The sequence below is a fragment of the Babylonia areolata genome, chromosome 8 (assembly GCF_041734735.1).
Source record: "Babylonia areolata isolate BAREFJ2019XMU chromosome 8, ASM4173473v1, whole genome shotgun sequence".
NCBI lineage: Eukaryota > Metazoa > Mollusca > Gastropoda > Neogastropoda > Buccinidae > Babylonia > Babylonia areolata.
In genome coordinates, this window is record NC_134883.1 from 17,036,640 (window position 1) to 17,141,252 (window position 104,613).

Consider the following 104,613-nt stretch of genomic DNA (forward strand, 5'->3'; position numbering starts at 1 on the left):
TAAACAAGTGTGGTTGTATGACAAATGTGTGTGGCACCATGACTACAGGTTTGAGAGTTGCACCATGACAAGTAGCGTCTGTGTGTGTGTGACAATGTGAATGTTGCCAGAAGTGACAGGATCAGTGGTGTTGCCAGGAATAGCAGCATGTGTGTGTTGCCACAAGTCACAAGGATATGTGCCAATGACAGTGTTACTGTTGCCAGGAGTGACAGACAGGATGTGCATGTTGCCAGAAGTCAGGAGATGTGTTTGTATGTTGCCAGAAGTGACAGTGTGTGTGTATGTTTTGCCAGAAGTGACAGGATGTGTGTGTGTGTGTTGTCAGAAGTGAAGTGTGTTGTATGTGTATGTCGCCTGAAGTGACAGGGTGTGTGTATCTGTTGCACAAAGTGACAGGGTGTGTGTGTTGCATGAAGTGACACAGTGTTGCCAGAAGTGACAGGGTGTGTGTGTTGCATGAAGCGACACAGTGTTGCCAGAAGTGACAGGGTGTGGGTGTTGCATGAAGCGACAGGGTGTTGCCAGAAGTAACAGGGTGTGTGCGTTGCCAGAAGTGAAAGGGTATGTTGCCAGAAGTAACAGGGTGTGTGTGTGTTGCCAGAAGTGACAAGATGTGTGTGTTTGTGTTGTCAGAAGTGACTGGATGTGTGTGTGTGTTGCCAGAAGTGACGAGGTGTGTGTTGCCAGATGTGATGTGTGTGTTTCTTGGAATTGTGTCCCATATGAGATGCCTCGTGTGGTGTGGTGGTCCTGATATGGTGCTATGATGTGGTGTGATGTGATATGATGTGGTGATGTGATGTGGTCAGGTGGCCAAACAGCTGAAGGAGCAGCAGATGGTGATGCGTGGTCACCGAGAGAAGTCAATGATCAAGGAGCTGAACCGTTACATCCCCACGGCGGCGGCATTTGGCGGCCTCTGCATCGGCGCTCTCTCCGTTCTGGCCGACTTCCTTGGTACGCCTCTTCCTTTCCTCTGTCTGCTGGTCCTGTTTCCTCTGTTGGTCCTGTTTCCCTGTCTGCTGATGGTGTTTCCTGTCTGCTGGCCCTGATTCCTCTGTTGGTCATGCTTCCTGTCTGTTGGTACTGTTTCCTCTCTGCTGGCCGTGATTCCTCTGTTGGTCATGTTTCCTCTGTTAGTCCTGTTTCCTGTCTGCTGATGGACATTTGATAGTGACATGATGTGGTGTGGACACTTAATTGTGTCCAGGTGATGTGATGATGTATGGACATTTGATGGTGATGTGATGTGATGTATGGACGTTTGATGGTGACGTGTGGTGTGGACACTTGTGTCCAGGTGATGTGATGTGGCATGGACATTTGAAGATGTGATGTGGTATGGACACGTGGTGATTTTATTGTGGTATGGATATGAAGACATGATGTGGTATGGAGATGACAGTGCTGAGGTGATATATTTTTGTATTTATATGTGTGTATCTAAAACATATGTGTGTGTGTGTGTGTGTGTGTGCAGGAGCAATTGGCAGTGGAACAGGCATCTTGCTTGCGGTGACCATTATCTACCAGTACTTCGAATACTTTGTGAAAGAGCAGAGTGAAATGGGTGGCATGAGCACCCTCCTCTTCTAACTGCCTTCTCCACCACCCTCATCACTCCCCTATTTGGGGCTGGCACCTCCATCATGTGTACCCCTCTCACCCCCAAACCAGTGGTTAGTCAGCCACCCTTAATCCTTGTGATGGTGTGTCTGTCACAGAGCTGAACAGTGTGACGTCAGTTCACTGTGTCTGTGCCTGTTGCCCGGCTGTTTTGCCTGTCTGGCTATGAGACTGGTCAGCAGCATTGTGTGACCATGGGATTGCACTGTGTGGTGTCTGATTTCTGCATGTCGACATCACCACCTTCCTGCCAGTCTCAGTGTCTGACCCAGATTGTGATGATACCTGCCAAAGTGTCTGTACCAGGTGGTGACACCTGTTGGTGTGTCTGACCCAGATTGTGATGACACCTGTCGGTGTGTGTCTCACCCAGATGGTGACGATACCTGTCAATGTGTCTACAAGGTGGCGACACCTGTTGGGGTGTTTGACCAAGACGGCGGTGTTACCTGTTTGTGCGTCTGACCCAGGTGTGAATTGGTGTGTGTACCAAGTGATGATGACACCTGTTGGTGTGTCTGACCCAGGTGGTGATGACACCCAGGAGTGCATGCTAATAGCTGGAGGAAAATGGCAGGGTGTGTTAACAGGTGGGGTGGGGAAAATGGCAGTTTTCAGGTGGGGGAAAATGGCAGTGTGTGTATTTACAGGTGGGGTGGGGGGGAAAAGGCAGTTTGTGTGTTTACAGGTGGGGTGGAGGAAAATAGCAGTTTGTATCCAGGTAGGGTTGGGGTGGGGGTGGAGAACAAGGCAGCATGTTACCAGATGGAGGTGTGTGTGTGACATCACATGGTGAGAGAGGGAATGGAGGAATCAGGTCACCACTGCTCATGGACCAGAGTTCAGTGGCACTGAAGGGGGACAACTGCTGGGCGTTTGACAAGTTGTGGCAGTGACGTCCCCTACCTGTCTGGCCCATATCTGTGTGTGTGTACGCGGGTCTGAGAGAAAGGTTGGTAATGGTCGCATCATAGTGGTGGTGGTATTTTGCTGTGGAAGTGGAGAGACAGAGTAAGGGTGGATGGAATGAGGACAGAGGTGAGGGAGTGTGGTACATTGACATCAGCTGTGTGAACACCAGTACTGTCAGTGCAGAGTGATACTGACAGCAAAGGAAGGTCACTGACACCTGTGAACACAAGAACTGTGTGAATGCAGTTGACAGCAAAGTGAGGTCACCTGTGTGAACACTTATGTGGAGTGATTTGCAAAGGAGAGTCACTGACACCTGTGCTGAAGTGTGTTTGTGAGAGAGAAAGTGCAGGTCTAGATTTTTGTTTTACAATGTGTGTAAAAATGCGGAGTGTTAATCATTGTGGTGAATAAATGCTGGTGACTTGATACCTTGTTCTGACTCATCTCTCCATAGACTTATCTATTGTAAACCTGATGACTTTTGATCCAACACTGGATCCAGACATTTCCATCATTAACCAGCAGTGTTGGACAGGTGCATCATTCACCCCTTCTATGTCCAGATTGAGAAAGGTGCTCTTACAGTCAAGTGATTTTTTTTGGGTTGGGGGGGTGTCTATCTGTTGCACAACTTGCTCTTGGAGCCAGGTCAAGGGCGATAGAAGGGTTCTCCTCTCTTGTATTGTTTTTGTTACAAGATTTGTGCGCATTAAAAATTTCAGGCTCTTTGCCCCCAGGGAGAGTGCATTACCTCCCCCCCCCCCGCTCTCCACTACCCCCACACTCTGCTCTCCTATACAACCCCACTCTTCTATCCCATTCTCTCCCCACACTATGCTCTGTCCTCTTCCCCTTCTCCCTTCCTCTGACCTGACAAGCCCCTGTCCCTACCTACTTATTCTGGAGCTCTGGCCTTTCACCCTGCCACTTTCATATAAGTATCACACAGGGGTAAAACTGACTTGTTCCCACAGCATGACCTCCAGGCTACCTCTAGTGATGTGTTTGTATGGCACTGCGGCTGCCCAACAAATCATATATAGATAAAATACGAGGCAGCCAATATAACAGTGCTCTGCTCAGCACTTCATTTTGACCTTTTTCTAAGCATTCAAGTCACACAGGATCAGCACAAAAATTCCATTTTGAAATTTCTTTGTAATCTTTTCTAAAACATTCACAATTTCTTTTTTTTAAAAAGAAAACAATACAAATCTTACCACTTTCACAAGACAAGCCCTGACTACCCCCCAAAGAAGAGGCTGACATGAAAACACCCGACTAAGGCAGATGCCAAGAAGATGGGCATAGAATGGAACCAGAGGATGTTGATCAGTCCAAACTTCCTAAAACCAACTTAACTGGAAAATGCCATTTCACTTGGCATGTACAGACTATAGGAATACAATGACCCTAAAACTGTCAAACAGAACCACACATATATTCTTCAGTTTATCACACAACAGGCTCAACCATTCAGACATGCACACACAGGCATCAGAAGTGAATGAGTTACAAGGTCCACTTGGAGAAGAAAAAGGAAAACGGGTATCCACCGTGTCCTGCCCTGGTCTCTTCCTTTCTCTTCTGTCCTGTTCCCTGGTCAGTACTTTGTTATACTCTGTGAACCAACCCCTCATCCAAATACACACACACTCGCACACAGCAGTCATTACAAGTGATGCTCTGTGACCTCCCATACATGGGCACAGCAGCATCCCTGCCACACACACATCTGCCTGACACTGCAGCCAGTGTGATGATAATGACGATAGAGACAGCAGGCAGTGTTCACTTGAGGAACTTGTCTTCCTGTTCCTGCAGGATCTTGGCTGAGGCCTTGGCGTCAAAGAACAGTTTGTCGATCTCCTCCACCTCCTCCTTGCCCACACTGTCCTTGCCGTTGATCCGTGCCAGGATGCTCCCTGGGGTCAGCAGCTGAACAGCGTACCTGTCAACAAACACACACACACAGTGTACCTGTCAACACACACAATGATGTATACCTGTCAACACATTGGTGTATACCTGTCAACACATACTGTGACGGTAATTGTCACGACACTATGATGTGTTCCTGTGAACACACGCTGTACAGTGTACCTGTCAACACATGCACATCACACACTGTGACAGTGTACCTGTCGACACAAACATCACTTGATGTACAGTGTACCTGTCAACACAACACACTTCACAATGTACCTGTCAACACATGCACCACACACCTCAGTACACCTGTAAACACACACACACACAGCACACACTGTGTACCTGAGAGTGGTGCGAACACCGAGGGATCCCAGCTGTTGTAAAGACTCCTCCTCTATCTGGATGTTCTCTGTCTGGGAGCGGATCTGCAGAATCTGTAACATCATACACACACACACATGGTCACCAGCCGTATATAGTACACAGTACATCCAGCCTGTAACATGTACATATACATGATCACTAACGGTATATAGTACACAGTGCATCCATCCTTTAATATACTGCACACACACACAAACGGTCACTAGCCATGTTTTGTACACAGTACATCCAACCTGTAACATGCGCACACACACACACATTGTCACTAACCATATATAGTACACAGTGCATCCATCCTGTAACATCATGCACACATACATGGTCACTAGCCACATATAGTACACAGTGCATCTGATCTGTGACTTCATGCAAACACACACATGGTAACTAGCCGTATATAGAACACAATTCATCCAATCTGCAACATGCAAACACACACATGGTCACAAGCCATATACAGTACATAGTGCATCCAACCTGTAACAAAACTAACATCATGCATACATATTTGGATACTAGCCATATACTGTACACAGCACATTCAATCTGTAACATAATGCACATACACACACACATGGTCACTAGCCGTATATAGTATACAGTTCATCTGACCTGTCACATGCACACACACTTGGTTACTAGCCATATATTGTACGCAGCACACCCAACCTGTAACAAAATGCTCACACACATCACTTCACACCTGACACAAATTTCACTCCACAACTGCCAGAGAATTCACTTCACCTGTGTCATCTCCTCCGGGGAGTAGGGCAGTGTACGAACAATCATGACCCGATCCAACAGATCCATGGGCATGCCATGTGGGGCCACAACGTCTTCTGTTCCCCTGTAACACACAATATTCACTACATATCTCTGTTCAACACACAGTATTCATTACATCACTCTGTTCAACACACAGTATTCACTATATCCCTCTGTTCAACACACAGTATTCGCTATATCCCTCTGTTGAACACACAGTATTCACTATATTTCTCTGTTCAACACACAGTATTCATAACATCCCTCTGTTCAGCACAGTATTCATACCATCCCTCTGTTGAACACACAGTATTCACTATATCCCTCTGTTCAATACACAGTATATCCCTTTGTTCAACACACAGTATTCACTACATTACTCTGTTCAACACACATTACATCACTCTATTCAACACAGTATTCACTGACACTGTATTTACTACGTCACTACATACGTCCTTATGTTCTTCTTCTTCTGCGTTCGTGGGCTGCAACTCCCACGTTCACTCATATATACACGAGTTGTCTTTTACGTGTATGACCGTTTTTACCCCGCCATGTAGGCAGCCATACTCCGCTTTCGGGGGTGTCCTTATGTTCAACACACAGTATTCACTAACACTGTATTTACTACATTACTACGCATGTCCCTCTATTCACTATATACATGTATATTTTTTTAAATACTGGCCTGCAGTACATGCACAAACAGGGTTAGTGGTCAGAAGTGTTCAGTGTCCATGTCAATACTAGCCAGCAATATACACTGGGTTAGGTTAGGTTTAAGGCTAGCAGTGAGAAGTGTAAGTAGTTAGCAGTGATAGTGGTCAGAAGTATTAGTGGTCAGAAGTGTAAGTGGTCAGCAGTGTTACTGGTCAGAAGTCGAGGTGGTCAGTGTCCATGTCTGACCTGATGGTACAGCGTCCACGGTTGGTGGCGAAGATGACAATGGGGGCAATGGTTGACTCCAGGGCACGGTGCAGATAGGTGAAGCACTCGATGTCCAGCATGTGAACTTCGTCGATGAACAGCACACCTGGCACCAGCTCTGCGATGCCCTGGTCGATGTATTTGTTCACCACTTTGTTTATCTCTTTCCGCAACTTGTCTGCAACCCACACATTACAGTGTAACCTTCACAACAATGCTGATCTCATTCTGCAACATGCAGAATGCTGTCTACCTCTCAAAAACATACACTGATCTCTTCACAGCTCTCTTCACCACATAAGAAAGAGATCTAAATGGTATACTTGTGTCACAATTCAAACACGTCTAACCCCAAAACACAGCAAACTGCCCACATCAAACAGACACACAGCAAACTGTCCCCACATCCAACAACATACAGCAAACTGCCCACATCCAACAAGACACACAGCAAACTGTCCACATCCATCAACAAACATACAGCAAACTGCCCACATCTAACAAGGCACACAGCGAAATGCCCACATCCAACAAGACACACAGCAAACTGCCCACATCCAACAACATACAGCAAACTGCCCACATCCAACAACAACACACACACAGCCAAAAAAAAAAAAAAAAAAAAAAAGAGAGACATTTCAATACATGGCACCTACAATGAATCTGCCTTTTTTTTTTCAAGATTAAAAAAAACCACAACCTTTTGTTTAACACCTTAAAATATCTGAAGAAATCATATATGGTTATGTTTTATCTCTCACTAAAAACTGTTCACAAAGTGACACGACATCTGGCCACCTACCTGTGATTTCTGTTTTCTTGGGTTTCATCAACTGCCCCATCATTGACATGATGTCCTGCCCACCCTGAAAACAGCACCCGACACTTCAATCTTTGTTCACTTACAGGTGATGTAGTAACTGTTACAGGTGATGTGGGCACTGTTACAGGTGACATGGTCACTGTTACAGGTGATGTGGTCATTGTTTCAGGTGATGTGGGCACTGTTACCCGTGATGTGGACACTGATACAGATAATGACTTTGTGTATTGTTTAGGTAATGCAATTGTTGCTACTGGTGATGTGGTCACTGTTATAGGTGAAGTAGTCACTGTTACAGTGATGTGGTAACTGTAACAGGTAGGTGATGTGGTCAATGTTGCAGGTGATATGGGCACTGTTACAGAGGGGGCACTGACCTGAGGTCACTCACTAATACAGTATGCAATGACCTGAGGTCACTAATACAGTATGCACTGACCTAAGGTCACTCACAAATACAGTATGCACTGACCTGAGGTCACTCACAAATACAGTATGCACTGACCTAAGGTCACTCACTAATACAGTATGCACTGACCTAAGGTCACTCACAAATACAGTATGCACTGACCTGAGGTCACTCACAAATACAGTATGCACTGACCTAAGGTCACTCACACAAATACAGTATGCACTGACCTGAGGTCACTCACTTATACAGTATGCACTGGCCTGAAGTCACTTACTAATACAGTATGCACTGACCTGAGAGTCACTCACTAATACATTATGCACTGACCTGAGGACATGAATACAGTATGCACTGACCTGAGGTCACTCACTAATATAGTAAGCACTGACCTGAGGTCACTCACCAATACAGTAAACACTGACCTGAGGTCACTAACACAGTATGCACTGACCTGAGGACACAAATACAGTATGCACTGATCTGAGGTCACTCGCTAATACAATAAGCACTGACCAGAGGTCACTCGCTAATACAGTAAACACTGACCTGAGGTCACTAATACAGTATGCACTGACCTGAGGTCACTCACTAATGCAGTATGCACTGACCTGAAGTCACTCACTGATACCATATGCACTGACCTGAGAGTCACTAATACATTATGCACTGACCTGAGGTCACTCACTAATGCAATATGCACTGACCTGAGGTCACTCACTAATACAGTACGCACTGACCTGAGGTCATTCATACTGTATACACTGACCTGAGGTCACTCACTAATATGCACTGACCTGAGGTCGAGCATTGGCCACATCCAGGTCGTGCAGAGTGACATCCTGGATCACCTCTTTCTTCTTGTGAACGTCCCCCTTGGGCAAGGGAACATACTCTTCTGCTTCCAGGTCAAATTCTGTGGCATAGCTGTCTGACCTCCCTTGTCTCTGAAAACATCACATGTCACCACTGTCTGTGAAAACATCACATCAAAACTAACTATAAAAACATCACACGTCAGTAATGTCTACAAACATGACACTTCAACAATGTCTCTGAAAACACATGTCATGAATGTCTGAATACATCACACATCAATAATGTCTAAAAGCACCACAAGTAAACTGTCTAAAAACACCTCACATCAATAATGTCTAAAAACACCCCATGTAAACTATGTCTAAAAACACCCCATGTAAAATATGTATGAAAGCATCATAAATCAAAAATGTCTGAAAACATCACATCATCAATGTCTGACAACACATGTCAACAATGTTTAAAAGCACTGCATGTAAATATCTCTGAAAATATCAAATGTCAACAAAGTCTGAAAACATCACGTCAACAATGGCTCTGAAAACATCACATGTCATCAATGTCTGGAAGCACCACACGTCAACAATGTCCCTGAAAACACATGTCAACAATGTCCCTGAAAACACCACCACATGTCAATAATGTCCCTGAAAACACATGTCAACAATGTCCCTGAAAACACCACCACACGTCAACAATGTCCCTGAAAACACCACATGTCATCAATGTCCCTGAAACCACCACATGTCAATGTCTCTAAAAACACGTCAAAAATGTCTCTGAAAACAACAAATCAGTGTTAATGTGTCAAAGAGCAACAGTACATGAACTGAGTCCAGTATGTGACCTATCATAGTGTCAACAAGTCAAGTGCTATATGATCTTTCACAATGTCAACATGTCACATGACCTATCACAATGTTGACATGTCATAAGACCTACCACAGTGTCACATAATGTATCACAATATCAAAGTGTCACATCCTGTCAAAGCGTCAACATGCCACATGACCTACCACAGTGTCACATAAGTACACATATGCTAACCTTGACAGCGCCGCTGTTGGCCTCAATGTAGATGACGTCGCCCACCTCCACCTTCTCTTTCTGCAGACTCTCATAGATAGAGGGGTCCAGCTTCAGCTGTTTGGTGCCCTTGGCCGTCTTCAGGCCAATGATCACATGACTCACTGTCTTCCCATACCCTGCAACACATGGCATCACAGTCACCGTATCCTGCAACATATGGCATCACTGTCACCATACCCTGCAACACAGAGTATCACTATACCCTGCAAAACATGGCATCACTGTCACAGTACCCTGCAACACATGGCATCACTGTCACCATACCCATCAACATCACAGTAGATTTGTTCACAATAACAAATATGAAGATTTGACATACAAACATATTAGTTAATATGTGATTATATATATATATATGTATATATATATATATATAGAGAGAGAGAGAGAGAGAGAGAGATAAATGAATTATGGACATGAGAGGGCAGGGGGTATAAACTAGATAAGAAGGTGTGAGGGGGAAGGGAAATTAATGACAAGGAAACCATTCCACACACACACACACAAACACACGTACACACATGCAGACATGTGCACGCATGCGCACCACACACATACACACACACTATGGTTACTGTAGCTGGCAAGTTTTCAATCATGACATTTTAACGTATTTCAAAATGACTCAAACACAATATTTGATACAAATGAACACTTTCTAATTTCCACCTTTCACTGTGACTGTGTGTGTGACCAGCACTGAATCAAGTTCCCCACAGTGTAAAACCCACTGAGTGATGTCTTGCAGCCAAATGTTTGCCTTTCACTGACAATGTGTGAGGCCAGCACCGAAGAAATTTCAAATTTCAAGAATTCCTCCCCACAATATCAAAAAAGGATAGACTCACTGAGTGATGGCTTGCAGCCAGATGTTTGCCTTTCACTAACACTATGTGAGGCCAACACTGAAAAAAAATTCAAGAATGCTCCCCACAGTGTCAATAAAGGCAAGGCCCATTCAATGTTGGTTCACAAAAGTGAAAGGAAGTTTCAGCGCAGCATGACATGTCAGGAATCGTGCCCCTAGCCCTGACACACCCTTCCTTACCTCCCATTGGGTTTTCTGTTTCAACAGGCGTCAGCTCAGTGACCTCCCCTTCGTAGACCTCTTTGGTTTCTTTGATACGCAGGCCGATGGCTCGGCGAAAGTTCTCCATCAGCACCTCTGTCTTCTTGATCTCTGAGGAGTACACCTCACTGCCAACCATGGGGCAGAAGGGAACTTTGTTGCCCAGTTCCTGCGCTATGGCCAGCGCTATGGCCGTCTGGGTGCACACACAAAAGTTTTATCAAACATACTTCATCCAGATTTTTTATCACAACATTTAAAAAGTTTTAAAAACCTTAAAGACCCTAAATGTTTATTGCTACGTTGGGAACCCTGACAAAGAGTGCCACCATATGCCCTTTGCATCAATCATCATCTGCTTTGAAGATCAAACTTCTATTTCAGTTGTAAAGATCCTTTTAGGATCAGTCTTTCTTTTCTTTTTTTTCTCCTCTCAATCTCTCAATGATTATTTCAATTTTTAACTTAAATTCCAGTGAAACATATCCCTCTCAGTGCTGTGTTTCATCATCCACTCACAAACCACACATCTGTATTTCTTTTGTCAGTAAACTGAGTAAAGAGAACCAAAATCCAGAACTTACTAACTGGGGTAATGTTTATTTAATAGATTTTTTATGACTTTAAATAAAACGATGTCAATCTTTACAATTAAAAAACAAAACTTGTGGTGTGATACTGAAGTCACACACTAACAGAAGAGGAGTTAATTATATTGCTTATATTATCTTATTTATTGTGTCACAATGTGTGTGTGTGTGCGCGCACGCGTGTATGCGTGCATATATGTCTGTGTGTCTGGGCTATATTTTTGTCTGATGAATGGGATATTAATTCTATTTTTACAATGCAACCCTTATTACAAATTGTTATCAAAATACCACAAATACTGAATCATATGGCAAAGAATATATTTATTTCCAAGACAAACAAAGTTGGACAGATATAAAGGCAAAGACCCATCTTGGTAATCGTTAGTGTGAAAAAATGTGAGCATATCTATCTGTTGATAAGAAAATGACAGATTGAAAATGGAAATGAAGTGCATAAAATGTGTGAGTGCTGAGTATGTATATACCATATAAGTATTCATTATTATTAATGTCATTGTAGTGATATGGCACATCATAAATTTCAAAGTGCTTTAAAATTTAAACATACATCTCAGATACAAAACACACAAATCCTCCTACCCTTCAGAACTCCCATCAGCAAATGTACACGCATCACAAACCATTCATGGAATTCATTAAAATAAAGGGTGTAGAATGGAGTAAAATCATAAAAAATGTAAAATCATGCTTGAAAATAGAAATTTTCATAATTATAGAACCCACTTCAAGGAGAATTGTATGAAAGGTATTAGTACATGTTCACAAATATACATATATCACCAATTTCTATTTAAAAAAAAAAAGTCACTGATATAACAATGAAACATAACATCTTGTCTATATTTTAAGTTTAACCTAAAATATGTAGTCATTTTGACAGAACATTAGAGTTTCAGTTTCAGTTTCTCAAGGAGGTGTAAATGCGTTCATGCAAATCCAGCAGCATAAACCGTGTTTGTCAGGGCTTGAGTGCATGCTTATTTATAATATATATATATTTGTGTATCCATCAGAGTGGATTTCTTTTTACATAATTTTGCCAGAGAACAACACTCATGTTGCCATGTGTTCTTTTTCAGTGCACCAAGTGCCTGCTGCACACAGGACATCGGTTTATCATCTCATCTGAAAGACTAGACACCCAGTTTGATTTTCCAGCCAAACTTGGGAGAAACGGCGAGAGCGGGATTGAACCCACGCTCTCTGTATTGGCAGCTGAGTGCCTTAAAGATGACCATTCTGCCACCTTCCTCCTGAAATGTGAATGGTTTATTGTTTAGAACATTAGAGATGGAGTTGTTATCCCTGTCCCTGATGTCAGTGAGTCCAAAATGGGGAGTTTATATCTAAACACAGGTATGAAGGGGAGAGAGACCTGCATGGTGCAATACACCGTACACAGTACACAGGGGGCTGTCCTCACCTTGCCTGTGCCAGGAGGTCCTGCCAACAACACCGCTCTGCCTGCCATCTTCTTGCTTTTGATCAGTTCCACCACCACCCCCGCTGCCTGTCACACAAGGAAGCCTTCCATAATGTACAGAACAGCCTGTCACAGTCCAAACCTGTGTACAGTACAGCCTGTCACGTAGTCCCAAACCTGTAGCTGAATACACTACACCCTGTCACATAGCACCAAGCATGTATAAATATAGCCTGTGAAATAGTCCCAAACCTGTATAACTATAACTGTATAACATACTACAAGTACAGCCCATCACATAATTCCAAACCTGTATACACTACAGCCTGTGACAGTTACTGCAAACATGTATGAATATAGCCTGTCAAATGGTCCCAAACCTGATACAATACAGCCTGTCACATAATCCCAAACCTGTATACACTACAGCCTGTCATGTTGTACCAAATATGTATAGATATAATCATACAGTCTGTCAACCAGTCCCAAACCTGTTTAAGTACAGCCTGTCACATTGTCCCAAAATACATAACTCTTGTTTTTTCTTCTTCTTTTTAAACCACCACCATGAGAAAATAAAGCATCCCTCCAAATCTAAGAGGCAACAAAAATCAGCTTGCTGGCTGTAGCTACTAAGCTTGAACTTGAAGAAAAGTAACGTTACCAAGGAAACACTGTCACCTAATTCAGAGCGTTCACTCCCATAGTGGGTTCTATTGAACTGTATTCTCGTACATCAACATGGTATAATTATTTTTCATTGTGACTTTGACGTAGTTATTTATATATTGGTCATTGACCTTACAACTCAACGGTTCGTTCTGGAATTTTCCAGACTATATGTTTTTTTTCACACACTGTTTACTTACCTCCCTTGCTCCCTCCTGACCAACCAAGCCGGCTGAAGACTGAATGGCGTAGCCATTTTCGTCCAGACCTAGACCTTTCACATGACTGTGAGACGCAATGCGTTGGGCTTTTGTCGTACTTTTTACTTCTTCAATCTTCATTTTTCCACACAGCAGTCTTCTGGTTGCTCGCCACGCTCAGAGAACACACGCACGTTTTGACTTGCGCTCTTTAGTCGTAAACCGTTCAAACTTGCCGTAAAATAGTCGTCAAACGTGGTCTTGGTATACTGGATTGAAATATGGACTGGGGTGTTTTATTTCTTCCTTTTAACTGGTTATTCAGTATCATAATTAGTAAGTTGCTTAGTTACTTTACGCCCATCTCACAGGATCAAACCTATAATCAGTCAGTTAGTTTAAATCAGACACTGATAAAACATGACGAATAGTTAAAATACCAAATCCACATCCATTCCCAAGTCTTTTCCCTGACAGTATTGATTTTCATCCTTTTCCACATGACACAAAAAATATTTTGTACTTCTGATTTTCACTATATTATTATTAATATATCATTTTTGTTACCATTGTCGCTCAAGAGACATTATGAATGTCAAACTAAAAAAAAAAGAAAAGAAAAACTTCTTTTTTTTTTAACAACATCATTCTTTTTGTTTTACAGCACCGATGAGCATGCGTGTCGTTCCTGGAAACCGAACAACAACCCCGAACGACAAAAATACATCCATAGAACTGTTCGTATAGAAACCAAAAATTATTTTCTTTTTTGTTTTGTTTCCCTGATCTGAGGGAGCATGGGGAGGGTGAGAAAGGGGTGAACGAACGAACGAAATATTATGTCATGAGGGTAAGGGAATAAACATGGTTGCTTTTTTACATCCAGCCCTTTTAGGGCAAAGTTGGCAACTAATAATAAGAAGAAGAAGAAAAGAAAAAAAAGGGTGGTGGTGGGATAGGGTTAGAAAAAATGCATGCACAAAAGCAAATTCTTCACACACAAACACACACACACACACACACACACACACACACACACACACACACACACAGAGAGAGAGAGAGTAATACAAAGTAATGGAGGATAGGGAAAGCAAGAATGAAGAGAAGAAAAAAAAAGAAAAAATAAGGAAAAATAAAATAAAAAGAGAGAGTTAGAGTCACATCTATCTAATCTTGCAATTTAAAAAAAAAACATATATGAGAGAGAAAATTACTTTGAGAGAGTGAGATAGTCAGACAGGGGCAGAGACTAACTAAAAGGGAAAAAAGAGGGAGGAGAGACCCTGTGTTTTGCCTTGTTCTGAGATTATGCACATACACAGATCGTCACCATCACAACACCATCACAGATCAATGTGCACTGTGTGAGTGAGTGAGGGAGTGTGATTATATTAGAAAAGAAATGATGGATGTTGCTGCTGCAATGCAAGCAGCAAATCGATGCCTCCATCGATCCCTCCCGTCCTCCATCAGCCTTGATACAGCACTTTGCATCAAATTGATAATTGCATGGTCTGCTTCTTTCTTTCTGCATCAATAGATTGCATGGCTGGGCTACTTGATGTGTGTGTGTATGTGTGTGTGTGCACGCACACACACGTGTGCGAGAGAGAGAGAGAGTGTATGTGTATCAGAGTGTGTGTGTGTGTGGGGTGGGGGTGGGGGTTGGGACACTGGAATGTTGTCAGTCCATCATTTTTTTCTACCTTCCCTTCTGTCTCCCTCCCTCAACAGTTCCTTGAAGGATTAATTATTTTGGCAATACCAGTGAAGCTTTCATTTCTCAACTTATGTCAACAGATCTTGGTAAGGTCCAATGTGCTGCTTGTGAGAACAAGTTGAAGAGGACTGAGGATAAAAATTAACCAGGTCACTTCTACCCAATGTCTGTTTCTGGTTGTGACATACCACTCTCCCAGTCTGTAAGAAACGTTGGCTTCTACTAAGTGAAACAGTCTCCACTGATGTACAAGCCAAACACATTGTCCTGCTCTCTGTCAATTACTACGTACAGGCAAAACTCATCCTTTCTTTTCCATTACTACTGTAAATATACTAGTTGTTTGTTGTATGGTTTTCTTTTTATACTATCTACATTGGAATACAGTAACTCTCTTGGCTGGTCTCCATGGGGAAAAAAACACACATAACCTCAACGCATTCAGAAACATGCAGCCCAGCTCGTGTTCTGGAAATCCAGGCATGAGAGCGTGATATCACTGCTCAGAACACTTCACTGGGTTTTTAAAGTATTATGATATGGATTTAAATATTGTGATATTGATGTTGTGATAAGAGATTTTATCATTTTGGTACTGTGATGTTTGATATATATACCTATGTTGAGTGTTGTGCATGATGCTTTTGTGTACATATGTAGGGCTGTATTAATCATTATTATTGGCAGAACAAGGTAGTAGAATGGTTAAGAAGCTTATCTGCCAATAGACTACACTGTCTGTTAACCACTCAGAGTTTGAACCCCGGTTTTGTTCTTTCTCCCAAGTTTGACTGGAAAATCAAACTGAGCATCTAGTCATTCAGATGAGACGATAAACCAAGGCCGTGCAGCACGCACTTGGCACTCTGAAAAAGAGCCTGACGTAAGTGTTGTCCTCAGTCAAATCAATGCAGAAAAAAAATCAACTCTCTATATACGTGCATGCACTCAAGGCCTGACTAGCGTGTTGGTTACGTGGACTTTCAAGAGGAAAGTGAGTTTAACCTTCACCGTACTTGGTTATTTTCCCACTTATCCATATTTAGTGGGTCTCACAGACCCACACTCGCTAAAGAAGGAATCCAGAGCTTACCCCCTATTCATACATCGTGGGTCTGACAGACCCATACAAATTAATGTGGGCTTTTCCAACTTCAATAGACTGAGCAACACGTTCCTGTCATCAGATCTTTTCCCACCCCTCTTCCGGCCAATCAATAGCAGCCTCTGTATGTCTGTGTGTCTGTGTGTGGCAGCCTCTGTATGTGTGTGTGTGTGTATGTGTGGCAGCCTCTGTATATATATATATATATATATATATATATATTTGTGTGTGTGTGTGTGTATTTGTGTGCGTGCGCGAGCGTGTAAGTATACACGTCAGGAGAGCTCTGTGCGCGCGCGCATGTGTGTGTGTGTTCGTGTGTGTGTAGAGGATGAGGTATGTGTGTGTTTGCATGTGTACTGTAGGAGCAACGGAATATTGGAATGTGCGGGTGTACACACACACACACACACACACACACACACACGCACGCACGCACACGCACGCACGCACACACACACACACACACACACACACACATATATATATATATATGTCATCGTCAGGAAAAGGGATAGGCAAGATGTACGTGTAACAAAGACCATGTGCGGCGCCGAGTGTTGGACAGACCATCGCCTTGTAGTCTCGAAGCTGAATATTCGAATCCAGCCCAAGAGACGCCCCCAAGGCCAGAAGGCTCCAAAACGGCTTAACATCGCTAAGCTGAAAAACATCACCATCAAACAGTCCTTTGTGGAGCTGCTGGAAGATCGTCTGGAATCCGCCTCTCTGGACAACCAGAATGTGGAGTCTGACTGGAGGACCCTGCGTGAGCTGATCTATAGTACAGCTTCAGAGACCCTGGGACCCATGACCAGAAAGCACAAAGACTGGTTTGATGAAAACTGTGATGAAATCAAGCAGCTTCTGGATGAGAAACGCCGTCTGCATCAAGCCTACCTGAGCAACCCAAAGTCCACATCAAAAAAGGATGCGTACGATGCCATCCGCAGGACTGTTCAGCAAAAGTTACGCCAGATGCAGGATAAGTGGCTGAGTGACAAAGCTGATGAGATCCAGGGATATGCTGACAGGCACGATATGAAGAGGTTCTATGATGCCTTAAAAGAAGTCTACGGCCCCACATCCTCAGGATCATCCCCCCTCCTCAGTGCAGATGGGAATACCTTGATCACCGAGAAGGAGAAAATTATCGAACGCTGGGCTGAGCACTTCAACAGTGTCTTAAATCGCCCTTCCTTCATAAATGATGAAGCCATAGACCGTCTCCCACAAGTCCCCATCAACGAAACACTGGACGATCCGCCAACACCTCTTGAGACCCAGAAAGCAATCCATCTGCTATCCAGTGGCAAAGCACCTGGCTCAGACTCCATACCAGCAGAGGTCTACAACGATGGAGGCACTGTGCTGACTGAGAAGCTCCATCAGCTGTACTCACTCATGTGGAAAGAAGAGATGATCCCCCAGGATTTCAAAGATGCATCTATCATTCACTTGTACAAGCGAAAGGGGAACCGGCAAGCCTGTGATAACCATCGGGGCATTTCCTTGCTCTCCATCGCAGGCAAGATACTTGCCAGGATCCTACTAAACCGCCTCACAGCACACCTTGACCAAGGTCATTTGCCTGAGAGCCAATGTGGATTCCGGAAAGAACGCGGAACCACCGACATGGTGTTTGCTGCAAGGCAGCTGCAAGAGAAATGTCAGGAGCAAAATGCTGCTCTGTTCTCCACCTATGTCGACCTCACCAAGGCCTTCGACACCGTGAGTAGAGAGGGACTGTGGAAGATCATGGCCAAGTACGGATGCCCTACCAGCCGCCGTGGCGAAGTGGTTAGCGTCGCGGACTGACGGCTGGGAGGACGCGGGTTCGAATCCCAGCGGAGGTGGGTTTTTCGGCCCGTGGCCGGCTCCTACCCAGAGTTGAGTGTGCTGTGGGCTTAAATGGGGAGACTGGGACCACACAGTCGAGTGTCATCCACTTCAAGGATGCGTCTTTGGGTGTGTTGCTCTAATTACCTGACCAACACTGCAAGTGTCTGTATCTCTCGGGCCTGGTTAACGCCGGGATATCATTATGACAGGAAGCGTAGAGTACAGCCTTGTCACGCAGTCCCAAACCAAAATGGACCTCCATAGCAACATCGTCATCATCATCGTCATCCTCCTCCTCCTTCATCGTCATCAGTATAAACAAAATAGTCTCAAAGTCTGTGGCCTTTCATGCCCTGCTCTCATGGTGACCTCAGTTTCGATACCCCTCCACTTCTGTGCTTGGGGTGAGTCCTGTCAATGTCGTCAGTATCGGCGGATTCGTCGGGGGCTGTTGTTTGAGGGACGTGGTGGCGGTCTCCACTCTGGGAGGGGACGCTCACTCAGTCTGGCTCCGCGACTAAGCCATTTAGTAGGGGGCTTAGTAGGTGGTGTCCTAAGTACGTAAAATCAGAACAGGCACCACTGAACACCACTGAAGTGACTCAGCAGCAGTGCAGGGTCTCCTCTGGTGTGTGGCCTCCAGGCGACCTAACATCGATGGTTCCCTGTGGACTGCCGACGCTGGGACTGCGACGGACGAACCCGGGTGTGGCCGTGTATGGGGGAATCTAAATGAGCGGCGTGGGAGTAATGCCACTGAAACGGCGCAGATGATGGGGCAGCAAAACAAAAAAAAAAAAAAAAGTACGGATGCCCTCGGAAATTTATTTCCTTGGTCAGCCAATTCCATGAAGGCATGCAGGCTCGAGTCCAGGACAATGGCGAAACATCTGCTCCTTTTGCTGTCACAAATGGTGTCAAGCAAGGCTGCGTCCTGGCTCCAACGCTGTTCAGCCTCATGTTCTCTGCAATGCTTACTGATGCCTTCAGAGATGGCGATGTTGGAATCGACCTAAAGTATCGAACAGATGGCAAGCTAACTTGATGGCAATTAATAAACTTGATAATCATCAAAATATAACTTGCCTGAGGCAATGACACCGGTAGCCTGCTGTACTGTTGTGTTCTCCGTGAGAGCCGGATGCGATGTGCCAGCCAACTACAGAAGCAGTGAGGTAGCCTATGTGTCATCAGTCATGTACGCACAATCACTTCGTTCCACGTAGTACAAAGGGATTATTGGTTTGTTCCCTTCTTTTGCGAGTATGGGTCTGAGAGACCCACGAATTACGAATAAGGGTACTTAGTGTTTTCTCTTCTTTGGGGAGTATGGGTCTGTAAGACCCACAACGTAGGAATGCAGGTAAAAATTTTCACAATTACGTAACTGATTAACTAATCAGTTAAAGTGTACATTAATTTACTAAAATGATGCATATGTTGTGACAACAAAAGTCATGAAATTTCAAATTAATCGGACACCAAATATATTTTAAAGGCATTTTTTAAGGCAAAAATGGGTCTGTCAGGCCCACAAAGTACGGTGAAGGTTAAACTGTGGTCAATGATGCCTATATGTGGGTGGGAGGCATCAGGAGGGGAGAGAGAGAGGCAGAGAGACAGGGAGAGACAGAGGGGTGAGGGGTGGGAGCGTGGTTGGGTTATGCTTCTGGTCAGGAATCTGCCTAGCAGATACAGTGCAGCGCGTATGAATTTGTCTGAATAAAGCGACGTCGACACCTTGAAAAACTGAAACAATCATTATTATCACCTTGCAATTAACACCTCATTTGAATGGCTTCAATTTCTCTTTTCCAAATCTGCCATGGGGATCCATGCCAGTCTTGCATGCATACAGGAAGATGGAATATACCAATTCGTGTAGGGATCTGATTTTGTGTTTCATGGAGGTGTTGCTGTCCTTCCATATATATGTTTAAGTCTGAGCAGTGCTGGTGCTGTCTTTGCTACCCTTGAGAGGATTCCTGATTGATATTCATTGCTAATGATCGATCCCGGTAGGTAAACTGTTGAATAATTCTTAGTTTATATCCCTGGAGTGATGGTGGTCTTTTCAGTGCTGATTTCCATGCTATATCTTTTTGATGTTTCATTTTTCTGAACAAATTGGACAAGTCACTTTTTTTGCTCACTACCTGCCAAGCCAATGAAGTTGTCTGAGATGCGAAGGTTTCTTTCAAATAAATGCTGACTGTGCTGACATGATCTTCAGGCACTTCAATCATGATGCGTTCATGGAATATGTTGAACAGCGTGGGACAAAGAAGGCAGCCCTGATGGACTACAACTGAAATAATCATGGAACCTCTCCAATAGCCTCTTATGTGAGCATCACACTGATTGCTTTGGAGTATAGGTGCTGGATGGTATTGATAAGCTTTTGCCTGATGTTTTTTTTTCTTCAATGTGGCCTGTAGTGTTTCCTGCCAGGCTCTGTCAAATGCCCTCTCTGGAAGTCTATGATGATGTGGTAGAATTGCCTCTGGTGTTGGAGGTATTTTTCACAAAGGGTATACAGGTTACAGATTTATTTGATGGTTTTTATGCCTTTGTGAAATCCAGTCTGCTCTTCATGAATGGTGGCATCTGCTAGCAGCTGTAAGTGAACATAAAGCATAAAAGCACTCCCCAAACAGTCAGGATCACAGCCAGATACACAATACTCTTGAGAAGAACCGGAACAGATCTGGCATCAAATAGGGCTGAAACAAACATTCCCAAGAGCTGTCCTTAGCAGTGACCACGACCTTGTCATGATGAACTGTTAAGTTCAGTTGAGGAACCAGAAGAGAGGGAAAAAGCTGGCAAGAATTCAACCTTGACAAACCGAAAGATCATGACATCACTGAACAATTCCAACCACTCATAGAAGGAAATTTCACCCCACTTCTGCTTAAAGATCTTGAAGCCCCCACAAACAATTTCAACCAAGTGATGACAGAAACATCAACAGAGGGATAAAAAATGATGGAAATCCAAGCAAGTAGTAATTTCAACCAAGTGATGACAGAAACATCAACAGAGGGATAAAAAATGATGGAAATCCAAGCAAGTAGTATTTTGATGTGTGACACTAGAAGGACCCTACCACAAAAGAAAACTGAGAAAGGAAAGGAGAAAATAGTGCTGTAAAAGATTGGTCAAGAAATGAAGAATAGAAATAAAAAATTAAATTGGATTGAATGGTAGTGCTGTCAGTTAAGGTTTTTCTCTTTTCCTGAACTAGTTGGGCAACTTCTTGCTCATTACCAGCCAAGCCATTTTGAAGTCATCTGGGAAGCAAAGGTTCATGGTGTTTCTTCCTCCAATGCGAACTGTGCTAGCACAATCCTCAAGCACGTCTCTCATGATGCGTTCAAGGAATATGTTGAACAGTGTGGGAGACAGAAGACAGCTCTGACGCACTGTAGTACAAGTGAACTACAACCACTCTCCAACAGCACCATGTGTGAGTATCGCACTGGTCGTTTTGGAGTATAACTGCTGGATGGTGTTGGTAAGCTTTTGCTTATCAACCTCGAGCAGCAACAGCACAAAAAACCTTTACATTATAAAAGACTTGATCAAGCCAGCAGACATCAACAACATCCCTGCAGAACTTTTGAAACATGGCAGAGGCAGTAGCTGACATCCTGACTGGCATCTGCAGACAGGCGAATAGCCCACACCATGGATCCAGTCACTTATCATCACACTCCCCAAGAAAGGAGTTCTCCAACACTGCCAGAACTACCGCATCATCAGTTTGATCAGCCACGCAAGCAAAGTAATGCTAAAAATCATATGTCTGTACACAGACACTAATAACAGATGCCAGTGTCAATGGTTTGTGTGCATCTTTCTTTCACACCCATGTGTGCACATGCATCCAAATATACACAGAGGAGAGATGGAGATAGATAATGCACACACACACGCACAGAGAGAGGGTGTGGGGTGGGGAGAGAGTGGGACAGGGTAAGAAACAGAAAGACAGAAAAAGGAATTTGTCATCAAATGGAAAGATTTCCTTGCTTCCAGGTTTCTCCTCTTGATGATCAGGTCAATACTAAAAGTGTTCAATTAATCAATTTTGACAAAGTAAGATATATTGATACTTATTATCAACAATTACACAAAAAGAAAAGAAAAAAAACAACAACATTGGATTGTATTGTGTTTGGTTTGCAAAATCAGTACAGTACACAAAAAGTAGGAAGTGCACTTGGGAGTCATGTTTCACTGATTGCTGATGTTTCGCTGATCACCTGGGCTCTGAAGTCAAGGGGTTAAAGTGACAAGGAAATGAATGAGGTGAAGAAAAGAGAAAGATTAAACAAGGATTAAGTAGCTGATTTTATTAGACAAAGGCACATAATTCGAAACATTGCTGCTTGTGCTTTTTATTGTCTGATATACAGGTAAAGAGGGGGTACCAATTTATCTGGCATTCAGGTTAAAAAGGGGCTTCCCATTATCTGGCATACAGATTAAAATAGGAAGGGTCTACCCACTGTCTTGCATGTAGGTAAAAGGGGGCTACCCATTATCTGGTATACAGGTAAAAAGGGAGTAACCCATCGTTTGGTATACAGATTAAAAAGGGGCAAGAAAGTTCTCCAACAAGGAAATGGACGGAGCACGGTCAGATCATGACTTAACATCACACAAGAACAGGCCATAAACACCCCCCCCCCCACACCCCCAACAAATCTGTTGGCAATCATTCAGATCAGATTAGCGTCATGGAAACAAAACCAGCACACTTGGTCAGAACACAACAATAACATCTGTCCTTGAAGGGGGGAGCATGGCCGCAATCACCTCACCTTGTCAGTCAGTCAACAGGTCCGACACAGTGCACCATGAGCGTGGTGTGGTGTGGGTTTGGTGTTGTGGGTGTATGTGAAAAATGCTGAGGGTGTGGGGTGCTGTGGGTTTAGTGTTGAGGGTGTGTGGGGAAAATGCTGAGGGTGTGGGGTGCTGTGGGTGTGTGTGGGGAAAGTGCTGAGGGTGTGGTGTGCTGTGGGTGTGTAGGGAAAATGCTGAAGGTGTGGTGTGCTGTGGGTGTGTGGGGAAAATGCTGAAGGTGTGGTGTGCTGTGGGTGTGTGGGGAAAATGCTGAGGATGTGTGGTGCTGTGGGTGTGTGTGGAAAATGCTGAGGGTGTGATGTGCTGTGGGTGTGTGGGGAAACTGTTGAGGATGTGGGGTGCTGTGGGTTTAGTGTTGTGGGTGTGTGGGGAAAATGCTGAGGGTGTGGGGTGCTGTGGGTGTGTGGGGAAAAGTGTGCTGTGGGTGTGAGGTAAAGGTGTGCTGTGGATGTGTGGTAAAGGTGTGCTGTGGGTGTGTGGTAAAAGTGTGCTATGGGTGTGTGGTAAAAGTGTGTTGTGGGTGTGTGGTAAAAGTCTGCTATGGGTGTGTGGTAAAAGTGTGATATGGGTGTGTGGTAAAAGTGTGCTATGGGTGTGTGGTAAAAGTGTGCTATGGGTGTGTGGTAAAAATGTGCTGTGTGTGTGATGATGTCACTGAGTGGTGATGTGATGTGTAAAGGCCATATGACAAAGTTGTGATGTGATGTGTAAAGGCCATATGATAAAGAGGTGATGTGATGTGTAAAGGCCATATGACAAAGTGGTGATGTGATGTGTAAAGGCCATATGACAAAGTGGTGATGTGATGTGTAAAGGCAAAGTGGTGATGTGATGTGTAAAGGCGAACTGAATGTCATGTGTAAAGACCAACATACGAAAGTGATAATGTCATGTGTAAAGACCAAATGAAAAAAGAAGATTTTATGTGTAAACGCGAAGTGAAAAGGTGGTATGTCATGTGTAAAGACCAACTGACAAAGTGGTAATGTCATGAAAAGGCCAAGAGACCAAATTTGTGTAAGGCAATCAAAAAGGCAAAAAACATTCTAAAGACAGTTTTCCTTGGGTTTGTTAACATTAAACAAAAAGCTAAAACAACACATACATTTACAGCAAAATACAGTTTTAAAAAAACCCAATTAAATTGTAAAAACCAGAACTTTTGATTTGAGCATAAAACAATGTCACTGAAAAAGACATGAGAAATAGATAAAGTGAAAATAATAGAAATAGATAAACAGGGAAAAAACAGAAGGAAGAAAAGGAAAGCTTGCAAAACAACATCATATCTGAAGAAAATCAAAGAGAATGAACATAAAATAAAACACTTACAAAAAAAAGCTAAATCCTAAGTAGGCAAAATGATGACAACATACTTGGACTCTGAAAGCAAAGAAAACTCCTTATAAAGATTGGAAATGATAATTTCATATTGTTTGTAAACGCACTTTGTAAATAAAAATGACATGGACATGCACACTACATTATGTGCTGTGGAACATTACATGGCCAAGTATAAATGGCAATCACATGAACATGCACTCTAAATTCTGTATTGTGGTAAATAGCATAATAAAAAATAATTGGCAAGATTCAATTGGGCTGACAAGACTGAGGATAACTACGCCTCTCTCATAATTATCAAAGAATCAACAAAAATTCTACACTGCACCATATCAGTATAAACACCTGCTTATATGGCAAAAATATGCTTGTATTATCAACACAGGAAAAAAGCCACCATTAACAGAACAAGTCAGTGAATGTAGACAGATAAATGTTACAAAAAGCGGTGGTATAAAACAGAAACAAATGGCAAGAGAAGCAAGCACAGGGCAAACAAACAGCAAAGCAGTAACACAAACATGGTGAGACAAATATCAACAGTCCACTGAAAACTCTGACCGATTCATGTATCAACAGCTTATAGAAAACTGGACAATGCATGCATCAACAGTTTACTGAAAATTCATTAATTCATGGATCAACAGTTTACTGTAAACTCTTATCAATTTATGCATCAACAGTTTACTGGAAACTCATTAATTCATGCAATAACAATTTACTGAAAACTCATTAATTAATGCATCAACAGTTTACTGATAACTCTTGTCAATGTATGCATCAACATTTTTCTGAAAATCAATTTATGCATCAACAGTTACTGAAAACTCTTATCAATTGATGCATCAACAGTTTGCTGAAAACTCTTATCAATTGATGCATCAACAGTTTGCTGAAAACTCTTACCAACTGATGCATCAACAGTTTGCTGAAAACTCTTATCAACTGAGGCATCAACAGTTTGCTGAAAACTCATCAATTGATGCATCAACAGTTTACCAAAAACACTAGCAGGCCCAGTCCATACATCCTGCAAATCAGTCACACATTCAAAGGGGGAACAGGTCAGACAAAACACAGTATGTCTGTTTAACACTTCTCTGGGGTCAGGTCCCTGATAACAGATGAAACAAAGTGTATGTCTTCACACCACCCTGTTTAATAACCCCAACACTCCACCATGATCACCCTTCTCCCATTCAAGACCTGGACCCTGTTGAATAACACTTCCTAAAAGACAAACACCTTGTTAAATAACCCTCCCTTTAAGACACAAACCCTGTTGAATAACCCTTCTTTAAAGACAAACATATTGCAAAATAATACCCCTTAAAAACCCACACCTGGCTGAATAACCCTCCCTAAAAGACAAACACCTTGTTAAATAACCCTTCCTTAAAGACACAAACCTTGTTGAATAACCCTTCTTTAAAGACAAACACCTTGTTTTAAATAACCCTCCATTAAAGACCCACACCCTGATTAATACCTCCCTTAAAGACAAACACCTGGTTAATTAACCATCCTTTAAGGACCCAAACTCTGTTGAATAACCTTCTTTAAAGACAAACAAATTGTAAAATAACCCCCTTGAAAGCCCACACCTGGCTCAATAATCCTTCTTTAAAGACAAACACATTGTTAAATAACCCTCTCTTAAAAACCCACACCCTGTTGAATACCTCCCTTAAAGACAAACACCCTGTTGAATAACCCTCTCCCCTTAAAATCACCATAATTCCTCAAAGACCCACAACCTGTTGAATAACCCTGCATTAAAACACACACACATTGAATAACCCTCCCTTAAAGACCGACACTCTGTTGAATAACCCTCCCTTAAAGACTGACACTCTGTTGAATAACCCTCCCTTAAAGACTGACACTCTGTTGAATAACCCTCCATTAAAGACTGATACTTTGTTGAATAACCCTCCCTTAAAGACTGACACTGTTGAATAACCCTCCCTTAAAGACTGACACTCCGTTGAATAACCCCCATCCTTTTTGTGGAAGACTATGGGTGTGGGTGTGGTGTCCTGTGTTGGTATGTTGTGGGTGTGGTCTAATATGGCATGGGCGTGGTAACCCCACAGAGGTTGGTATGGCATGGTATGGTGTAATGTGGTGTGGTGCTGATGTGGTGCATGGGACCCACCCCTTCCACCTTTACTCCTGCACTGGACCATTCTTCCACCTTTTTACCTTTGCTGGACTGTCCTTCCACCTGTACACATGTACTGGACAGCCCTTACACCTTCACACCTGCACTGGACAGCCCTTCCATTTTTTTTATCTTTGCTGGACCCCCTCGCCCTCCCATCCACCTTTACTCCTGCACTGGATACGCCTTCCACCTTTTCACCTTTACATCTGCACTGAACCCCTTTCCACCTTCACACCTGTTTCACCCAACAGTTCCCACTCTGTGTGACCTTCACTGTTCACTCTGTGTGACCTTCACCCAACAGTTCCCACTCTGTGTGACCTTCATCCAACAGTTCCCACTCTGTGTGACCTACACTCAACAGTTCCCACTCTGTGTGACCTTCACCCAACAGTTCCCACTCTGTGTGACATTCACCCAACAGTTCCCACTCTGTGTGACCTTCACCCAACAGTTCCCACTCTGTATACGAGTGTAGACAAGCACACAGTAACAATTCTTTACTCATACATGTAAACAATATTTGGACCGACAAAATGCAAAAAAAAAAAAAAAAAAAAAAAGACATTTTTTTCAACTTCAGAGTCTATTTGAAGATACCAATTGTCCTCTTCTTTATGCATAAATAAAGGAGTCAAATTCGGATTGACCACACATGACACATGGAGTGGACAGGGCAAACTGATATACATTTACAACGAGGAAACAAACACTATGTGGACGTGACTTGCGCCGAAGGACAGGACTGAAGCTACCAATCCCCAGAAGGCAGAGTGAGGGACTGAATCAGGATGGGAGGTGTTGGTGGTGACACCTGGCGTCTTCTGCCTACAGTGCTGTCACACAGCGCAGCTCTGGGCAGGGAACAAAGGTGGAGGCATCACACACCTGTGTTATCAGCCACAGCACCCTCCTCTACCCTCCACACCCCCATCAGTCACAGACAGGCCTCTCTCTCTCTCTCTCTCTGTCACAAACTATATTGTCCATTGTCATGTTGTTTTCACCCCCTCCCCCTTCCTCCATGCACATACTCGAAGCCACAAACTGTGATTTCCTTGCACCTACAACTGCTGACAGTAACTTGAACAATGTCCATGCTGACATGGGTACAAACATCCCCCGACTTCCAAGAACTATTACCTCCTCTCACCTCTATGCTCCATGACAGACAGGAGAGGCAAAAGGTAGCAAGTGATGGGGAGAATGAGAGGGAGGGAGGGGGAGGGAAAGAAAGGGATATTGACAGAAAGAGAGAGAGGGGGGAGAGAGGGGAAGGGAGAAAGAGGGAGAGACAACAGACAGACGGTGACAGAGGAAGAGAAAGAGGGGGCGAGAGACTGAGGGAGAGACTGAGGGAGAGACAGAGGGGGTAAGAGATTGAGAGACTGAGGGAGAGACAGAGGGAGTGAGAGACTGAGGGAGAGACAGAGGGAGTGAGAGACTGAGGGAGAGACAGAGGGAGTGAGAGACTGAGGGAGAGACAGAGGGAGTGAGAGACTGAGAGAGAGACAGAGGGAGGGAGAGACTGATAACTTTACAGTAACTTCCTTTCAGCTGAATAAGTGTCTCCATAGAAATGGTCCCACTGCCCAACACTCACTAATTACCCAAACAAACATATTTCACAGTCTCATTATCACCACCACCATCATCATAATCATACTGTCAACTTGACCCAATCACACATTTCACTGTCTCACAAATCAACAATACCATCATCATAATCGTCACAATCATTATTACCATCACACTATCGTCTTGACCAAGACACATTTCACTGTCTCACTATTAACATCACAACCACCATCATCATCACCATACTGTTAAAGCTGTACAGACTGTGTCTGTGTACTGTCTGTGTCACTACTGTATAGACTGTCACTGTGTGCTGTCTGTGTCATTGCTGTATAGACTGTGTCTGTGTACTGTCTGTGTCACTGCTGTACAGACTGTGTCTGTGTCACTGTTGTAAAGACTGTCACTGTGTACTGTCTGTGTCACTGCTGTATAGACTGTGTCTGTGTACTGTCTGTGTCACTGCTGTACAGACTGTGTCTGTGTACTGTCTGTGTCACTGTTGTACAGACTGTGTCTGTGTACTGTCTGTGTCACTGTTGTACAGACTGTGTCTGTGTACTGTCTGTATCATTGCTGTACAGACTGTGTCTGTGTACTGTGTCATTGTTGTACAGACTGTGTCTGTGTACTGTCTGTGTCACTGTTGTACAGACTGTGTCTGTGTACTGTCTGTGTCACTGTTGTAAAGACTGTGTCTGTGCACTGTCTGTGTCACTGTTGTACAGACTGTGTCTGTGTACTGTCTGTGTCACTGTTGTACAGACTGTGTCTGTATACTGTCTGTGTCACTGTTGTAAAGACTGTCACTGTGTACTGTCTGTGTCACTGCTGTACAGACTGTGTCTGTGTACTGTCTGTGCTGTTCCCACTTCTGCCTCCATTCCTTATCAGGCAGGTACTGATTGTCAACCTGTTAATCAACCTGCTCATTGATCTCTCACCTGTCTGAAAGCTGTTAGAACGGCGCCACCTTGTTGTTGGGTCTGAATGAACAGAGAGGAATCACATGGTCAATGGACAGTACACATGACAGACTGTGAACAGCAATGTGACAGGTGAACTATAAACACTACATGCAAACCATGAACAGTTCATGTGGACTATGAACAATACACTTGACAGGTGGAGATATATATATATATATATATATATATATATATATATATATATATATATATATATATATATATATATTTGGCCCAACACTCGGCTTATATCACAGATTGACATAAGTTTACATTTGGGCCAACAGCAAAGTGACAGCTGTATTATCCATGGTTTCTCCAGTCAATGGGAAATCATTTACAGCTTAGTCTTTTGTGAAAGATTATGACTCTCAAACTAGGAGGCAAAATTGCACTGGTTCTTAGTGCTGCAGCCTTGTGGGCTGGTTGGCCTTTAGGAACCATCCCAACGCCAAATGTCCTAAAACCCTCTTGGCCAAGAGAGTGGGGATGTAACTTGGGCAAGACACTCTCCACAATAATCAAATTCTAGCCCAAATAGTCGGAACAGCAGTTGCCTCCTCCGTTGTTCTGATGGTCATAGTCGGACACGACTGACTATCACACACACACACACACACACACACACACACACACATATATATATATATATAATCTAAAAAGACACTGACATGACATAGATATACATATATAGATATATATCATCCAATCATCTATATTGAGAAAGACACTGACATAATGAATGTCATCAACAAAGACATGACATATGTCAACGATAAAGACACTGACATGACATGTTATCTGTAGAGACCTGATGTTATTCAGCATTCAGAAGATTGGACACATGTAATACAGAAATGAACACACCCAAAATAGAATGTAACATGAAGAAAAAAATCAACTAAAGATATAACACACGCAAAGAAAAAGTCATGAAAATGCTCTGAACTTGAACAGTACTCTGCACAACTGCACATTAAATAACCTTGTTGTGAACTATCATGTATGACTACACCCTAAAGGACCTTGTTGTAAACTATGATGCATAACTACATACTAAATACCTTGTGAACTATTATAATTATTTACTAAGAAAATTAGAATCCAATCAGTTTAGCTCACAGACATAACAGGGAAAATGTTTTATGAATGAATGTAATGAAGGCGCAACTGCATGATCACAGCACCATGTTCAATACACTTATGACAAACTTTCAAAGATGCAAAAACTTTTAACTTTTTATGAATGCATAGCAACAAACTCTGCTCAGAAAAAAAAACCACCAGATTATTTGATCTCAACAAACTGAAATAAACTTCCAATACAGCAACAAGTGAATCTGAATACAGAATACATTATCTCAATTAGAGAAATTCATGCCTGGTGTATGTTACACAAACAATGCACAAAAATAACAATCAACGTTACAAGATATAAAAGATATACAAGATATAAAATGCTTTGATATTAAGTTCATATGAACCTCATGATACTATAATCATACACATGCAATTACCACAGTCCCACAGTCATTCAGTGTCAATGCATTAAATTCTCTGAAGCTACAAGACATAAAGCTAGCATAGAGCTAATAAATAGACACAAGAGACCGCCACAAGCCAAATTAGTATCCAGGTACAATGACTAGCCATTAGCCAAATTAGCATTAAGGAATGGGCTAGCCATAAACCAACTAGCAACATATTACGGCTACCCACTAGCCGATTAGCAACAAGATATATTGGCTATCCACAAGCCGATTAGCAACAAGATATACTGGCTATCCACAAGCATATTAGCAACAAGATATATTGGCTATCCACAAGCCGATTAGCAACAATACAAAATGGCAATCCACAAGCCGATTAGCAACAAGACAAAATGGCAATCCACAAGCCGATTAGCAACAAGACAAAATGGCTAGCGACAAGCAAACCAGAAGAAGATTCCCACAAGCCACACAGAAACAATAGAAAATCGAAATACATGAACCAGTTATAAGAAAAGATGTAACGATGCACAAACACAACAACCAGATGGTAGGATCAGTGAAAGACAATGAGTATCAGTGACAGACAGACAGACAGATGGTAATGGTCATAGGTGGTGATATTGGCTATCAACAGGTGATGAAGGTTAGCAACAAGTGATGAGGTTCAGTACAACAGACATCATGAGGGCTTACAAAAGGTGAAGAGAGTTAGCAACAGATAATGAGGGTTAGCTACAGGTGATGAGGGCTTGCAACAAGCAATGAGGGTCAGCAACAAGTGATGAGAGTCAGCAACAAGTGATGAGGGTCATCAACTAGAGATGAGAGTCAGCAACTAGTGATGAGAGTCAGCAACTAGCAATGAGGGTTAAAAACAATTGATGAGAGTCAGCAACAAGCAATGAGTGTCATTAAGCAATGAGGGTCAGCAACAAGGGATAAGGGTTAGAAAGTAGTGATGAGGGTCAGCAAGTGATGAGGATAAGCAACAATCAATGAGGATAAGCAACAATCAATGAGGATCAGCAACAATCAATGAGGATCAGCAACAAGTGATGAGGGTCAGCAACATGCAATGAGGATAAGCAACAATCAATGAGGATCAGCGACAAGCGATGAGGGTCAACAACAAGCGATGAGGATCAGCAACAAGCAATGAGGATCAGCAACAAGCGATGAGGGTCAACAACAAGCAATGAGGATCAGCAACAAGCAATGAGGATCAGCAACAAGCAAGACATCAGCACTTACCCGTGAATGGGGGGGAAGATGGTGGCCTTCCTGTTGATGGAAAAAAAAAACAATGACTGACTGATGTTGTCTTCATTGCCTGGGTGTCACCTGCTTCACTGTCTGTCATGCTCATCTTACTCCCTCCGTCACGCTTATGTTACTCCCCCAGTCACGCTTATGTTACCCACACACACACACATCCCACCCCCCACCCCAAGTCACACTTATGTTACTCCCTCGGTCACACTTACGTCACTCCCTCAGTCACACTTATGTTAATCCCCCAGTCACGCTTATGTTACTCCCCCAGTCACGCTTATGTTACTCCCTCAGTCACGCTTATGCTACTCCCTCCGTCATGCTTATGTCACTCCCTCAGTCACACTTATATCACCCCCTCAGACACGCTTATGTCATTCCCCCAGTCACACTTATGTCACTCCCTTAGTCACACTTATGTCACCCTTCAGTCACGCTTATGTCACTCCCCCAGTCACACTTATGTTACTCCCCCAGTCACACTTATGTTACTCCCTCAGTCACGCTTATGTTACTCCCTCAGTCACACTTATGTTACTCCCTCAGTCACACTTAGTTTACTTCCTAAGTCACGCATATGTTACTCCCTCAGTCACACTTAGGTTACTTCCAAAGTCACGCTTATGTCACCCCTTCAGTCACGCTTATGTTACTCCCTCAGTCACGCTTACGTCACTCCCTCAGTCACGCTTATGTTTCTCCCTCAGTCATGCTTATGTCACCCCCTCCCTCAGTCACGCTTATGTTTTTCCCTCAGTCACACTTAGGTTACTTCCTAAGTCACGCGTATGTTACTCCCTCAGTCACACTTAGGTTACTTCCTAAGTCATGCTTATGTCACTCCCTCAGTCACACTTAGGTTACTCCCTCAGTCATGCTTATGTTACTCCCTCAGTCACACTTAGGTTACTCCCTCAGTCACACTTACGTCACTCCCTCAGTCACGCTTACGTTACTCCCTCAGTCACGCTTATGTTTCTCCCTCAGTCATGCTTATGTTACTCCCTCAATCATGCCTACATTTCTCCCTCAGTTGTTGCTATGTTACTCCCTCATTCACACTTACATTACTCCCTCATTCACACTTACATCACTCCCTCAGTGGTGCTTATGCTACTCCCTCAGTGGTGCTTATGTTACTCCCCCAGTCACGCTTATGTTACTCCCTCAGTCAGACTTATGTTACTCCCCCAGTCACACTTATGTTACTTCCTAAGTCACGCTTATGTCACTCCCCCAGTCACACTTAGGTTACTTCCTAAGTCACGCTTATGTCACTCCCTCAGTCACGCTTAGGTTACTCCATCAGTCACACATTACTTCCTCATTCACACTTATGTTAATTCCTCAGTGATGTTTATGATACTCCCTCAGTTACACTTATGTTACTCTCTCAGTCATGCTTATGTTTCTCCCTCCTTTACACTTACATTACTCTTAAGTCACACTTACCTTACTGTCATAATAAAACTTACATCACTGCCCCTGTCACAGAGACAGAAAGAGGGAGAGACAAACAGACAGAGAGAGAGAAAGAGACAGACAGACAGAGACATAATGAGAGAGACTACTATCTGACTCCCTCTCCACCCCCACTCCTCCCTTGCCTCCTGCTAAGTCCTCTCCCACCCCCACTCCCACCCAAAAACCCTCAGTACAGGTGTCACAACTTACGGTGGGGCGGAGGACTGGGTGTAGTATGGAGGCGGAGGCTTGTGGTCTCTGTCACATGACACACAACACCTGGTTAGTCACTTTCCCACTCCCCCCACCCCCACCTCTGCACACACATTCTTCATGTTCAAGTAGCCTGTGCGCTGCTGCAAAGTTGACCCCTGACTGGTTATAGCTTAGAAGCTGACCCCTGACTGAATATGGCTTAAAGCCGACTGATGACCAATTATAGCTTAGAACTGACCCCTTACTGATTATAGCTTACAGCTGACCCATGAGTGATTGTAGCATATAGTTAACCCATGACTGATTATAGATTGTAGTTGATCCATGATTGATTGTAGCTCAGAACTGAACCACGGCTGATTATGGCATAGAGCTGACCTATAACTGATCAAAGCTTAGAGCTGATCCATGACTGATAATAACTTATGGTTGATCATTGACTGAATATAGCACAGAGCTGATCCATGACTGATAATAGCTTACAGTTGATCAATGACTGAACATCATAGAGCTGACCCATGACTGATTACAGCTTTCAGCTCATCCATTACTAATTACAGCTTAAAGCTAACATATGACTGATTATAGCTTAAAGTTGACCCCTGACTGATTATAGTTTAGAGTTAAACCATGACTTTATAGATTACAGCTCATCCCGTAACTGATTACAACTTAGATCAAACCCATGGCTATCCATTGTGCAGCATTTCGGTGATGGTGTAAATTCATGACTCTTTGTGGATGCTGTCCACGCTGACAAACACACAGTAACACAACAGACCATACTGACAAACACACTGTAACACAACACACCATACTGACAAACACACAGTAACACAACAGACCATACTGACAAACACACAGTAACACAACAGACCATACTGACAAACACACAGTAACACAACAGACCATACTGACAAACACACAGTAACACAACAGACCATACTGACAAACACACAGTAACACAACAGACCATACTGACAAACACACAGTAACACAACAGGCCATACTGACAAACACACAGTATGACAGAAGAAATATAGATAACTGGCCATTCCACCCAAACCTGACAGTGACAACAAATGTGATTGGTCCATCAACCCAAATTGACAGTGACAACAAATGTGACTGGTCCATCAACCCAAACATCACAGTGACAATGAATGTGACTGGTCCATCAACCCAAACATCACAGTGACAATGAATGTGATTGGTCCATCAACCCAAACATAACAGTGACAATGAATGTGATTGGTCCATCAACCCAAACATCACAGTGACAATGAATGTGACTGGTCCATCAACCCAAACATCACAGTGACAATGAATGTGATTGGTCCATCAACCCAAACATAACAGTGACAATGAATGTGATTGGTCCATCAACCCAAACATCACAGTGACAATGAATCTGACTGGTCCATCAACCAAAACCTGGCAGCAACAATCAATGTGATAGGCCACTTCACCCAAACTGACAGTGACAATGAACCTAGCAGCAACAGTGATTGGTCCATCCACCCAAGCCTGACAGCGACAAAGAATATGATTGGTCCATCCACCAAAACCCAAACCTGACAGTGACAATGAATGTGATTGGTCCACCCACCATAACTCTCAACAGTTGAATGAATTAGACTAGTGTATTGACAGGTGATGGGCCTACACACTAAAACTTCACAATGACATCCCTTGAAACCATGTACAGCACACATGCACACACACACACACAGAAGACAGTCATGAGACACACACATCACCATTCCTCTTCACCACGTCCCTGCATTAGTATCTCACTTACATGTGGACCCTGAAGTGTCTGTCATATTTGAGCACACTCTAAAACACACAAGACAATACAGCTCAATGTTTTTTCCCCAGATGTTGTGTGCAGAGATAGGTATGGACTGATGAGCTGTAATGGTGAGAGAGAAGAGAGAGAAAGGTGTGCAGAGATAGGCATGGACTGATGAGCTGTAATGGTGAGAGAGAAGAGAGACAAAAGTGTGCAGAGATAGGTATGGACTGATGAGATGTGAAGGTGAGAGAGAAGCGACAAGCAGGTAGAGACAAGTCTGGGCTGACGAAATGTGAAGGTGACAGAGAAGAGAGAAAGGTGTACAGAGAGGTATATAGACTGATGAGCCATGAAGGTGTGACAGAAGAGAGAGAAAAAGGTGTGCAAAGAGAGGTACATACTGATGAGCCAAAAAGGTGAGAGAAAATAGAGAGAAAAAGGTGTGCATGGAAGGGGCATAGACTGGTGAACCATGGAGGTAAGAGAGAAAATTGAGAAAGGTGTGCAGAGAGAGGTATGGACTGATTAGACATGAAGATTAGAGAGAAAAGAAAAAGGTGTGCAGAAAGGTATGGACCGATGAATCGCAAAAGTGAAAGAGAGAAGAGAGAGAAAGGTGTGCAGAGAAAGATATGGGCCTAATGAGATGTGAAGGTGGAAGAAAAGTGGGAGAAAAAGATGTTCAGAAAAGTATGGACTGAGGAACCGTGAAGGTGAAACAAAAGGAAGGTGTGCAGAAAGAGGTATGGACTGATGAACCGCAAAGGTGAAAGAGAGAAGAGAAAGGTGTGAAGAGTGACGTGTGGACTGATGAGATGTGAAGGTGAGAGAGAAGAGAGAGAAAGGTGTGCAGAGAGAGGTACTGACTGATGAGATGTGTAGGTGAAAGAGAGAGAAAAAGGTGTGCAGAAAGAGATGGACTGGTGAACCACAAAGGTGAAAGAGAAAAGAGAGAAAAGTGTGAAGAGAAAGGTATGACTAATGAGATGTGAAGGTAAGAGAGAAGAGGGAGAAAAAGGTGTGCAGAAAGGTGTGGACTGATGAACCGCAAAGGTGAAAAAGAGAAGAGAAAGATGCGCAGTGAGGTATGGATTGATAAAATGTGAAGGTGACAGAGAAAGGTGTGTAGAGATAGATATGGACAAACGAGTTGTGGAGGTGAGAGAGAAGAGAGAGAAAGGTGTGTGTGGGTAGACAAGAGGGAGGGCAGAACTCACGTGGTGGAGTCATAGCTGTCTTCATACAGCATGGTGCGGTAGTGTTTGGCCAGTTTGACCGCAAGGATCAGCGACGGCATGAAGAAGAACAAACACCAGCCCAGCGCCAGCCAAAATCCATTCTGCGTACACAAATCCCACACCCTTCAACATGTGAATCACTAGTTCCTGATAAAGTAACCAACATCAGATATATCAGACCATGTCACAATCCATTCTGTGCACACTATTCAATATGTGAATCACTGGCTCCTGATGAACTAATCAAACATCCTTCATCTCAAAACGTAACACTCAGACATCTGTGGTGAGACACCACTGATATTTCTCTAAAATATGACCTGTGCATTAGGCTCATTACAGATAACACTGAGTGATACTCGCACACACACACACACAATGAGACACAATACAGTCTGCCCAGACAGGGTCACACAATACACACCACTGTCACTCAGCAGACAGTCACATCAGACATAAAGGAAACCGAAAGATTGAAGGAAGAGAGAAAAACAGAGGAGGCACGAGTGGAGAAGGGGTGGAGGCAGGAAGGAGGAAGACAGCGATCAATGGACCATGAAGCCCAAAGAAACTGCTTCCCTCAGATTCTACAGGACAGTGACCATCACAGTGCAAACAAGACAGGAGAGAGAGAGACAGACTGACAGACAGACATAGACACAGAGAGACATAAAGTACTGACCAGGGAGGTGGACAGGGTACAAAGGGAAGGGGAGGTACTGACACAGGGTATATAGGGAGGGGGAAGTACTGACCGGGGGGGGGGGGGTGGACAGGGTATAAAGGGAGGGGGAAGTACTGACCAGGGGGGAGGGGTGGACAGGGTATAAAGGGAGGGGGAAGTACTGACCAGGGGTGGGAGTGGACAGGATATAAAGGGAGGGGGAAGTACTGACCGGGGGGTGGGGGGGGGGGGTGGACAGGATATAAAGGGAGGGGGAAGTACTGACCAGGGGGGAGGGGTGGACAGGGTATAAAGGGAGGGGGAAGTACTGACCAGGGGTGGGAGTGGACAGGGTATAAAGGGAGGGGGAAGTACTGACCAGGGGGTGGGGGTGGACAGGGTATAAAGGGAGGGGGAAGTACTGACCAGCGGGGCGGGGGTGGACAGGGTATAAAGGGAGGGGGAAGTACTGACCAGGGGGGAGGGGTGGACAGGGTATAAAGGGAGGGGGAAGTACTGACCAGGGGGTGGGGTGGACAGGGTATAAAGGGAGGGGGAAGTACTGACCAGGGGGTGGGGTGGACAGGTATAAAGGGAGGGGGAAGTACTGACCAGGGGGTGGGGTGGACAGGGTACAAAGGGAGGGGGAAGTACTGACCAGGGGGGGTGGGGGTGGACAGGGTATAAAGGGAGGGGGAAGTACTGACCAGGGGGGAGGGGTGGACAGGGTATAAAGGGTGGGGGAAGTACTGACCAGGGGGTCCATAATACCGTGACACACGGCTTCGCCCAGGATGGCATTCAGGATGGAGTAGAACGGTGTGCATTTGCCCACGTCATTCGCCAGCTGTCATCACACACAACACCTGCTAATATCATCATGTCACAACACCTGTCACTGCCATCATGTCACGTCACCTGTCACTTTCATCATGTCACAACACCTGCCACTGTCATCATGTCACAACATCTTTTGCTGTCGTCATGTCACACCTGTTATTGACCTTCACTATCACCTGTCACTGTCGTCATGTCACATCACCTCTCACTGTCATGTCACAATACCTGTCACTGTCATCATGTCACAACACCTGTCAGTGTCACATCACCTGTCATGCCATCACATCACAACACCTGTCATGTCGTAACACCTGCCACTGCCATGTCACAACACCTGCCACATTCATGTCACAACACCTGCCATTGCCATGATGTCACAATACGTCACTATCATCACATCATAACACCTATCACTGTCATGTCACAACACCTGTCACTGTCATGTCACAACACCCACCATTGTCATGTCACAACCATCACTAACATGTCAAACACCTACCACTGTCATTGTGTCACATCACTTGTCACAACACCTGTCACTGTCATGTCACAACACCTGTCATGCTGTTGTATCACACAACTGGTCACTGTCATCATGTCATATTACAACGTCTGTCACACTAATCACACACACAACCTGCCACTGTCATTATATCACAACACCCATCATCATTGTGTCACAACACCTGTCACTGTCACCATGTCACAACACCTGTCACTGTCACCATGTCACAACACCTGCCACTGTCACAACACCATCATCATTGTCTCACAACAATGTCATCATGTGGAGTGATTGCCTGGAGGTAATGCATCCGCCCAGGAAACGAGAGAATCTGATCGCACTGGTTCAAATCACACTGGCAGTCGCCAGTATTTTCTCCCCCTCCACTTGACCTTGAGTGGTGGTCTGGGTGCTAGTCATTTGGATGAGACAATAAACTGAGGTCCCGAGTGCGGCATGCATTTAATGCACATAAAAGAACCCACAGCAACAAAAGGGTTGTCCCTGGCAAAATTCTGTAGAAGAATCCACTTCGATAGGAAAACAATTAAAATTGCAGGCAGATTTTTAAAAAAAGAAGAAAGAAGAGGGTGGCACTGTCAGTGTAGCGACACACTTTCCTGGGGACAGCAGTCCAAATTTCACACAGAGAAATCTGTTGTGACAAAAAGAGTAATACAAATACAAAATGTCACCCCACCAATCACTATCATCATGTAACAACACCTGCCACCATCATCATATTACACAGTATTACACACTGATGCACTTTTCCTTGTCACAGCAGCCAAAGTTTACAATTTTGCTGATGCAAAAACAGTGTGGCAGAACAAGATGCTAAGAAAACACAGCGCAATGGGAGATAACACAGAAGTTGACAATTGGTTTATAGTTTTATTGACGATCAGTTTATAATTTTATCTTCATTTCCCTGCATTAATCATTTCATGAAGACATGACAGAGGGATAGGGAGAGAAATATGGAGGAAAAGCTGCATACCTTTGTCCTGATGTCGTTAATGTAGGAATCCACAAAGCCGAAAATAGTGTCGATAAAACTGTCCGTCACCTGCATGGGGAAACAGTGTGGTGAACTGAATGATGCATTAAAAACGTTTTCCTCAACTACACAACACAGACAACCAGTATCACATCATAACACAACATTAAAATCACATTTGTCACCACAACCACCACACCCATATTATATGTCAATACCACAACAATATCACATCATTACCACAAATACCATACCAATATCACATCATTACCTCAACTACAACACCAATATTTCTTTGCTACTACAACTACCACACTAATATCACATTGTTACCACACCATTATCATGTCGCTACCACAACCACCATACCAATATCACATCGTCACCACAACCACAACACCAATATCACATCATAACCATAACACCAATATCACATAATAACCACAACCACAACATCAATATTACATCATCACCACAACCACCACCAATATCACATCATAACCACAACACCAATATCACATTGTCACCACAACCACAACACCAATATCACATCATAACCACAACCACAACACCAATATCACATTGTCACCACAACCACACCAATATCACATCATAACCACATCCACAACACCAATATCACATCACCACAACCACAACATCAATATCACATCATAACCACAACCACCACACCAATATCACATTGTCACCACAACCACAACACCAATATCACATCATTACCACAGCCACAACACCAATATCACATCATAACCACATCCACAACACCAATATCACATCATAACCACCACCACCACCAATATCACATCATAACCACAGCCACAACACCAATATAACATCATAACCACCACCACCACCAATATCACATCATAACCACAACCACAACACCAATATAACATCATAACCACAACCACCACCAATATCACATCATAACCACAACCACCACACCAATATCACATCGTCACCACAACCACAACACCAATATCTCATCATAACCACAACCACAACACCAATATCACATCGTCACCACAACCACAACACCAATATCATAACGTCACCACAACCACCACCAATATCACACTGTCACCACAACCACAACACGAATATCACATCGTCACCACAGCCACAACACCAATTTCACATCATAACCACAACCACAATACCAATATCACATCGTCACCGCAACCACAACACCAATATTACATCATAACCACAACCACCACCAATATCACATTGTCACCACAGCCACAACACCAATATAACATCATAACCACAACCACCACCAATATCACATCATAACCACAACCACAACACCAATATCACACCATAACCACAGCCACAACACCAATATTACATCGTCACCACAACCACAACACTAATATCACATCATAACCACAGCCACACTACCAATATCACATCATAACCACAACCACCACCAATATCACATCATAACCACAGCCACAACACCAATATCACATCATAACCACAACCACCACCAATATCACATCATAACCACAGCCACAACACCAATATCACATCATTACTGAACAAAAGCAAGGGCAGAAGTGGGACAAGAGACTGACCTGACTTATCAGCCCTTCCATAAAAGTTTGGTTGCTCAATTTGTCTGTGGCAGCAGGAATCTGAATTGTTTGCATGTCGTCGGCTGTGGTCTGGGTGACAAAAAATGATCCCATTAGCGTCCCTTGGTTTCAGCAGTGATTATTTTGCCCAATTATCTCACAAGACAAACACAAGCACACAACAGAATAAGAAAATGCAATGCCGAAGTCTGTCTTGATATGATATATATCCAATAACAGTTCTCAACGCTGTAAAAAAAGAAAAAAAATCAACAACAAATATGATATTATATAATATGATATGCTGATATTTTATGATATGTGATTACACTATATCATATGTTGATACATTATGTCATGAGATGATAAGTTACAGAATCTCATGTGTTGATATATTATGATTTATGATGATATATTGTGTCATGTGATATATTATGTCAGAGTATGTGTAGAAATGTTATGTCATATAATGTGTTGAAGTGCAGGGTCATGTGATGATAAGTTATGTTGTGGAATATACTAATGCTGTTATTGTCAGTTTTTATGTCTGTCGCCACAACTGTTGTTACTATCTGTTTTTATGTCTGAGGGGACACATTCATAGCATGGGGGAAGACAGTTATAAACAGACTGCAGAAGTAGCAGAGTATCATGCATTATGTCAAAAGTATGGTACCTGATCCTCGATGGCCACCATAATTACTCAAACGAGAGTGACCAAACCAACACACTGCACATGTTGAATAAAGAATCACAGTCACCACAGGTTGTATAAAAGCCATCTTCAGAGTCATGACAATTGCCTCACAACGGCAGAAGGGAACAAGTCTCAGACATCAACAGATGACAAAATAAACAGGACATACACCATAGCAGTTTCTCCCTTGTGAAGCACCACATTGACATGCTGTGTTGTGTGGTGATATGTTCTGGAACATGTAGTGTGGGAATCCAATTAGTGATGGAGAGAGACAAACACAGAGACAGACAGACAATGAGACACAGAGAGAAAGACACAGACAAACAGGAAGAGACAGACACACAGAGAGACAGAGACAGGCAGAAACAGAGAGACATACAGACACAGAGAGATAGGACACACAGAGAGGGAGCACTTACTTCAATGCTAGTGGCTTTGGTTTTCAGGTTGTCACAGGTGCCCTCCATGCTTGTCTACAACACATGAAGGTTAGCATGATTTTGACCTCCATTATGGTCAGGTCACATGAAGGTCAGGTCACATGGAGGTCAAGTTATGGGGAGGTCAGATCACAGTAAGGTCAGGTCACAGGGGTCAGGTTATGGAGAGGTCCGGTCACAGGGAGGTCTGGTTATGTGGTGGTAAGGTCAAACAGAGGTCAGGTAACAGAGATCAGATCAGACAGAGAGGTTAGGTCACATAGGAAGGTCAGGTCATAACAGACATGTCAGGTCACAGGGAGGTAAGGTCATGGAGAGACCAGGTCACGGTTCGTCAGTACAGGTCACAGGGAGGTCAGTACAGGTCACAAGGTCAGTACAGGTGACACTGAGGTCAGGTCATACGGAGGTCAGGTCACAGAGAGGTCAGGTCACAGAACCGAACCATGCAGAACACCACAGAGCTGAGGACACTGACAAGTGCAACATGCGCCAAAGTGATGCTGTGAGCGGGAACAGAGAAAGTCCCACGGCAGAAACAGGGAGAAAGCTGAGGCAGAGAGACAGTATACAGAAGACACAGTGAGTTTCCCTGTGTATGCATTACCAGTGTGCTGAGCATGGCATCGTAATGCTGTCCTGAACCCTGCACACAGAACAATGCGTATATATTGGATCATAACAACACTCTATGTTTCTGTACAAGACATGGGCATCATAAAAACACATTGTGTGTGTACATGACATGGGGGATCATAACACACTGTGTGTACATGACATGGGGGATCATAACACACTGTGTGTACATGACATGGGGGATCATAACAACACACTGTGTGTACATGACATGGGGGATCATAACAACACACTGTGTGTACATGACATGGGGGATCATAACAACACACTGTGTGTACATGACATGGCGGATCATAACAAAACATTGTGTGTGTGTGTGTGTGTGTGTGTGTGTGTGTGTACATGACATGGGGGATCATAACAACAGATTGTGTACATGACATGGGGGATCATAACAACACATTGTGTGTACATGACATGGGGGATCCTAACAACACATTGTGTATGTGTACATGACATGGGGGATCCTAGCAACACATTGTGTGTGTGTGTGTACATGACATGGGGATCATAACACACTGTGTGTACATGACATGGGGATCATAACAACACATTGTACATGTATACATGACATGGGGATCATAAAAACACAGTGTGTGTACATGACATGGGGATTATAACAACGCAATGTGTGTGTGGACATGACATGTGGGATCATAAAAACACACTGTACATGACATGGGGATCATAACAACACATTGTGTGTGTGGACATGACATGTGGGATCATAACAACACACTGTTTGTACATGACATGAGGATCATAACAACACACTGTGTGTACATGACATGGGGGATCATAACAACACATTGTCTGTGTGTGTGTGTGTGTGTGTGTGTGTGTGTGTGTGTGTGTGTGTGTGTGTGTGTGTACATGACATGGGGATCACAACAACACATTGTGTGTGCATGACATCGGGGTCATAACAACACACTGTACATGACATGGGGATCATAACAACACACTGTGTGAATAGAACAGAATAGAATAGAATAGAATACTTTTTATTGTCATAAAACCTTAAAGTTTATAAGACACAATGAAACATAAACATGAGCATATTCAGAAGAGAAACATTCATGAACAAATTTCGCCAGCCTTGGCTGTATTTCTGTTAGAAGGATCAATTCACTACGCTTTGCATTTGGACGACATATATCGATTAGGAATCTGTGTCTGTAAGTATTGTACTTTACACAATTGTCTAAAAGGTGAATCTCATCTTCTAAACTGTTACAAGTATCACACAGTTTTTGTTCTTTTGGTGTATTTTTATATCTTCCCTGTTCGATTTGTAAGTCATGGGCGCTGATTCGTAACATCGTCAGTGCTTTCCTGTGTTGTGTATTTGCTGTATTCTTTAAATACGGTTCAATTTTATAATTTGTCACAGCGTTCTTGTTAAATGCTAATTTAGATGAACTGTCATGTTTCTGTTTCCAAAATTTTATATATTCATTTTCAAGCTTCTTGGATACAGCATGCTTTAATCTTTTAACACTAAAAGTGAACTGATTTTTCCAAACATGATCTAATCCAGTGCTAGTTAATACATTTCTTATGAAAAGTAGCCCCTGATCATTTTCATTTGTTTGACGATACATGCAGTGTACATGACATGGGGATCATAACACACTGTGTGTACATGACATGGGGATCATAACACACTGTGTGGACATGACATGGGGGAATCATAACAACACACTGTTAGTACATGACATGGGGGAATCATAACAACACACTGTTTGTACATGACATGGGGATAATAACAACACAGCGTCTGTACATGACATGGGGATAATAACAACACAGCGTCTGTACATGACATGGGGATCATAACAACACACTGTGTGTACATGACATGGGGATCATAACAACACACTGTGTGTACAATGCACTGTGGGGATTATGGAAACAGGTGAAGATGGGTCACTCACTGTTAATGAAGTCTCTGCAGCTGATTGTTGACCTTGCAAATTTGATTTCATGGTGGTGACCTGTAAAAAGATGTTACAGTCAACTTCAGTGTGCCACACACACACACACACACACACACACACACACACACACACACAACATGCTTTTTAAACAGTGTGTGTGATGATTGCGAGATGCTTGCAGACATGGTCTTCATAGTGAACAGAAGAAACGAAGAAACATGAGACAAGATGGAGAAACGTGTGCTGAAGTCAGATCCTCAATCCTTGCCAGATTAACCTGAATGTTCCACACACACATGTATAGACTTACTGCACTAGCACACACACACACAGATACTTGATGGACATACACATACTTACAGAAGTTTTGATATCATCAATGGAGGTGACGACAGTCTGTAGAGTTGCTGTGGTGCTAGAGAGGTCGACGGTGTTACCAATGTCTGTTGCAGCGCTACTGAAATCCATGCTTTTGATGTCATCCAGTTCCTGAAAGTGTTCCGTTGCCAGCATCATCATGGCACACCACACACACACATACCATCATACACACACACATCACACACAGAGATACACACACACATCACACACAGAGAAATAGACACATACACAGACACAAACACACACCATTGCTCACACACCACCACACACACACACTATCACAACACACACAGACACACACAACACCACAATCAAACACCATCACTGACACACAGAATCACACTACATGAACACACACGCACACATGCTGTGTTCAAAAGATAGTTTGCTACCCTGTGTTCAAACAGTAAATCAATGCACTTTGTTTAAGAAATAGTTCCCTACACTGTGTTTAAGAAGTAAATCCCTAGACTGTGTTCAAGAATTAAATCCATGCACTGTGTTCAAGAAGTAAATTTTGACAATGTGTTCAAGAAACAGTTCCTATCGCTGTGTTCAAGAGGTTGTTCCCTATGCTGTTTTCAAGTTGTTCCCTACGCTAAGTTCTAAAAGAGGTCAATAATACAGAAAAAAAGAAAAAAAAAGGAAAGAAAGAAAGAAAAAAAACCCCAATCGAAAGCTTACATTTTCTAAGCACCAAAAGTACATAATAAAACTGCACTCCCCATCATCCACAGAGACAGACAGACAGACAGAAAGACAGACAGACGTACAGTCTTGAAGTCTTCAATCTTGGTCAATGCACTGTCCACCACACTCTTCAGTCCCAGAGCTGTGTACAGCGTTTCGTCATTCTGGCAATCCCTGTCATTATCATTATCACAGTTATTATGGTCATCGTCATTATCACAGTAATTATGGTCATCGTCATTATAAGTGATTATGGTCATCATCATTATCAGTGGTTATGGCCATTGTCACTATTACAGTGATTTTGGTCATCATTATCACAGTGATTATGGTCATTATCATCATTATGGTCATCAGCATGATCACAATGATTATGGTCATTATCATCATTATGGTCATCAGCATTATCACAGTGATTATGGTCATCGTTATCATCATTATAATCATCGTCATTGTCACAGTGATTATGGTCATCAACATCATTATGGTCATCAGCATTATCACAGTGATTATGGTCATCGTTATCATCATTATAATCATTGTCATTGTCACAGTGATTACTGTCATCAACATCATTATGGTCATCATCATTATCACAGTGATTATGGTCATCAACATCATAATGGTCATCATCACTGTCAGAGTGATTATTGTCATTGTCATCATTATTATCACAGTGATCATGCTCATTGTCATTATCACAGTGATTATGGTCATCATCATCATTATCACAGTGATTATGATCATCGTCTTTATCAGTAATTATGGTCATCATCATTATCAGTGATTATGGTCATCATCATTTCAGTAATTGTCATTATTAGTGATTATGGTCATCACCATTATCAGTGATTATGGTCCTCATCATTATCAGTGATAATGGCCATCATCATTATCACAGTGATTATGGTCATCATCATTATCAGTGATAATGGCCATCATCATTATCACAGTGATTATGGTCATCATCATTATCAGTTATTATGGCCATCATCATTATCACAGTGATTATGGTCATCATCATTATCAGTTATTATGGTCATCATCATTATCACAGTGATTATGGTCATCATCATTATCAGTTATTATGGTCATCATCATTATCACAGTGATTACAGCCATCATCATCAATATGGTCATCATCATTATCACAGTGATTATGGTCATCATCATTATCACAGTGACTATGGTCATCATCATCATCATTATGGTCATCATCATTATCAGTGATTATGGTCATCATCATTATCATTATGGTCATTGTCATTATCACAGAGATTATGGTCATCATCATTATCATTATGGTCATCATCATTATCAAAGTGGTTATGGTCATCATCATAATCGCAGTGATTATGGTCATCATCATTGCAAACATCCTCTTTGTTGTTAGCATCATAAGAATCATGACTACCACCCCCACCACCATTGTGTTGTTCCTTCCTTTCAGGGATCTTATAATCAGCCACATTCACTGAGAGGACCTCAAACTGTTGTGTCAATATCATTATCAATGATTCATTTTAACCACATGATCTTCTATTAGGAGATACCATGGCAGTCAGTTAGGCGTTGGACTTCTGATCCTATGCATACCAGTGATCAGTGTTCAAGGCCCCATTTCTGCATGGCGTCATGCACTTGGGGAAAGACACTTTATTCCAGTCTTCCTCACTCAAACCTGGTGTGAATGGATATCCGACTTCGACTAGGGAACAAATGTTAACACAGCAGAAGGTGAGGACTGGACCTTTAACTTTATATCATCTGTTATGAAAACTATCATAATTCTGACATCAAAATCGTTGACATATTAATAATAACCATTAAGTCACATTAAACGACAATTACAGTACCACTACTATGTCTTCTGTCACTTCAAACCACAATTACAGCACTACTACCATGTCTTAATCATTATCATTCCTTTATTCCTTTATAGCTACAATTTGTACCACTAATCATCATTATCATTACCACAGCTATATCATATAACAAGAACACAGACACACTATACATGATTAACATGAACACAGCTACACATCATAACATGATCAACATGAACACAGCTAAATATTACAAAGTCCACAGCACACTCTCTCTATCTTCCTTCCCCATTCCCAGCAAATGGAACTGACGTCATCAGATTGTTGAGGGACAATTGAAGCGTTTCACCATTCACAGAAAAGGTGATATTGCTCAGGTCCACGCCCACATCAAAGCTTTTTGTGTACTGCACACACACACACACACACACAATTAGAACACGATCATTGTTATACTAAATCAGCAGATGTCCCCACAGTCATACCCTACCATCATAAGGATGTCCCTACCATCATTAAGATGTCTCCATAATCACATGGATATCCCCACAATCACAGGGGTGTCCCCACAGTCATGAGTATGTCCCAACAGTCACAGGGATGTCCCCACTGTCACAGGGGTGTCCCCAGTCATGAGGATGTCCCCACAGTCACATGGATATCATCACAGTCACAGCGATGTCCCCACAGTTATGAGGATGTCCCCACTGTCACAGGGGTGTCCTCATAGTCATGAGGATGTCCCCACTGTCACAGGGGTGTCCCCACAGTCATGAGGATGTCCCCACAGTCATGAGGATGTCCCCACAGTCACAGTGATGTCCCCACAGTCATGAGGATGTCCCCACAGTCACAGTGATGTCCCCACAGTCATAAGGATGTCCCCACAGTCACAGTGATGTCCCCACAGTCATAAGGATGTCCCCACAGTCACAGGGGTGTCCCCAGTCATGAGGATGTCCCCACAGTCACAGGGATGTCCCCACAGTCACAGGGGTGTCCCCACAGTCATGAGGATGTCCCCACAGTCACATGGATATCGTCACAGGGGTGTCCTGACAGTCACAGCGGTGTCCCCACAGTTATGAGGATGTCCTCACAGTCACAGGGATGTCCCCACAGTCACATGGATGTCCCCACAGTCATAGGGATGTCCCCACAGTCACATGGATGTCCCCACTGTCACAGGGATGTCCCCACAGTCACAGGGATGTCCCCACAGTCATGAGGATGTCCCCACAGTCACAGTGATGTCCCCACAGTCATAAGGATGTCCCCACAGTCACAGGGATGTCCCCACAGTCATGAGGATGTCCCCACAGTCACAGGGATGTCCCCACAGTCATGAGGATGTCCCCACAGTCACAGGGATGTCCCCACAGTCATGAGGATGTCTCCACAGTCACAGGGATGTCCCCACAGTCGTGAGGATGTCCCCACAGTCACAGGGATGTCCCTATACAAACAGAATCAAGCATGGAAATGTAGACATTGAAACAGAAGTAGACTCACAACAAAGTTGCAATCCATCCACATGGTCAATAGGCTGACAGACACAATGTACTGTTCCAGTCTGTCTACATGGTCAATAGACTGACAGACACGATGTACTGTTCCAGTCTGTCTTCAATCGTCAACAGACTGATAGACATGATGTGCTGTTTGCCTTTCTTCATGATCAACAGACTGACAGACATGGTGTGCTGTTCCAGTCTATCCACATGGTCAATAGACTGACAGACACGATGTGCTGTTTGTCTGTCCATGTGGTCAACAGACTGACAGACATGACAAACTGTTCCAGTCTGTCTTCATGGTTAATAGACTGACAGACAAGATGTGCTCACCTTTTCCAGTCTATCCATGTGGTCAATGGACTGACAGACATAGCGTTCAGTCAAAGCTCCAGTCATGTACATCAGTGTGCACACCAACATCACCAGAGCTCCAAAGATGAACACCAGTCCCACAGACCTGCACACACACACACACACACACACACACACAACCATGATTGCATACATACATACAGAGACACACGCATACCAATACACACATGGGACAAATCTCAGAGTTCCGATACAGCTATCTGAGACAAAGACAATACAAGGACAGGATAGAGGCTAAGGACTCACCCCATCAGACAGACAATGTAGGGACAGGATGGAGGCTAAGGACTCACTCCATCAGACAGATACTATAGGGACAGGACGGAGGCTAAGGACTCACTCCATCAGACAGACAATACAGGGACAGGACGGAGGCTAAGGACTCACGCCATCAGACAGACAATATTGGGAAAGGATGGAGGCTAAGGACTCACACCATCAGACATACACACAATGTAGGGACAGGATGGAGGCTAAGGACTCACGCCATCAGACAGACAATATTGGGAAAGGATGGAGGCTAAGGACTCACACCATCAGACAGACACACAATGTAGGGACAGGATGGAGGCTAAGGACTCACACCATCAGACAGACACACAATGTAGGGACAGGATGGAGGCTAAGGACTCACACCATCAGACAGACAGACAATGTAGGGACAGGATGGAGGCTAAGGACTCACGCCATCAGACAGACAATGCAGGGACAGGATGGAGGCTAAGGACTCACACCATCAGACAGACAATATAGGAAATGATGGAGGCTAAGGACTCACGCCATCAGACAGACAATGTAGGGACAGGATGGAGGCTAAGGACTGACACCATCAGACAGACAATATAGGGACAGGATGGAGGATAAGGACTCACACCATCAGACAGACAATATAGGGACAGAATGGAGGCTAAGGACTCACGCCATCAGACAGACAGACAATGTAGGGACAGGATGGAGGCTAAGGACTCACGCCATTAGACAGACAATATAGGGACAGGATGGAGGCTAAGGACTCATGCCATCAGACAGGCAATGTAGGGACAGGATGGAGGCTAAGGACTCACGCCATCAGACAGACAATATAGGGACAGGATGGAGGCTAAGGACTCATGCCATCAGACAGACAATGTAGGGACAGGACGGAGGTTAGGACTCATGCCATCAGGCAGACAGACAATGTAGGGACAGGACGGAGGTTAGGACTCATTCCATCAGGCAGACAGACAATGTAGGGACAGGATGGAGGCTAAGGACTCACACCATCAGACAGACACACAATATAGGGACAGGATGGAGGCTTAGGACTCGCACCGTCAGACAGACAATGTAGGGACAGGACGGAGGTTATGACTCACGCCATCAGGCAGACAGACAATGTAGGGACAGGATGGAGGCTAAGGACTCATGCCATCAGACAGACAATGTAGGGACAGGATGGAGGATAAGGACTCACACCATCAGACAGACACACAGTGTAGGGACAGGATGGAGGCTAAGGACTCACACCATCAGACAGACACACAATGTAGGGACAGGATGGAGGCTAAGGACTCACGTCATCAGACAGACAGACAATATAGGGACAGCATAGAGGCTAAGGACTCACACCATCAGACAGACAATATAGGGACAGGACGGAGGCTAAGGACTCACGCCATCAGACAGATGCCGCCACAGTTGGAAGCGGCGCCGCGCTCCGTGGGATTGTCGTGCACACTGCTGCAGCATGCCCCCAGCACCACCCCCACCAGCATCATCAGCCCCAGCAACCCCAACAGGCCTGCCAGGCCTACACCCGCATACCACCTGTTCTCACACACAGACACACATGCATGCACAGACACACACACACACACACAACTCACACACATGCACGCACACACACACCTCACACAAGCACACAGACACACACATGCATGCACGCACACACAACTCACACACATGCACACACACACACACCTCACACACACAAGCACGCAAACACACACACACACACACATGCACACACACACACACCTCACACACACACACACACACACACATGCACGCACACATACACACACACACACACACATACACCATTTTCTTTGTGGATTAAAAACATTTCATTGTTTACTTTGCACACAACACAGCTCATTGATATCTAATATATATTACTTTTGTCCATTACAAATACAGTTCTGCCTCATGTGAGTTATCAAAAGGCTGCATGTGAAAATCTGTGACCTGTTTCTATCTGTTCATGCCAGTTCTGCTGTCCACAAACAACTGTGGGATGTTTTATACACTTCAAAATTTCCCATACATTTTCTACACACTGGTTATCCCCAACATATGCAAAACCATAAACATTTGAAAACATATATTTGTATACATGTTATATATTTGACATGTCTTCTTGCCACTAGTATCTAAATGAAATCACATTTTGTTTACCTTAAAAGGTAACCTCTTTCATTCATTCTTGACAATCTTAACCAATAACCAATGCATTTCATATATGAATCGTTGAATTGGATAATAATTTCTTAATTCTGTTTGCTCTATGACACCATACAAGACTGAAACTAACTCATGTTGAGAAATAAATACTCAAATATAAATACACATTTACAACAACGACTCTTTCGTTTCCATATATCTTTCTCCTTCCCCAAAACCAATGCTATTAGATTTATTCATATCATCTCTTAATTCCATGCAAGTTATTTAGCTGCCTCTGTTGTCCAATACCACTGCTGATATTAAAATACAAAAAATCACTAGGATAGAGACAGACAGACAGACAGTGCAGGTGAGAGAAGGAAGAAGAAAGCAGCTACCTGTAGGTGTCGTAAGGTTTGGCCAGGTCCACCCAGTCACCCACATAATCGCGGTAATCAGATGCCTTGTCGTTCATCTGCAGGAGAAAACAGAAAAGGTGGAGGGTGAGGATGAGGGCAGGAAAGAGAGTGACTTTCAGTGATGTAAAAATTAACAGTGGTGTACTTACTTCCTGCCCACTTTGCCCCTTGGTGTGTAGAGCAGCAACGAAGAAACACCGACTCTAAACCTAAACCCTGCACTCCTGGCCTCAGATTATTATTTCCTACCCCACCCCTCCTGCGGCAAAACCTGTGGCAGTATGTGCGTGTGTGTGCGTGTGTGCTGTGAGGTGGTGGTGGTGGTGGTGTGTGTGTGTTGTGTGTGTGTGTGTGTGTGTGTGTGTGTGTGTGTGTGTGTGAGAGAGAGAGAGAAAGAGAGTTAGGGGGCAACTCTGTGAGTGTGTGAATTATGGAGCTATATGCAAGTGTAGCTACACAAATGCATGCATGTGCTCATTATGTGGAAGTCAACATTATAGGTGTATATATGTGTAAGTGCATGAGCATGTAAAATACATGCATGTGTGTTTGTATGTGTGTGTGCGCATGTGCATGCATGATCCCACCAAGTGAAGCGATGTGTGTGTGAACCTCACACAAGGCATTTATGCCAGTGTGTTAGTGTATGTGTATGGGGGAGGGTTGGGAGGAGGGGGGGTGTCATTACATATAATAAAAGGACTTCTCCAGAAATGTATCTTAAACATGCAGAGACAGACAGGCATACTGACAAACAGACAGACAAACAAACAGGCATAGCGCAGTGACTTACATCCGTTTTGAAGGTGGTTATTCTGTCAAGCAACCCGGCGATCTGATCATTATAGATTGTGTCCATTTGTGTCACGACGTCAATATCTGTAATCACAATCATCTGGTCATTATAGATAGTGTTCATTTGTGTCACAACGACAATATCTGTAAGTACAATTATCTGATCATTATAGTGTCCATTTTTCCCATGACCTCAATATCTGTAATCAACAATCTGATCATTATAGACTGTGTTCACTTGTGTCACAACGACAATATCTGTAATCAACGATCTCATCATTATAGATTATGTTCATTTGTGTCACAACATCAATACCTGTAATCAATGATCTTATCATTATAGATTATGTTCATTTGTGTCACAACATCAATACCTGTAATCAATGATCTTATCATTATAGATAGAGTTCATTTGTGTCACAACGTCAATACCTGTAATCAATGATCTGATCATTATGTATAGTGTTCATTTGTGTCACAACGTCAATACCTGTAATCACAATTATCTGATCATGATAGATTATGTTCATTTGTGTCACAACATCAATACCTGTAATCAACAATCTGATCATTATAGATTGTGTTCATTTGTGTCACAACATCAATACCAGTAATCACAATTATCTGATCATTATAGATTGTGTTAATTTGTGTCACAACATCAATATTGGTAATCACAATTATCTGATCATTATAGATTATGTTCATTTGTTTCATATCGTCGACACCTGTAACCAACGATCTCATCATCAAAGATTGTGCTCATTTGTGTCACAACGTCAGTGTCAGTAATCAATGATCTGATCATAACAGATTTTGTTCATTTGTGTTACAACGTCAATACCTGTAACCAACTCTGCCATCGTCAACAGCATCCTCCTCATTATAATCAGCAAAATTAGTACCAATTTTCATCATTCTATTTATCATCACCATCATCACTTCACCAGCTTCAGTACAAATGTCATACCCACCACCACCACCATTACCACCACTACCAGTGCAGGTAGCAGCAGTAGTGGCTTCTGTCTCACAAGACAAGGAACAGGGTCTGTTGGTGTTCACACCATGGAGTCTGAACAGTGTTGGTGTTGTGCAGTGTATGATGCAGTGTGCATTTTTGAGAAGTGTAAGGTGCAGTGCACAGCTTTGTGCAATGTATGGAGCAGGGTACAACTTTGCGTAGTGTATGGTGCAGAGTATAACTATGTGTACAGTGTACAGCTTTGTGTAGTGTACATCTTTGTGTGATGTACAGATTTGTTTAGTATATGACGCAGTGTACAGCTTTGTCTAGTGCATGGTGCAATGAACATCTCTGTGCAGTGTACATCTTTGTATAATGTACAGTTTTGAACAGTGTATAACTTTGTATAATGTACAGTTTTGAATAGTGTATAACTTATAGTGATGTACAGTTTTGAATAGTGTATAACTTTGTGTGATGTACAGTTTTGAATAGTGTGTAACTTTGTGTGATGTACAGTTTTAAATAGTGTATAACTTATAGTGATGTACAGTTGTACAGTTTTGAATAGTGTATAACTTATAGTGATGTACAGTTTTGAATATTGTATAACTTTGTGTGATGTACGGTTTTAAATAGTGTATAACTTTGTATGATGTACAGTTCTGACTAGTGTATAACTTTGTGTGATGTACAGTTTTGAATAGTGTATAACTTTATGTGATGTACAGTTTTAAATAGTGTATAACTTTGAGTGATGTACAGTTTTAAATAGTGTATAACTTTGATGTAGTTTTGAATAGTGTATAACTTTGTGTGATGTACAGTCCAACAAGCATTTCTACAATTGCTTTTCTTTCAGTGGTGAGGTCTGTGCTGTCAGGGAGCTGATATGTATTCTAGGCATAGTTTTGATGGTCAGTGTGGATGTACTTACCAACCTCAGTGCATATGCCAGTGCAGAGGCACCTATCAGTGTCAGTAAATGTGTCCACGGACATTTTCCTACCAGTGTCAGTTTATGTATCAGTGAAGATGTACCTATATATGAGTGTCAGTTTATATCAGAGTTGTCAATGCATGTATCAGTGCAGATGTACCTCTCAATGTCAGTGATTGTATCAGTGCAGATAATGCATGTATCAGTAACTCAGTGCAGCTATCTATGAGTGTCAGTTTATATCAGTACATATCAGAGTTGCCAATGCATGTATCAGTGTTGATGTACCTATCAGTCAGTGTGTATATAAGTGCAGGTGTATCTGTCCCTGTCAGAAGAAGAAAGATAAACAGGAAACATACTGTTGGTTTGTGCTTCCACTTCAGTTTCGATAGCTGTGTCCATGTCTTCCTTCATCTGAAACACACTAACACTGTGTCACACACACACACACACACACACACAAACACTGACACACACATACTCACACACACACACACACACACACATACTCACACACACATATGCACATACACACACATCACACACGCACACATACACACACATACGTGCGCACGCGCGCGTGCACGCATACACATACATACACCCACACACATACAAGAGGCAGACGGGTAATGACAGAGACATGTATACAGAGACAGAGAAAGTTAGAGAGAAAGACAAAGAGAAAGAGAGAGCAAGAAAGATGAAGTTGTTTTGGGTTAGTACAATGAAAGAAAGGGAGCAGAGTTATTGTTTGTGAAAGGCGTAGTGACTGAAAGATGTAATGAAAATATGCAGTGATTGAAAGACAGTGACTGAAAGATTAGCGACTGAAAGATAGTTATTGAAAGATGTAATGATTAACAGATTAGTGATTGGAATATACTGACTGAAAGATTGGTGATAAACAAAAAATTGTCATAACTGAAAGAAGTTTTGAGTGAAAGCAGATTGAAAGAATAGTGACTGAAAGATTAATTACTGAAAGATAGTGGTTGAAAGATAGTTATTGGAAGATGTAATGATTAAAAGATTAGTGATTGGGAGATAGCAATTGAAAGATTAGTGATTGAAGGATGCAGTGATTGAAAGATGCAATGATTGAAAGACATACTGATTAAAAGATCAGTGACTGAAATATGTAGTGATTGAAACATGCAGTGGTTGAAAGGCGTAGTGAATGAAAGATGTAGTAACTAGTGTGCATTGATTGAAAGAAGTAGTGACTGAAATATGCAGTGATTGAAAGAAGTTATGACTGAAATATGCAGTGAATGAAAGATATAGTGACTGAAATATGCAGTGACTGAAAGAAGCAGTGAATGAAAGATGTAGTAACTAGTATGCAGTGATTGAAATATGCAGTGATTGAAAGAAGTAGTGATTGAAATATGTAGTGATAGAAAGAAGTAGTGATTGAATTATGCAGTGAATGAAAGAAGTAGTGAATGAATTATACAGTGACAGAAACATGCAGTGACTGAAAGATGTAGTAAATGAAAGATGTAGTAATGAAAAGATATGAGTATTGAAATATTATTGACTAAAAGATGTAGAGATAGAAAGATATAACAACTGAAAGAAGTAGTGAAAGATCACAGAATGAAAGATGCAGTGATTGAAAGAAAAGTGATTAAAAGATGTGGTGACTGAAAGATTTGTGACTGAAAGACGTAGTAACTGAAAGACGTAGTGATTTAAAGATGCAGTGACTGAAATATGTAGTTACTGAAAGATGTAGTGATTGAAATAAATTGTAATTAAAAGATGCAATTATTGAAATATTTATTGACTAAAAGATACAGAGATTGGAAGATGTAATAATTGAAAGAAATAGTGATTGAAAAATCAGAATATGAAAGATGTAGTGATTGAAAGATAGGTGATTAACATTTGTGGTGACTGAAAGATTAGCAATTGAAACAATGTAGTGATTGAAAGACTGATGGCTGAAAGATAAATGATTAACAGATGTAGTGAATGAAAGATTAGTGGTTGAAACAATGTAGTGACTGAAAGACTGGTGACTGAAAGAAAAGTGATTAACAGATGAAGTGAGTGAAAGATTAGTGATTGAAACATGTAGTTATTAAAAGATAAGTGATTGAAAAGATGTAATGATTCAAAAATGTCATCACTGAAACGTAATGATTGAAAGATGTAGTTACTGAAGCATGCAGCAATTGTAAGATTAGTTATTGACAAATAATTATAGTGATTGAATAATTAGTGACTGAATCATGTAGTGATTGAAGAATATAGTAACTGTAAGATTAGTGATTGAAAGAAATGGTGATTGTAAGTTTAGTGATTGAAAAATGTAATGACTGAAAGACTAGTATTTGAATTATGTAGTGATTGAAAGATTACTGACTGAAACAAATAGATGTACTGATTGAGAGATATACTGACTGAAATATTAGATACTGACAGATTAGAGACTGAAAGAAGTAGCAACTGAAAGATCAGTAACTGAAAGATGTAGCAATTGTAAGATTAGTGATTGGAAGATTATATAGTGACTGAAAAATATCGTGACTGAAAGATTAGTGACTGAAAAATATCGTTACTGAAAGAGTACTGATGAAAACATGTAGTGATTGAAAGAAGAGTTACTAAAATACAAATGAGTGAAAGATGTAGTGACTGTAAGATGAGTGATTGAAAGACTAGAGACTGAAAGATCTCATGTCTGAAAGAAGTTGTGATGGAAAGATGTAATGATTGAAAGAACAGTGTTTGAAAGAAGACAGTGATTGAAGAATTAATTATTGAAAGATTAGTGATAAAAAGATTAGCCACTGAAAGATTACTGAAAGACAATGATTGAAAGATTAGTGATTGAAAGATGTAGTGATTCAAACCTGTAATGATTGAAAGACATACTGATTGAAAGATTAGCGATTGAAAACTGTAGTGATTGAAGATGTAGTTATTGTAAGATTAATGAGTGAAGATGTAATACGAATGGTGTAGTAACTGAAAGGCATACTGAATAAAAGAGTAGTGATTGAAAGATGTACTTACTTAAAGATTGGTGACTGAAGATGCAATGTGAAGGACGTAATGATTGAAAGACACACTGATTCAAAGGTTAGTGACTGAAAGATGAGTGACTGAAGATGTGGTGGTGGTGTGTCCATCGAGATCGATGATGACCATCGTTGTCATCCAGATGGGGGATGGGGGGAGGGTGGTTGTGGGGTGGGGGGAAGGATGCTCATGAGTCTATCTGTGAGTGCGCAGATGGCTGAATAGTCCAATCTGCGCACGAAATGTTCGCTGACAGTTGGGGCAGACAAAGACAGGCATATCATTGTCAGGGAGCTTGTTTGCCCGTGACTTTCTGGCCTGCCTCTTCTGAACAGCTGCAGCAGTCCTGTTGGCCTCGCACAACTTGGCGCCTTTGTGCACAGCAGCGCGCCATTTGTTACGGTCCACTGCAGATTCCTCCCAGGAGTCAGGGTTGGTATCAAACGCTTTCAGAGAGACTTTCAGAGTATCTCTGAAGCGCTTCTTCTGACCTCCGTGTGATCTCTTCCCTTGTTGCAGCTCGCCATAGAAGAGCCTTTTGGGCAGCCGATGGTCTGGCATGCGCGCCACGTGTCCAGCCCAGCGAAGCTGGGACTGCATCAGGATGGTGAAGATGCTGGGAAGGGTGGCTTTTGCGAGCACCTCTGTGTCTGGGGTCCTGTCTTGCCACTTGATGTTCAGTAGCTTCCTGAGGCATGTTGTGTGGAAGTGGTTCAGCTTCTTGGCATGTCGTTGGTACACTGTCCAAGTTTCGCAGCCGTACAGTAGTGTGGGGAGAACTACTGCTCTGTAGACCTTTAGCTTGGTCTCAAGACTAATGCCTCTTCTGTTCCAGACATTTGCATTGAGTCTACCAAAAGTTGCACTCGCTCTTGCAATCCTGACATTCACTTCATCGTCGATGGTCGCATTTCGTGACAGTGTGCTGCCAAGGTATGTGAACCGCTCCACCGCACTGAGTCTCTGACCGTTGACTGTGATGTTGGGCTCAACGTAGGGTTTCCCTGGGGCTGGCTGATGGAGAACTTCAGTTTTCCTCGTGCTGATGGTAAGGCCAAAGTTCCTGCTGGCAGTGGCAAACTTGTCGACGCTGATGATGATTGAAAGATGTACAAATTGAAAGATCTACAAATTGAAAGATAGTGATTGAAAGAATAGTAACTGAAAGATCTACTGATTGAGAGACAAACTGATTCAAATGTGTTGTAATTGAAAAGGGGTGAGAAGGATCACACCCCAACACTGACAGTGGAAAACAGGAAACAGGGAGTAGAGGTGGGGCTGGTGAAAGGGAGGTAAGGTAAGCTGGTGACTGACCTTCTTGAAAACATCGGTGGACACGTCACTCTTGAAATTGGAGATCTTTGTTTTCATCTGAGTCAGATCCAAAGCATTCTGCACACACAACACACACACACACACGCACACACACACAAACACACACACAGATACCATTAGACATGCACACACACACACACACATGCCCCAACACACACATGCACATACACACACATGCATGCACGCACACACACAAATGCATGCTCGCACATGCAAGCATGTTCATACATGCATTCTTTGCATTTATCTAGTGGCTTGTCTTGTTTGACATCTCCAACCCCAACACCATCTCAGCCCTACTCTCCCTCCCCATCTTCTCCTCATTCTGAATGTTAATGTGACCAATGTGATCACACTGCTCTTGCGCCTTAAGACTGCGTCAGTATTGTGTACTATCTAAGCGTGTGTATATTTTTTTTATGCTTTAACCCTTTCGCTGCCAGGAAAATAAGATTTAAGTGAAATCTATTTGCCAGGGTTTTTTCACAAAAACGGGTATAAATTTTCAAAAAATTCTGTGCTCTTTGTTATTGGAGAAAGACCCATAAAAAGTATATATTTTCTGAAAGGTAAATGAATAAAGAATACAAAACACATGCTGTTTTCCCATTTTATGTATTTTTAGTGACATGCTGTTGTTTTGAAATCAGTGTTTTGTTTTTTGTCTCATTTTCAACTTGTTCATTACAAACATTAGTCAGGTAATTTGCACAAAAAACATAATATTTTCTGGACAAATGGATATCTGCAAACACAAAATCATACTAGAACAACTACAATATATATATATATATTTTTTAAGAGATAGATACACAATACATTGTGACTTCTCCAAGTGATAAGATGGATGTGAGGCCACGCCCCCTCAGTCTCCACCCCCCCTCCTCTTCACCCCTCTCACATGGTCACTTGATACAGTTCTCATCAGACCGCGTTGGCTGCGTGCCAAGAATATCGCTCTGCTGCTAATTCGGTCATGTCGACTGCTAACAGTTCAGCCGGCATCACTCACTGACAGTCGCATCTTGGCCACTCTCTTGATTGCTCCCTTTATTTTTTTTTATCAGATCGTCCTATAAATGTTCATCACTATCTTCTCCTTCGAATTTACGCTTCAATTCTTTCTGAGCATCAGCAAAAGAAAGAAATCTTGGTTGATTTAGTTTGTCACGATCGCATGTCTTGAGCACGGCGTCAGTCCGACATTTTGTTGAGCGAGCGAGGAGAGAAGTCAGGCAAACACTTGGACAGTGACCCAACCAAAACGTTCAAATAAAGGACTGCTTCATGATGTAGATGGGGTTTCTAGCTATGAATAGAATCTAGAGAGATTCCCCAGGCTAAAGCTACCACGATTTTTGTCAACGAAGTGAATGCAAACCAGGGAAAAGTCAGAATATTTTGATGACGAGTTATCTCGTCATTGTGGCAGCGAAGCATACATGCTTGCCATGACGAGTTATCTCGTCATGCAGGCAGCCTAGGGGTTAAAACAAAAAGTTTCTTTTTCCAGTAGAACTGTGTGTGTGCTTGCATGCAAAGCACAACAGTGCAACATAAAAGTAGTCATTTGGATGAGAAAATAAACCAAGGTCCTGTGTGCAGAATACACTTAGTGCACATAAAAGAACCCATGACAACAAAAGGGTTGTCCCTGGACTTTGATAAGAAAACAAATAAAATTGCAGGCAGAAAAAAAATACATATACACAAAAAACAAAGAGTGGTGCACTCAGTGCAGCGACGCACTCTCCCTGGGGAGAGCAGCCCGAATTTCACAGAGGGCAATCTGTTGTGACAAAAAGAGAAATACAATACAATACAATTCAAGACAATACAATACATGCTGTGCGTGTGTGTGTGTGCATGCGTGTGCATGTGTGTTTGCCTGTGTGTGTGTGTGTGTGTGCACGCAGGCGGTTAGATGGGGTGAATTGTAGTGAGACGTGTGAAAGCTGGAAGACTGACCAGGAAGGCGACTTGAGGATCCAGACAGTTGCCACAGGGGGGGTTGAGCGCAGCCAAGTCATTTGCAGCCGTGGTTTTCTGCGCCTCCAGCGTGGACACCTGGCCCTCCAGCACTCCCACCTCCGCTACGGTCTCACTGCTCACTGACATGCAGACACGCATCAGTTTCAGTTTCAGTTTCAAGGAGGTGTCAAAGCATGCAGACCAATTCATTTATGCAACACCACATCTGCAAAAACTTTTCTTTCTTTTTTTTAAGAGCAGATGCCTGATCTCTGCATAAACCCAGCATGCCGAAGTGGCCTGGAGAGCCTACCTTTGTGTAAAACATCACCAAAGAATGAAAAAACCAACAACAAAAAAACAAAAAAACCCAACAAATACAGACAAATAAGTAAACACAATAAAATATAGTAAAGCAAAAAACATGTACAGTGCAAATTACAGACATAAAACAAGAACAACAACAGCAACAACAACAAAATGTTGAGTACCTCCATTACTACAAATCTGTCACCATCATCACCACCATCACAGGCAGCAGAGGTGACTGGACATGACAAAGATTGACATCATGTACTGACATCATGCACTGTCATCATCCAGGGGTGACTGGACATGACAAAGACTGACATCATGCATTGTCATCATCCAGAGGTGACTGGACATGACAAAGACTGACATCATGTACTGACATCATGCACTGTCATCATCCAGGGGTGACTGGACATGACAAACACTCACTTGTACTGAGCTGATCCAGAGGTGTGTCCAGATTAGTAGCGTCCTTGATGAGTGTGGAGACGTCCTCCGACACTTTGGATGAGGCCGCTGCACAGAACTCATGACATTGACTGCACAGATCACACGACACTGACTGCACAGATAATACTGACTGCGCACAGATCATATGACACTGCACAGATGACACACTAAACTTATCACATGGCACTCACAGATAACATACTACACTGATCACATGACACTGATTTTACAGATCACATGACAGTGAGTGCATCACTCGTCACTGACTATACAAATCAGAGAGGTGAGGGCTGGTAGAGTTAGGAAGTTGTGTATCTGTGAGAGCTATGATGTGAAGGTTAACTACCTGCAAAAGCTGTGGTGTGAAAGCTATGTATATGTGAGAACTATGGTGTGAAAGCTATGTATCTGTGAGAAGGCTAGAGATCTGTAAGAGGCTGGGTATTAAGATGATAGACTTGTGACATTAAGGGCATGATGGTTAAGGTTAGAAATGGAGCAAGGCAAAGTGAGACAGAATGAGGGTTAACAGGTAATGGTTATACACTCACTGTCTACATAATCTTTCAAGACGTCAGACAGGTAATGAAAATTGGTGTCTCCAAGGCGTCGGAATTGCTGGAAGGAGGAAAGAAATTTTTTCACTGTCAACTTGTGGTGACAATAATGGCCACAGAGACACATCATTATATAAAATCAGTCAGAGTGACACAAAGAGACACATCATGAAAAACAATGGTCACACTGACACACACACAGACACATATCACTCAATCGGTCAATGATATCAATTCCACATAATGACAACATATCTATTTGCCACATCACACCACTACATATCTGTTTACCACGACACACCACCACACAATATCTATTTACCAAATCACATTTATCGCATGATATCTATTTACTGAATCATCACTACACACCTTATATATTTACCACATCACATGAAAACATATTTATTTACCACATTGTTTCACCACTGCGTATCTATCTATCATATTTGTTTACCACATCACGTGATTATATATATGCTGAATGCATGTGGTACAGTGATGTGGAAGATGCCATGTGGTGTTGTGGTGTTTTGTGGTGGAGTGATGTGGTATATACACAACACCACATGGCATCTTCCACATCACTGTACCACATGCATTCAGCACATCACACCACAACATTATATCTATTCACCACTAAACACCACTACATCATATTTGCTCACCACATACAACCAATATCTATTTACCATATCACACCATTGCACAATATATCTTCTCTGCATTACACCCCCACATATCTAATAATCTATTCTCCACATTAAACCACCACACAGTATCTGTTCTCTACATCACACCACCACACAATATATATTCCCCACATTAAACCACCACATGATATCTATTCTCCACATCACACCACCACACAACATCCATCATTCACATCACACCACCACACATCTATACACACTCTGTCAATGTTGTCGACAAAGGTGTTAAAGTCATCTGTAGCATCACCAAAGGAGTCGTTCAGGCCTTTCAGGTTTTTGTGCATCTCATCACTGGTCACATAGACACACGCTGCCCCCGTGCTGCATGGGACACACACACACACACACACACACACACCATGAAATAAAAAGCATGCACATGTACGCAGACAAAGATATAGATATAGACAGATAGACATTGATAGACATATATATATATATCGAGAGAGAGAGAGAGATCATAGATATATAGAGAGATATATATTTTAAAAAAATCAAAATCAAAAAGCAGTGCCATTAAACAATTGTGGAATCAAGAAAAGAATATTACACAGAGCGAGAGAGAGAGAGAGAGAACTGTTTCAATGTACGGCCACCAACCTGTATACATGTGGATACATGTGTTATTCACACACACATATGAAAACCAAACCTTGAGTTGGATGAACAACAAAATGAGAGAGAGAGAGAGAATAAAAGAGAGACAGACAGAGAGAGAGAGACAAAGAGAGAGAGAGAGAGAGAGAGAGATGAACAGACAGACAAACAGAGCAAGAGAGAAAACTCACATGATGAACAGTGAGAGAATGGAGAGGGAAATAGCGAAGGCGACCCTCTTGCACTGGTCGTTGGGGCCTTGGTGTTGGATGCGTTTACCACCACAGTTGCCACAGCAACGACAGCAGCAGAAGCAGCAGCCAACAATGGGGAATATAATGATGAAGAGAAGGCCGATAACGATGCACAGTGCGTAGCCCACGAACTGCTTGGCAAGCTGTCCACATGAATCACAGCCTGTGGGAACTGTGTGTGTGTGTGTGGAGGGGGGGGGGGTATGTGTTTTTCTTGGTGGTTTGTGTGTGTGTATGAGTGTGTGTGTGTGTTGGGTGGGTGCGGGGGGCAGGGGAGACAGTGCGTGCGTGCGTGCGTGTGCGTGTGTGTGTGAGGGGGTTGTGTGCAGTTTGGTTAGGTGTGCATTTGTATGTAACATTCTCCAATTTAGGGAACTCAATAAAGATTTTTCAAAAGACTGAAATTAAAATGAATCAAATAGAAACACAAGCAGTGAAATACTAGTGGCATGGTGCATAAAGTAATGCTAGATGTGCAGAATACCATGAACACTGATATATCAGAAGCATGGTCCTTAAGGTAATAGTGGAATACCAGTGGCATCGCCCTTGAAGTTATGCTAAACCCATAGAATATAATGCCAGTGAACAACAAAATAAAAAGTGAAGTGTTCTGAAAAACAGTTTGAATTCTTTTGTTGAAGATCTGACAATGTATCCAGACACTTTTCTGTTTAATCACCACACTGTAGTTTCTTCAGTCGTTTGCATGGAATGTAGCAGAAACATAAAGTATCTGAAATATCTGTTGAAAGTAAAAGGAAAGAAAGCTGTCTGATGAAGAAATGGTTATTCTAATCTATAAAGATAATAAATTCATAGTCACCAAAATAAGATTTAAATTATAGACACAGTAAGTCAAGAAGTAGTTTTATCTTGATTTTGTCAAAATTATGTCATATTTGACATATCTTGGTCAGGTACTTGAGTGTATTGGTAACTCCTCCTCTCAATCATGATTCATTACCTATATCTGTACCCCCTTAATCTCTCCATCATGAATTGTTACCTGTGTGATGAATGTATATGATGCTTATATTTGCTTAACATTTAAGCATTTTATATCTTTTATGTACTGATGTTGATACTGAATGACTGTGAGACTATAATCAGTGGATGTTTATGATTGTGAGTTTCCACATTAACTTAGCATTAGAGGATTTTATGCCTTTTATGTGTTCATTCCGTGTACTGTTTGTGTAGCAAACACCACACATAACTCTCTCTTGTTGAGATAATAAAGTTGTCTGTATCTGTATCTCTCCATCATAAATCATTACATTTATATCTGACCTTCTCTCAATCACAAATCATTACGTCTATCTGTACTCCCCTCTCTCCATCACGAATCATTACCCGTACATAAACCCCCCTCTCTCCATCACAAATCATTACCAGTATATAACCCCGCCCCCTCTCCATCACAAATCATTACCAATATATAAAACCCCCCTCTCTCCATCATGAATCATTACCAGTATATAAACCCCCTTCTCGCCATCACAAATTGTATATAAACCCCTCTCTTTCCATCACAAATCATTACCAGTACATAAACCCCTCTCTCTCCATCACGAATCATTACAAGTATATAAACCCCCTCTCTCCACCATGAATCATTACCAGTATATAAACCCCCTCTCTCCATCATGAATCATTACCAGTATATAAACCCCCCCTCTCTCCATCACAAATCATTACCAGAATAACCTCCCCCCCCTCTCTCCATCACAAATCATTACCAGTATATAACCCCCCTCCCCCCCTCTCTCCATCATGAATCATTACCAGTATATAAACCCCCCCTCTCTCCATCACGAATCATTACCAGTATATAAACCCCCCTTCTCTCCATCATGAATCATTACCAGTATATAAACCCACCCTCTCTCCATCATGAATCATTACCAGTATATAAACCCACCCTCTCTCCATCATGAATCATTACCAGTATATAAATCCCCCTTCTCTCCATCATGAATCATAATCTGTACATCTGACCCTCCTCCTCTCAACCATGAATCTTTTACCAGTCTATCTGTACCTTTTTCTCTACATCATGAATCATGACCTGTACAGCTGTACCTCCTTCTCTCCATCATGAATCATTATCTGTATGTCCATATATATTTCTCTTCATTATAAATCATTACTTGTACATCTGTATGAAACAGGACAAAGTGAAAAGGTGAGTGGCCAGGTAAAAAAAGAGATAAACCATATGACAATTCAGTAAGAAAAAAAAAAGCAGACCAGGGTAATTAAGCGTTTGATATTAATACAAACACAATTGTCACAACACTGGCACACATGTTTTGCAACATGCACAAGAAGAGATGGTAGTCCCGGGTGTGGCTGAGTATGGGGGGCTCCAAATGAGCGGTGTGGGAGTAATGCCACTGAAATGGTGCAGATGATGGGGTGGCAAAAAAAAAAAGAAAAAAAAAGAAGGGACAGTAGTGAAGTCAATGACTGGACAAAGGTCAGGACAAAGAGAAGAGACAGAGTGAAGGAATAGGTGAATAGTTCTTACATCTTGCCAGGTGTCAGCAATACTGGACTTCCCATCCATTATGTCTTTTGCCATATCTGCACACATCAACACACACTCTTTGTTTTGTGCAATGATGACATGTACTGTCTGAAAAAACAACAACATGCCACTACTGACTGTGTGTGACAGAGTGAGTTTCGAATGCCTGTGGCCAGAGGAAGAACGAAATTTTTGTTTGTACATTTCGAGTACCTGTATGAATGTGAAAATGTTTTGCACGTGGTAAGTGTGGGTGAATCGTGAGCTGTGCATGTTCATGTTTGTGTGTGCGTATATGTATGTGCTGTAGTGTCAGTCTGAATGCATCAGAGCTCGGGTGATGTGATGTGGTCTGTGTGCCTTGAATGTTCCGAACATCAGGTGGGAAAATTTATTTTGTTTATTCGAAATGTAACTAATGATTGAATAGTTTGTGAATATAGTAGTTTTTGCTGTTAGTTTTGAAATGTTTGCTTTTTGATAAATCAATACTTTTTTGTGTATTTGTGTAATTTATAAGACGTGACTCATGAATGAATATTGTATTGTTAATTGGAAAACTGTATGAATGCATGAGTTGTGTGAAAGAATAACAAATATAATAAAATAAAATAAGGGAACAGTAAATGAAGGGGGAACATTGAAAATTAGCTAGGAATAATTCAAATGGAGTGTGCCGAGAGCTAAGAACTGAAAAAAGTGTTGTCAGGGCTCCATGTGACTGGCCACGGAGTGGAGGGACCTTGAACTGAAATGTTCACTGAGGAGGTGCCCGAGTTTTCCCACGAGTGAGTGGACACTACTGTGAGTAGGCTGCTATCCAGCCTAGGACTGAGGCGATCCTGGAACTGGATCATCAGGTTTTTGCAAAGAAATTTGACTTCTGATAGTCAAGACATTTGTTCCTGTGTTTCTTAAAATTATTTTTTTTCAGGATGAAGAGAGTGTGAATGAAAGATTTTTTTTCTTGGTTTTAATAATTATAATTGGCTCAGGGAAAATTTCCTTGTGTCTGTTTTTTTGTTTGTTTACTGAGAGAGTGAGAGACTGAAGACTGAACTCGCAAAAAAATATTTCTTCCATTATCTTGTCTGTCTCCTCACCCACTTAGTAACACTGTGTATAAACACCATGAGTGTCGTATAAGAACACAACAAAGTACAGTACACACCACACCGATAGTACACAGTACATTACACATCAGACTTCTATATCATATAGTCTGTGTACAGACCATAAGTTTTGTCAAAGAACACACAGCAGTACAGCACACATCACACCAATATTACACAGTACATTACATCATATACAAATCTGACTTCTGTATTATTAGTCTGTGTGTACAGACTATAACTGATGTATATGAAAACAACAACAGAGTACAAAACACATCAGACCACAACATAACATAGTACAGTACACATCAGACCACTAATTAACACAGTACAGTACACACCAGGCCTTTATGTAACATAGTACAATACACATCAGCCACTAATTAACAGTACAGCACACATCAGACCACTATATTACATAGTACAGTACACATCAGACCACTTCATAACATAGTACAGAACATATCAGACTACTATATAGCACAGTACAGTACACATCAGATCACTATATTACATAGTACAGTACATACCAGGCCTTTATGTAACATAGTACAATACACATCAGCCACTAATTAACACAGTACAGTACATATCAGACCACTATATTATGTAGTACTGTACACACCAAAACACTATATCACATAGTACAGTACACACCAGACCATTATATTAAAGTGTTACACGCTATAACTTTTCTCTATGAACACAATAACACCATATATTACACATCAGACCACATGTCATATAGGACACTGTAACAGTACACACCAGACCACTTTAAGTATATCATATATAGTGTGTACATACACTATCTGTTGTCTATGATCACAACAATAATGTACAGTACACACCAGATCACTATATTACATAGTACATTACAAATCAGACCAGTTTATTAAATAGTACACTGGACATCAGACCACTACACTTCATAGTACAGTACACATCAGGCCACTAACATTTTACATGGAATTTGAACTCTTTCCAGGGCAGGGGAGGGGACGGTTAAGGATTTGCAGTGGGGGATAGAGGGCAGATGCAAAAAAAAAAAAAAGATAATACATAAATATCTTGACTAAGTGAAAAATAGATAAGCTCACAATGCATCGCCATGAGATATGCATGGTTGTGGTATTAGATTTTTTTTTTTAACAGTATACAGTTATCTATGTGAAGACATGACACTGTCATCTCTGTGTCCACACCAACTGGACACTTATATCTGTGTACACACCAACTGGAAACTATGGTTTATGTACACACCATTGCACTGATATCCACATCATTACACTGGTATTTCTGTGGTACTATATAAATGTAGATTATTATCACTTATGATAACAACAACAACAATATAAATAATGATGATGATAATAATAACAATAATAATAATAATGACAACAACAACAACAACAGTAACATCAATAATGATAATAACAATGATGATGATTCTACTACTACTACTACTACTAAAAGCAGAGCAGAGCAGAACAGAACGGAATAGACGAAAACAGAGCAGAGCATGATAGAAAAGAACAGAGCATGATAAAAAAAAAAGAACAGAGCAGCAGAGAACAGAACAGAACAGAACAGAGCACAGCACAGCACAGCACAGCAGAACAGAACAGAACAGAGCAGAGCAGAGCAGAGCAGAGCAGAGCAGAGCAGAACAGAACAGAACAGAGCAGAGCAGAGCAGAGCAGAGCACAGCAGAGCAGAACAGAACAGAGCACAGCACAGCAGAGCAGAACAGAGCACAGCACAGCAGAGCATAACAGAGCACAGCACAGCACAGCACAGCAGAACAGAACAGAACAGAGCAGAGCAGAACAGAGCACAGCACAGCACAGCAGAACAGAACAGAACAGAGCAGAGCAGAGCAGAGCAGAGCAGAGCAGAGCAGAGCAGAACAGAGCAGAGCAGAGCAGAACAGAGCAGAGCAGAGCAGAACAGAACAGAGCAGAGCAGAGCACAGCAGAACAGAACAGAGCAGAGCAGGGCATAGTAGAACAGAACAGAGCAGAGCAGAACAGAACAGAGCAGAGCAGAGCAGAGCAGAACAGAACAGAACAGAGCAGAGCAGAACAGAGCAGAGCAGAGCAGAGCAGAACAGAACAGAGCAGAACAGAACAGAGCTGAGCTGAACAGAGCAGAGCAGAGCAGAGCAGAACAGAACAGAACAGAGCAGAGCAGAGCAGAACAGAGCAGAGCAGAAAAGAGCAGAGCTGAACAAGATGGAAATGAACAAAGCAATCAAATAAAAGAACAGAACAGAGCAGAACAGAACATAAAGCAGAACAAGATGGTAAAGAACAGAGAGAGCAGAAGTAACAGAATGGAAGAGAACAGAGCACAATGGAAAATATCCAAGCAGAGCAGAACAGAGCAAAACAGTACAGAGCAGGAAGGAATGGAACAGCCGGAGCAGTACAGATCAGAACAGGAGTAAAACAGAACACAGCAGGGCAGAACAGAGCAGAATTTTGAATATCATAAACCGGTATGGAAAAGAACAGAACAGAGCAGAGTAGAACAAAGCAGGGTGGAACAGAACAGCCGGAGCAGTACAGAGCGTAACAGAAAAGAACAGAACAGAGTAGACCAGGACAGATCAACAGAGCAGAACTGAACAGATCAACAGAGCAGAGCAGATCAACAGATCAAGTGGAACAGAACAGAGCAGAGCTGAATCAGAACACAGCAGAGCAGAGCTGAGCAGAATAGATTGTAGCATAGCAGAACGGAAGATAACAGAACAAATCTGAGCAGAACAGAACACAACAGAACAGACAGACCAGGCCACACAGAGCAGGACAGAAATATCAGATCAAAACAGCAGAGCAGAAGAGAAAAAACAACAACAATTTAACAACCCAGAACAGAACAGGAGAGAATAGAAAAGTACAATATAACAGAATAGAACAGAAAACAGAAAGACCGCCTCAGAGCAGAAAAAAATAAACCCAGAGGAGGGTAGAGCAGAACAGAGCAAAACAAAACAGAACAGTTAAGAATAGGGGGGGAAAGGCCAGATCTGAACAGAAAAGCTAAGACCTGAACAACAAATTTAAGACAGGACATAATACAAGAGTACCACACAGAAGAATACAACAGAAATAATGAGGGATGTACTACTCTGTGTGTGTGTGCGCGCGCGCTTCTCTTTTGCAACATCAGTGCAGTTTGTGGAGCGCGAGTGACTGGTTGTTATTTGAATGTTCTTGATTTTGGTTGTTTCTTCCTCGTTGTATTCAGTTTGTGAAGCGCTGTGACTAAGCCTCTCTGTGAGGGAACAGAGCTATGGGTGGGGGATTGCAGCGCTCGCACTTCCTGGTGTAGACTGCGTGGACAGAAAAAATATCTGTATCCGTGCGCAGAGTAAGAACTGCGCCGTGTTGGGACATCGTTGCTTAGCAACCACACGACGCGCATTCCCGGGTCTCTTCCCGTCGGCCTGTTCACAGGCATACCACTGTTACGTGTTTTGTCTCTTTGTTTCACACTGCCGCTGTCTCAGTTTACACACCCAGCACAAAGGCCTTAAAGTACTATAATCGTCTGCTGACCCTATTTTACACCGAGTCATTATCTGAGTGAGGGAGCAAGAGACACTGAGGCGTGTGTGTGTGTGTGTGTGTGTGTGTGTGTGCGTACGCTCGCGCGTCTGAGAGAGAGAGAGAGAGAGAGAGAGAGCAGGAACTCGACCATTAGAATTATTGTCCATTCACAGCGTGAGGCAGCGAGTGGTGGCGGTGGAGGTTAAATGGGTAGTGGTGGGGAGAGGGAGAGTGGATGACATGGTAGGACTAGGATATTCACCTTCAAAACAACTCCAACCAGTGCTGTCAAAACACCACATAATATTGTGTGGTAGTGGTTAGTGGCAAGGGGCTCTAATTTTGATGCCAAGAGATATTAAGAATTACAACAACCTTGCTGGCAAGCGCCAAGTTGTGCCAAAGTACACTTGGTGGTAAGGGGCTTTCTTTCTTTTTTCTTTTTTTTTTTTCTTTTTTTTGGGGGGGTTGGGGGGGGGGTTAATTTAGATTAACTGAACTGAAACATTAAAAGGAATAATTTGGAGTCTATTTTGTGATGGATCTTTACCCTGTTGGCGACGCCACTTTTGTAGCAGAGTGGTGTATTATATTAATAAAAGCCACTTTTGTAAGCCGTGTTGTTAACCGAGTGATTTTATTATATTAAGGGGACGGTACAAAAGAATTACTAATTGATGATTTACTGAATTAAAGGATATAAAAGATCCACACACAGGCCAGGAACATATAGAGGCCAGTCACAAAAGGGTTTTCTATTTTTATTTACAACTGATAATTATGAGAAGATAAAAGAGAAGAAGATAGGAGATAAAGAGAAAACAGTGCAAGTGATATGGCGATGACGCGAGCCGTTGGAGGAACACACAACACACACTGCTTACGACACAGCAAGAGAGAGAGAGAGAGAGCAGGCTCTAGCCAGTGACTGGCTAGGTCTGTGGAAAAGTGACCAGTATAACCCACTCCGTCTACTTATGCAAGTTAAGCGAACTGCAATGACACTAGTGTGGCCCTTGAAGCAAATCGGATCAAATCCCCCTAAATTTGATTATCATTGTGTTTGTGACAAGGTGTTCAATGATTAATGTTTAAATGATTCCTGAACCCATTTACGTCGGATATGTCGCAAAAGAAAGAGCTCAACACCTACTTTCTAACGAGTATAAAATGAAGTGTTGATTATTTAAGATAAATTTATCATCTTAATTTTAGTCATATGAACTGATCAGTTTCAGCTAGCTCATCGCAGAAAATAACAAACTGCGTTCAATGAATTTAACGAAGGGAAACACAAATGGTATAGACTTAAAGATTGGATTGCGACAATTCTGCCAGCATATAATACTTGTAGTTTACTGATATGACAAAAGAGATATTTAATTAAATAAAATGCATCAGAAGCACAGATTAGAGCTCACCCAATGGCGTACAGCGACACCGGTTGTGGAGTGGTTGCTGTTAAACAAGAAGGACAAAATGACGTAAGCTTAGGTTCAGTTGAAACCTTTACACTGACGGAGGATTAAACTGAAATCAAGTATGCTTCTAACTGATTTAAGTGTGTGTGTAAGCACAACAAATATAATATTGCAGGGAACGATACAGAGACTTGATTTAATAGGTATTTAGAGAATAGATTTAGAATGGGCTTTGCATTCAAACCGGGAATGGCGTCACACATTACGAGTGAGTCATTGAAGACCGGGCGTGTTAATTGCGGAAAAGGCGTCTGCTATAGCTAAGCTTGTGCTGTTAATAGCCAGCTGACACTTGGCTACAATTGTAAAGTCACACATACATGAATATTACTGCGTTTAAATAAGTGCTTGCATGAATGGCAACTCAGATCATATATGTAGATAAACGCATTGATCATACAGGAGACATGAATGGCTTCACCATTTGTAAGGTAGGCAGATTCAGTATAATCATGGACGTTCAGTAAAAGGAGATATGTCACTGATGAATGATAAGAAATTATGATGATTAACATAGTCTGGACAGAGATTTTTCTCCCTTTTTTATCAGCTGAATGGAACCTGAAACATATCTGGACGGACTGTGCATCTGATGGGTATTTGTTATCTGGGGCAACACAAAGGAGTTCAGGTCGAATAGACCGCTGGAGAGTTCCGCGGCCATCTTGGATCTTGCGCATGCGCATCTAACTTTTACTCGAAATTGCGAGCAATGCCAATAGGCGATCGACAAAGGCAAAAGCAGCAAACATGCGCTGTCCCCCTTTTCTTCAATTAATAGCCTCCATTGTTACAAACTCTGTACAAAATGTGCGCAATGAAAAAATAACAAAATATTAGCAAAATATCGAAGAAAGAACCCTTCTGTTTCGCATGTTCTGCCTCTCTCGATCGCCTTGTTGCTCGAAATTTTGGAGAGCACAGATCATGTGACGCGCCTCTATAAGTCATGTCAGCACGGAACTCTTCAGCGGTCTATTCTGTAGAAGTTTGGTTCTGATATTTGAGTACACGGGACAATCAAAGATAAAATGGCTTTCATTTCCAGTTGCTGACATACAAAAATGAGCAATTTCTTGAACAGAGGCACTATAACGGAGAACATTCCCATTAGGTCGAAGGACATTAAATCTTAATTGCGAAACAGCAACTCTGAAGCAGTATCTGTTCATATCATTGTCATATTTATCTCTTTCGAAAACTGTATGTAATTACCCCTAAATTCGATATCCGTCATGATCTCAAAGTGTACCAGACCATTCCTGGATAAAAAGAAATTCAACAAGTCTTTCCTTACATAAACTTGGGAATACAGAAATAACCAACGCTTTGTTATAACCTCAAAAAATATGTTTCACGTACTAGTTATCCAACTTTGGGTACCTAGGACATTTTCCCTTTTCTGTCTAAATCAATTAACATTTTGATAAGCCGGCTTTGCACTGTGCAGACTCTCATTATCCCTTATTACAGTTTGAACTAGCATCTTACATACAAAAACATAATTTATAAAAAGAGGGTATCGTCCTAAATCGCAATAAACCATTTTCTTTGGAATTTCTTATTTGGACACCCAAAGATTTTTTTGCAAAGTAACATATGAACGTTTCCTTTTTTTTTTTTTTTTTTTCTTTTTTTTTTTTAAATGAACCAGCTTGATTATTCCCCAGTTGTTGGTTTTTTTCCGATGAATGGGTTATATTCCAGCATCAAAGATATTAAAGAAAGTGTTCGCAGTTATTTCCTTGTATTCTTGAAAACAGTTTAGTTGTACAACTATCTTCTTTCCATTAGTTGCCATTGTGCATCTTTTCATACTTAGCATAGTTGTAACGTGAAAACGTAGATAGCAATAACGGGTTCACTACATCCAGTTTCCGACCATCAAAAAGCCACTGTTCCCGTTTTCCTAAATAGCCCCCTTTTCAGAAAATCATGCTTTTTGTTTCCTCAGTATTCACACGTAACATGTCATTACAACACATTCGCAGAACATTCAGTTGATTTTGTAACCCACTTTGGGTTGTTGAGAGAAAACCCACATCATCAAGCGAAAAGCAAAACAAAAACCTCCGTTTGGCATTTGGAGAGGGAGAGAGAGAGACGGAGGGATAGAGAAAAAAACGAACGAACGAAAGAAAGAAGGAACTTTTTTATTGCTGAAAAAAAGAAGCACGTAAACATTGTTTTCATCCTGCCCTCATAAAGGGGAAGTTATAACAAATTCGCTATACAAAAGGCATAACAATATAAACACGGGTAAATTAAAAAAATTCTTTAAATCATAAACAACTACTTACAACAAAGAGAGAGGGATAACGATAATGACTTTTTTTTTTCTTTTTTTCTTTTTTTTTTTTTTTTAAAGATGAAATACATTGGAAGGAGCCTGGTCTGCGATGTATACACATGGGAGGTGGGGGTGGAAGGGCAGGGGTGTGGGGTTGGGGTGTTGTTGCTGAATAGGTTTCTAAACAGTGCGCATGCTGCTGTCACTGCGATGGTGGCCCTGCACTCTTGCCAGCAGCTGGTCGTCGCCGAAGTTCTTCCAGTCTACGACGGTTTTTATGAAGAGTGAGTTTCTGTACTGTTCTGTGTTTCCGTCTTGAACCTCTAATGTTCCATTGTTTTTATTTTATTTTTGTTTTTGTTTTTTTTCTGGCTGACCTCTCTACGATGTTCCTGGAGACAAAATCAACTAAAACGCCAAGGTTGAATGCGGCGTCTGTTTGTTGGTTGTTTTATGAACTGGCCCTGTGGCGTGGCAGGCACCACCCCCTAAATATCTTTTAAGGAGAGAGGGTCGGAGATCTTGTCTCTCTAGCAAGCTTGGAAGCTACAGTTCCTTCAACATGAGACATGAAGCAGCCGCTCGGTGTTGAATTTATCGTCGTCTCCACATCGCACTGGTGGCAGCTAGGGGTCCCATACCTTTGCCACATACTCGAGGATAGATCGTACGAGTGATGTGTATGCGGTCTCTGAGGGCAGTGTCGTAAGTTTCGTCGCAAAAAGCCGAGGGTAGCATTGAGTTCTTTGATGGTCCTAGCGACGTGACAGTGCCACTTGAGATCGTCCGATGTCGTCACTCCAAGATAGGGGTTTGATTTAACTTGCTGTAGTATTTCACCACAAAGATTGCAGAGAAAGTCAGTCTTCTCAGTTCTTGACTGTGACGATCATGTAGTATTGATTCATTCTCTTTTTTTTTCTTCATCGAAACGCATACCCGGGGCCCAGTCTTTTGCCCACTTTTCAAGCTGTTTTTATCCAGATGAAAGCAAAAGCCCCTTACTGATGGAGATAATACTGAAAGATTTTATATATATATATATATATATATATATATATATAAAGAAACAATAAATCGACAACATATACATAAACCCAAAATAGCTAATGCAAATATTCAACAACATTCATGGCAAAGAAAGAAAGGTATAAAGAAGAAGGTGGGAGTAATCTGGGAGAGAGGCATATTTCATAAGGCATCAGCAACGTCAGAAACAATACCGAGAATAACCTTCAGTCACAAACAATATTAGGGATGAATCATGTTTTGAAGTTCTTAATCAGATGTTCGTCAGTTATTTTCTTAAATTCAGGCAGATTTTTTTTTTTTTTTTGAGAGTGGTGCTGTGATCTTGTGTGTAACACGGAATGGGTTGGTTATAAATTTGCTTCTAAAAGGTAGAGCAGTGGCAGATATAATCCTAAACATAAGAAGACCCTTGATATGTATGTACATACATACATAACGTTTTAACTTAAGTGGGGCTGCGGGGGGATATTAAAATGTGTGTATTTAGATATTGATAAAGGTGGTGATTTTTTGTGAATTAATTTTGTGGAACGCCTATGTAGATCAGTAGCGGTTTGAGAACGATGTTACCAGCTGAATCCCAAATAGTTGAAAGAAAATTGTGACAGAGTGAATTACGAATGCCTGCGGCCAAACTGGAAGAACGAAAAATATTTTTTTGACATTCAGAATACCTGTATGAATGTGAAAATGTTTTGCACGTGGTAAGTGTGGGTGAATCATGAGCTGTGCATGTTCATGTGTGTGTGTGCGTATAAATTATGTATGTGCTGTAACACAGTCTGAATGCATCAGAGCTCGGGTGATGTGTGTCTGTGAGACGGAGTTAGCCTTGTCTGTTCCGAACATCAGGTGTGGAAAAAATTAAGTTTTTATTTCATTGTTTATTCACTGCTTAGTTGCTGGGTTATTTTATTTGAAATTCAACTTATGATTGAATAGTTTGATAATTTAGTAGTTTTTGCTGTTGGTTTTGAAATGTTTGCTTTTTGATAAATTAATACTTTTTTGTGTAATTTATAAGACGTAGTGACTCATAAATGAATACTGTATTGTTAATTGGAAAATGGTATGAATGCATGAGTGGTGTGAAAGGATAGCAAATATAAGAAAATAAAATAAGGGGACAGTAAATGAAAGGGGAACATTGAGGATTAGCTGGATGCTCGTTCAGTGTGTCGGAAGGAATAATTTAAATGGAGTGTGCCAAGAGCTAAACACTGGAAAAAGTTGTCAAGGCTCCATGTTGACCGGCCACGGAGTGGATGGACCTTGTGGAACTGGAATGTTCACTGAGGAGGAGGTGCCCGAGTTTCCCACAAGTGAGTGGGGTGGACATTGACACTACTGTGAGTAGACTAACTGGCCGGCCTGACTGAGGCGATCCTGGGATTGGATCAAGTTGTGCACAGAGAGAATTGACTTGTGACAGTTAAGACGTTCTGTTCCTGTCTTTAAAAAAAAAAACATAATTAAAATAATTTGTTTCCAGGTGGAAGTGTGCATGAGTGAATGAAAAAACTTTTTTCTTTGTCTTAATAATCATAATTGGCTCAGGGGAAAATTCCTTGTCTGTTTTCTGTTTGTTTACTGAGAGAGTGAGAGACCGAACACTGAAGAGAACTCGCTAAATATTTCTTCCCTCATCTTGTCTGTCTCCTCACCCACTTAGTAACAAAAATTGATATGGGACTTAATATAGGCACAAAAGAATAATTTTCTGCATGACAAGTTCAAGAAAGGTTTCCCTTTATACAGCTGGTATATTTGGGGTGGTGGTGGGGATGTAGTTTTGCACAACGCCATTTTCTGATCCATGGAATTCAAGCCATGCAAATGAGTTATTGCAAGATACCAAACATCAGTTACACCGATCAAATCACCAATAAACTAGTGTGCCAAAAATCAGGGCATCAAGCAGCACATTGGAACTTATAAGTTCTGCTGAAAGAAAGCTACGCTGGTATGGCCAGGTAACAATATCCAATGGAACTCTTGAGGGAGGGATACGGAGAAAACGATGGACTGACAACGTCGGGCAATGGACAGAAAAACCATTTGCAGAGACCCAGGCTTTGACACACAACCGACAGACCTGGTGAACAGTTCTGTACGGTGCCCAGGGGCTTCAGAGTTGAGAGAGAACATTTTGGGGGGTATATTTTTGCACAATGCCATAATACGATCAGACCAGAATAGGTTATCTGTTGCAAAACCAAGAATATGTGGTGATCTACTTCTTCAATTATTTCATTGTTATATAATGAGATGGGGAAGTTAACGAAAAAATGTTGGCGCTTGTTTTGTAGTAATCTTTTTTTTCTCTTTAGGTGAAAACAGATACGGTGACATAATTCTGACCAGCCATGCAATTGACCAATACTCTCTTGAAAAGATGAGAGAGATAGAGATAGAGAGGGAGTGACTGACAGAGAGACAGGAAAGAGAGACACAAAGACAGACAGACGGAGAAGGTAAGACAGAAAGAGAACTAACGTCTACCACTTCGATATCTCTGAAGAAACAGGTAAGTTTTATTGACTGAAACCCGCGCGTTCTTTTCTATCGCACTTACGCACACACAGACACACGCCGGGACGCACACACAGACAACCGCCCCCCCCACCCCTCCCTCCCGCACCCCCCCCCCCCCCCCCCCCGTCCCCCAAACACACACACACACACACACACGTGCACGCACGTACGCATCCTGGTTGGTTCCAACAGTCAAATGCCAAACACGCAAGGATCTGACACTGCAGGCAACAGACCATGACACCCCCCGCCACGTCTCTGCCATATCTGCCCTCACCCGTTCTCCGCCCACCCCCTCCCAGACCCCCGAACCCTTTCCCACACTCGCTGTAACCATGGGCAATGAATCAATATAAATAATCAACAGACGTACGCGCGTCTCTCTCCCTCTGTTTCTGCGCGCGCGCGCGCGCACGTGTGTATGTGTTTGAAGGCACTCCAAATTGTTCCCCCACAGGTATGATTTACGTATCGATATCCGTCTCGGCATGTCTGCTCGTGTCCTCGGCTGTTTACCAGATCAGGAGGGGACGGATCCGGGACAGCTGTATTCTTTGGCTGAACAATGTTTCATAGACTGGCGGATGAACCATTTTATGGAGGTCCGGGTCTTCCTCCACACCTCCGTTCGTGTTGACACTCAGGGGTCATAGCTTAAGAGAGAGAGAGAGAGTGTGTGTGTGTGAAATATGGGAAAAGAGATTGTGGATATCTTTTAAGATAATTATAAGCTCATCTTAAGAATATATTTGTTCAGGTTGTACAGACATACTATGATTTGTATGATAAAAGGTGAAAAAGGAATCTATCCTATTTTAACAATGATTGAATTGAGAACGATCACATTAAAATAAAATTTAGGACTGACACTGGAAAAAATAATCCATCAATCATATAACATTATGTATGAATTGTATGACGACGTTTCTTAACAATGGCTTTGGTGCATAAAAAAAAGTTTCTTTGTTGATCCTGGATTTTGATTACATCTGGGAAGTACAATCATTTGCACATTCAAAAAGGTAGTGCAAGTGGCTCTCCTTTGTTCTCTTTGTTGTTTAAGATGTGTGTGTATGGTTTGTTTTTTTTGTTTTTTTTTGTTTTTTGTTTTTTTTTACTGTGACTTGTTGTTTAAGATGTATTTTTCCGATGTGAGACGATTTTCTTTGTCTTGGATGATACTGGTTTTAATTTGTTTCTGCTCGGTCAAATCTTTTACAATCATAGTCTTTCTTTCTGTCGTTGCTGTTAAGATTTTTCTCAGATGTCTTCACATTTTTGCTCAGTCCAGTTTTCTTTTGTAGTCTTCATTTCTGTGCCGATCTATAGCACTAGATTTCTCTTTTCCTCTCCCAGTATACTACTTGTGATCCATGGCTTGGATTTCCATCGGCCTATCCCTAGGACATCTACTGCTGTTTCGGTCATGTTTGTGAGGGCTTGTCTTCCTCTGGATCTTGTCATCTTCAAGCAGAAGTAACTGGTCGAAATTTCCTCCAGTGACTGCTAGGAACTGTTCAGCGTCATCAATACTTGTCGAGGTTGAAATTTAGTCAGCTGTTTGTTCATCATGTCATTCCTCAACCGTACTTTGAAGTTAATTAATAACAGGATCGTAGTCACTGCCAAAGTAAGCTCATGGGAACATTCTTGTTTTAGCCTTTATCATCAAAGACCTGTTTCGGTTCTTCACAAGAACAAGTATAGTAGATGATGATGATAATGACAATAATAATTTACATTTGTATAGCGCTTACCCTGCGGCTCTAAGCGCCTTTAATAATATACCTATTATGAATGAGAAACAGGAATATAATATAATATAATAAAACAAAATAAAGATACAACCCTAACCATTTAAAACCAACGTAACCTCACTCACGACTCATTCAGCTCTCTCAGCTCCCATAATAAAAGGTATGATAGAAAAAAATCACTCACACAGCTCTTTCGCCTCACCTACATGATAAAAAGCCAAGAAACAAACTCGCTAAAAATCGATATCAAAAAGTGTAACACTTTGGACTCATACACACCTTCCACCTCTCACAAGCATCCAACCCTCACATAAAGACATGGACGCACACACGATAAAAACGGTTTGGAGAGAGAATAATCTATAGTCTAAAGTATTGTTTGAAGAAGTAGGCATATGTTTTAAGATTAGACTTGAAAGATTTTATAGTGGAGCAGTGTCTGATGTTCCATAGTTGAGATTTCCAAAACCAAAGGCCATAGTATGTAAATGTTCTGAAACCATGGGACTTGCGTCTGAAATGCAGGATTTCGAACATGGGTGTGTCAGATGAAGAACGCAAGCCGGGCGGGGTGGACTGTAAAATTTTGACTTGGTCAGAAAGGTACGATGGTGCAGAACCATACAATGAACAGAAATATATACAAGTTATTCCAAATTTGATACTTTCAGATACTGGAAGCCAGTGTGGCTCATACAGAAGAAAAGTGCATGGTTGTCTACGAGATGCTTTCAAGATCAGACAAGCAGCTGACTTTTGGACTGTGTATACGTTCTATGACAGAAGGCAGACCTATTAATAACGAATTACAGTAATCTGATCTGGAAAGAACACACGAGGTGACTGGTGTTTTTGTTGGATCATCTGTGAGGTATCTTCGGACTGAACTAATTCGTTTGAGCCAATAAAAGGCAGTCTGACAGACTTTTGTCACATGAACTTTCATACTGTTTCCTTTGATTTGATTTGATATGGATACTTATATAGCGCCTATCCTCGATCGGAGACCAAGCTCTAAGCGCTTTACATACTCGCCGGTTATTTGCACAACATAATGCATACCTGGGTAAAGCCGACTGACGACTGCCATCGGGCGCTCATCATTCGGTTCCTGTGTCATTCTATCAGATTTCAGGCACGCACACAAACTCAGACAGATATGTAACATTTAAGTGTATGACCGTTTTGTTTATTTTCCCAGCCATGTATGCAGCCATATTCTGTTTTGGTGGGGCTGATTTTCGTACCTGAGTGTCATCTGCAAACAACTGATGAGCAACAGTGTGGTTCTGGATGATATCAGACAGAGGGGTGTCTGGCTGTAATGCTGACCATTTCGAGAGTTCCATGTCAATCGCCAGGATGCTTTATGCCCACCAAAAGTGTCAGCAAGAATCAAGTCATGATCACTGGTGAATTATAGCAGGTGTAACCCCGCAGGGGCCGCAGAAAATTCCTCTAGTTTTCTTGTGCATTCATATTAACCTTAGCATCCAAGTCACCCTAAATCACGAGAATGCCTTTCTCGTAAACTTTGTTCATGACCGTTTGAAGCTGAGTGTATATTTTTTTTTCATCAGTCTGGTGTGGTGGCATGTATCTGCACCACCGTGATGTTCAATGATTTGGCTTGGAAGCGGATGGTCACGATCCTGTTGGAAACTGCGCAACACCCCAGTACTGCGTTCTTCTCGTTCTTGACCAAAAACCCGACTCCATGTACATGATCGTCCTCTTCTCCACCAAAGGACAGGGCATGCCCCTCTTCTTTCTGTAATTCTCCATCTTTTTCCACCTAGCTTCACCAAGGCCGAGTATCTGCCAGTGTATATCTGTCCATCCCATGGTCTTTTAGTTTCCCAACATATCTGGGTGGTCCTATGTTCCAGGAGGCGAATGTGATGTCGTTCCTTCCACGGACATTCTGTGGTTTCCATCCAGTAGTACTTTTTTTTTTGCGTCCGCACTGGTAGAGGTCGACGGATGGTGCGGTCATTGTTCACTCGGGATACGACCGTTCCGGTATGGCCTCTTGGTTCTTTTCCTTCATTATGGCTTGGGCAAGTCAAAGGGAAGCCCATCCCTTTACAGATCGAATTTTCCTATTGAGATTCCTCCACACATACGGCAGGTAGTACTGGGCTACATGGCTACCAGTTGCAGAAGGGGGATTTCTGACCTGACTCGCTGGGGTGACGGTACATGTGACCATCCATGTTGTGTGTGACGGTTCATGTTGTGTGTGATTGTGTGTGACGGTTCATGTTGTGTGTGACTGTCCATGTTATCGGTGACGGTTCATGTTGTGTGTGACGGTTCATGTTGTGTGTGACGGTTCATGTTGTGTGATTGTGTGTGACGGTTCATGTTGTGTGTGACCGTCCATGTTATCGGTGACGGTTCATGTGTGTGACGGTTCTTGTGTGTGACGGTTCATGTTTGTGACGGTTCATGTTGTATGTGTTGTGTGTGATTGTGTGTGACGGTTCATGTTGTGTGTGATTGTGTGTGACGGTTCATGTCACGTGTGACGGTTCATGTCATGTGTGACGGTTCATGTTATGTGTGACGGTTCATATTATACGTGACCGTATCTGACAGTCTACACCCAGTACAAGGTTCCTTATTCAGTGCACAGACCAACAACAGAGTGAACGGCGCGAACGGCCGGGTCCATCGACCTGACCGGCACGATGTCATACAGAACAAAACGAAATAAAACGACACGCTGTCGGCATGACAGGATGAGGAGAAGGTGAGACAAAGGAAGAGGAAGGGGGAGGGGGAAAGGATGAGGAGGAGGCCGAGATGAGTATGAGGAAGGAGGAGGAGGAGGCAGCGCTGAGGAAGAGAGGAGCAGAGGTAACAGAAAAGGGGGGAAGAGGAGCAGAGGACGAGATGAAGAGAAGCATGAGCAGGAGAGGAGGTGAAGAATGGGGAGAAGAGGAATATGAAGAAAAGAGAAGGAACGGAAGACAGAGGGGACGAGAAGAGGATGAGAAATGATGAAGGAAGCAGAGAGGAGAAACGAGAGAAGGATGAGGGAATGAGGAATAAGGATGAAGTGATGAGGAGGAGAGGAGGAAGAAAAGATGAACAAACGAAGAAGGGGGAAGAGAAGAGAATGAGGAGTGGATAGGAGAACGAAGAGAAGGAGGAAGAAAGAGGAGGTAGTAATGAGGAAGAGGAGGAAGAAGAGGAGGAGGTAGTAATGAGGAAGAAAGAGGCGGAAGGAGGCAGTAATTAGGGAGGAGGAGGAGGAGAGAAGGAAGAAAAGATAAAAGTATATGAGAAAGGAGAAAGGGGGTGGAGGAGGAGTACATCGAGTGTGGAAATAGGATGAGAATGAGAGGACAGGAGGAAAGGAAGATGAGAGGAGCGGGAGGAGGAGGAGGAAAGCAGAAGGAGGAAAGAGAGGTGATGAAGTAGAAGTAGTATGAGGAGAATTATAATAATAATAATAATAGTTATATAGCGCTGAATCTTGTGCAGAGAGAAATCAAAGCGCTTTCACACCAGTCATTCATACGCATGCGTAACTCAAAACTGGAGAAACTGAAGACAAGAGGCAGGGAAGGGAGGTTATCTTGGGAAGAGGTGGGTTTTAAGGCCAGACTTGAAAGAGCTGAGTGTGGAGACCTGACGAAGCAAAAGAGGAAGTTCATTCCAAATGCAAGGTCCAGAGACAGAGAAAGAATGGCGACCGACAAGGAGAAAATGAAGGAGGCTGAAGGACAGACGAGCAAGAGAAGCGAAAAAAGGAGGAGGACAGGTGAAGGAAGAATAGAGGAAGACAGACGAGAAAGAGAAGAGAAAGGAGGAGGAGGAGGAAAAAGACAGGAGAAGGACATGGTTCGTTTATCTATTTGGAGTCTGTTCATCTAAGATGATAATATTAGACTGGAAATAAATGATATTATCATTCTCATTATTTTTATCATCATCATTACTTATAGTTATAGAAAGAAAGACGAGAGAGAGAAGAGAAAGGAGAAAGCAGAGCTTTAAAAGAGTCACTGACCGACAGGCAGGGTTTCGGGCAGGGAGGTGTCAATGATGCTGATGGCCAGGGCATAGTACGGGTCCAGGCCTGAGGGCGCCGTGTAGTCCACGGTCTTGTAGGTATCGTCTGGAGCCAGCTCGCCCCACACGATGGACCCGTCCGCGTCGTTCACCGTGTTGTTGGTCTGTGCTCTGCACGGGCACACCGTGATCGTCGCCGCCAGCACCAAGGTCAGGGTCACATACACCCATGGACCGTACGCTGCCATCGTTGATGGCTGTCAGTCGCACCTGCCAACGGTCACACGTGACGGTAATAAACTCGGATGACACGCGGAACGGTCACACATAACACGACGAAAAGACACATAACACGATGCACAGACACACAACACGTTGAATGGACACACATGATGAAAGGTCACACATAACAAGGTGAACAGACACACATAACATGATGAACAGACACATGATGAAAAGACACGCATAACATGATGAACAGACACAAAACATAGACACTCGTAACACGATGAACGGTCACACATAACATGATGAACAGACAATACCATGATGAACAGACACATGAACACACATAACACGATGAACAGACACACATAACACGAACAGACGCACATAAAATGATAAACAGACACACACATAACTCGATGAACAGACACACATAACACGGTGAACAGACACACATAACATGACCAGACACACATAACATAGTGAACAGACACAACACGATGAACAGACACACACATAACACGATGAACAGACACACACATAACACGATGAACAGATACACACATATAATACGATGAACAGACATATAACACGATGGCCGGAAACACAAAAAAAAACGATGAACGGACACAAACAGTGGATTCATCTCACAGCGGACACAACAAAGGATGGAATTATGGAGAGAACAGTAAGGAAATCTTTTAAGAAAATTATTTACGATATGACTAGGAAAAAATAGCCTGATATTACCTACCCTAACGCAAGAGAAGTTAGAAGAAACAAAAATAAGCTCCATAAAACCTTCAGCCCGGCTGGTGACTCTGCAGGCTATTCCACACCACTAATTTCAGATTTTTTCGTGATAATGTAGACGATTTGCACTGAGTACCGAAGCGACTAAAGAAATAATAAAAATATCAAATTATGACAACAAAGCTATTATATACCGTAATTATTACCAAAACCTGATCGATCATACAGCAACTTGTAAACGCCATATTGTAATAAAAGGACCACAGAAAAACAACAACAAAACTTAAAGGGTTTTGATTTCATAGCTGTGTATCATCGTATGTTATATTATATTATAGAACCTAAACATGACCAAACCAAATGATAAAAAAAATAATAAAAAGAGCAACAAGAACCACTAATTATACATAAAGTCCAGTTCTTCGTCTTTTTTATTTTCCATCAAGGCCTAACAAAGCGCGTTGGGTTACACTGTTGGATAGGCATCTGCTTAGCAGATGTGGTGCAGCGTATATGGATTTGTCCGAACGCAGTGACGCCTCCCTGAGTAACTGAACTTTGCACTTTCGTCGAACATATATAGATAGATAGATAGACTGACTATAGATAGATCTATAAATATAATCCAGACCATGACCTGTCTAGGGTACGGCTCTTGTCGTTTGTTTCTTTCTTGAATTTAACGTCTTTTCACTGGAAAGTGATATTGGACGGGAGCGTATGACTTTATTACTGCGGGCGGCAAGCAACTGCCTTTATTATCAGTCTGAATATGCTGTTGGATTTGCTTTATCAAACGACGCTGCATGAACCTGTGGGCGGCAAGCAACTGCCTTTGTTACCAGTTTGAATATGCTGTTGGATTTGCTTTTTCAAACGACGCTGCATGAACGACACGAACCTTTCTCATGGTCACCGAACCTTCGCTATCAGACACCTCAGTCTCTTCACCTCCACCGTTGCGTGGAACATTTTCTTCTCACCTGGGGGAGGGAACGGGGCAGGAGGTGGGGGTGAGGGTGGAGAATCGTTTCTTTTCGTTCGGGACGAAAGTGTGTATGGCCTTTGTCGTCTGATGTCACCCTCGGAAATGACAGTTCCTGACAGTTTCAGTTGGAGTTTCTCAAGGGGGCGTCACTGCGTTCGGACAAATCCATACACGCTACACCACGTCTGCGAGACAGATACCTGTCCAGCAGCAAAACCCAACGCGCTTAGTCAGGCCTTGATCTGAGTGCATGCACATAATCTTTATTTGCATATATATATTAGAGTGGATTTCCTCTGTAGAATTTTGCCAGAGTACAACAATTACGTTGCCGTGGGTTTTTATTCAGTGCACAATAACCGAGTGCTTAAAGCGTTGGACTTTCAATCTGAGGGTGCCGGGTTCGAATCTCTGTAATGGCGCCTGGTGGGTAAAGGGTGGATATTTTTCTGTCCTCCTGGGTCAACATATGTGCAGACCTGCGGGTGTCTGAACCACCTTCGTGTGTATACGCAGTAGAAGATCAAATATGCACGTTAAAGATCCTGTAATCCATGTCAGCATTCGGTGGGTTATGGAAACAAGAAAAAACCCGCATGCACACCCCGAAAAACAGAGTATAGCTGCCTATATGGCTGGGTAAATAAACAAAACGGTCACACACGTAAAATGTTACATGTCTGTGAGTGTATATGTGTGCGTGCCTGAAATCTGATTGAATGACACGGGAAACGAATGATGAGCGCCATGTCTGTCTGAGTGTGTATGTGTGCGTGCCTGAAATTTGACTGACAGAAAACGGATCATGAGCACACAATGACAGCCGTCAGTCAGCTCTACCAAAGTAGCTAGCATGTTGTGCAAATGACCCCGAGTTGTAAAGTGCTTTATGCTTGGTCTCCGACCGAGGATAGCCGCTGTATAAGTATCCAAATCAAATCAAATCAAGTGCGTGCTGCACACGGGACCTCGATTTATCGTCCCATCTAAATTACTAGACACTCAGTTTGATTTTCCTGTGAAACTTGGGGGAAAGGGCGAGATCGGTACACCCATACCTTCACGGACACAGCAAGTTAGGCGGATAAGGGTTTTGTCCATTCTGCCACCTTTCTGATTGACTGACATTTCCTGAATCGACTTTCTTACTTCATTCTTTCTCCCCCTTTTCTTTTCATCCGCAGACGCGGTAGATCCCAGTTCTTCTCAACATGTACTGTGGTCTTCTGTTCACGTTTCTATCGGCGTAATTGGTGCTTCTGATCGAATAAGTAAAAACGAAGTTGGTTCTTCGCTAATCAACGTATAAAATAAATAAGTAATCCCCAAATAGGTTGCTGCTAATCAAAGTATGCACCTTGCACACAGTTGTTCCACCAAACCACTTGCCTGTACAGCAGCTGTTCCCACTGAGTTGAAAGGCTTTGTGCTGATGAGTTTGTTTACAATGTGGTAGAAAAAACAAAACAATGGCTGGCAAAATCACAGTATCGCCTGTCTGTCAAGTTGTTTTGAATCCACTGAATCACCGCTACCACAGACCTGCACACTGTCAACGCAGTACTGGAAATGTCGTCTGCTTGTTTATCAGCCACAACCGGGTCGGCAGCACTGATCCCTGATTGGCTGACTGGTGTTGTGGACCACTCTACCTGTCTCTCTGTCTGTCTGTCCGTCTATCTGTCCGTCTGTCTCACTTCTGCGTGGGGCAACTGCTGAAAAGACAAGAGTTCAGGTCGGGATGTCGGGGGGGGCAGCCTGTCAGCGGGCTGGCTGATCACACGGACGGACTTATAAAATATCTATTTCCTAGGCCGTGACAGCGCTGATACGGGGAATAGAAGGCGATCGGGGAATCGATGGCAGGGTACGTGTAGACGGGACGGGGACAGGCCGGAGGAGAAAGGGGTGGGGGTAAGGGGAGGGTGGGGGAAGGCAGAGGAGCAGCACTGCACGCAGCAACAAACAGATCCCCGCGTGTCGTCCGTTCCGCTAATGCACGCGTAGTGAATGAGGGTTGAGCGACGAATGCTGTGTGTGTGTGTGTGTGTGTGTGTGTGTGTGTGTGTGCACGTGCACGCGAGCGCGCGCGTGTGTGTATATGTGTGTACGTGTTCGTGTCACGTGTGTGTGTGTGTGTGTGTGTGTGTGTGTGTGTGTGTGTGTGTGTGTGTGTGTGTGTGTGTGAACACAGATGAAATTTTGTCAAGGCACATAAGTTTCAGTTAAAGGAATTATGGTTCTCCCGCAAGCGAAACCGTTCAAACACTGTGTATTTGTCAAATTCTTTTAGGACTTTCATAATCATACGCAGCGTTTAAAAAATGTTTAGTCTACTTAAGTCGTATGAGGGCTGTCTGATAAACTGTTTATCTCTCGCAAACAAAATCGTTCCAAATTGTCTACTTAAATCCTGTAAGGACTTTCATACTGATAAACAATGCTTACAAATAGCCCATTTATTAATATATATATATATATATGTTCAATCACATCAGCATACATTATAGAGAACACCCTCCCCCCCACACACACCCCCTCCCGCCTTCTCACCCCCACTCCCCCCTCCTCTCCCCCTCCCCACACACATACTCATCTGATATCACTTACAGTGAAAAGACGTTAAACTAAAGAACGAACACACAGACAGACACAGACACACACACACAGAGAAGTACAACATCAGTACAGTACAGTACAACACAGAGATACAGGCACATAGAGACAGTGACAGAACATAGAGAGACACTTTGAGACAAACAGTGACAACATAGATCTATAGAAACAAGGTGACATAACACAAAGAGACACGCAGAAACAGACAGCAACAGAACATAGAGAGACACATAGAGACAGACGGTGACAGAATATAGACACATAGTGACAGAACATATAGAGACACGTAGAGACAGACAGCAACAGAACTTAGGGAGACACATAGAGACAGACGGTGACAGAACATAGAGGGACATGTGGAGACAAACAGTGACAGAACATGGAGAGACACATAGAGACAGACAGCGACAGAACATAGAGAGACACATAGAGACAGACAGCAACAGAACATATGGAGACACATAGAGACAGACGGTGACAGAACATAGCCACATAGTGACAGAACATATAGAGACACATAGAGACAGACGGTGACAGAATATAGACACATAGTGACAGAACATATAGAGACACGTAGAGACAGACAGCAACAGAACATAGGGAGATACATAGAGACAGACGGTGACAGAACATAGAGAGACATGTGGAGACAAACAGTGACAGAACATAGAGAGACACATAGAGACAGACAGCAACAGAACATAGAGACACATAGAGACAGACAGGCAACAGAGACAAGAACATATGGAGACACATAGAGACAGACGGTGACAGAACATAGCCACATAGTGACAGAACATATAGAGACACATAGAGACAGACGGTGACAGAATATAGACACATAGTGACAGAACATATAGAGACACGTAGAGACAGACAGCAACAGAACATAGGGAGATACATAGAGACAGACGGTGACAGAACATAGAGAGACATGTGGAGACAAACAGTGACAGAACATAGAGAGACACATAGAGACAGACAGCAACAGAACATAGAGACACATAGAGACAGACAGCAACAGAACATATGGAGACACATAGAGACAGACGGTGACAGAACATAGACACATAGTGACAGAACATATAGAGACACACAGAGACAGACAGCAACAGAACATAGGGAGACACACAGAGACAGACGGTGACAGAACATAGAGAGACACATAGAGACAGACAGCAACATAGCGAGGCACACACTTCCGGTTGAAATGGCGACATACACTGAACTTACTCGGTTCTAAGACAAAGTCGACCTGAATCGCACTTGCCAGAAAACTAGAAAAGAAAGGGAAAAGAAAAAGAGATGATGGCATCAAGAAAAGCGAACCCGAAAGATCAAAAACTGTATGCACTTAGCAATGGACGGAAGATCGGAATTTTTAAGAACTGGAACGATGCATCAAGATCCGTGACCGGTTTTTCCAGGGCAACACACAAGGCCTACGACACGATAGAAGAAGCGTTGATGGCAATGAAACAGGCAGGACATGAGAACCCACCAATTTATGATATTGGTGAGTACGACAAAGAATATGACAGTGACTCAAACACGAAAGACAATACAATAAACAGTGATCAAGAGGAAAGACAAAATTCTGAAACAGACGATAATAACATTTGTTAACAAGGTAAATCAAAGGCTGGGTATTATTAAACGTACTTTTTCGTTTATTGATAAGGATATTTTTCTCCGACTTTATAAAGCTCTTGTAAGACCACTCTTGGCGTATGGTCTCCCTACCTGGTGTCCTAGACTAATACGTCAATCAATTACTATTGAAAGAGTGCAAAGACGTGCTACTAAACTGGTGCATGAAATTAAGGATTTGTCTTACGAAGAAAGACTGAAATTCCTAAAATTACCCTCAACGAAAGCAAGAGGAAAGAGAGGAGATTTGATTCAAGCCTATAAGATCTGTAATGGTATAGACGATATTAAAAAAAGATCACTTCTTTGATTCACCGCCAGATACAAATATGGAAACAAGAAACAGTGTTGATAAAATTTATAAACAGAGACATAACAATAACACAAGGAAATTTGCTTTCAGTTATTGGGTTACTAACGACTGGAACAATCTAACCACTAACATCAAGTATTTTTCCAATACCAACAACTTCAAGAACCTTATCGATAATCACAAAATTTTAAAAGACATCTGGTTTGACTTTGATGGTCCGAGATAATTGCAACTGGGTCTACTTAGACTGAGACAAGACCGATAACGACATAGCACAAAGAAGGCCGTGAGGCCTTGTGCTAATCATAAATGAGACGGGGCGTAAAAAGCCGTGAGGCTACGATGATCAACATCAGCCCCTAACCTGAACCTGAACCTGTATCTGTGGCAATGCCAAAATGGAAGAAAAAAGTTTAAAATGCTCAGACTGCTCAAAACATATCTACCACACATGTACCGAACTTCCAGTCTACCAAATATGTATATTCAAACGATCACAGAGAAAATTCACCTGCAAAACATGCAGCGAAATATTTCACGATGAATCAGTAGGCGACAGCATGCAACATGAATGGAAAGAAACACGTCAAACACAGAACAATGACGTCGCGAAAGATGACGTGAGAATTGTTGACCAAACTATTCTGGAACAGATACTGAAATCACAACACCAAACCACGACTTCAGTTCTTCGAAACCTAGAATCATCCATTCAAAACTTAGTAACATCAATGGCAGACCTGCAACACCCCCCATCAAAATCAAGCACTGGTTGCTCAGATTGTGGAAGGTCTCAGAAGAATAGGATTTAATGGGGAAAACGAAAGTGCACATCGTGGTGCCAAAGAAAGTCCAAAACCAACAAAAGGTGTTTCCACTCAGACAGAAGAAAATGAAAAGGTACCATCACTGAAGTCTTCATTTAAGTCGTTATTTGGCAGAAAGCCCACACCAAGACCATCAGAAACATCTAAAAGCAAACAGGACCCTGGTACACCACCTCCCTGCCGAGACAAAGCTGAGCACATTACATCAACACCGGGTGACAGCTCCGCCCCTTACTGGAGACACACGGATTTCAACGAGAAGTCAGTTCTCATGACTGCCGGTGACTCGTCAACTCCTTTTGGAGCAACCAGCAAGGACAGAAACACACCACTTGCCTCTAACGACAAGCTCACAGCTACAACCACAGTTGTCGAAACCAGTGATTCTAACTGTTACAAAACAAATTATCAAACACAGAAAACAGCCAAACACAAAATTAAAAACGTCTACACCACGCCAAATATCCTGAACACAAAAGAAAATCAAATGAGATAAAGAACAACGCTGGGAGAGAAGCTGCGAGTTGCGACAAGAGTGAAACTGTCTCAAGTAGTGACTCTGAAAGTGAGGCAATAAACAGTGAGTAGGAAGATGATTTTTTGCACGAAGAGAAAGAACAAGACCACCATCAGCTCCCACGAATCATCATATACCATGATTCCGTCCTCAGGGACGTTGATGCCATCAGACTCGGGCGATCATACGGCTTGGAAATACGGAAGAAGAAAGCGTACAACACTAGTTACCGCACAACACTAGTTACCGCTGTACTACTGCACACTGGTATCAATGATCTGAAGAAGAAAAGTGCAGAAACAGTGACAGCCGAACTCGTAACAACCGTCTCCAAACTGCAAGACAACTACCCGGATTCTAAGATCATAATCAGCAAAGTGACAGAAACAAAATCAGAACTCACACACAAAGCCAACTTGCTGAACGCCTTAATTTACACCAGGCTACATGACAACGCAAACATCTCGTTCCTCGGTCATGAAAATATAAGGACAGATCTGCATCTACAAGATGATATCCATCCCAACAGAAAAGGAGCATGCTTGCTGGCGGCGAACATTGGCCGGTACTTAGACCACATGTTCTGGGAATGGCCAAAAAAGAAACTTCGTCAAAACTATTGGAAAAGACGAACAGAAAACAATCCAGAGAGCCGCAAGGAATACCAACCAAGCCGACGCAGATTTATTGTAAGACAAGATTCAAGACGCTACGTGAGCGATGCACCAAGACGCAACAACGACTACACGGTGGGCTACAGAAGTACCAACAGACGGGACAACATACCACATTTCAACACGCAAGGCAACTATAATCACAGCAGAAGGCCCTACAGAGAGGTACGAGGACACACCGCCCCGTCCAGCCGTACGACCACGCAGCACAACACTTCAGTTATCAACGGCGATACTACTTCATTCCATACAACAAAGACACAACGACATACAGTGGCTACAAACAGGGACAACGGTTCAGAGACAACTGGTTCAACAGTATGGAACAGAACAACTACCAAATACAGTGGCTACAAACAGGGACAACGGTTCAGAGACAACTGGTTCAACAGTATGGAACAGAACAACTACCATTTTGATGATTGATCATAACAATGTTTGACTGGCAAGGAGATTTAGGCAATGACGATTGATCATCAAAAAGTTCCTTAGAGACAACTAAAACAAAAACATTCCCATATATTTCTTCTTTTTTTGTTGGTGTTTTAACCACTCGTTAGTGTTACATTTTTCTTTTCTTTTGTATATATATATTTTTTTAAATCTAATTGTTGTGTTAAAAAAAGTCATTGAACATACTTTCATGGAACCTCAAAGGGTGCAAAGAGACAATAGATGGACTTACGACAAATAAATTAGCACATGATTGGGTAATAAAACACTTCAGTAAATATGATATGATCTTTTTACAAGAAACCCATCTAGATAAAGACACTGCAAGTACCATCTTCATTCCAAATTTTGCACCTGGAATTCATTATGTTCGTCAAAAACGTAAAAAAGCAGTAAGTTCATCAGGGGGGATATCAATTTACACTAAAGAAGATTTAAGAAAGAACATCAAAATACTGCCAAGCAGTAACAGCGACATTGTGTGGATAAAAATACCAAGCACCGATGACAACGACGACACTTTTGTGGGATGCGTCTACATTCCTCCAGAAACATCCTCTTCTGGAAAAGATAATACCACGGACATCTGGGATAAGTTAGAAGAAAAACGTCGAAGAAATCAACGAAATGGGAAACATCATACTTTGTGGAGATTTCAATGCACGAACAGCTGGGATACAAGATTTCATTCAAATGGAACATGAAAAAAACAGATGTAACTTACCTTATAATGATCATTGTGATTTGATATACAACAGAAATTCAATGGATGGCTCTGTGCAAAAAGCTGGTAGAAGGCTGGTGTCCACATGCATTGACAATAATTTGTGTATCTTCAATGGAAGAACACTGGGTGATTTAGATGGACACTTTACATGCTATAGTCCAAATGGCTGTAGTGTTGTTGATTATTTTATTTGTTCTAACACTATGAAAAAAGACATCTTATATGAAAGTTCATCCCCTTAAATCTTTTTCAGATCACTGTCCGATGGAATTAAGTTTTTTCGTAACTGGATTTTCGACAAAATCAGAAAGGAATTCGGTATCAGTTAAAACGTCACGAAAAGAAACTTTTAAAGCTGAAGACGTCACACACCGATACTTATGGGCTGCCTTCTCAGACGAGAAATATTTAAGAGCTTTCGAACTGCCATGGATAAAAACCCAACTTGTTCAAATAGAACAAAGATTAGATACGTATATTGAAAATGAAACCGGTATTTCTAAACTAGCACTAAACAATACTATTAATGATTTTAAACAAATGATGAAATTTGCGGCTAATGTAAGTCTTAGGAAGAAAACAAACGTTCGTAAGCGCAAAAGAAAAAACGTTAAAAATGGTTTGATAGAGAATGTTATGAACAGAGGAAAGATCTTAGATCAATACTGAATGCCATAAATAGGCATCCATATAATAAATCCCTATGCAAAAAATATTTTTCCAAACGTAAGATCTATAATAGACTGTTAAATTGAAAGAAAAGAATGTACACAAATGATCTTGCGAATAAAATCAACGACGTCCTTTATAAAGATCCGAACACGCCTGGAAAACATTAAAAAGTTTACAAACTGCAGGCGAGAATGCCACACGCAAATATCAGTTGAATACATCCATATGGATTTCACATCTGGAAAAGCTCATTGGCAAAGAGGTGAATATAGAAGAAAAACAAAGGCAAAAAATCAGAAACGAACTTAAAAAGAGTCAAATAGATGAGAGTCTGCTTTCAAATATCAACTTAACAATATCAAACAAAGAAATCAAGAAAGCGTGCAAGCATAAAAAAAAATCAAAAAAAATCACTAGGATTGGACGGCATTACAAACGAAATGGTCAAGACAAGTCTTCCAATAACTATCCATATCATTCAAAAAATGTTTAACAATATTTTCACTCGAGGTATATATCCAGAATGTTGGAAAAATGGTTTAAACATTCCATTGTATAAAAATGGGAACCCGGGAGATCCAAATAATTATAGGGGAATAACCTTTACCAATACCTTGGGAAAAGTATTCTGCACAATATTAAATAATCGAATAACTGAGTACCTAGAACAAGGTGAACGCCTAACAAAGGAACAAATTGGATTTCGGAAACACTACAGAACAACTGATCAAATCTTCATTCTAAAAAAGATCATTAATGAAGTAATAAAAGTAAAAAATGTTAGATTATACGGTTGTTTTTTGGATTTTGAAAAAGCCTTTGATAATGTTTGGCACGATGCCCTGTTCCTAAAGTTGAAAAGAATGGGCATAACTGGAAAATGCTTTGATATAATTAAAGACATGTATGATAATGCCAAAATTCAAATAAATTCATACGAAGGTCTCAGCACAGAAATAACTGTACAGAAGGGTGTACAACAGGGCAATACACTAAGCCCAACTTTATTTAATATTTTCATAGATGATATTGTAAAATCTATGGAAAGTAACGATTCTCCAAAATTCAATGCTGTTTCACCGAGCAATGTACCATGTTTACTTTATGCTGATGATCTGGTTATTCTGTCTTTAACAAGAAAAGGATTGCAACAAAAATTACATAATTTGAACACATATTGCCATAGATGGGGATTAAAAAGTAATAGAGAAAAAACGAAAGTGGTAATCTTTACAAGATCTGACCCAAAAGTACCAATATATTTTTACTGTGGGGAAGATATAATACAAACAGCAGAAGAATATAAATATTTAGGAGTTATATTCCACAAAAGTGGAAGTCTGATAAGAGCACAGGAACGCCTAACTAAACAAGCAAACAAAGAATTGCATACTTTTCGAAGAACATTCAAAAATATCAACATCAATCCAGGTACCATATCTAAGCTATATGATACTTTGATAACGCCAATATCGATTTATGGGGCGGAGGTATGGTTACCTTACCAAGTCAAACCGGATGATTCTTTATTTCATGACAATAAAATCTATTCTCTTCTATTCTATTCTAGAGACAGTGACAGAACATAGAGAGACACATGGAGACAGACAGTGACAGAACATGGAGAGACACATAGAGACAAATAGCGACAGGACACAGAGAGACACATAGAGACAGACAGTGACAGAACATAGAGAGACACGTAGAAACAGACAGCAACAGAACATAGAGAGACATAGAAACAGACAGCAACAGAACATAGAGAGACACATAGAGACAGACAGCGACAGAACATAAAGAGACACATAGAGACAGACAGTGACAGAACATAGAGAGACACATAAAGACAGACAGTGACAGAACATAGAGAGACACATAGAGACAAATAGCGACAGGACATAGAGAGACACATAGAGACAGACAGTGACAGAACATAAAGAGACACATAGAGACAGACAGTGACAGAACATAGAGAGACACATAGAGACAGACAGCGACAGAACATAAAGAGACACATAGAGACAGACAGTGACAGAACATAGAGAGACACGTAGAAACAGACAGCAACAGAACATAGAGAGACATAGAAACAGACAGCAACAGAACATAGAGAGACACATAAGACAGACAGCGACAGAACATAAAGAGACACATAGAGACAGACAGTGACAGAACATAGAGAGACACATAGAGACAAATAGCGACAGGACATAGAGAGACACATAGAGACAGACAGTGACAGAACATAGAGACACATAGAGACAGACAGCAACAGAACATAGAGAGACACATAGAGACAGACAGTGACAGAACATAGAGAGACACATAAAGACAGACAGTGACAGAACATAGAGAGACACATAGAGACAAATAGCGACAGGACATAGAGAGACACATAGAGACAGACAGTGACAGAACATAGAGACACATAGAGACAGACAGCAACAGAACATAGAGAGACACATAGAGACAGACAGTGACAGAACATAGAGAGAGACATGGAGACAGACAGTGACAGAACATAGAGAGACACATAGAGACAGACAGCGACAGAACATAGAGAGACACATAGAGACAGACAGTGACAGAACATAGAGAGACACATAGAGACAGACAGTGACAGAACATAGAGAGACACATAGAGACAGACAGTGACAGAACATAGAGAGACACATGGAGACAGACAGTGACAGAACATAGAGGAACACAGAAAGATAAAACACAGGGAGACTTAGAGACAGTGTTAGAACATAGAGGAATATGCAGAGAAACACTGACAAAACATAGAGAGACAGAGACAGACAATGACAGAACATAGAGACACATGGAGACAGACAGTGACAGAACATAGAAAGACAGTGAAAATACCATAATTTTATGATTTTCTGCATTTATTTTCAAAAACCTTTCTTTGCTTAGTGTTTTAGGATGATTCAACAGATCCCACACACCCCTTGGTATCCTTGGTATGAAAGCCAGATCGTCTGCAAACAGTTTGAGGAACAGTTCGATCCGACCTGGCTGAAGTTGTATTCCCATCTTTTCCTACCTCTGCTAAAGCTTTGGTTATTTCATCTATAAACAAAGAGAAAAGTGAAGGACTCAAAATGCATCCCTGCTTGACACCAAAAGAGCAATCATAAAGAGAAGTCATCTCCTCATTGACACGGATCTATGATAAAACTGAAGAATACATGACTCTCGAAGAATTATGAAATGGATCATGTAACCCTGCCCTCAATAAAGCTACAAACAAGAAAGCATGGTGGACTGAATTAAAAGCCTTTCTCAGATCTTTGGAAGCTGCATACCATATTTCGCCTTTTCTATTCAAACATTTCTCGACAATAGATTAAATGTGTAGATATGATGAATAGTTGAATATCAGTTTCTGAAGCATGCCCAGGGCCTGATTTTCAACGTTTCAATTGCCAGCCAGCCAGTTAGTGAGTCTTTATCTATGTATACTCGTCTAGATTTTGCTGACCACAATTGACAAGGAAATTCCGCACAATTATCAAGTGAATCTGGAATAGCTTTCTTTAAAAGAATAGGAATGGTTATCGAGTGGCTCCAGGGTTCTGGGAGTTCATCATTACTGAAAATCAAGTTTGAAAAGACGACACAAAAACAACGAGACTGATTTGCTGCTACACCTTTAAACATTTCGGCAGTTACCTCATTATAACCATATGCTTTTCCGTATTTTAACCCAGCTATAGCTTTATTGACTTCTTCCTCGGAAACTGATATGTTTAAATCATCATACCGTTCTTCCAATGTGCTAATGTTATTTCTCACTTCTTCTATCCTGAAAATCGATTTTAAAATGTTCATAGTATTGATTTTTTTAAAAATTAAAAAATTAAAGATAGAGTAAACATCTTTTCAATTGTTTTCTGGTTACATCTACTCGTACTCAATCTTAGTTCTGACCAAAATATTTTTCATCGTGAATACAACTGTTTGGTTTTTGCGCATTTTCTTTTGCACGAAATTTTCTTTGTGTGTTTCAGTTGTCAGTTACCCGTTTTTGCTTTTACAAATGCCAGTCGTTTACCTCGTTTTCATAAGTTAAGTCCTAATAATCTTTTTCAACATTTCTGTTGTCTGTATCCTCAGCTCTCTGTGTATTGTTTTGGCATATAATTATTTCCACCGAATATTTTCTTTGATTTTCTAAAGATGTTAAAAAAGTGCGCGCGTGTGTGTGTGTGTGTGTGTGTGTGTGTGTGTCTGTGTGTGTGTGTGTGTGTGTGTGTGTGTATGTGTGTGTGTGTGTGTGTGTGTGTGCTTGGTTTCTTTGCGCTCTTTATCAAAGCACGGGGCTTTTTTTGTTCACATGATCAGTATCAACCCTAACTTGTTTGTTGTTGTTGTTTTTAAACAATGGCGGCATTCAAAGGGCATCCAACAAGTTTGGTCAAAGCTGACTCAGTGTCTCTTTCAATCTCACCAAAAGCTTGGCAAAGGTCCGCTTCTGACTGTGGAGAAGGGAGGTAAGCCAAGAACTCACCTTCTTTCTTTCTCCCTTACCTAGCAGTTGGGTTTGCTCTCTCTCTCTCTCTCCCCCCCCCCCCCATACCTTGCCTGTTTGTAGCCTACTTTGAGTAACCGTTGCATATAATAACTGAAATTGGTAGATGGGTAAATTCAACCATATCGATGATCTGGAAGGATGTCATCAAATCACACAGTCCGTTTTTGACACGAGCAGTGGAACATGCTGCATTAATCAATGAGATGGGGTCCGAATGAATTAACGAAATGTCCCGAGTTTCGTGCCAAAAACACTTCTTCTGCACAGAGTGGGTCGCGTCGAAATCTACATCAATCCAACCATTTAGACGGCTATTCGTGCATTTAAATCACAAACGAATAGGAAGAATTGTGCAAGTTTCATTTATGAAGTGCTGATACAGTGTTCAAGAGGTTCGATTTCACATCCATGTAGCGGGTTGATGATAAAATATTAACATGATAATGGATAATTACACAGCATTCTACCCAGAAAACTGCTCCAGATGTTTAAAAAAAAAACATGATAGATACAGCGTTACATCAATGTTACGTACACACAACATAATGTACCTTTCAAACTATACTCATACACAGTGCATGCTGCATAAGCATGTATCTAACACAAGCCTACATCTGCACATACCCTCATTCTTACACACACTCGCATATACATGCAATCAATACTATGCAAACACGCAGGGGCAAGCAAGCCACTCTTGAATCACTGGGTGACAGTGACAGATGAATACGACGCATTGTAGAATAGAACTTGACGCATTTTAATGATTAAAAAAAACAAAACAAAAAAAAACAACAACAACCAAAGATAAAAATGTGAAAAAGGCAACGCAATCCAACAGCCCCGTTCCCAGGCCCCTCATGTGCGCCCATGCTGGCAGAAGTCTTTCACCACACAATCTGGCATGTTCTGCATGACAAAAAAACGGAACAAGTCAGCAAAGAAATCTACGACGACCCGAACCAGCAACACAGGGAGTGCAGGTCGATGACGTTCTGTGACGTAACGCTGTGTGGAGAGGAGGATTTCTATGTCCCGTCACACGCACTGGTAGGCCTAACTGTGGAGATTTTATCAGGGTATTGATTTTCACATTTGAATGTTACCGTTTAAAAGGTGGGAGATGAGGGGTGGAGGGGGGGGGACCGGGTGGATGGAGAGTGGAATCAAAGATGAACATTTCAAATAAAGTGAAGGTGATAATGATAATAATGATTCTTTTACTTCTTTGTTCGTGGGGTGAAACTCGCACGTTCACTCGTATGTACACGAGTGGGGTTTTACGTGTATGACCGTTTTTACCCCGCCATGTAGGCAGCCATACTCCGTTTTCGGGGGTGTGCATGCTGGCGGCGTTTGGTTCCTCTAGTGCTGGAGATTTGTGCCAGAGATTCCGGCCTGTCACTTTGCCTCTCTCACTTGTCTGAAGTGAGAAGTGGAGAGGGTGTGGGAGAGGAGGTGGGGGAGGGGGGGGTGTGGGCGGGGGGGTTGGGGTGGGGTGGTAGCATCAACCTGCCCTGCGTATACGTCTCGGACAGGGAAACATTCAGGGGAGTTAAGTGGAATGCCTGAGAGAGAACGAAGGGCTGACCTTGTGTGTCGTGTCTTCTACCTGTGTGTATGTGAGGTTGTGAGAAAGCGTGGAATTTGAATTTTGTTTTTTGTATTGCTTGCTTTGGTATAAGGATAGCCTACCTTGTGTTCAGGGGTAAGGAAAGGGGGTAGATAGAGGGAGGGGGACGTGAAAGGGAATTCGGAACGAGGTGGAGCCATAATGTTTTTTTTTTTTTTTTTTTTTTTTTTTTTTAAGGTTGGTTTGTTTGTATTGTCGTGTGAGTGAATAAAATGTGTGACTATTTACCTGTTGTGCTGTGGTGTTTTCCTGGGTGTGAAGTCTGAGACCAGATTTAATCGGTGTTTTTTGTTTGTTTGTCACCCACCCCCCTTCCAGGCTCTCTCTCTCTCTCTCTCTCTTTTGAGATTGTCTGTCTGTCTCTCTTTCTCAACCAGATAAATCATCTTACATCACTTCATATGTAACTTTATTCATTTCATTTTCCCGTCAGGGTCTACAAAAATCATCTGACATATTTTTTTCACTGACTGGAAAAAAAAGGAAATTGTTTCCGAGCTCACAATCTTTTCTGTTAACAAAAACACCAGTTTTGGGAGGCCGGCAAGTTTACATCACTGGCCAGGTCACTGACTTACTAGATCAGGGGTGGTGTTTCTCCAGACAAATGAAAAGGGCCATCATTGCTGACACTGATTTGCACACACTCTGACAGAAGCGAAGAAGCTTACTGATGGACATATTAAAAAAAAAAAAAGTTTGAAATATCTTGTGGGACTTAAATCCTTCGAGTTACTGGCAGACAATAAGCCACTTGTTCCCCTCTTACAGACGAAAGTGCCCCCTGTTTTTGTATCACCGTATGCTCATACGCATGATGTATTACAACGCCGACGTGCGTCAGTCACGTGCCAGTTAAGAACTCATCGCAACTGACACAGTCACACAGCCATCTTTAGCACGATGACAAGGATGACGCAGACGCAGCAAAAATACTGAGAAGTCTTCGTCAACCTGCTGGGGTCTTCAAGACCCGTCAGTGACAAAGGACTTCTTGCTGGCTCCACGTGAGGTAGGACTGAACTAGATTGAGATAATGCAGCTAGCTGATCATTTAATTACAGAGAATCTATTTGGTGAAAAGGGTGTGAATATGTAAATCTAAAGACATTTCAAGTTCAGTGAAGATGTTTCCGTTTAAATGAAATTTGAAGTTTAAATTCCAATTTCTGCTGCACAAAGAGAACATGTTTAATGTCAGAAACTTGTTTTCGTCAGACGTTGACCACCTATTGGGAAAAGAAAACAAAATGAATGTTGAAAGAAATCGATGTTACAATATTTCAACTTTTGAAAGACGAATACTTTCAGCAATTTTAGACATGCGCCACTTTAAAGGGGTTAAAGCTGTAGAATTTTCTTGCTTGTCATAACTGAAGTTCAAAGAAAATGGAAAATATTTAAAGGGAAGCAACCCAATGTTTATCCAAATGCTTATATTGAAGAGTGGCTTCCCTTGCACTGGCTTGCCGAATGAACGCACTGATGGCTCGCCCTGTGCTGTGCTTGATTTGTTTCAGTTAAAGATACGTGATCACCTTATCTTAATTATATCCCACAGGCTAACTTGAATCAATCTAAGCACAATCCATCACATGTTCGCTGCTCAGACTATAAGGGTGTCACATGTGACAGGTATCAATATATGCATTATCAAATGATGATGATGATGTTGTCATCATTGATGGCGGTGATAATACTACAATAAAATGAAAACAGATATAAAGAAAGAAAAAAAATGAAGTGGGAAGAGACAGAGAGAAAGAGGGAGTGTGAGTAAAGTGTGTGTACAACCTGAAAGCATAAACATTTCCGTGTCTTTTTCTGCATGTTTTTCTGCATTAATACTGACGTGTTTGGAGGGGCAGTATGCAGGCCGGCATTGAGTCACTGAGTCAACAATGAGATAATCAGTCAATCACTCAGTAACAATGAGATAATCAGTCAATCAATGACGCGATCAGTCAGTCACTGAGTCAATAATTATATAGTCAGTCAGTCACGGATTTCAAGAATGAGATAATCAGTCAGTTACTTAGCCAACTGACATTGAGATAATCCGTTGGTCACATGGTCAACAATGAGATAATCAATCAGTCACTGAGTCAGTCATCAATGAGATAATCAGTGCACCAAAGAAGCTGTACGAGGACTCTGAAGAGTTCCGGTGTTCGGTTGTCTGTGTGTGTGTGTCTGTGTGTCCGTGGTAAACTTTAACATTGACATTTTCTCTGCAAATACTTTGTCAGTTGACACCAAATTAGGCATAAAAATAGGAAAAATTCAATTCTTTCCAGTCATCTTGTTTAAAACAATATTGCACCTCTGGGATGGGCACACACACAAAAAAAGGAAGCCTAATTATATGCAAACTGCATTTACTGTTATATTTATATTTTTTGTATTCTCTGAAATTGGCACTTTGATCTGATATTCTGACCCAACAACAGAAGCAGTCATTATTCATTATTATCTTTTTTTTTTTGGTTCAAACAGGAACTTCTTTTGCTAAGCATGGAAGTTTTATTTATTTTGCAAACGTTTTGGTGCAGATAGTAAAAAAAAGAAAAAAAAAGAAGGAAATTACTAGGGGACTTTGCTTTAAACTGATCTTTCTCATCTTAAACATTACATTTTGAAATTATACTCAATACATAAAAAGCTTGGATTTTTTTTAAGCGTATCACAAGTGAGTCTTGAAGGCCTTGCCTCTCTTGTTTCTTTTCTTTTCTTTCAATTTTTTTTTAAGCCTTTCACATCAAGTTCACCATCGCACTCAGCTGCAGCCTGTTCCGTTCTCCAATCGTAAGTTTTGGCCACGTACGTACACTTGAAATATAGCTCTCAGTGTCGCTCAGTCTGGCCCACTGATCTAAAAATCAGTTGCTCTGGCCATAGACACTGATATCGAATTCTAGTGTCCTAAAGTGGCTACTAGTAGGTGTTCTAGTAGGTCAAGAAAAACCTAGCGAGAACCTAGCCACTCTTGCCGCGAGGTGGATAAAGGAAACGCACCTTCTTAGCGTGTTTCGCGAGAACAGAGTGTCACTTTATTGTTACTGAG

General features: G+C 42.0%; 3 protein-coding genes across 5 annotated transcripts in view; 1 reads left to right on the forward strand and 2 right to left on the reverse strand.

Annotated features, from left to right (window-relative positions):
• Window positions 1–2,970, forward strand: part of LOC143284585 (protein transport protein Sec61 subunit alpha) — a 21,006-nt gene extending 18,036 nt beyond the window's left edge. The window contains exons 12-13 of the mRNA XM_076591404.1: window positions 813–960; window positions 1,484–2,970. Coding sequence (XP_076447519.1) covers window positions 813–960; window positions 1,484–1,599 — 264 coding nt within the window. The 3' untranslated portion in view covers window positions 1,600–2,970. The remainder of the gene's footprint in view (window positions 1–812; window positions 961–1,483) is intronic.
• Window positions 2,971–3,680: 710 nt separating this feature from the next.
• Window positions 3,681–13,894, reverse strand: LOC143285065 (ruvB-like 1). The gene is made up of 10 exons (XM_076592256.1): window positions 13,677–13,894; window positions 12,808–12,894; window positions 10,750–10,966; window positions 9,660–9,817; window positions 8,591–8,740; window positions 7,364–7,427; window positions 6,538–6,736; window positions 5,608–5,710; window positions 4,819–4,910; window positions 3,681–4,495 (listed from the first exon to the last, which is right to left on the reverse strand). Exons 1-10 carry the CDS (start codon window positions 13,815–13,817, stop codon window positions 4,336–4,338), a joined length of 1,371 nt encoding a protein of 456 aa, XP_076448371.1. The 5' UTR covers window positions 13,818–13,894; the 3' UTR covers window positions 3,681–4,335.
• Window positions 13,895–22,689: 8,795 nt separating this feature from the next.
• Window positions 22,690–88,813, reverse strand: LOC143284586 (prominin-1-A-like). 3 transcript variants are annotated; one of them, XR_013055572.1, is made up of 29 exons: window positions 88,317–88,811; window positions 84,960–85,231; window positions 67,172–67,227; window positions 64,576–64,781; window positions 63,988–64,108; window positions 63,069–63,135; window positions 62,497–62,583; window positions 61,753–61,895; window positions 59,764–59,841; window positions 55,773–55,827; window positions 53,502–53,587; window positions 52,688–52,764; window positions 51,519–51,671; window positions 49,824–49,950; window positions 48,289–48,383; window positions 46,234–46,324; window positions 45,440–45,568; window positions 45,077–45,136; window positions 43,111–43,149; window positions 42,483–42,536; window positions 41,364–41,453; window positions 39,766–39,834; window positions 38,175–38,267; window positions 36,736–36,857; window positions 33,715–33,762; window positions 32,020–32,049; window positions 29,252–29,293; window positions 27,111–27,583; window positions 22,690–27,020 (listed from the first exon to the last, which is right to left on the reverse strand). XR_013055572.1 is itself a non-coding variant. In XM_076591406.1 (28 exons), exons 2-27 carry the CDS (start codon window positions 85,207–85,209, stop codon window positions 29,266–29,268), a joined length of 2,454 nt encoding a protein of 817 aa, XP_076447521.1. In that variant the 5' UTR covers window positions 85,210–85,231; window positions 88,285–88,813; the 3' UTR covers window positions 22,690–27,583; window positions 29,252–29,265. The 3 variants fall into 3 exon arrangements, 2 of the variants coding, with proteins under 2 accessions (XP_076447521.1, XP_076447520.1); XM_076591406.1 differs by having other exon boundaries at window positions 22,690–27,583; window positions 88,285–88,813; XM_076591405.1 differs by having other exon boundaries at window positions 22,690–27,583.
• Between the last annotated feature and the right edge of the window lie 15,800 nt (window positions 88,814–104,613).

Bases quoted from the DNA above. Each gene is read 5' to 3' on its own strand.
- LOC143285065 (XM_076592256.1), bottom strand. From the start codon at position 13,817: ATGAAGATTGAAGAAGTAAAAAGTACGACAAAAGCCCAACGCATTGCG. The intron at 12,895-13,676 runs GTAAGTAAACAG...CTTGTGTGACAG, and splicing joins GTCAGGAGGGAGCAAGGGAG to GCAGCGGGGGTGGTGGTGGA. The intron at 4,496-4,818 runs GTACACAGTGTG...GTTTGTTGACAG, and splicing joins GGTGTTCGCACCACTCTCAG to GTACGCTGTTCAGCTGCTGA.
- LOC143284586 (XM_076591406.1), bottom strand. From the start codon at position 85,209: ATGGCAGCGTACGGTCCATGGGTGTATGTGACCCTGACCTTGGTGCTG. The intron at 53,588-55,772 runs GTATGTTTCCTG...TTGTGATTACAG, and splicing joins AGTGGAAGCACAAACCAACA to ATATTGACGTCGTGACACAA. The intron at 48,384-49,823 runs GTGAGCACATCT...GTGTGTGTGCAG, and splicing joins ACATGGATAGACTGGAAAAG to TACACAAAAAGCTTTGATGT.